At 44.2% G+C, this 144,179-nt stretch overlaps 3 protein-coding genes and 1 long non-coding RNA gene across 9 annotated transcripts in view; 1 reads left to right on the top strand and 3 right to left on the bottom strand.

The window, feature by feature from the left end:
• map3k5 (mitogen-activated protein kinase kinase kinase 5) overlaps positions 1-18,392 on the bottom strand; it is a 70,123-nt gene extending 51,731 nt beyond the window's left edge. The window contains exons 1-2 of the mRNA XM_040125417.1: positions 17,472-18,392; positions 1-73 (exon numbers count right to left, since the gene is read on the bottom strand). The exon at positions 1-73 is cut by the window's left edge and continues 67 nt beyond it. Of these exons, the coding sequence (XP_039981351.1) occupies positions 1-73; positions 17,472-17,916 (518 nt within the window). The 5' untranslated portion in view covers positions 17,917-18,392. The remainder of the gene's footprint in view (positions 74-17,471) is intronic.
• A 23,917-nt stretch (positions 18,393-42,309) lies between these two features.
• On the top strand, positions 42,310-106,612 carry LOC120789369. 2 transcript variants are annotated; one of them, XR_005707376.1, is made up of 5 exons: positions 42,313-42,323; positions 43,651-43,706; positions 54,701-54,851; positions 98,502-98,734; positions 105,080-106,612. It is a non-coding gene; the product is annotated as an uncharacterized LOC120789369 (long non-coding RNA). The 2 variants fall into 2 exon arrangements; XR_005707375.1 differs by lacking the exon at positions 54,701-54,851 and having other exon boundaries at positions 42,310-42,323.
• On the bottom strand, positions 80,719-93,969 carry tfap2b (transcription factor AP-2 beta). 5 transcript variants are annotated; one of them, XM_040126031.1, is made up of 8 exons: positions 93,894-93,941; positions 90,982-91,447; positions 89,306-89,350; positions 88,221-88,226; positions 87,843-88,062; positions 87,290-87,408; positions 86,185-86,326; positions 80,719-81,543 (listed from the first exon to the last, which is right to left on the bottom strand). In XM_040126031.1, the coding sequence occupies exons 1-8, from the start codon at positions 93,939-93,941 to the stop codon at positions 81,252-81,254; spliced, it is 1,338 nt and encodes a 445-aa protein (XP_039981965.1). In that variant the 3' UTR covers positions 80,719-81,251. The 5 variants fall into 5 exon arrangements, with proteins under 5 accessions (XP_039981965.1, XP_039981966.1, XP_039981963.1 ...); XM_040126032.1 differs by lacking the exon at positions 88,221-88,226 and having other exon boundaries at positions 89,306-89,360; positions 90,986-91,447; positions 93,894-93,969; XM_040126029.1 differs by lacking the exon at positions 88,221-88,226 and having other exon boundaries at positions 87,843-88,073; positions 89,305-89,360; positions 90,986-91,447.
• On the bottom strand, positions 103,681-119,696 carry tfap2d (transcription factor AP-2 delta (activating enhancer binding protein 2 delta)). Its single transcript, XM_040126033.1, has 8 exons — positions 119,658-119,696; positions 118,380-118,898; positions 114,770-114,830; positions 108,732-108,897; positions 106,712-106,830; positions 106,422-106,563; positions 105,375-105,488; positions 103,681-103,897 (listed from the first exon to the last, which is right to left on the bottom strand). Exons 1-8 carry the CDS (start codon positions 119,694-119,696, stop codon positions 103,681-103,683), a joined length of 1,377 nt encoding a protein of 458 aa, XP_039981967.1.
• Positions 119,697-144,179: the final 24,483 nt, after the last annotated feature.

A 144,179-nucleotide genomic window follows, 5' to 3' on the forward strand; every position in this document is an offset into this window, starting at 1 on the left:
CTCTCTCTGACTCCCAGGTGGTAGAAAAGCGAGGGCTGGCGGAAGGCGTCCGTCATCTCCACCACGGCAAGGTCTGACGTTGAGAAACAGGTAGGGGTTACGTTTAGGCGTCAGGGAAGAGTAACACAGGTTCTTAGCAGAGTTACCTTCACGGGGGAATACATGAAATGCCATAAGATAAAATATGTTTGTGCAAAAAAGTGGTCATATATTACTTACTTATCATAAAGACTTTTTTCACTTCTGTGATAACTATGTGTGATTCTGACAAAATGGGATAGAATATCACGTGTTTTGGAAAAACCGGCGGGGATACAGATTCACTACATGGGCATTAATCTGTGGCTGTAACGGTGCGTTCACACAGAAGGCGAAGTGGATTTTGAAAGGCACAGCGTGGCCGCGTACAAAATCAATGGAAAGAAGATATTAGATGTGAATTTGCTCAGGTGACGCAGTCCCGTCAAGCTCTTCCCCACCAAAGTGGGGGAAAACCCATTTCTTTTACGGACCCTTTTTTGTCATCTTGAAACTGCTGGTACAAAGTTGGAAGCACACTATTGTCTTAAATATCACTGGGTGCTGTAGATTTGCTTTCATCGGAACTGAGGGGCCTTTCCAAAGCTATGAGAAACAGCCCAGGATCAAAAGCATGTTGACCTACTTTTGGACAAATAGTGTATATAGTGGCCTTTTTAAAAGACCTTTTTATCTTTACATTTGAGCATTTTTATGCTTAAAGTGACAAATACTGCTCCAGAAAGCTGTACCAGCAGCTCATCTCTGAAAACCAAGGATAACAACAAATAACCATTAAAACAGAATAAATTCGGATTTAAACAGTGATGTGCTAAAGAAAGAAGTATCTTTAAGCAATCTGTTTCAATTTTGTTTAACACAAACCAGTGATGTAATGTTGAAACAATTAGTCAATGAATTGATTTTTTGAGTGACAGAAAAAATTACAATTGCATACAGTTTTAACAGACATCTGAGACAATTTTAAATCAATTAAAATTTGCTCTATTCTTAACCGTAGGTCAGATAAAATACACAACCTGACGATACCACTTTGAGTCCGGGAACCGGGGTCTGGCATTTGTCAGTATTTCAACACTAAGTGAACGATCAGCAGACTAATCAACAATAAAATGTTTCATGAATTGCAACTGTTCAATCTAACTTTAATGAGATGTGTAATATTCAATGTAAAACCCTTCATCATATCCAAAGGGAAAGTCGCTAAGTGTTGATATCTGTTTCTCATTAAAGCCGACATCGATCGGTCTTTATTGCTCAGGGAGCGAGAGACACAGCAATGAGGTCAAAGGTTAATTGACACATTTACAACCACATCATGTTTGTCACCAATACAAACTACATATTGTTAAAGGTTGATGTTCAGAGCAGCTTGTACTGCGGTAGGCTGTCAGATATAGATTCTCACGTCAGAGAGACAGGTGGAGCTAATTCCAAAGCACACTCTTGAAAAACAGAAAAAGAGTTATTCCATGAAGGTGGTTTGAGCCACCTTTTCAACTCTGTCAGTGAATACAAACACATTCAACACCACACTGACTCCGGCTGCACTAAACCATATGACGTGGATCAATAGGTTAATAGGAGAAAAATATTGCCAAGTGTCACTCAAACCAGCAGGGACTACGGCTTCTGGTGAAGGGGTGGAGAGTTCCCAGCCTTGAACCCAGAGTCCTGTGCTCGCACTAGCAAAACAGACTCCTGTGTTACCAAAGAGCTCTTTCATAGCTTGAACTGAACCATACTCATAACACAGCCCTGAAAACCGTCAAAAAACCTCTGAAATCTTGTATTTAGAGGTTATTATGGTGAGTATGCGGTGCTAAACACACTTATCAGCTCGTAGAATAAGCCCAACAGTGTTATCTAGGCCCTCACGTGCGGCGGAGCTGTACATGCTGTCCCCGAGGCCGCCTCAAGCCATCGATGACAACAAAAACAAATCAGCCCCGTGGCTGCGCTCCAGTAATGACAGAGGAGCTCAGAGCGTCACAGAGGTAACACCGCGCCCTGCCCTTTTCATCTGTTTCCAACTATCCACCTCTCTGTGTCAACAAACACATTACATGGAGTTGAAAAGCAGATCATCTCTGATCCAGCCGACCGATTCTTTTTTTCCCCCCCCGTGGGTTTTTTCAAGCTAGCGCCCGTTAGAACTGGTGGACTACGCCTGGAGAAAAAGCACCAAAACAGTCAGTCATCTCAAGTCAATGGGGCAATGTAAGCGCTTGTTCACACTGTGAGTAGCTCAGACGATTACTTGCCCTGTTTTAAACCATTAGTCTCTGATCTACGGGCTCCAATCAGGGTCAGAAAGATTTTGGGCTTGTAAAGTGATGTTCACAAATAGTCCAAGGTCTGTAGTAGTCAATCCACCTTTTATAAGCCTGTAAAATAAATCTGCATGAGAAATTGAAGGTTTTACACGTGTAGACAAGACTTGCATCGTCACTCTGTAGTGGTCTGGGTTAGTTTTGACGGTTTGAACCGGGAAATCGTGTTTGCTAGACTGGTGAGTGGTTTTGCAAACAGTGAAACAATACATCGGAAAAGTAACAAAAAAGCATGACAAGTGCAAAATGGACAAAAGTTTACCATCATCATTTGAGCTGCTATGTTTTCTACAACTTATTTTTGAAAGACAACGGATGCATGGGTCAAGTAAAGTCAATTTTAATCATGTAGCCTAAAATCACAAATTAGCCTTGGAGGGCTTTTCAGTCTATACAACATATGACACCCTCTCTCCTTAGGACCCTCGATTTTTAGTACTCGAGACGTGACTTTAGCCTTCTCAGGGAAAACGTTTAAGTACCAAGTTTTGACCTGGTAAAATCCTGCACACAACTGTAGACTTGAGGCCGGAGAATTGGACTCGAGTCAGGATTGAGTTACAAAAATGAAGACTTGAGACTTGAGTTGGACTTCGCAGCTCTGAGAAGTTACTTAGTTAAAACGTTTCGCCCTAAAGACTTGGCCTGTCTAGAGACTTGCGATCAATAACATTCAAGATTTGAGTTGAGACCCGGTAGAAATAAATAAGACAGTGTCAGGCATACCTAGCATAACAATATACCATAAATATTTAGTTATTAAATGTATTACTATGCACTGAAGAGACTTGGCCTCAGCTGTAGAAAAACTCCATTTGAGGAAAATGTTCAAAATGTTCTGCTCAAAGGCATTTCTGGCTTGCATTTTCACGTGCAATTAGCATATTAAGATGTGAGTCTTGTCTTGGACTCGCCCCAAATTACTTAAAGCTGCACTAATCAATATTCCTATGTTAGCAGTAGATTAAATGGCTATGTGTAATGTAAAAGGCAGTGTCTGTAGTAGAGACAAACCCACAGAAAACAATGACATTTTAGCTCTATGGGGCATTTTAGCGTCTTTTAGCCCACTGTTTTGGTTTCAAGTCTGCAGCTTTCATGTTTTGGTTCGCTCTCACCTCTCATCAGCCTTGTTTCCAGCTGAAGCAGACAGCTGTTTTCAGCAAAAAAAATAAAATAAAATAACACTGTAATTAACAAATTTATGGAGGTGATAATATGTCAGTGTTGTGTTTATAGCTTGTCCTGTTTCACACAAGTGGCCAGAAAAACGTTTGTTGCAGCTTTAAAAACAGCTCTGACACCTTCTTTATAACATAATTTGAATGCAGGTCACAGCGGACAGCAGATGCCATCAGAGCTTCTAACACCACTCAATCCATCAGAATAAATCAACTCAGAGCAACCATGTGAAGGCTGACAATTTGAAGGCACAGCTAATGTCCAGCAGTCAAACCCATTCAGTGGCTCTGTGGCTGCATGTAAACAAAACATTGCAGAGAAAGCCTATCAGAGGCAGGCTGATTGTAGTAGTGGAGAGCTTTTATCTGTGATGAGGGACCGTGCGGCTCATCGCACTCCTCATCAGCACATGCAAATTCAACCAGGAAGCAGGTACTTGTTGTTGACCTCAGAGGTTCTCATCATCGACCCCTTCCTCCACACAGGCTTTGGAAAAAACAGCCTCGCATTTTCATTACAGCCAAGTGGGCAGAGGACAGGACATAAGGGATTTGAAGCTCTGCAGCTCTTTGCAGTGATGCGGAATATCAAGAGGGTTTTGTTCTCCGGATGAGCAGCAGGCATCTTCGCATCGGGGTGCCTCTGACTGAGTGAAAGTTAGGTTTCATTTTCTGACGTACGAGGCGGAGAGGGAAAGTACACCTTAATCCTCACTTGGTCCGACCTCTGCTTAACAATCAGTTGTTACTTCCATACCTGTGACGCATTTCTATCAGTGATATCCTCGAAATAGAACAAACACGCAGCCTTCGGTTAATGTCTGGACATCATTAAAAGTCCACAGCAAGACTTACCAGCGTGTACTGAAAAAGATAATGATACTAAGTATACTTTGTTGGATTTAACTGACAGTTAACAAGAGAAATACTTTGTACACCATTCTTAATCTCAGTACAAACCTGGACAATCCTGAGAATACACAGAATTAAAAGTTGTTATGCTTGGCAAGTGCTCTTACTTCATGCACGCAAGGTGCAACTGAATTCCAACATCCAGCTAGCACAGGTTGTCTGATGAATAAAAGATAAGCTCGTCTCATTTCTCTGCCAACAAGGGGACCCATCAATATTACATCTGAACAAGATTTTAATACAAACAGGCCACTAAAAGGCAACAGCGTAATATACAGATGTATTTTCAGAAAAAAGAAAAAAAAAAAAGGAAAGGTTGCAGTTGTGTTTTTTCAAGTGCAGCTATGACTTGGGTGGGGCAATTTTGCATTGCTCTGCGAGGAAACCTCACCGGCTTCACGGTACTGGAAGACAAATGTTTGTTGTTTGTCATAGGGCAGGGCTAATATAGTTGATGAATGAGTAACACAGCCGACTGTCTGGACATTAAAAAAAAAAAAAAGAAACAGAAGACAAGACACACGCTAGTTTTGTTCTGCTGGGAGAGTAGAGAGGAGCAATCAGTTCTCATAAGTGCTTTGTACTCACAACAAAGCCCCTGAGAGCTGACAACACTTGACTAGTGCTGTATGATGTCGTCAGCGTGGAGTGTGTATTTCAGTCTCGATGCACACGCAGTGAACTATAATAAAGAACAACACATCACAGACTTTAATGAGAAGCTTCACACAGTGGAAGCCGTACCACTTTCATCCTTCATTCCCTAAAACAGGATTTTCAGCTCTTACTGCACAGAAAGATTTTTGACTTTAAAGCCCAATAGTAGATGCAGTGCATGAAAATTGGTGGGCTGATCTTGTTTGCTCTCCTGTAGAAGGGAATGTTATATATATAACAGGAAGTATAGCAATTGTGTTATTATATGAACTGAATGCGTTGCATGTTCACTACCTTTACTTCCTCTTTTCTCTCTGGACTTTAGAGTGCACAGCTGACGCCTTTGGCTAGCAAGGGGCATTTTGTGACTTTATTTATTGGGTTACATAAGCAAAGAGAGCATTTATGCAAGAGGGACCCAGTATGAATGCTTTATTTGTCTACGATTGTAGGGAGGTTATGCTGGTATCTCACAATGAAGTTCTGAAAGGCAGCGCTGGGAAGTGCGGTGCTTGTCCACTTTACACACAACACAACAAGGTAGATCCACTTCAACTGTATTTGCAAGGACTGAACACAATCCTAGTGAACATTTGAAAGGGCAAAAATGCAGGAAATACTCCATGACTGAATTAAAGCACTAGACATGATGTGAATACATGCTAATAAAATGTCACATTTTATATCTAAAATGCCTTTTGCATTTGCATTACCAGTAGCTTCATGACAGGCTTTTTGCCACATTAAGGACAATCATCTTGAATTCACGCAGACAAACAGCACAGCAATGGGAAACATCACACAGACGGTGACTGTGATTCAACAGCAGAGCGTCTGAATGTTTCTGGAGTGCGTTCAGACGTCGTGATTGCTTACCAATGCAACGGCAGAGCTGAGTGCATGCCACTATAACAGCACACCTGCCAACATAGTGTTGACAGAGGGCTGTGTGAAGCCAGTAACAGAGAAACATGAGTCACCCAGTCACCCTTTTAGCGGGCTCCGCCATCCGATCACATGTGCTCGCCTAATCTGTTGTCGTATTCTCTTCCATCAACTCAAATTATTAGTAAACCCAAGTCTGTCTACGACAAGGAGAGATAAGATAAATTTGAAAAAAAAAAACAATTGCAAAACATGCCTAGTAATGCCCCAATAATCCTGCTACACCTCCTACAGCAGGACATGCTACTGTTGACCAAAATTAAATTGATTCCCTCGCCTACTGCTCGAAGCAGAGGATGGAAAATAATTCAATACTCTCTCGCACTGTTTGGCTTTCAGCAGCACTCTAGCCTGCTACAGCGGGTTCCTCGGGCCCAGTGGTGCCTCTGTGGGGGGGACAGGGAGAGAAGAGGGAGGGGGGACGGCGGGTGATGAGCAGCTCGGAGAGAGAGGGGGAGCCGCATGACTTTACTGGAGGTTGTTCTGGTGTCTACCGGCTCCTCCTCATAGATCCTCCTCAGCCCTCCCCAGAGTGCCTCCACCGGTTCCACTTGCTCTTTTTGGAGAGGGGATCTGCTCAATATTATATTAACAGCGGGGTCTAAATGGCACCGGAGACTGTTCAAGTGGGTATGAATTATTACAGCAGCTCAAAGTCTCTTTCCCTCCCGTTTGTCGAGCCATATGGAAAGAATACATCTGGACACAAAGAAATCTATCTTAATGAGCGCGGGCTGTTGAGAAATGTAAACAGTCTCTCCCAACAGCCTCCGGCCATAAACAACACCGAGACTGTGTGCATCATCTACACTACACACCCCTAAAGCTATATAGAGTGTAGGCAAATGCATAACACGAAACAACTTTATAGTCTACTCAGGGAGACATGATTGTACAGGTAACAAAGGCTGTCTGGGATGGATTTTCATTTTTGACGGTCCAAATGACTTCAAGCTACAATATGCGAATTATGGTAATCAAGTTAGCACTAGCACGAGACTCAAAAGCAATTCACTCCGCTCCTCCCGGCCCTCCCTCTCCCTGCTCCATTATGCTCCGCCCGGCCCTTCACCTACACCCTGGTTCGTGTTCGCCGTCTCGGCTAGTGCAGGGGATCAGGAGCCCGCCAGCCTGCGAGTTGGCCGTAGCGGCGCCTTCCAGCAGGTAATACTAGCTTTAAACTGGTATTACTGCGAGAGGAGCAGTCGACCAAAGGCGTGTTCACCTATCAATTGACAGGCGTGAGCTCCCACTCCCGACTTCGGCCTTCTCTCATTGGTTAGAAGGGCGAGGCCTACTCAGAAACTTTAGACGGGAAGACCTCTGCACTGCTGCCAGGCTGTTCAACGAGCCTGGGTCACAGGGGCCTTTCACTGCACCTCTCCCCATTAAATAGGTATGTTTTTGGAGCTTATTTCAACTGAAGAAAAAAATGTTAGAAAAAAAAAAAGATTACATTCTGTAGCTTTAACTGGCTGTTTCACCCGATCCACGGCCGAGTTTTATTATATTTAAAATTGAGATGCCATTGCTGAAAAATCACACCAGCCCAAAAAAAATTACAGAAGGCATTTTAAGAAACTGACGCAACACGCAAGTCCAACACAAAATCCAGCAATATTGAAACCAGTCATTAATGACATCCTTTACATACGTCAAATCAAATGCCCATACGGGTATCTGGCTAATACCTAAAGCCATTCACACTTGTGACTGGTACAGATGCTGCATATATATTTTAAAAAACTAAAATAGCATTGACGGCAATACTCTAAATTGGCAAATGTGCACCTTGGTATTGAAAACTGTCAACTTCAGCAGGCTGCACGTCTATTATCTCAGGAGTAACTGTCGAATGTTTTTTAACTTTGCTGACAGCTTCTTGATTGTTTTTTCCTCCATTACCTTCGAGTGCCACTTTTCTACCATTCTCACAGTGCTATGCCATATTTTATATAATCTGCTTCACCTAGCAGTTCAAGAGTAGGATGAAATGTTTGCACGTGTAGGTATGTGCCCTCACTTTGGCCTAACGCCTCATATTTGTGAAAATATCGTCGTATGGCACTACTGAAAGCACCGCAATTACATTAGTAGAAGCGTTTACATTGGTCACTCAGAGGGCCAGCTGTGTAGGCCTGCGGTTCAATTGCGAGGCCCCCCGTTTGACCCTGAGTACGTAGGAAAAGGACAGGTACGGTAGGTAAAAAAAGCACTCACTTACATAACAACCCCACATTAGATGCTGTAACCATGGAGACACAGCGAGGAAACGGCTGTAAAAAGATGTTAGTCAAACCGTCAGTGTGCAGCACTTGAGGTTTCCTCCCCTCATATCTAACGGTGAAGGAGGGAATGAGGCTCGCGTTAGAGGAGCGGAGCGCAGTGGGAGGATTTCCCTGGGGCCCGGCCCACACCGAGGAGACGAGGAGACGGTGGAAACACTGTCTCCAAGCGCCACCGGAAACCATTTCCCGCAATCAAGAAGTTGTCTTTTTCCTCCCTCCAAGAAATAAAAAAAAGAAAAAAAAGAAAAGAAAAGAACCTTCGAGAGCATAATGTCCAAAATCCCTGCCAAATTTCCAGGAACGGCAGAGGATGGTTATTGTTTTGCTGGAATTTTGTTGCAGCTGCACGATGGCTGCCTCTTTTACTTGTGCTACAGAAGATGTTTACCGCTGTCAGGTTGAGGTGACATGCAGGATAAGAGAGCTGCAGATCTGAGAGTAGAGCCTTGCACCCAACACAGACTAACAGCTATGTTTACAGTCAAGGCTTCTCATCAAAATGCACCGTGTGTGTCATTCGAATGTTATTTATAACTTTTATATTTCAGCATATTTTCATCGTTGATATTCATGTTTATTGTCTATCTTAATTCATGGCTTTTTGCCGCAACGTTTCTTGGCCTGTTACATCGACCATCAAGATAAGAGCAGGGGTCCATGACACGCACTGTCATTTTCTTCCCATGTCCACGGGGGTCTGCCATGGAGCCTAAAATTTAGGCATCTACCCATTGCTTTGTACACTGTGTACTGTGTACTGTGTGTGTGTGTGTGTGTGTGTGTGTGTGTGTGTGACATGGACGTGGACTATATCCTCCCCTTATCAACTCACCCGTGTGCTTGTAGAGCATGAGACACAAACAACGTGAGGACCTGTTTACCAAATAATACTCCATAGTGCCACTAGCAGTGAAAAAAATCTCCAGGGCACTTTTGAATCTGACTTGGAGACCAGTCACAAAAATATGAATTTGAGACTTGACCTGAATGTGAATATGCTTTGGACATGGGTCCCTGAAGACTTGAAACATGAAAGCAAAAACATTCATATCTCAAGTTTTGAGCTGCTAAAAATAGTGGAACAGAAAGAGTTGCATCTTGACTTCAGATTGCCTGTGGATTCTTGTGACTCGACTTGGACTCGCCTTCAGGGTCTTGCTCTAAAAGATCTGAGATTTGAAATTTGTTACAAAAGGACTTGAGAACAGCTCTGCAGAGTAATGCGAACTTTTTACAATGAAACATCTCATCAACTTGTTCTGGAGATGTCAAGGTTACGGGAACAAGTGTTCAAACACGTTGCAGGTAAAAACAAGGTGGTGCATTTTTGTTCCTCAGGGAGACTCCATCACTCATGAGAGACGTCACAAAAATATGACTTTGAGACTTGACCTGAATTTGAATATGCTTAGAGGGATGAGTGACGGAGTTTATTGTCTCCTTTTTGTGTCTAATTCGCTTTTTGACCGTTTGGACTTCTTCTTCACCAAACTTTCAGTAAACAGAGGAAAGGGTGACTAACAAATACACACTACTAAAAAGACCCCCGGGGGTAAAAGGGAAAAAAAAAAAAAAAAAAAACCCCAAACATTTTGAGGCACACGTGTAAACTGAAATGCAGAGTAGAAACTGTCTCTAGAAGTGGTCAAACATCTACAATGAATTCCAAGTCAGGTTCAGCTACATGAGAGGCCAAAAAGCCAAACAAAGTATAAACAGCCAATTGGAGCATCCTCCTAAAAATACAACCCTGGGAATGGAAGAAAAAGCACCACACATGCTCAGTCTTTCAACTGAGCATGTCTGTCTACAAACACATCTCTTCTCCCAGGGGATAGTACGGGAAATATCAGACAATGGTTATTCAGTAGTTTGGATGCCCTGCCCATTAGAGAGATTAATGCTCCCTTTATTTTAATTTTTTTTTTTTTTTTTTTTTTTTTTACACAGAAGCGTGCTTGAAAGAAACGACCCTGAAAACACCACGACGCAGGAAATGAGACCAACCTGCCAGTTGCGCCGCTCTCCTGGCAGACTGGTCCTTTTTTTTTTTTTTTTACCTCTGCTCCACTTTGTTGCCTTTTCACACGCACACTGAGAGATTTTACAAACTGCAGTGCCACGGCTCCCGGGGGGGAAAATAGCTGAGAACAGAATGTGAATTCATCTGCAGCTGACAAACACGCTGGGAGAAACCCGTGCTGCAGTGCTGTCGGGGCGACTTGCCTTTTTGATTTACTTCCTGTTCACTTTTTCATTGAAACAGAATTCGCTGAAACAAGAGGGATTTGTTTTTATGCCGAGTAAACAATGTTTCAACCTTATCTCAATGATTTCACGTGATGGGATTGAGGAACAGCTGCCCTTGTTTGCAAACTGCTGCCTTGCTCATTGAAATAAAGCTGCACTAGGCAGGAACTAGTGTAAACTTACACCTGAACACCCCGGCAAATGGACTAGATAAGCATTTTCCATCTGAAACAGCAGAAGCATCACATATCAGTGTGGTCGATAAAAATCTCCTTGAAGGGATTTCTTGGTATCTTTGGGCCGTTTCTTGAAATATGTAAAAGTAACTGCAGAATGTGTTAAGAAGGTGTCAGGACATGAAGTTGCCTACGGCGGTTTTGAAGGATTATTTGACCCTCGGAATCTCTCCAGATCTTTAACATGTCAACTATTGGATGATTTGCCGTAAAATTTTATGGAGACATTCCTGTTACCCACAGGATGAATTCTGCTTACGTTAGTGCCGAGAGCAGGTCAAAGTTTTCACTTAGCCAGTGAAAAATATCGACATCTACTTGATGGACCGGTGTAAAATTTGGTCGAGACATTCATGGCTCCCTGACGATAAGTCCGACAGACTCATGGGATCCTCTGACATTTCCTCTAGCGCCACCGTGAGGTTCACATTCGCGCTTGTGAGTGAAATGTCTCAGGATCTGTTGGATTTGACTGCCCCCTTAATTTTTCATGTAGCGTCATCATCAGATCAAACTTCTAATGTGTCCGGTACTTTGGTTTATGACCAAATCCCAGCAAAACTAATGACATTCCCATCCGCTTCAGCTGTACCATGTGCTTGGTGCTAATCAGCTAATGTTAGCACGCTAACACGCTCAACTAAGATTGTGAACATGGTAAACATTATACCTGCTTAACATCACCGTGTTAGCATCAAGCACTCAAGCTCAAAGCGCTGCTGTGCCTGAGTACGGCTAGCATTGGCATAGATCGTGGTCTTGGTATTACATTTGGGGGCTGGTTTTGCTAGAAGATTTTCCAGAGTTTCTGTGCATTTACATGATAGGAGAACTTTATCTTAATGTGCTTATTTACTGCAGTAATCACTCGATGAAAGTGTTAACATAATTTGCAGTAACTTCCGCAAAATAACCAGAATTTACATTTAAATGTAAGCAAGTTGAGTTAATGTATATTGAGGTGTATGGCAGCCTACAGCAGACCAGAAGCCCTTTTTTCCTTTTTTAAGAACAACACACACTCTCTCTATAACTTGTAGAGCATATTGTGAAATGAAAGGGTTTTTTCTGTTGCCGCCCAAAAAGTGATTTTTCTCTTTCCCACAACCACCCATGCAAAACACACAGTTTTGCACCTACTTCACTCTGTGACCTTTGTGGTTCATGTGCATAATCAAAACACGGCAACAAACCAGACAAGAGCTGCATGTGAGAAGAGCAACTGTAAAGACAGATGAGAAACGCGTCTCTGTTAACTGGCATCCCTGCATCTCCTTCTACAGTTTTCATAGACAAATGCATTATGTGTTCACAGTTTTCCTTCAGATCTCTGGGGGTAGGAAAAGCCAGTCACTGCTTCCTGCTGCCTTACCATCATGCTAAAATTGATATGAGTCAGTTCCCTCTCACCCTCCACTGGTTTTCCAAAGAAGATGGCTACCCACTCCTGCTGCCGTTCACCTCAAATGAACCCCTGATAAGACCTGTCACTCTTCTGAGGAGCACTTAGGACATGAACCCTGGGGTTTAACAGAGAGTGTAGTGCACTTACAACATGTTCTGTGTATATGAAGAGTACCCTTTTAACAGACTGTTTGATGTCGAAATACTGTTATTAGTCCGCGGAACACGCAAAGATGATAAGCAGAAAAGCTGGAGTTTCATTGAGGATGAATTTCCATTTTGATATGCATTTCACAACAATTATGAATGAAAAAGAACAAATTCTCAGCTTGGGATTTTGACTCATCACTATACTTCCTGTTGAGAAATATCGGCATGTAACGTCGTGAAAAAACACGTACTTGAGGTTCTGTCGGCAGCTACCTCTCCCACTGAGGTGAAGTCACTGCTCCCCAGACGCCAGCGAGTGGCTTGTGGGCTAATTCCTCCCGACCTTGTGCTCTCTAACCTCTGAGAGGCAGCCAAGCATGCAGAGTAAACAGGAGGGGGGATAAACAACTCAGCAGAGGGCCAGCTGACGGGATTTCAGAGCAGCATGGCCTCTCTGCCGAGACGCTGAATGTACAGTCTTATGCTGGCCAATCCCGAGACGCTCTCAACAAGAGGCTCTCGGCCGGAGCCTGTGCCCTGTTTGAGTCTACAGCTTAGATTCTGTGTTTTACTTGTTAGAAAACATGTCTCACTGAAGCCAGAAAGCATCAACAAACACCAAATTTAATAAATAGAAACCGGTAGAAAATTGGCCTATTGTGCAAATTCACAATATCTAAGTATGTGAGTATTTTGCAAGACTTAATTCAGGGAAGTCAGTTCAGCCTCATGCATTTTTCACACTGAGATCTGCCCCGTAAAGGCCCAGTCACACCACCATATAAAACAACTACATTCGGCAGCAACAGACATTAATTTCGGCTGAATCAACATGATCTCTCTCTATCTTACTTACTGGGAAAAAGATTTTTTTTTTTTTTTTGACACTTTATACAGACTAAACAAATGACTAAGTGATAGATTAACAAATAATGAAAATAACCATTAGTTTCAGCCCTGGCCTTGCTAGGCACCCCAGCAGTAGTGTTCAGCAAAGGGGAAAACCCTTGTACTTTGTTTTCACAGTGACGGCCAGTCATTTCCAAGTCATTGTCGGGATTCAAACGTGTTCAAATCTCCTCCCATAATGATGGAAATGTACTGTTTGAACAGTCGAAAGCCACTGTAGACACTTACAGATACGGTATACGGGTGAGACAATGTGTTTTTCTTTTGCATTTAGCGGCCAACGTGCTTTCAAAATCTATAACTATCTGTAACCGGAGAGATTTCCACAGTGTGCTCCTCTCGGCCTTCTCAATAGTACAGCAAAGCAAAAAACACAAGTGGACAGACTGAGAACAATTTGTGAGTCGCATCCGTGTTGGTGGCGGAGCGCCGAGTGGTGGCTCTCAGCACAAAACAAGAGGTAAGCAAACACTCAGACTGAGGGAAAGCACTCAGGAATCGTTCAAAAACCCATTGTGCTCCCTGTAAATTACACGGTAACATAAGGATCAACTGGAAAGATAAAGCTCCGCATACCACAGCCATGACCCAACACCCCGCCCGCTAAGACGGGTGGAGCAGTGCGAGTCTGTAAAATTGATCCTTGAACAAAATACCAATATCTATCTATATTGAGCAATGTCCATTTGAGTAAGTCGCTGCTGCTGCGCACCACAAGTCACCGAGCCATCAGTCCAGCTCTCTTGGCTTCTTTCACTCGACCCTCAGGAACAACTAAAAGCACCGAAGCCTCCTGACTCTTTGTCTCAAGTGCAGGGTGAGCAAAAGGGAAAGACATTTTCTAATACCAGGAGGAAGAACTGAGGTCTTACAATACAACACGCAGTGTGGTTCTGATTTAAGAGCTATTCTTTAAGTCAGTCCATTTCCAATAGCCTCAGCTAGCTACAACGACATCTACGTTTGTTCGGATACTTTTGGACTGTCGTCATTAAATCACATCCCCGTCAACAGTCCCGCCTACAAGGGCCGTCGCTTGGCTTGGTCGTATTGACAAATTCTGAGATTGTGGTCCGCGACTCAGAAATCTGGAAAACCGGCTGATACAGACTTCAGCTGACTGACTGACAGACAGGGTTCTCTCCCCCAACAGAAGTCCACAGTTATTAGGCCCAGTTAAAACAGAAGGCACCCCGAGCCCTTTTCAAAAACATTAACCATCGTGCACTTTGACCTTTGTTCAGCCACTGAACGTGGGTTTCATTGGTCAACAAACTTTGGGATTGTACGGTTTAACCTGGGTAAATTGTAATGATTCCTCACTTTGAGTCCGCCCCCGATTGGAGGAGTGAAACAGCAGCTGTGACAGATGCTTGCGAGTGTATTGATCTTACCTTCAGCTTTTTTTGGTGACCTATAATAAAAAAAAACAACAATCCGTTTCCCCCGGAAGCAACCACTCACTGCAGCCAAAAATGAATTCTCAGCGGGTGGATCAAGCGCGGTATCTTTGCTTCACCGGTTATCACCATTACACTTTGTCGGCCGCAGTTGTACTAGACGTGTAAAGTCGTAGGCAGGGAAAGCTTGTTTTATGTTTCGTTGCGGCGCGAACAAATGACACGAGTTAGTGTCCCGTCACTGCGTACACACTGCATTTCTTTTTCTACTTTAGATCTATTCACCAGACATTCATCACTCAACGTGACACGACCCAAAAACTGATATCGGGCGCAGACTGTGACCAAGATGGTACTGGACCCACCCCAAAGTGTGACGTGCGATTAACCTGCAGCTGACAAATCAATTGATTAGTCAACTCTGACAAATCAATTGATTAGTCAACTCTGACTAATCAATTGATTAGTCAACCGGAAGTAAATTATTGGTAACTATTTAGATAATTGATTAATCCCTTGTCATCTATCAAGCATAAATGCCAAGGATTCAATAGTTCAAGGTTCACAAATGTGAGGATTTGCCGAAACTGAATATCTCTTTGTTTCGCTCTGTTGCAGCATGTAGTTCATCCACTTTATGTTTATAAATTACATCACTGCGCTCCGGTGTCAGTCAGCAACTCGGGTCACGCGGTGAGCAAGTCAGACTGAGGCATCTGGGCAACATGTTCAAACTACGTCTGATCATTATGGGCTGTCGGAATTCAGATCTTAAAGGTCTGGCTGCAGGAACGGAGCCTGCGATCAACAGTTTTGCTTCGAGGAAAAAAACAAAAAAAACAAAAACAACAAAAAAACCTCAGGTTGGTCATTGCTGTTGACAGAGTTTTGCATCGACCTTCTTCCCCTAGCGTGTCCAGTGTATCGTGGGCCAAAGGCCTGACAGTCGGCCTCTGCCATCTCTCAGGCAAGTGTCCTCTTTGTCCACAGTATCGTGCGAGGGGGACACTGAAGTACAGGTACAGGAACAGCCCCTTTTTTGTGCTTGAACCGGGCAAGTCATCTTTCAAAATCAAACAGGCATGCGCAAGCCGTTGGATTGGCTATGAGGTCATTGTTTAAAAAGGTTTTTGTTGTCTGGCCTTCATATCTGGCTCACACTTGTGCAGGAAGGGGATGAAGTAGTGTGTGTTTGAACAGATACGACAGCGTGTTTCTGGGAAAAACGCCTCTGACCTCCCATGTGGATTATGAGTAAAATGCCACATTAAGTCAGAGGAAGATAACCAAACGTACAAAAAAAAAAAAAAAAAAAAAAAAGGAGAGTGAACTTGATGTGTTTGTACAACTAATACTGCGATGTTATGACAAGCAACAAGTCTGTCTTCTGTTGAACAGACACTGTACGACAGTGTTTATTCACAGTGTTTCTTGTTGCATTACTTTCTAAAGTTGCCCCCGTCGCTGAAAACTCCTTTTAATGCCCTCAGTCCGGCTCAGACGCCGAACTAGACCGCCAAGTTTTCACACTCCCGTTCGTGTTTGTCCTTCGGATGAACCTCTTCTCAGGTAAATCATTACGGTTTTTAATCAGTGTGCTGCCTGGAGTTTGATTACAGTGGGCCCCCCTTCTCAAAGTTTGATGAAACCCCCTCGTATCCTTGACACTGACATTTTGCTATTTCGCTGAGGTTCTGCTCTTTGCGGTTTGCAGTAGCAGACGCGGGCACCTTGTGCTATGCAGTTTTACTTTCTGAAATATCTGCTGAACAAATCCTGACGCCGAAAAATTATCTGAGTTCAATGCAAACACTGGCTGCTATTTCTGGCTCCTCGCCGCCCTGGCCAGCTCTGTACATTGCAGCGGCTTTTTATTTGACCGCTGTCCCTGAAAGGTTTGCTTTCCAAAAGATCTTTTTTTTTTTTCTTTTCCTTGCTTATTATGCAACTGAACATTTCCAGCGGGATTAAGAGCCAACTCCTGCGCGTACAGCATGAATAAAAGCAGGGAAGGGGCTTTCTGTCGGGGAGTTCAAGTTTGTTTCCCCGCTCGTGGATTCCAGTGGAAAGTCCAGCCTCATGGCTCAACCCATGACACTCCGGCACAATACTGGAGGCGCAGAATGGAAGAGGAAAAACTATGTGTGGGGGGGGAATATAACACTTGTTGTAGTTTTTTTTTTTGTAGGCCAAATTACACAAATGCAAATGATGCCCTTTTTGCTCAGTGGGTTCCGGCCTTGTCGGCCGCAGCGTGGCCAGAACTAGGACATCAAGGCTGCGGGGCTCAGGCCCTGACACGCAGAGCTGTGCGCCGCGTTTAGGGGGAGCACAGAGCAACCTGCCCCGCAGGCAAAACAGTTTTTCCGGGAACGGAGGGGTTGCATCAGAGGTCTGGCCTCTGACCCCTGAAAACTAGTTTTGGAAGAGAGGTAAGCATTCCTGCCTGTGCCGTGCCATCTTGAAGTAACGCACTGGGGGGGGGGTGCCTGGCTCTCAGTGAGGACTACTGATCTTACAGTTTAATCATTATAATGGAGAGTGAAGATTAAGTTAAATCCTAGGAAATGCATTTGGGGGATTGATCCCATAATCCCCACAGGGAACTTTTAGGACCAAGATTTACCTCATCAAGAATGAGTTATTACTTAGACTAAACATTTATAATGCTGACAGTCATCTGAAGTCCAGAGTGTCGTTTGGTAAAGGCGGTTTTGTTATTTTAGGGGTTGGAAGGTTTCACAGGGTCTCTCTTCAATTGACTCACCTGCGTTGTAGAAGCGGTCCAGCACCGTGGTCTCCCCAAAGTCCAGTTTGCCAAAGTTGACGGTCTCCAGCTTGCTGCCCACCGTCTCGCAGGCGTCCTTCAGACACTGCAGGGCCATGCTCTCCGCGTTATTCTGCTGGCTCACCTCGCCGTTCACCACATAGGCCACCGTCACCGGCCTGCTTTTGCACGACTTCCCGGTGGACAGCAAGCCTCCGCCGTCCATCGGGCAGCTTCCGGCGGTCGGGCTGAGCCCCGCGCTGCCGACCACAGTGTCCTGCCAGAAAGTCCCGGCTGCGGGGACCCTGGAAGCGCCGCCGCCGCCGCCGCCGACGACGACCCCACCGCTGTTGCTGTGGGTGCTTTCGCCGCCGTGGCTCTCTTTGCCGGGACACGTACCAAAGCAAGGCACCGGTAGGCATATCCCATCCTGGTCTTGACTCATCTTGTTTCAAGTATCGCTCACTGCGTTAAAGCGTGGATTGTGATGAGCGGCTTCTCCACCAGTCCTCCATGGAGAGCCAGCGTTACGCACGGCGGTTACCCGTGCAGCCTCTGCACCGGCACGGCGTACGACCCTTGCTCCGGCTCAACGCGGGCAAACGGTGCGTTAGAGGCAGGGGTGCAACTCCACATCATGCTGCATGTTTGCAGTCGATCGCGCGCTTCCAGAAACACTCGCTAACGTCGACGGGACACCGCAGATCGACCGGAGTCACGACACTGGAAACACGAGAGGGAGAGCCACCAGATCCGCGCATTCCTTCTCAGCTCTCGCGGCAAATCCACGCACTTCCCAGAACTGCCCGAGACCGCCGGTGTCCGCGGATCAACAGTGTCGCGGCGAGTCGGCGTCGGGCGCAGTCGAAGTCTCGCATCGGCGCCAAAGCTGCTTGTCAACTCTCGAAAGAGAAAGTACGCGGCGCGCTCGTCGAGGCTGCTTTCATGTGCAGGCAGACCCTGCCCAGTTTCCACGGTTATCTCTCCCAGTCCAGGCTCGCGCACTGGGCGGAGACGCGACGGTGGGAGTCTGGCGTAGCCGGGGCGGGGACACGAGGACCATATGAGGAGTTGTGTACTCCGGGGGGGTGGGGGAGCGGTTCACCGAAAACGACACGACCAGCGCGAACAGATAACCCCATTCAGACATGGTTTCGTACGAGACGTCCGATCGGCTCTGCAACTGGTTGGTCAAAAAAAAAAAAAAAAAATTAGAAATGATTAGGTCACCAGTTCGTCCGGTGATGTGATAAACACGTTGCCACACAATGGAAGAAAGGAAAGTTCCGAGGGAAGAGAAAAACAAAACAAACAAAACAAACAAAGAAGACATTAATCACCATGATGATTGCGGCGTTTTTCGGGGGCTGAGAGCCGCAAGCATTTCATAATGTCGCAAACCAACTGCGCCGTTTCGTCCACTGATCTTGTGCGATTCCAAATGGGTCACGAAGCGAAGCCGAATCATCGCGTTCAATGATACGTATTCATTTGTGAAAAGTTTTTTTTTTTTTTTTAGGCGGCGAGTTCGGCCAGCTCTCTCCGGCCTGCGGCGGCGCCGGCGGCGGCGGCGGCACCGTGAGATTTGGCTCCGTGGTTCCCTCCGGCGGGGGCGGCGGAGTTCGCTCCGCTCGCGGCCGATCCGGCAAGTCGGTCCGCGAGGGGGCCGTTGGCCTCTGCACGAACGGCGTCAGCGCCCGCAACCCGGTGGCTGAGCTCTTCCCCGCCGCGAGGGCGACACCTGGCGGTCGGGACTTGGTATTACAGGTCAGTGCGCGGGGAGGGAAACGCGGAGCGCGCGCCGACCGGCATTTGATTTGCGTTTTATCTAAAAAAAAAAAAAAGAAAGAAAGAAAGAGAGATGTCTGTAAAATAAAAATTAAAAAGTAGAAGAGCCTCTTCAGATTTAACCGGGAAAAAAAATCAAAATTTCCCCAAATTTTCTCACATTTTTCAACTTTTTCACGCGGAATAAATCAAAAATAAAGAAATTTAATAAACGCACAATTCCCTTCCGCCTCTTATCCTATGCTTCCACTTTTCTGTCACTGAGAGATGGGACCCGTTGCGCCTGAGACTTCATTCCGAAGTCCCGCCTGGATTCCAAGAGCCCAAACCGTTTCCCAACCGTCTGCGCCAACTTGAAGTGAGACCAGGTACCGACACCACCCGGACCGGAGGCAATCGCCTGTTTCTCGCCTGCTCCGACCTGGGCCACGACGGAACACCGCGCACTTTTTGTCGCCAGTTCCTCGGTCTAATGCGGTCCGGTACCACAGCAACAAAACCCCGACTCTAGCCAGGTCACAGGGCTCAGTGTTGGTTACACCTGTCGCATCATAGACTGCGGCCTCCGGAACGATCCTGGGGGGGGTGGGTGTCCATTATAAGCTTCATTGAGGCGGGACTCATCATGGGACAGCAGCATTAGACTGCTTTTGTTTTTAGCTAAGTCTACTTAACCAACCTGCAAACGAGTGCACACGTGGCTCATCGGGTTCCTGTTGGAGGAAGAAAGATGATCAGATTTTTTCATGCAGATTCACTTAATAAGTAAAATGTCCAAAACCTCCACAGTAAAAAGGGTCAAACTTATTGCGGGTTTTATATCGCCACCACCAGTGGCACGTTCATTGTGCCTTGTTTGTAAATTCTGATTATTTTCCATGACCTTCTCTCTCTCTTTTTTTTCCGGGGTTTATTCTTCTTACACTTCCTCCCTCTAGGATCCGGTACCTTTTCCTGCACTTTTGTACTGTGTTTTTGGTCACCTTCTTTGCCCATGTACTTAAACCTACAAGCCTGTGCCAGAATAATGTTTGGTCCCTCCCAAGGATTTGGACATGTGCGATACAAAAAGGCGTCGCTTTTTCCGCGGCCACGTGAAGCAGCGCGCGTACCGCCGAGGTCACCGTGGCTAGAAGTGGAAGCTTGTTTTGGGTTCATTGTGTCAGCGCATCTCTCGCGCCTGTCCGCCGTAGGGCCACGGTGCCCCCCCCCCCGAGCGTGCAGCAGCCCCACTGCGCTGCACATAACAGGGGCTAGTAGTAATACATAACAGCCACGTGTGTGTGTGTGTGTGTGTGTTTGAAATTTTCCTTTACACTCTGTATAGCTGCTACACACATACTATATATATATATATATATATATATATAATGGACAATAGTCAGTAATGGAGCAGGGCTTCAGCATGAGTAAGCTACAGCACAATCTACAGGTTTGTCCTTGTACTATTGAGTGACACTGATATGAAATTTGATATATTGTAGGTTGATAATGATTTTTTTTTCTGTCTTTGTTGCTGTAATTGGAAAAAAAAAAAAAACCATTAACTCGACTTTGTAACGGTGGGGCATGACGGCTTGTGTTGATAAGGGTGAAAATGTCAGAGCCTTGGCGTCAAATGATCCACTTCTGCTACCGAGCAAGGCATTGGGCTCACCGCTGCCCGCCCAAAGCTGCTCACCGGTGGCAAGACTGGACGGGGACTCACAGCAGCATGGGTCCTTTCCCCATCTCTGCCACTAGATGTCCCACACTGACCACACATGCACTGAAGGATTCTCTTTTTTTTTTAATTCAACATCATTCAGAACCAACAGCTCACAATGACGAGGCTGCCAAACCAAACACATCCGCAGGGGTGTGTTATTTCATGTCTGTCTTTAAACACATCTGTCTGCTCTTCATCATCTCGCTCAGGGCCAGTGACAGATTACACCCCGACTATTTATGCATCACCGTGTCTCGTTCGCACTCAAATCAAGTGCTGTGATTTCTGAGGTTCCGTTGTCGAGAGTCAAATGACATTATTCAACACAACAAACACATACTTTTTACTCACTAATTTCTTTCCTCATTCTTGTTTTTATCCCTCCTTTTCTCATTCACTCACATATACGCACACAAACACATATGCACACACAAACACACACACCTGTTTGACATACACATAAACTAATGGGGGGGAAAAAAAGGAATGCAACACTTGCTGATAGACTAAAAGTCCAACCTTTGTTGCGTTAATAAAAACAAATGAAGATATCAAACTAAAAACCAAAAACAGTATTAAAGTAACAGGAAAAAAAAAAAAAAAACACCACTCATAGTCGTCCTGCCTCTTCCAGCCAACTCTGCTTGACACATCTGGCAGACAGAGCTGTTGAGCTGCTGAGCCTCTGCATCCTGCAGACGAGCCTCAGAAAGTTATTTTTTTTTTTTGCCGCCGGCAGGAAATTTCTCCCACAGTTGTGACCCAGATCTGCCCATATTCAAGGTATTACAGAATGAAAGGAGCATTTTCAAGGTGACTGTCACAGCCCATGCTTGAATTAAGAAAACGGTGGACGAGGTATCCAGATTATTTACCTAAATAAGGGTACTTCAAGAATCAAAAATAAAAATACTCTGAATGACCTTTGTCAGATTGGTACATTAATGTATAAGCAACATTTAAAACTTGAAGCTGGTTAAAGTGGAGCTGATGGTTTGTTTGTACTATAGTAATCTATAAAGTAACAAGTCACCAGTAGTTGGATAAGTATTCAGATCTTTTGCTTGAGTAAAAGTAGTAATACTACATGGTAAAATACTACAGTACAAGTCAAAGTTCCTCATTCAAAATCTTAGTTCATAAGTATTATCAACAAAATGTAAAGTACTCATTATGCAGAAAAATGTCCCCTGTAAGTGTAATATTATGATATTATTTAATATTATTACAGTTGCATTAATTTCCAAACAGTATTTTGATGTCATAGCTTATGGAGGTGGAGGGAATTTAATACTTTGTATACTGTTGGTTAGCTTAATCTGTTACAAAGCAGCATATTTTATATATTAATCATGACGAAGCCTTTCGGATGAGAGGTGAAAGGTCTTCAAGAACTTCAAGCAAGTCCAGTTGCCTTCGCGTAGCCCTTACAGGACACCAGGACCTGGACGACTGAGAATCTTCACAGACATACCTCGAAATTCCACCACCGCACTGAGTTAGGATTATATTATACTCTTTTAAAGGACAGCACTGGTTATATTCTGCATTTTTCTGATCAGTGAGCCACGCCTTTGCACTGGGTGACATGTTTCTTTATTACGACAAACATGGGCATTGTAGTTTATTTTGAACCAGCCCCACATACACCGTCCTGCTGCAAGCAGACCAAATGTATATTGATCCACGGCCGAAATTACTCCCTCGAAAATGCACAGTTTACTCCTGTTTACGTACAAAGGGGATTTGTTGACAATTGGAAGAATAGAGAAAGACATTCGCCTTATCCACTAATACTTTATTTTATGGCACTCAGGTTTTTGGTTATGGTTTGTTCTGATGACAGAAGAACTTGAACTCGAACAAACTGTCAGTTAACTGTAATGGAGTCAAACTAGCAGCGTCCCCCTGGCCCCACAAGCAAAACAGCTGCCATCACATTCTGATCTTCACACTGCTGAACTCTGATTGGTGGATGAAATTGACGACATCACCTGTTCCCGGCAGAGACACTCCCACTCCGACCCAGTGGAAAGAGTTCGGTCCAAAACACGAGAGTCTCTCATGAGAAACAACTAGATGTGCTTAAATTTTGGGGGAAATTCAAGTAGCCCATCACTCATGGTAAGAAGCTGAATGAGAAAATAAGTTTGGAGGACCTTTAATTGCTGATTTAACATTATTCGGAAGTGAACAGAAAAAATTTGTTCTGCCGATTAGGTTTAACGGATATTTAAGGTACATTTTTCAATATCATAATGGACATGTTGGTTTTATAAAACTTTTGTTTCCACTTACAAATAATTTAGTTTATTTAAAAGGAATGTAAAAAAAAAAAAAAAATCCTCCTTTAAGGGTTTTTGATTAAATAGTGGTATTCGTTGATTTTTTTGGCTACATGGGGGCAACAGAATAAGCTATAAAAAAACCACTGATATATTATCACCTCATAATGTTGTTATACTGAATGTCTTAGCAAACTCAGCATTCAGTTGGAGTCATGTTTCCGGCTACCTGACGAATGTAAGTCCTTTACGGTTTTTGTTCTCCACTGACTTCGAAGGGGAAATCTCTGGCTCCATAGCCGCTACATGCTCCGCTATGTTCAAAAGCTAGTCACCTGCCTTGTCCCTCTGCTGTTTGCTGCTGCTTATGTAGCATGCAGCCGGTTTATCAGTGGGCCTGCTGCTGCTGCTAGAAGCGAGGGCGATAAGAGCAGTGAGAGTGAACCCAAAACAAAACAATGAGCTGAAAGATGCTAAAACGCTCTGTCGAGCCGAGGGGAACTGAAGAGTTGGGTGATAATTCTCCGTGGGTTTGCCACTACGAGTGACCCTGTTCACATTCCACACAGTCATCCCAACTGTTAATATAAAAATACTGACTAGTGCAGCTTTAAAACACTATTTAGCAGCTGCAGAAAATCTTGTTTTTGCCGACCTCCAGACGTTTAACCTCTTACCTCGCTTACCTTATTAATCATGACCTAATTAGGCATTGTTCCAACTGGACCTTGTTAGACATAAGTGCACATAATGACCTTTCTTATAAATGTCAAGTTGCTGCGCCAGATTGCAGTGCAGTTGCATTACGTTTCTCAGCCTAGAAAATGTTTTGGTCCTTTCTTCCATCAGAATGTATAAAGTGTCCAATAAGACGTAAATGCATGCGCATTTTGTAGCAGAATTAGAAACAAACAACCCCCAGTATGGAGTATTGGTTTAAGTTTGTAAGGGTTTCAGTGTAGTTAACCATCAATAGGTTGTCCATGCTGCACCCTGCAAATAAAGCTTTCCATTCTGCTCTGCCACAGACCATGAAATAGTCACTCAGCTCTGAAATGGAGAGAATCATTCACATAGAGAAACTGCAAGAAGTTCAGTTAGTTCTGCGGTGCAGGTAGGAGATAGATACTTGGAGGCATAGACTTATTGCAGCCTTCCATAGATATCTGCCAAAGTCTACACAAACATTAGAGGGAAACGGAGAAACAAAATTACAGAAATCTGCTAAGTTTGACAAATGGCGGGCCCAGCTTTGCCACTAGCTATTAGCCTGCAATGATTAATAAGTGAGAAAATAATTGCACTTCATTGAGATTGATGACGCCCCATTTAACCTCCCCACTCATCCTGGCTGCGCCACAGAGCAACGAGATGAGCCTCGGACACACTGCTGCTCTGCTGGCCTCATTGGCATCAAACACACACACACGCGCGCGCGCACATACACACACACACACACACACACACACACACACACACACACACACACAGATACACACAGACACACACACACAGAGGGTCTATAATAATCCTACAGGGCATTTTTTAAAAGCCTTGCAGCGCTCTGATCATAAGTTCATTGTTAGTAAGTGAAAAACAATGATCTCAGCGCTAGGAGGCCTCTGGGAATCTCTCACTCCACCAATATAGAAGCATTTAAGTCAAACACCATGGGGAATTAATGACAGTGGAGTTACCATTAACTCCTATGCTAACGAGTTTGTGAGCTTTGCCCCTCTTGTTAGATACATCGTGAGAGTGTATGTGTCTTTGTGTGTTTGCTTGTCGGTGGACAATCTCGTTGATCTCAAACACGCAGGGTAAATGTGTTTGAATGTGATTTTCACGGGTAAAATGCAAACAAAACAGCCGCGATCAGGCGAGGAGCTAGGAGTGCCGTGGCGCCTTATCCTCTCAGTCTGCAAGAGACGTGGCCAAGGTTATTAAAGAAGGATGTAGCAGAGCAAGATGGCCGCTGTTGTGACCAGAGGCGGTGTGGAGAGATAAATGGTTGACCCAGCCTGGTGTCAGGTTAGGATTGATGCCACTATCAGCCCCACTGCTTTCCCAATGATTTTCTCAAATCTCTGATAGAGTGTGTTATCTAGTTACTGGCATGAGGGCAACGGCCTGCAGGCACAGAGAAGGTCAATCTATGAGGACAATCTTTGTTGGACTAAATGAGAAAAAAGACCTCACAAAAAAGAATAAAAAGCAGCTGCTAGGTCTCTGGGATAAGATAAGCCAAATTACTTCTCTTTAGTAGGATAGGCCTCAGGCAAAACATCAAAAAAAAAAAAAGAGAAAAAAAAAATTAAGTGAGGCAGCTGGTGTGCTCTCTGACTTCAGTGTTGTAGATTTCACCTGGAACCTCGGCTTCCTTGAACTAATGTTGATTCGGTGGCAGCAGCACCTTGAGGAATGGGTCGGGCAAGTGTGTGTTCGTCTGCCGTTTAATCTGCATTTGCCTTAACAGCCGAAAAACTGAAATTTCCAGAATATATAATACCAGTCACCGATGTAAACCACCTAGCAGATCTTCAAGCTTCTCCATAATCTCACTCTATCAACCCTTTTCGCTCTTTGGGCTTTTCAAAACTGGGGGAAAGAGTTTGACTAATAGGTTGTAATTTACCAGCCGAGGTCTTGATCAATAATTCTGTGTCAATAATGATGAAGAGGTCTGTGTGAGGGGAAATGATTCCACTCATTGTCTGAGAAAAATGAAGGTGTGGACATCACCTCAGGCCTTAGGCAGATGTCCACAGGTGCTCGGCTGGTATGATGGTCGAGTCGATGAGTGCGAAGACAAATAACACACACACAGACACACAAAAGGTGCACTATGGGTTTTCCCTGGTGGTGCATGGGATCAAAACTTTGGAAAGAGGGTTCACACGCACAAGCGTGCGCACACACACCCACATATGTCACAAATGGATGTATTTTTCACCACACCTTTTATCCTTGACATTTTAGTCGACAGGCGTCTCTCATGACAATCTCATTTTGAAAGCAGTCTTCTGACAGAAATATTGACCAAACTACTATAAATGGAGGGACAGATCTGTTTCTTTATGATCCAGAAAATTGCTTAAAATGGTTTCAAGGAAATAATAAATAGCCCATATTGGATTTTATTTGGCACTGTGTGAAAATATACTATAGTTTATATGAATGTATAAAGCGTGGAAATGAAAAATATCCAAGTCAAATGAGTCAGTGCATCATGTAAAAGGTGAACATTATCATCACAGAATTACAATAATAATATAAAATCTAATTATTTTATATAACAATAATATAAAAATAATCATCATTGCTTATACATAGTATCTAGTACTTAGAGTAGCCAAGTTGAAAAGCTAAAATTTCATCTTTTCCTGTGATATTCATACAAAATCTTTCCCTCATCACATATTGTGCAAAGCAACATGAAAGCACTTATCTGCAGTGTGATGCAAGAAGACAAAAAAACTGAACTGGTAAACGTGTCCAAACATCTAACATTAAGGCATCAGTTTAATATTATTATTATCATTATACTGCAAATTACTGTAATCACTCAAGATGAAATTAATTTGTTGCATGCAAGATACATAATCACTGGATTACTGTACTGTTAGGGCGGGGGTGCTGAGGAGTGAACTTGTTATTTGGATGTGGAATAATTTATCTTCGTGGCGTTTTTTGCTGCAAAGTTCCAATTCATTGCTGAAATCCGGAGGCCGCTTCCAGGCCGCTCCACAAGTTTCTGTAACTCAGTGCAACGTCTCTTTTAGCATTTCTTTCGTTTGTTTTTCTGAAGGATATAAACACGATCTTCAGATATACTGCCCATATTCTAGGTTAAATGAAAATCTGTTACTGCACTTACCATTGGGATCTAAGACTTCAGTATGCTTCAAAATTAGGTCATATAATGAGTCCTCTGACCATGTCTTAAAGGTGCTATATGTGAGTTTTTGCTATCGCTACATAGCCAACGTTAGCATTAACAGCCATTTACCTACCAGCCCGGAAAAAACATTGCAAGTTCAGCATCCAGCTTCATTCCTTTACTCGCCAAGAGCTGTATCCAGCGGTGGAGAGCAACACCAGTGTTTACTCTTGTTTTGCTTCTATGTCTATCACTTCCTGTCTTCTTCTGAAGTTAGCATGCTAAACAGCAGGCCCCAGCCCGGCCCTCCCGTCTCGTCACTGTAGCACCCGGCTGTCCTGAAGAAGAAGCACTGCTCAGAGGGCGTTTTATAACCTCTTGCATTGTAAACACAACAATGGAAAAAATGTTGTAGTGCTGTATTTTTAATACTTTGTTTTCTTACAAATGTCAGTGTAATTCTGAATGAGGTGTTCTTATTTCTCACATGGAGCCTGGAAGTTCTGGGCCCCGTTCTTCGTTCGTGGATAACTGAATTATCCAGATTAGACTGTTGATTATTTGGGTTTCTTCGGTCCATCAAAGATGGTTTAAAATTAAACTGGAGCTGTTGTCTGAGCAACACGCCCTTAAACCCAAACCCGCAAAAGTGCAGGTTATTTTGTTTCTGATAAATGTGACTTGGCTGCCATCTAAAAACATGTGAAAGTTCTTCAATCGGGCAGAAGTTCCTGATCAAGGAAACCAATGAGCAACTCAATAACACTGTGAGGTTCATTGTGTTAATCTCTTTGCATATTAACATTTAAGTCAAACATCAACTGAGACACCGAGCCACTGTTAGCATGTCTGTTGATTTCAGTGAGGTACAATGTGCACTCTGGTTCAGTGTTTCACTATTTTAGTTAGAAAATGGAAGACGGTGTTCCTGTAGTGAGAATTCCAGTTTGTAGTTACAAGATTGATATCAAAATCTTCTCGAGCTGCGGTAAGCCACACTTTACCACCTTGATCTGTCAGTCAAAGATAAATGTTCCTGACTCCAGCCAACATGAGTGCAGGGAAAGCAGTCCAAATATGTTGACACAAGCTTTCGTTATAACCCCAGTCACAGCAGACCCAGAGCTCAGACTGTGGGCAACACCCAGAGAGATTTTTACTCTAAATTGTAAAGTGCACTGTGACGTAGCGTACTTATTACATAAACTTCACTTCCTAAGCAGGAAGTCTTCTAAAAACTGACTGAAATGTATGGGCCTGATCCAAAACTCTGACACAGGTCACCACAACAAGGGGAGGCTGGATGGATGGATGGATTGGGTGTTGATAAAAGAGTAAGAGAAACAGTCTGACGCTCCAATTTAAATAAAAAACTACACTCCTTTGTATAAATGCTAGTCAGTGAAGGCCAGAAATAAGGAGTTTCAACTGTACGCAGTTGGGACCTGGATTTTTCAAAAGGGATACTACAGATTAACAAAGTTTTACTAAAGTGTTGATGATCCATTGCTCAAACTGTGAACTGAATTATTAGAAGATGGTTTTGATGCACCCTGTGTTTTTGTCATTGGTGTTTTATAGTTACCCAATTACCGTAGACCCTAATAGGTTGGTGCTGGTTTAGGTTGCCTGATACACTAGAGGGCTGAAAAACCTGCACTTTGATGGGGAAAAAAAAGGATGCATCGATACTCACCAATACATGAAACTGTACCACCGGTAGTCATTCTCATTTACTGCGCAGTACTGAATTCACGACCCAGATTCATCATATTTTTCATCATGTTTTTATTTTGTTTTGTATGAAGCCATTTTCATGATGAATGACATAACCGGAGATGTCAAAGGTCTCACATTTCTCATGACTTTCATTTGGATGATCTGGCCGATGCATGCTATTTCCATGGCAGCTTGTAGCAGTAGTGTACACGGTTGGAGAGCTCAAACCTTAACCTAACACCGTAAAACGTTTTCAGTGAATGTCAGATTGTGTGGTAAAATAAAACAACTATCATAGTACATTTCCTACATGTTAGATGAGTGCCGATTGTCTCTGCTGTTACCCTGATTGCGATCAGTGAACAAAGAGTTCTTTCCAAAAAAATAAGGCACATTTTATCTTTTAATGTTCAACAGTCATACTGGGAGGAATCCAACAAAGACGAGACCAAATCAGTTCCTCTCCAGTGATAGCAATTCTGCACTGATAGTGACATAAGCAGACCATAATGCAATATAACCACAAGACATGTGTTTTGTGTTTGCAGCAGGACACTGTTTATCAGTTGGAAAACCTCCCTCTCTATATTTGCTCTCTTGACCCACAGGTATAATCCAAATCTCACTGATAAAATCTCAACGTCTTCTCTTGGAATGATTGAAAGCCATTCTGAAATTTATATGAACGTACTAGTGCCATAAAAGTAGACACGGCCGGTTGAGGACAAGGTGTTCACCAAAAAAATTAAAATGCCAAAATAACTATTTAGATGATCTCGAGTTGGCATCTGACCCCTCTGAACCATCACCATGCTTTCCCCCTCAGATGGCTTCTCCTCCTCTAAAGTGAGCAGAGGTTTGTTTTTCGGAGCAGACCTGAACAGTTTGAACATTGCGCTCTAAGTGGATTGGGTTCCTGTCAGAGCTGAGCATTTGGACATTGATAAATTTCCTCCTGTGTGGGATCGATAACTCTCACCTTTCAGCCCAGGGCTCCCCCAGAGTGGGACGTCATAATTACTCTGTCAAACTGAATGCCTGTCTGTGTAAAGACTGATGACTGCGTGTGTGTGTCTGTGTGTGTGTTTGAGAGTGATATCGAAACAGTGAACGTGTGTACAAACCAGTAGAGCTTTTATGTGTATGTTGTGTGTTTGGGGATGTGTGCATGGAGATTTATGGATTATATTTTGTACATGTAGGATTGTAGGGTGTGTGTGTGTATGCGTGTGTTTGTGTGTGTGTGTGTGTGTGTGTGTGTGTGGGCCCAGGTGATGCTTTGGCGGCTGAGCTGGACTTGTGACTGGCAGTGATTGACAGTTGGGCAGCCCACCTCCTCCTTTCTCCTCCCACGGCTGTTTTTGACGCCTGTCATATTGGCCAATCAGCGAGGTGATCTGACAGCTGTCCTGACACACAGATGCACACACAGATGCACGCACGCACACGCACACACACACACACACACACACACACACACACACACACACACACACACATACACCTACAAACACACATCTTCCCAGATGCATACACATTTTACACGGACAAGCCTGATTCTAATCTAAACTGTAAACTTAATTTCTAACTCCAAATTAATCATTCAAAATTAATCACTAAGCAGAAAAAATATGCTACATTTGGAAGATTTTACTCATCTTTATAACATCCTAATAGCAATTTTTATAAAAATTAATTAGAAGAACACATTATGAGTACTGAAAAAGACCAAGGCAGCCATGTTTACTCACCCATTAGCAGCAACGATAAGCTCCAAAAACAACACGCTGGTGATGATGATGGGCCCCTCACGTCGATCGTGTTAACTGAGTTAACATATGCGACGTTCCTTTCAGCTGGTTCCTCAGATCTGTTATCTGTCCAGATGTAATGATGATTTATTTATTCTGTTTTAGGGAAGGCAGGGAATTGCCTCCATCTGCTCCACCAGACATCGCTGCCTCGCTGCATGCAGCCCTCCTCCAGGTTAGTGCGGGTTCATGCGGGTATTTTGGTGCATACGTGCATGTGTGTGCACGCATGACAGCGTGCCTTTTTGTGCATGAACGTGTGCAATGTATGTCTCCCCGTGTGAGGACGTGTATCTGTGCAGGGGTACCTACGAATGCAACTTTTTGCCTATAGACAGTACGCGTGTGTAAACACGCGTGTGTAACTGGATGCTTTTATTGGATTTGCGTGCACGTGTGTGTCACAGCGACCATTTGGTGCTGCTGTTGGTGAAAGAGGCAGCCGCTGGAATTAAAAGTGAATGAAGCAAAGATGAGCGAGGCTGCCTGCTCCTCATAACGCCGCCACAATAATAATAATAATAATAATCAGGGCAATAATAACCTCAGCGCTCATTTAGACATCAATACTAATCACTCTCATTTGGAGGACAATAATAATAATCAGGCTCATTTAGAGTGCTGTTTCTCCACAGAGGCTTTCACTGCCTTTGGGGTTGGTTGGTGCTTAACCTAATGATAATAGTCATGATTCATGGCTCAACCCTCCCTGCCTGCATGTTGCTATCACTCCTCATGAACACGTGAAGTGTGTGTGTGTGTGTGTGTGTGTGTGTGTGTGTGTGTGTGTGTGTGTGTGTGTGTGTGTGTGTGTGACAGAGAGAGAGAGAGAGAGAGTGTGTGTGAGAGTGTGGATGTGTCTGTCTTCTTTCACATGTTACTTTTTGTCTAATTTTTTAAAGCACGCTGACTTTTTCACTGGGGTGCAAAATGTGCTATAAATAGCGCGAGTCTTGCCTGATACTTTTATCCGTACGAGAAATATGCACTGACACCCTAACCTCTAAATTTGACGAGAAAATTCCAGTTCAGCTAAAAAGAAGTCTAAAATTTAAACAAACCTCCAGGTTACTTATTCAGAGGAGAAAACAAAGGCGGATGATAAAGTTATAGCCCGAATATATCCATGGTAAATATCCACAGTTTACAGACTGACTAGATTGCTGTGTAAAGAGTGCTTATTAATGACATTTCTGGTGTGCTCGCTTTTGTTTTACCCCCAAATAGAGTGGATTAGATAATCTAGTTAAATTTTTGGTTTGTTTACAACCTATCTCATTATCTGACCGCTTATTTAATTTCCGGTCAGACGTCTTCTTAGCCATGTCTTCCTGTTTGCCCTGTTATGGTGACAAGTAGTTGCGCTATCTTATCATTGCTAATTATACTGACGGGCAAAACAATGAAATTAAGACCCTTATTACCTCCGCTAAGGAGGTTATGTGATCACCCGTGTCTGTTTTTATTTGTTTATTTATCAGCAGGATTACGCAAAAAACTACTTACCCGATATGCACCGAACTCAGTGGAGGGATGGGGTATGGGCCAGGGGAGAACCCTTTACATTTTGGAGCAGATCCAGATCATTTACTAAGACTTGAATTTTTCCCTATGAAGTCTTGTGCCCGTGGTTCAACATTGGCCTTTGCCTTGGCAGAGGTCTGCGCTCTACTGAGCGCATTTTCTAGTTGCGATTGTAATCTCAAAGTGCATTTTAGAGACGGCACAGTTGCATATGAAGACAATGGAAGGTGGATGCAATCAGTTGTGAGTTAAAGACTAGTTTGTCATTTCGGGTTACAGTAGATGAGGATATTAACAGCTCTCTCCTGCCTGTACACTAAGCACGAAGCTGCTTAGTTTAGCTTAGCATAAGAACTGGAAACATCTAGCCTGGCTCTGTCTAAAGGCAACAGAATCCTCCTCTAGTCCCAGTCAAGAAATAGTCTGCCATATAACCCCACATATAATGATGACTTCTTGTTTTTACACTGGTTTTTGTACAGATTTAACAAACCAGATATAACATGGTAGGCAGATTTTGTTACCTTTGGCTAGCTGGTCCTCCCCCTTTCCAGTCTTTGTGCTGATCTAAGCTAATTGGTTGCTTGCTCCGGCTTCATATTTACTGTACAAACATTTTTGTTGTATCAATCTTCTCATTTAAATCCTCACAAAAAAAAGCAAGTGAATGTATTTCCCCGAATATCAAATGCGTATGTTGAAAACGTTTCAACTTGAGGAAGAATTTGTGCTTATCCCGAGGCTGTCTGAATCCAGTTAGGGAAATTTTGAGAAACAAAAGCCAAGCGTCTGGAGTGAAATAACAGAAAGAACTGGAGTCCCTGGTGAGTCCAGAGATCAGTCAGTCTTTTTCGGAGTTTGATCTGTCACACAAACACACACACATACACACCCATTGGTGTATACATTGCTTGCTAGCTACAGCCAGCCTTTGTTTTGTTGTGTCAGTGCATTGGCTGTTAGGGGGGAATACAACAGTGAGATAAATAAATTAAGTATTAACTTTCAGGTTGTAATTCTTGTGGATGGTAACAATAGTGATAGCAGAAAGGAGAAGAGATTACCAATGTGGCCTATTTTACGACTAAAGAAATTGCTAACCTAGCTAACTTACATAGATATTTGTGTACTGAATCAAGTTACGTTAGCCAGTGATGCTAGTTAGTTGACGTTACATACATGGTAGCTAAACAAAGTTAGAGCTAATGTCTGTTTCTGATGAAAACTGCTGGTCAAAGCGTTTTTTCATATAAAAAAAATTGCTGTTCAAAATGCAGTTGAGAGTGTCCTTTGTTACCATAACTTATACTAATCTTATACTAAAGAGTTTGTATAGTTCGGTAACAAGCTAGTTTTGCTAGCAACTGAAATAAACACAAACACCAACCAGAAACTGAAAATGTCCAGTTTTACTTGACAAATGAGTATTGGTTATACAGTTTATCTTTATTTTGTCAAGATAATTACATGTGTATTTCAACATGTTTATTCTTCGTATGTGTGCAAGTTAAGTTAATCCACAAAATCTAATTTTCATTAAATCTCAAACATGTTATTTGGTGAAATACTTTTTTGAAAGACTTTTGACTAAAAGTACAATAAGTGTTGCCAGCTCTCTTTCACAAATACGGAAAGGATAATGGTAGAAAACAATGTGTTAAAAAAAAAAAAACAAAAACAAACTTAAAGAATAGCTAAAATTTCCTTTGGATAATTTCAAATCCCCCCAACCACCACCAGGCCCAGAACCCAGATAGCACCTATTGCCTCTGAAGACCTAGGGAAAACCCTGTTCGGGACCTCCTCCGGCACCCTTTTTATTTGATTTTCTAATCCCTGTTGTCGCTAAATCTGTATGTGTGATGGAGGCGGGTGACGTTTGCTCTTCTGTTAATGAGTTCATAGCTGGCTCTAATTACTTCCAATGATTCCTTTTTCCTACATCTGAATACGTTACAGTCGACAAAGATGCAGATTAATGCCACAGGAATTCAGGTTCTGCCGTAACGCTCCCTCAGCCCTTTACAGCACTATATGATCATCTTCATGTCATGAAAATATTCCCTTCTCTCTCTGATGTATTGCGTGCCGGCACATGGGACAGTCAGGCACTAATGTAATTCCTCGCGAGTGGTGCTCATCTCATCTGGGCTCCAGCTTTGAACTCTTGGCTCGGCAGCTTCTCAGAACAAGACGGAAAATGGGGACAGAGGGAGAGAATGGTCCGGCACTGATTTGCTGTAAAAACTCGGACAGAGGATCATTTCAACGCTGCTCGGGAAGATCAAAAGCTCGGCTGGCAGAGAGTGGGCGCGAGGGGAGATGGTATCGCCGGGCTCTCGTTTCATTCACAGACGAGTGTGAAATGACTTCATCTGTTGTGTGGACTCACACTAGACACCATTATACACTACTTTACCTTGGCCCTCCCCTCCTCTCTCACTTTCTCCTGCACGGTGGGGGCTGCAGGCCAAAAACCACGGCAGCTTTGCCCTAATAAGACATCTAAAGGGCAGATTTTACCTACATTGCTAATTGCCTGTTAATAGGAGCTGGAGATCTCAAGCCTTAACAAACACGAACAGGGGAACGCGGAACCGTTCACAGCTCAGACCTCGAGCCCAGGCCTACAGTTGCTAGTTTCAGGCCCGGCAGTGCACATCGTTACCACTCTGCCTCCTGCACTTAAAACAGGCAGAAAAAAGAGCAGCAATTTGCTCAAACTTCTGAGCCTTAAACACTTGAATAATTTAGCGCTGAATATTCTAAATCCGCTTGATTATTTCAGGAATGACAACAAACGGGTTTTAACACCCCGGCTCTCTCTCTCTCTCTCTCTCGGCGTCGCTGCTAATGGAGATCGCAGCACGTTTTCCAGGCACACACACACACACACACACACACACACACACGCTCAAAGAAAGACAGAGTGTGAGTGGTGAAAAGAGAGGGAAGCATAATGAGATAATAAGAGTCGACTTAACACAAGGATATTCCTCCTGTTTCTTCTTCTTCCTTCATCCTTCGTCTTAATTACCTCCTTCATTAAAAAAGGGGTCCGGCGCAGAGCCAGGCTGTAATGCTGTGTTGGCCGTGAGAGCCTTCCCCCTCTACCTCCGTCTACTCTCTGTCTCTCTTTTTTTACTCTCCCTTCCTCCTCCTCTTCTCCCTTGAACATCCTGTTTAGCTGTTTAAGCTGATGACACAGAGAATATTGCATGTTGAAAGGCCGTTTCACCACACACACACACACACACACACACACACACACACACACACACACACACACACACACACACACACACACACACACACACACACACACACACACACACACACACACACACACACACACACACACACACACACACACACACACTGTTGCCCAGAGCAAAAGGCCCCAGGCAGTCTCTTTCCTGCTAGCCAGGGGCGATCATTCTGCCTCTATGATACTTTAACTGTGGGATGTCAGGAAACATTAGGCCTTTAAAAACACAGCTACGATGCAGTGCAGACACACACTGACAAAACACACACACACACACACACACACACACACACACACACACACACACACACACACACACACAGAGTCTTAACTGCAGTCCCATCCAGTTTCCTCCAAGGCAAAAATACTTACGAAATCCTCCTGCACAGAAAAACTTATTTTTTGCAATAAATGACTGTCATTTATTCTTTATCTTTTCTTTTTCTTTCTAATAACTTTTTTTCTAAAGTAACAATCAGAACTTTTAATGTATTGAAAGTATTGATGTTTTATGATGTCGACTGACTGGTAATTGTGACCTGCTTTTTATTACTGTAACCTTTTGATTCACTGAACACGACACAGCTCTGGCATAAGACAAGTCTGGAGTTTTACACATTCAGATCCCCAGTCTGTCGGTGTGACGATTGTGCGCTTCGTACGCACACCATCCACCCCAACCACCTCTTGGCGCCTCCTCTGCCATTTAGTAAATACTTCTTTCATTCAGGAAAAAAAACAAAACGTGTCCTCTGAACATAATCCAGCCGGCAATTATGTTGCCACCATATAATTGGGAGAGCTGTTCAGTAGTAAATGAACGTAATTTCTAGTTGCCTGGATGCACGGCGTTTTGTCACTCACGTTGGGACATGACTCGAAAAGCTCTACTGAGAATTTCCTTGAACTATCTGACAGTTTGTACCAAAAGTTACTCAAACAGGAGTAATTTGTGCATTTGTTTGGGACTATTTTCAGCCGCGGATTAATACGGAGTTAGTCCGATTATTTGCTTGAGTTAAAATAAACTACAGTGCCCACATTCATTCAACTTGTTAGTGGAATCAGTCCATTGTTGGTTTTGGTCATTTCATGAGATCTGTTGACATTAAGAAAAATATTGAATATCACCAGCCTCATTCTTTGATTTCTACAATGACAATAGTGGATATATTCTTCTACCCACTACTGGTGTTTACTTGTACTGTAGCTACAACGAGGATAATAACATCCAACCTGCTGCAATATTTACAGCTGGATGTTCTGCAGTCTTTAAAATAATGTGTAAGGAAGTAGTGATCTAAGATGAATACCACACTTGCAGCAATGTCTGGAAAGTCGGGGGAACTCATCCACCTCTCTTCCCTCATTTCCTGTCTGCCTCTTTGCTGTGCACTAACAAATAAACCAGAAATTTGTAAAATGCAATCTACTTCAAGAGATACACAGCATTTCACTGATTTTTTTTTTTTTTTTAAATTCGTGATTGTCTTTGCGCAGAAGTTTGTTGGATGTTCATATCCATTGGTGTTACCGTAGATGATCAGTTAAGATGTGTGCCGGTTGTATCTGGCATCATGAACGACTCCAGCCTGTCCTGTCTCCCCCCTCCTCTCCGTCTTTGAGCCTCTGAGAACTGCAAAGAGTGGAATGAATGTTTCAGAGTTTTAATAATAAAACATCTGACATCGGGATTTAGAGGGCTCTGCACTGGAATACTTCCTGTATCCTTCCAATAACTCCTGTATTTTCCTCCAAAATCAGGGAGAGATTTATTTGTGAGCAGAGACACAATCAGATAGTGAGCCTGTGGAGCTCCCCTCAGATATTAGCATTTAATGAAATACACATTTTTTTCATTTAGTCTGAAACGTTTCCAAATCTGGGGAAATACTGGGATAACCCATGTTTTTATATGCTCTTTATTAGTTTGTTTTCTTTTCATTCGTTCTCCACTTAAGGTTTCAATTCATCCCCTTTGAGCCCTGCGTGCCAAGCTGTGGTGAGGACAGCCTGGGTTTTTTACTGCGTGAATTTTGTGTTTGCTGGTCTCTATTTGAGCTTTAATGCAATCAGTGGAGTACCCAGCTCTTGCTACACCTGTGATACTATTCCATCCTGCTTACCTACAATTTTTCGGTAATGACGTTGATCTATAAAAGCGTGAAAGTGTGCTTTATGCACAAGAAAATTTGTAAATAACCATTGTGCCACGGAAACCGTGAAAGTGTAGGTTACAGTTACGATATAAGCATTTGCCTTCACTTTCAGTGAGCACAGCCTTTACCCTTACCCTTCATTTTAAATGGTTTTAGTTGCTTAAATCAAACAGTAAAATTAAGTATTGGTCTTTTAGATTTACCCCGATCTCAACCGAAACTGTTTCTCTTGTTAAAAGGTGTCAAAATTATCTGTAAATTCCCGTTGGCTTGAACGTTGGTTGTAAAAAAGTTAGCAGTTTCCCTCTGTGTGCAGAAATGCAGCCTGAACTGCTGGTATGAAAGTTACAGTGGACTCAAACGGGGACAAATGCACACAGTGGCAAAAAAAAAGTCCATAAAAATCTCTTGAACGTCTCCTGCTGCTTAATTTCATCTTTGTTGTGTGTGTGTGTTTCAAAAAGTAATCATTTTCCCAATTATGGCCAAGTACATAAATCCCATGTTACCGCTCTCAAAGCTCTGTAGTGTTGCCAGAGGTAGTGTTTTTAGGGATATTTCAGCAAATGTGTGAGTTTAACACACAGATAATGTGTCTAGTATTGTGATGTCTTAATGTTTAGATTTCTTGCTAATGTCGTTAGAATTTCTGTACAGTAGGTGATCGTGTTCGTAATCACGCAGTAATATTTCGAACTTTTAAAAAACACATCACGTCTTAAATATTTTCCGGACGGGGCCCTCAACAACACAACGAGAGCAGCTGATGGAAAACTCATTCTCAAAATGGTTACAAAGTGGACCACACGTGTGTAAAGCTTGTGGGTTATTAATGTGAAGTCTCAAGCAGTGATCACCAGCCTTTTCCGAGAGAAAAATCACTTTCACTTCCAAACACTGGCTGTGGAGGCTTTTCAACCTCTTCCTGGGACTCGCCCATACAAAGCTTTAAGAATTAGCGTAAACGTAACACAACAGATGCAGTAACCAAACGCAGCTCTAGGGGAGCATCCTGAATGCCGAAAACCTACCAATTACCCTTCAGCTGGACTGCCTCCCGATCGACTTGAAACTTTCATGGATTACGGACGACAAGTTGGTGACCCCCTGGTCCGTAAAGTCCGTATATTAAATGTCCCTTTCGGCCTCTATTGCTAAAAGTAAAACAAAAAGTCATTTTAGGTGATTTATCGTTGGTTTTAAAATGTTACAGACATTCGAATTGTCTGTTACTCACAGCAGCCGCTCTGTCACATCGGCCGCCTTACTGGGAGCCAGTACGACTATTTACCATTGAGTAAACAATAATCTGGGAAAAGGCCCCAGGTGTGCGGTACAAATGGTTTTGTGGGGATGTTTTGAAAGGTTGGAGACAAAGATTAAGAAGGAAATAAACTAGACAATTAAGTCACATAGTGAAGGTGATTTGCAGATTAAGGCCCTGTAATTGTTGCATTTGTGACTTCATTCTTTTATTCCCTCACTTCTGTCAAGTGTGTTAGTCTTTCAGAGTCTGCACGATAGCGCTTAATAACAACAAACCAGATTTAAAATAATTAACAGTCCCTCTAATGATCAGAAGTCTTGATCTCTGTCATGAATTTAAAAAAGAGAAAGTTTTATTCATTAGCAGCTGCCAGCAGAGCTAAAAGTTTCCTTCAACATTTCCTATTTTAACTTTGTTGAAATCCACATATTAACACACACACAGACACACAGAGGAAGGTCCAGTGTGTGTGTGTGTGTGTGTGTGTGTGTGTTTGGCCGCGGGCCCACATGGTGTTAATTGGATAATGAGGTACAATGACAAATCCTCGTTGCTGCGACAATAAGGTGCTGCTGTCCAGGTTTAATATCACAGGCCCTGGTGTAATGCTGTTTGGACACACGCGCACACACACAGGCACGCGCACACACACAGGCACACACACACACACACAAAGCTCAGGTGTCTCCACTTTGGAATCTAATCTGGCTCTTCCTCCCAGCAGCCAATCAGAGGCAGCCATTGCTGCCCCAACAACCAATCAATTATCTCTCATTTTGGAAAGGCTCTCCTCTCCTCATTCCTCTCCTCATTCCCTTTTCTCTCCTCTCCTCTCCTCGTTTCATTTTTCCCCATTTCTCTTTCTCTCCTTTCCTCTCTTCTCGTTTCTCCTCAGCTCTCCCTATTCCTTCTCATTTTTTCCCCTCTCCTCTCGTTTTCTTTTCCTCTTCCTTTTTCTCATTCCTCTTCTCCTAGTTTCCTGTCTTCTAATTTACTTTCCCAATCTTGTTCCCTTTCCTTTCATCTCTTCATTTATCTTCTCCTCTCCTTGTTTCTTTTCATTTTCAGTTACTTTCCCTGTTTTTTTCCCATTTTCTTCTTTTCTCTTAATGTCCTCTCTTTTCCCCTTTCTATTCTCCTCTTCTTACTCCTCTTATGGTTTCCTTGTTTCCTTCTTTCTCCATTTCCTATCCTGTCCTCTTCTCTCCTCTCCTTGTTTTTCCTCCTCTCCTCTCTTCTTTTCCCTCCATTTCCTTTCTTTTCCTCTATCCTCCTCCTCTCCTATTTTTCATTCTTTCCCCCCATTTTCTCATTTTCTCTCTTATCCCTGTTACTCCTCATTTCCTCCCCTCTCCTCATTACGTTTCCTTTCATGTCCTCGTCTCTCATCTCCTTGTTTCTGCTCCTCTTCCACCGCTTTTCTCGTTCTTTCCCTTCCTTTTCTTTCTTCCTCCTCTCCTCTCCTCTCTCGCCGAGCCATAACTGGGGGGATGATGGACCATAATTCACCAGGATCCAGGCCGCCCCCGACGTGCTCACATTAATTGGATGTCCATATTAAATGGAAAATGAGAGCGGCGCTGAGGGAAAAAGTGAATGACTGACTCTCTTGGCTGCTATTGACCTATGACGAAGAGACGCTGCCCTTTTCCCCAGCGCTCTTCTTCGCCCAGTTTTCTCTTCACCCGTCAGCGTGATGGATCTCAAAGCATTCATTTTCTGACCCCTCACCTGGAAGCAGATTAAGCGCTCTGATTCAATAGGGCCGTTAATGGGGGCGCCAAAAGTTTATGAGGATTTCTGGAAAAGGCCAGGGAAATTAGATTGTAAGCTAACAGATTTATTGCTCTGTTTCAACACATTGTAAAAAGATTATAGGACCTCGAGGCAGGTTGGAGGGGCAGCGGGGCTGTGGTGTGTCTCTCGATGTGAAGGAGAGGTATATGAGAGAGAGACACAGTCCCACTCTCACGTTTACCTGCTATTTTACACTGACAGGGAAAAGACAAGCATGTCAGTCAGCAGCGGATAAGCTCACGTCTGACCCTAACCTGAAGGACGGATGTTTAGACAGCATGCCGAGCATGTCTCAGTTGGAATTCTGCTGGAGGTGATGTGATGTGGACTGATTTTGTTGCCTGTAACGCTGTCTGTTACCCCCCTTTCGCCTTTTCTAAATCACGATGTTCCTGTTTTGTGTTAGCAGGGATGTATCAGCTCTCTCAAAAAAAAAAAAAGCGCATATACTATGACCCAAACTGTCTAGCAGGTGATCAGAAGGCAAGCGTGGCCAACTAAAAGCAGCCTTAGCAATTTTAACATTCATATCATGTCATGCGCAGGCAGCTTTGCAGGTGCACACACCCAGAAACCCACACACACACACACACACACAAACGACTCCGGGTCCACATTAGCGTGGAGTGAAACGAAATGGCACTGGAGATTAGAAGCCTCGACATGTGACAGTGAAGTCTGCCACACTTTGGTTCGAATTTCACCAGAAATGAAAGTCTTCCAAACTCCGTTTAAAATATCACCTGTTCATCCTCATTGTTGCTTACCACTAACTTGAAGTGATTCCCGGCAGTCAATGATATTTAAAACTTGAAACACTTCAAACGATGTTTTAATGTGAATTTTTCATCAAATCATCTTGTTAAAATTTGTCAAATAAGTACCATATTAACTGTAGTTTTTAAAAAAATTTTTTAATATTAAGTTCCCTCTCCATAAATCTACATTAGATTGGCTACGTACTTGTATGGTGCATTCATTTCCACTGTAAAAAGCTGTGTGAGATTCAACGAGTGGATACACCGTCCTCAGGTGGATTCCTTCTCCACAGCACTCGGCTTTGTGTAGTGTTGATTTGTACTTGAGTGAGGGGGATCAGTCAATGATGAGCTCTTCTTCCTCTTCTTCTTCTTCTAATTAATTTCCGACAGACTGCATGCTACAAACCGTGAAGGTGCCTTACACATGCACATACACAGAAACAGAAATCACTCTCAAATTGAAATGCTGGCCTAAGAGAGCAGGGAGTAGTAGTGCCGAGTAGCCCCTTAGTGGACAGTTCTTGTATCACCATGTGCAGTAACATGAAAGAACAGGTGGAGAGGAACCCCCCCCCCCCAGCTCAGGTATTCCCTCCTGGTGACTGATTTTAATGGACTAAACCATCAGTGGGGGGAGCTTACTTTATACAGAGAGAGAAACCGACAAACTGGCAAAATAAATATTTGCAATTTATAAAATTTTGACCTCAAAACACCAACTAAATAGAGTCCCAGACATCTATGGAACCACCAGCTTCAGGAAAACGCAGTTTGTGCAAAACATACTGACAGAACACCCCCCCTCCTCAAAAATGGTAGAACCAGGAAGTATATATAATACATGAGAGCCATTGTAAGCCCTTTTGTCTGTTCACTACAAAACAGGTGAGTAACAAGATAAGAATGCTCAGAATCATAAAGTTTGTTAGCAGTGCTTCACATAGCAATCATTACCAAGAGGCAACAGATGTAGTGAGGTTTGTAACTACATTGAAAACGGTACTGACCCGATGTAAAAAGTTCAATGTCGAAAGAGAGACTTAAGGCCAGGGTGGCAGAAAATGGAAGCGAATGGAGTATTAAAGCTGCGCTAATGAATATATCTTATATTAACAACAGCTCAAATAACAGTGTGCAACTGGAAAAGGGTCGCTTGCGGAGATGAATCCAGCATTTTAGTTGAGCAGGGCAGTTGCCTCTTGAGTCGGTGGCGTTGAAACCAAGGCAAAGGAAATAGCAGAGTGAATACTGGACTTTTTATTCACCAGGTGCCCAGAAACAGGACCCCACATGAAATGCTAACGGTGGTCTGCGTCTGCCGGGTGTGTAAATAGGCAACTCTTTGCTACCACCACAGCAAACTTTATAAGCTGATAATATATCGGTGCCGTGTTTTCAACTTGCTATGCTAACTCACGGTGGCCCAAAAAAAACGAATGAATGCGAATAAATTATCCAGAATATAATCATTACGTAAAGTCCCAGTGTTGCACATTCCAGGAGAGGTGGCAGCATGCACCTTTCATGTTGGCTTTAGCTGCACACCGACAAATCCTTACACGTTGCACATACACAAATATTAATACACACTTAAAATGAAATACGTTGGAGGGGGGATCGCCGTCTGAGTGTGTAACTCAAGTGTCAGCTGAAACCCTGCAGAGAAAGTCCTGCTTGCCAACACAAATTCTCATTCAACAAATCAGTGCTCAAAAAACAAAAAAAAGGCCTCAGCTTGAGGTGAAACCTGCTGAAAAGCTTTTTTTTGTTTGTTTGTTTGTTTTTTAACCATCTCGCTAATGATGAGCTGAGGCGCCAACACAAACAGATTCCCCATGTGTTCGGTAAACGACTCAGGAGTAATGTAAAATTCTGTCATGCATGTTAGCTTGGCTGTTGGTGGTGGTGGTGGGGGGGGGTGGGGGGACCTACATGCATCGCTCAGAGTTGAGATTTACTCACCACTGTCTCTGTGGGCTGACCTGCAGAGTTTGGGTTTAACCCTCTGATGTCTGGCATTCGGTTGCACACAAGCGCCTCGGGAACTCTTTCTGTAGTAAATTAATTTACATTTGGAGGATTTTCTAAAAGATGCTGGCTTCCTGTGGAGCCAGGGAGATCAAAGTGTCTCATTCTGTGTGTTTGATGATGTTTGATGTTTGCTTTGAGTGTGAATGTTGCTGACTTTTTGCTGTCTTTTTTCTCTGCACAGCGGGAAGTGCGCTTTCCTGGCTTTTACTTTCCGCCCTTCCCCCCCGCCTAAATTCGGTAAGTTGCATTTTACCTTTTTCCGGCTGCGGTTCAGATTCCCTTTTGCTGACATATTCTTAATCACCCCGTGATATCGACCCCATCAAGCATTTGATGGACGGGGATGATGTGGGAGGAGGAGACCACGTGCACAGGGAGATGACGCCCCCATTCTCTGTCCTGCCTAAAAAGCAGTGATTTGCTCGGTTGGGTTTTTTTCCAACTGCGGAAACGACAGTTTATGAGCACAAATCCGGACCTTTCTCAAAAGCTGAAGAATTCAAATGTGCGATTGGATGCAGGTAGCGGATGACTGCACAAACGGTCCCTTCTCCCATTTTAACTCCTATCAATCCCTCCTTAACGCTGGTGTCTCACTCTCTTGTCAAGCCTGTGTCCTAGAAGCTCTGTGTATATACAACAAATTTGTAACAGTAAATAAGTTTTGAAGTAAACGCAATTGCGACCAGATAACGTTTTTTTTCTGTCAACATAATGAGGATGTGTTGTTAATTTACGTACTTGGCATGTTGCAAATGCGTTGATACTGAACATATCAGTAAAATGTTCAGACAACGTATTTGTTTACCACCAAACTATCTGATCTTTCCGTACAGTATCCACTTGTAGTGACTACAGCCTTATTAAACTTTATGGTTCGGTACTTGGTTAAGATTCTGATAATGTGTTGCGAGGACTGAATCGTAAGTGTAAATATACCTTGTCCTTTGACATGTTGGCCGTTTGCCTGATGAACGGATGGTGCTTTCCTTCCCTTTTCGGAACTTTAATCCAATGTGCGCTTGCGCTACTTTTTTTTTTTCCCTTTTGTTGAACTAAAGCGCTTTTCTCCTGTGGTTCGGTTACGATGTGGTTGCCGATAGTTGCTGTCAGCCTCGGTTGCCCTGAAAAGAATGGGCAGTAAATCCGTGTTTCCGGCAATGTCTAGTTTGGTGCGGACTATCAGAACAACGTGAGAATATTTACCGGTTAAAGCAAGTTGCGCAGTTGGGAACAAACATAATAATGTGGCTGGGTCATCATCACCTGCTTTCTGTCAGCAGCCTCGTATCTTAGATTTCGCCATTTTCTGTTCTCACGATGACTGACAGCTGCGATCATTGCTGCCTTGGTCTGACGGCGCGTCGATGTAAATAACGACTCTTACATCTCCAAAGATACGGTTTCCCTTGGCAGCTGCGACGTGTTGACAGCGTTGAGCGGCGTGACACAAGTGGTGTGTGCCGAGGATTATCTGCGCCGGTCTGGTGTGCTGCCTGCTGAGGGGCAGAGCGACCTGACGGAAATAACCCTGCGATTGCTATGAAACCTGCGTCTTATTGCCTGTTCATTCCGATGCCATTATTGCTCAGGCTTCGGATGCTTGTGTATGTTTGCATGTGTTTATGTGTATGTTTATGGATGCCGCAGAGTCCCCGCTGACGCTTCGACATATGACTCCCCGAGGCTATACAGCAGGGGCCTCTAGGCGCTTTGAGAGGCCCCCCCCCCCTCCACCCGCCCACTGTTTTATATTAATGTGTGTTTGTGTCCGCAGACGCAGCTATTGTTGTTAATCTGATTTGGTTAAATGTCCCCGAGGCACACACAAAGTAGAACCTCCTCACCTTTCACCTCCTCCTCATTGTCTCTCCCTCTCTCTGAGATAATGATCCCCGACCATTTCACTCATTCGAAGAGGCTAATCAGTTTAAATACTTTGCTACAGATGGTATTTCGGAGCAACATAGTGTGTGAAAGTGCGGTCCGTGTGCCAATATATTCCTTTCTCAATTTTTTTTTTCCTGCAGCAACTGGATTATAGCCCAGTTTTGTTGCCATATTAACTCTTCCTGTTAAAGAAAACAATCCAATTCAATCAATACTGTCTGTGCCCTTATTACTTCATGTTTGACATGTGCTGACATGAGAAATGTCATATCCAGGTTATTATATGCATAATAGCATCATAATCAAATTCTACAATAGAATTAAACATAATGTTTAATGGCTTAAAATGCATTTATATCCCAACGGCCCTTCTATAAACTTCATAGTAAAACGTAGTTTATAAGAATTTATTTACGCCTTTGCTGTAAGTAGTTGACAAGACCATCTCGACACAACGTCCACGTAGTAGCTAGCACTTTGAACTTCAGTCTTCAGCCAACATGGACAATAAGTCCCAAACACTTTCAAAACGTATTTGCTGTCTCAGATTAGTCACTCTATGAATGGGGTTGGTGTTTGTTAAATAGATATCAAGTGGCATTGTATGTGAAGCGCAACAAAAATCTCTGCTTCTCCTACAGGTTCTGCTAAAGATTGCGGAGAGGTTTTAGAAATAATATAAATACTTGGTGGTAGGGTTTATTTTTTTTGACAGATTTTATGAAGCTATAGTGATTTTTGTGCGTATTTAGTACAACCGAGATATTCGCTGCTCTATATGCTGAGTAATTTTCTGAGCAAGGACTTAACAGTTGCTCAGAGATGAGCGTTTTTGGTTTGTATTAAACCAAGACCTGGGCACAGCAAACCATAAAGCCTTTGATGGGCTGTCTACATGATTTTGAATGATTTTGTTACATCATTGCATATTTTGGGCCTCGTGTATACTTAAATATGTATGACGAAATATGAGGCTATGACTTTCCGTTTCAATTCTGTTGACAGCCTTTGACAGGAAGACTGACAGTGTGCGGCAGCTGCTGCAGACGTGTTTAACATGCACTTTGAGGCTTGTAGATATTTGACGTCGGCTTTGTAGACATTTCTCTGAGCAGACCCCGAGATGTCGGTCTTGTTGGTTTAGCCTCATTATCCCACATCCAACACGTTTCCAGTCAGATGAGTGTTTGTGTGTTTACTCCTCCATGCGTTTCTCTCCATTATCTGAACTGTGATATTCAGCTGACCTCAAAGCTAACAATTGCCCATTTCGTCTCTGCTACTTTCTCTCCCTCCTGCACCCATCTTACCCCCCGCCTCCCCCCTTCTACCTGGGGCAAAGTCTTATGTAAAACACATTTATTTTTAATGGATTTTTTAATGAATTTTTTAGCTGCCTATTAATAATGCCATTAGTGGTGGCAGAGCGGCGTCAGACAGCAGCCCGGCCTGCTAATCCTGCCCCCCAGCCCTGGCAAACGCAACTAATCCAGGCCCCTGCTTCGGTTCCAAGTAGGCCTCACACACACACATGAACACACACAAAGTATGTGCAAACACGTACTGTATGTAAAACACACTGCCACACACACATGAGAGCGTTGCTTAATCCTCAGTATGTGTGTCCGTGTGTGTGTGTGTGTGTGTGTGTGTGTGTTCAGTCTTCTGCTTCACCTTTCTTTCTTTGCTCTTTTCAAATGCCCCACCACCTCTTCTTCCTCTTCGTCTTCACTCGCTCACCAGTCCTCCTCCTCCTTTAATCCCTCTGTCGCTCCTTTTCTCCTCCCTCCCTCATTCGTGTCTTTCGTTTGCCTCCCACCTTATTTCTCCCTCGTCCCTCTTTCAAGTGCTCTCCTCCCCTTCCATCTTGACCCCCCCCCCCAACGCTTTTTCTCTTCGTCTTTGCCTCCCTCCTCAACCGCCTTTCTTCTTCTTCTCCCCTGGGCACCCAGCAGGCCTGGCCTTGGTGCTCGACTCCTCACTGAGGCTCCCTACCTGAGGCCCTGAGAGTGTGCACACAAACACACACACACACACACACACACACACCCCCACACACAGCTGTGGATGCTACAAAAACTCAGTGCAAAGCAGGGAAATAGTGAGACGCTTAAAGCCTTAATAGAATTTGAGCTGGGCTCAGAGCGCTGGAGAAAAGGTGTTAATTACTGCTGGTTTTAATGCTAATTAAATGTTTCAATTAATGTAGTGTTTGTTGCCAAAATGTGTCAGTAATTGTCAAATGGCAATAAGGTGTGTGAAGGCATTAAAGAAAAAGAGACAAAGAGAGAAAGGGAGCGCTCTACCTCCTAGATGTGCTGGAGCCCGGAGCAGTGCAGCATGGGAAATTTCATTCATGAGGTGGAAAAAAAGCTGGAACAGATTCAATACAGCTGTTTTCCATAAAACCGTTCATGGCATCCATTAAATAGTGTTTTTGTCTGGGCTGGACTACTGGTGTATACCATATAGTGGACTGAGGGCACCATGGATGTTTGACAGAGGAACAATAAACAGAGAGCATGCTAGTTTTTTTTTTTTTTTTTTTTTGTTAAAGTGCAACTTATCTCTAAAGAAAAAAGAAGAAAAAAATGTTTGAATATGAAAAACAAATCTTTAGTCATTTCATGTTTGAGAGGTGTCAGGAGGAGTGAAGAGAAGTTTTTTTTTTTACAGAAATACAGATTAATCAAAACTGGTTTGTACCCCAGCTTTTATACCCTCACACCTGGACTTTTTTCTGTTGCAAGAGGAAACCTTAGTTTCTAGAAGATGAGGTCCTCTTAGGATATCAATGGCTCAGAAAAAAAATGCTTTCAGTAACAGAAAATGATGAGAAGGCGGCAAATGAGCTTCTTTATAAAGTACCCGAGTCCCTTTAATTTCTAAAACAAATGGTAAACATAGGGTGTTTGAACTCCTCTCGCAATTAAATTTCAGTTGGATTCTTGTTTCATGGATCATTTTGCATCATATTTACATAAATGCAAATTTATGTTTTTGAAAAGTAACATCTGAAAATGATGAAATAATGAGCTCCCGAGACAGTTTAAGGGGCAATATTGATGGTGCCGTGTAGCTACTGCGATATTGATCATATTACCCATTCATTAAATATTAGCTAGTATGATCCATTAATGGAAGTTCCTTTATTACCAGATACAACTACAGTAAAAGAGCACCGAAGCCCCACAAGCCTGCACAATTCTCTCAATTCATTTTTATAATAAGTTTTAGAAATGTTTAATTTTGCACCTGCATCAAAATACTCTTAAAGTGACAATCATTGGATACATCTGGTTTATATATATATATATATATTTTTTTTTTAATTTTATTATTTAACTACATTAGGTCATTAGAAAAACATAGATGTAGTCAGAAGGGACCTCAGCTACTAATGTTTATTCCGTCGATGCAGTGTTGCGAACTTTTGAGACTTTGACTGTTGGCCGCATTGACAGAAGACTTACTGCTGTTCAGACCAAACAGGAAACACACGAACAAAGATGAGGAAAGAGAAAAATCCTACTCCGGGGGTCAGAGGAGATGACCAACAGTTATTGTATGAGGTAGGACCTCTTTGCATTTAGGTTTGCCCTGCATTCAGTGCCGTAAAGAGCCTTTATCCAGCCTGATCTAGAGCTGCGTGACATGTCACTTGTTGCTCAGCCAGTGGTGTAACTTTTCACCAGATTAAACTGTAAGCTGTGAACAAGTTCTGGAGATACCCTCCGAATGAAGCAAATGGAAAAAAGGTTTTCTCTGCTGAAACAGGGGGAGAGGCTTTGTCTTGTAAAGTTAAGCTAAAAATAATTTGGGTTTCCATGTATCGTTTGAGTTGTGACGCCCTTTGACGGCCTAAATGTTGTTTTGAGATGTTTTCACACTGAGCTCAGGCTTGACAGGTCAAAATTTAAGGGAGCCACTAAAAGCTATTGGTAGCTGCTATGTAAAGGTATTGGCATCAGCGTTGGTTATGAAAAGCAAACATCAACTGAACTCTACTCAGACGCATGACTTCGGCTCTCCAGTACCAATGAATGCAGTCTAAGAAACAGAAGTATTGCTATTAAACCCCCCCCCCCTCCAAAAATGTGTGGTTTATTTTTCTTCAATCGGTGTGAAGCAGGCTGGTATTTGTCTTTGTTGTGTTGAGACCACAGGTTCGTGTGTGTGTGTGTGTACTGCCCCACGGTGATACATTGCAGACACAGGCAGTCCATCACGCTGAATTATAACCTCACTGAGGAGCCAGCGACACACTCGCAACTGCTTTGTGTTCACTTTACACACTCCCTTTATATAAGTGTGCAGGTGATTTTTTTTTTTTTGCTTGTGCATACTCTTCTGTATGTATATAAGTGTGTGTGTGTGTGTGTGTGTGTGTGTGTGTGTGTCACACTTGCTGCACACTGATATGAATTCCATCTGACTCGGTATGCAAATCAAAAGACTCTAGGTAGGGTAGTGCTAATCGCCCAGTGGCTCTTTGGGCAATGTGTGTGCATGTGCCTGTGTGCGTGTGCGTGTGTGTGTGTGTGTGAACAAGTTTTTGCACATATGTGTGTCCTAGGGCTTGCGGGATAAGGATGTGAAATTCCAGATCAGCGTTTCGGTGCTGAAGCCCGTAGGCCCCTGTCAATCTTGCTGACACACACAGACAGACACACACAGACAAACACACCCACGCGCGCACACACACACACACACCTCTCTTTGGGTTTCTGGCTCAGATTAGCATAATTAAGTCATTTGTTGTGGTGGGGCCTGATAAAATCATTGAATTATTCAATACCAACAATATCGCAGGATAGATAAATCTCTGTGTGTGTGTGTAAATGTTTGTTTGCATGTGTGTGCAAGTGTCACTGTGCACCCCAATACCTCCCTTCCATTACCCACAATGCACTGCGCTTCTGGCAACGATCCGGGGGGCCTAATCAATTGCTCCTCCACCCAGCATCACGACAATCCATCACGTACAAAACCATTCATCTGTTTCCATAACAGCAACATTGCAGTTGTTGTAACACTGTTGTTTGTATGCAGATGCAGTCTTAAGACTTATAAAATGTGACTAATATTATTTCACATTTTGTTTCCATGTACGTGCTTTACTGTTCATCCGTGTTGGAAAACAAAGCGGCGAGCATTGCTTTGTGTTGCTGCGAAGAATTAGCGTCAGCATCTTCTGCGTGTCTGAAACCAGCCAGAAAGTTCTTTCATTGAACACCGACAGCAAAACAAAATGGATTGTAGGGGAGGAGGAGGAGGAGGAGGAAGAAGAGGAGGGGGGGTCGGTGGGCGAATGTACTTTGAAGTACCGTGCACCAAGGACAATAGGAAGTTTGATGAGAGCAGAGAAATGCTGTAATTGTGGGGGTGCAGGGTGTTACGGTGAAAATGAAACAATGTTCGCAGAGTGAATTTACAACTCAGTACAGAGGAGGTGTGGGCTTTGTGTACATGTCGTTTGGGAACATGGAATGAGACTGAATGGCACAGAGCTTTGAGTTAAAGAGTTTGTCTTAAACTGTTTTCATCATCCCCCCCTTTTCATTTATTAGGTTTAGGTGATGAGATTGCTGCTGCTTTAGCTTTAACTGGACTGCCACAAGTTGAGATTGAGAATTGAAATCGAACGACGCAGTCTCTCAACCCCTTTGACCCTCACTGTTTTTACTTTACGATTGCATATTACAGGTTTTCTTGGCCGACAGGCCCCTCATCGTTGCCGGGAATGACATTTACCAATAAGACAGTGATGAGAGCAGTGAAATCCCATGTAAAAAAATCTTGTATGTCATTCAATTATGAGCTCAACTAGGAGTCTAAATGTCAGAATCATGACACAGTCACGGAGTGAGTGGTATTTACGCCACGGGAAGCACAGCACATTAACGTTGGAGAGGGAGCTCATTAATGAGGCCAGCCTCTGTATCACGTACGCGGTACAGTACAGCTGACGTGCCGGTGCTTTCAGATAACGCCACGTCCTGACTAACGACACTGTGCTGCTAAAGGACTGGCAGCACAGAAAACCGAACGAACTTAATAAACCGCCGACACATTCGACAAGAGCCCTACCTGCGACCCTTCTTCTACTTCTGCGAACTGAATTTGAATTAAAGAAATGGTTACAGAATTTGGTGGGAAGATCAGCACCACGCAGGTCTGCATGCCAAGTATGGAGCTAGGTTTGGTAGACAGTTAGCTTAGCTTAGCATAAGGACTGAAAACGGACTAACTCCAAAGTTTAAAAAAAAAATACGGCCGCTCACACCTCTGATACTGACTAAGTAACAATAAGTAATGTCTTGAAAAAAAGTTGTTGCATTCTAACGTGTGGCTAAGTTGCTACCTTGACATATTTTTATAAACTGAATCATAACAGTATAATTCTAACACGAAATTCCAATCACCATAGACGATCCAGCGTCCTACAACGCATATCGGCATCGGAGTTGGCGGGAAAATCGCTGGTTATTGAAGACGGTGGCAGCACCGAAGGGAAGCTGTAAAAATCCCTTCCGACAAGTGTATCCCCCCTCTGAAACTAATGAGGACCTCAAAAAACACAAATCAAAAAGGATTGTGGCGAATGTGCAAAGATCTGACGGCACGTTTTGTCGGTCATTAGACTGGATGCAGACAGCTGGACGGAATATTCTAGAAGAAAGTCTAAATGCTCTTAAGCATGTCCTGTTGATAAGGGGGGGGGTCGCTGTTCTCTTAACCACTCTATCTTCTTGCTTAATTCCACACTTATGAGCGTTCATTTCGTACATCGCCCTTGGTTTCTGTGTTCCTGATCACAGCCCGGCTCCCCTCCCCGACGCTGAGCTGAGACACGGAGTGCTCTGGCAGAGGTAAATAAGGAGGACGATTAAGGGGAATGAAGCGCGAGCCCCCGTTGTGTTGGCGTCCTTTCGTTCTAATCAACATTAGTTCAGAGTCATTATTCCTCCGAAGTAATTGAAGCTTCCACACACTCATAACCTCGTCCATTACTCTCTGCCGCCAAGCAGGAGGGGAAGAGACCGGAGGAGGATGGAGGGGGAGAAAAGGAAAAAGGGGAAGGGGGGGGTGACGTTATTTTTGTGCAAAATAATACACGGAAGATTAAAAACTGAAGAAACTGAAGCAGAGAATAATTGTCAACAGGTTTACAAAGTTCTTGAATGTATATAAGTTGAGTTATAAATGACCGGTTTTCTAATCGGGCTCTGCTTTGGGTTAAAGCTTCACTAATCGATAATTTTGTATTAACAATCCATCAAATAACTACTGGGAAAGAATCCACCAAATCATTAACTCTGCAGTTCCCTTCAGCTGTACAGAACGTTTTAGTCTCTTTCAGTTTCACTGCCCGCAACTCGAATACTGTTGAGTCACTCTGAACACTTTTATAAACCTAATTTACAGCTGCGGCCCGGCAGATGTTCTCGGTGAGTCGGCTCCGAAAGCCCACGGTGTGTCCATGCCCTGCCCAGCACCAAACAGCAGACGGTGGCTAGCTGGTGAACAAACCATTGTTCCCTCAGGAGCTGGTAGAGACCAACGCCGAGCTTAATGAAGAGTGAATGTTGGACTTGTATTTGTCCGGGAGCTGAAAACACGATTCCAGCTGATCGATTCATGCTGCTCCGATGTGTCTCGGGTTTTGTAATTATGCAACTGTTTGCCGACACGTTAGCCGTAATTATTTTACAGGGCGAGGTGTCGGTGTTGCGTTTACACCTTGTTGCACTGCCCTAAAGTGACTAAAAAAAAAAAAAATTAACGCAGGTATAAGGTTTGAATAGGTTTAGGCACAAAAACAACTTGTTTGAAACCAGAGAACGATTATGTTGATGATGATGAAAAAAGGAACCAGTGTTGACTAGTGCCCCTTGTGAAAAAAAAATCACATTGTTGACCCATCGATTTATCGTGAGTTAGCCAAGAAGTGGTTTTAATGTTGCAGTAACAACCTCACGCTACTTCAACTTTTGCTCCTGACAGAGAACAGTTAAAAAAAAAAAAAAATTTTATGGACAGTCGTGGTTGTCCTGCTTGCAAACACACAGGCTTTAATGCGAGGAAATGCAGCGATGAACACATCAAGACGTTGCTTCGACACTCTGAAGAGGTGAAGCCAGGAGTTCACGCTCGCCTGTAGCTGCGTTTGATATTGTGAGGATAGAGAGGGAGAGAGAGAGAGAGAGAGAGAGAGAGAGGTGAATGACAGAGGGATAGAGGCAGGGCAAATGTTACGGAGAAAGATAACAATATGGACACAGAGCGGGAAGCAGAAAAGAGGTGGTGATGGAAAAAGTTAAGTAGACATCCTCCTGTGGGTGAAATCCGGAGGTCAAGAGTGCCAAAAGGAGGAGCATCCTGTATAGCCGTTTATGCCTCAAACACATGTCTGTTTATCGATTCGTCTCAGTCTCCACCGAGTTTCCTGATCCTCCTTTCACCATCACTGAATTTGAAATCTGGGTATCAAATCACAGAGCAAATCACATGGAAATCGGCCGTCCAATGAGCACAGCTGGGTAACGGTCGGTGGTGGAATTGCAGTTACCACACACGCACACACAAATGGAAAAATTAAAACATTGTTGTGGGCTGCCACTTTAAGGAAACAGTAACAGTAAAGTTAAAAAAAAAAAAAAAGAAAAAAGAAAAAAACTTTAGCAGCAAAAACTAATAATTGCAAAGCAGCCAATTAAATTGTGCGGGAGAGATGAAACCGCTCATATTTCCCCTGGTAATTTCATGCTCTAAACTCGCTTCCGTGCGCACATAAAAAGAGGAGAGAAAATATCATTTCAGAAGCTGACAGAACTCATTGTTCGTGGAATTTTAAATTCAAAAAAGTTAATAAAGGCGAGTGCGAGATGAAGGGAATTTGCATTTCTCAGATTAACAGCATGTAGAGCAGCGGCGGCGCGCGCAGCCTCGGGTCATCATTTAAGAAACCTTTGCATATTTTATTTAAGAGTGGCCCGGTTTGGAGCGTAATAAGACAGACAGATAATGATTAGAAGGTCGGGCCTGCAGGGCACAGCCGGGCTGGGCGCTGTAACGCTCTAATACCCAACACACACACACACACACACACACACACACACACACACACACTCACACAAAAGCACTGCACAGCCTGTGCCGGCTCCTCTAATTGGCTGCTGATGGTTTATGAAATGTTTTCCAAAGGTTTTATTGTTGTTGTTGTTGTTGTTGTTGCTTTTATTGCTTTCATTATTTTAATGGAGGTTTCTGCTCGTGAGCGCTGGTTTGGCTCAAAGCCACCTGGTTCTGCTTAACACGCTCCTTTTTAATTAACACAGAAAAACCCCAAAAATGGTCCAGAAGATGCAAGATCATGGCTACATGCTAACATAGCCACACAAGCCGTACCGTGGGTCAGCTGGAGCATCAGCGGACCAACCAGAAATGTTTACTGGCATGATGGGGAAACACCTCTGAAGGGGAACACAAGTGAGATTCTTATTTTAAGCTAATGGTAATTAAATTCTGTCACACACCATTAAGACTGCGACACTGAAACTCTCATGTAATTACAAGTTTGATTTAAGTCCCATCCAGCTCTTCAGCGCTAAAAGAAAAGCTGTGTAAATTTTGTACGGAGATCAAGAAATGCATGGTTTGTTTTTTTTTCCTTTTCTTTTTGACTGAGTGATTTTGATACTTTACCGATTCCTCATTATTCTGTCCACACAAAACCTGTGACACCAACCCTCCAAAGCAGCGCTACACTTTGTATGCTAAGTTTTTGCACCAAGACCAAATTAAGCATGGTCGGAAATGTATTAGAATTGAGATGGTTATATAATACTGGGATTTTTGCATAGACTCCTACTGCAAATACAGTATATTAAACCGATTTTGTTGGATAGATACTAAGAAATTATGCTTCAGAAATGGCATAAATGTGTTTTTTCTTGTTTTGAAACCAGTAGTAAAGGCTAATGACTGGTGCGTTTGTTCAGTCAGGAGTAGGAGGATTCATGCTGATGTCTGAGTGAAGGACACCTATTGACAGTCTGCTTGAAATCGCACCACATCTGTCTCAAATTTTACCACAGCTTTTTCAGATTACAATGAAAGAGAAAATAGTCAGCTGCTGATGCTAATCACCGGTTTATATATATATATTTTTTTTTTTGGAAAACTTGGAACTCTGGGTGACTCAGTGGAGGACATGAATGCAAAGTTTTACCTTTTGGGCTCAGCATCAGGACGCCTTTGTTTTGCTGGCGGCAGCTGTAACATCTGGAGGAAAGATGATAAGGCAGCCAGAGCTGTAACGGTACAATATAACCTCTACTGTATCTAAAAATCATAAGAATAATGTTGCTGGTGAAGACTTGTACATAGGAGAAACGGCAAGTTATGATTGTTCTTTTTTCTTGCTATTGTACTCTCTATCTGGAGTTGTGAATCAATGCATCTTTTTGATCTTTCTCACTTCCATGTATACAACAGAGAGCTGTGTGTGTGTGTGTGTGTTTCCATGCCCCTCAGGGTGTCGGTATAATGATAGAATCTCACAGGCCCCTCCATGGGTTTGAGGCCTTATTATCCGAGCAGGTAAAGTAATTTCTCAGTTAGGCCAATGTTCCACACTAATTCCTCCCCTGTATGTGTATGCATGTGTGTATACGAGTGTGTGTGTGTGTGTGTGTTTTTGTGTGCGTGTGTGTGTGTTTTTGTGTGCGCGCACACATCAAAGCACTACAGAGAGATGGGCCAGATAATATTTCTCTGATTAATTTAGTCATTTGGGATACTCTGTTAACTGGATTACACTCAGATGTGTTGATATGGCCACATGGCCCTGGGTTCTGTGTGTGTGTGTGTGTGTGTGTGTGTGTGTGTGTGTGTGTGTGTGACTGACTGACTGACTGACTGACTGTGTTCGTGCACATGCAGATATGCCTGCATTTAACACTTATCAAGAAGCTCTGTTTCATTCCACTTGTGAGGTCCAGAAATCCGTCAATGATATGTGAAGACACTCTGACTGATGAGGGAGGGAGCCGCTTTAACGTCACGGTGCTCAAGAGGTTGTTCAGTAAATTGACTTACCTGTTAAGTGATGAGACAGTCATTCAAAGTCGTGCACGCGTGCCAGGTATAATCAGCACCAATTGCCATTTTGTCTTACCTCATTCATTTAGCCTGACATTGCGTTCAGGTTATCCCATTTCTTGTGGGGAGGGAGGATCGTTTTATTTTGTAGTATGAGTAGCAGCTTGGCAGCGATTGCTAGGGGGCAGTTAACTTAAAGACAAAGTGAAATGAAATATACGTTTTTAAAATTTTAATCCTGTGTCCTTTTACACCTTTTAATTGTTCATTAACACAGGGCTCTTGTTGCGCGCTTAATGTCCACAACAAAACCTAAAAACCGATTTTGAGTATTTTTATGTCCAAATTGCTGTTTGTTTTTTTTTCTTGTAAAATACAGAAATACTTTTAATGACGCAGCTTGAACTTGTCCAATCAAGTGGGATATTTGGGGTGACTAGAATAACCACACCCATCAAATAAAACCGGACTTGACCGTTAGCTATTGTGGGTAGTTTGTAGAGCAATATCATGGTAAGACGTGTGTGTGTGTGTGTGTGTGTGTGTGTGGATTTCAGCTCGCCATAAACTTTTACATATCTAAAGAAGGTGGGCATGTGTGATTTTATTAATTCAACCCTTACCCCTCCCCCTGATCTCACCATGCAGGTGTGTGAGGCAGGTGAAGGTGAGCAGTCCTACTGCCCCGTGTCTCTCCACGACCCTGCACTGCGCCGTATCCTCCGCGCCACGCGTGCGTTTACCAATCCAATCAAACGTAAAGGATTTGTTTTAAAGTCCTCTGAGAAATAAAACCCTGCACGCATTCATCTTCACCCCGCAACCCTACCCCCCCCCAGAAATGACTCTTCTATAAAACTAAACTGCAACAGCAATTACATTTTGTGGGAAACGTACATGTGACCGGATTGTTTTCTATCAAGGTAACGAGGATATGTGGTAAATTTACATATCTGGGAAGTCACAAATACGTTGATGCTAAACGTTAAAATGTTCACAGACGACGTGTTTGTTTTTGGCCAACACATCTAATCTTGCAGTAGAATAGCAACTTGTAGTGACTTCAGCCTAATTAAACTTTTTATTTTTATGGTTATGTTTAAACTGTTACAGCACTTGGTTAAGGTTAGGGAAAGATCGTTGTCTGTTTTTAATACAGAGAGGTTCAGTGACTTCAGAAACAAGTCTATTTACACTTAACCAGAGCTACCATCTTTCCCCCAGCCTTAACCGAAGCGCTTTTGTTGCCCGAACCGGAGACGGGGACCCTGGATGCGAACCCTGGTCTCTGGTGTGACAAGCTGTGAGCTTTGTACGCCGCCATCCGCCCCAACAAACCTCCTGGTTGTGTTTTTGTGTTGCGTATTTTCTGTCGCGGTTTTAGTTACGTGTATAGACGTCACATCGCTGAAGATAGAGATGCTCCAACTAGCTTTCACTGTGACGTTAACATTTCTCATGCAGAGATTATACAAAAATGTGTTGATTTAAGTCGACTTGCAGCAAACCTGTACAGCTGCGTCTCACCCTCTCATCGGTGTTTCTGAGACCTGGAACCAGGCTATGTCCCAGGTAGATCAGTGGCTGCGGGTCTCTGCACTATTTTGCGTACACTATGTTGAGTCATTCAGATTTATCCATTTATGAAGACTGAAGTTTTATTAAATAATGTGTATAATTTTATCACATTAGTTCGTAGTTCATGTAGCCACCTATTTTATGTAGAATAGTTCCAGTGGAGCAGCCTCTTGACCACGTTGACCTTAGGCAGCAACTCTCCAGATTCTACCTGCTCTCCCCACAAAAAACAGCAAGTTTAGCCGTCGCTTGGCCTAATTTCTGCTACAGGTTATCACTTGAAATGTTTTGAAAGAATGTTTTCGGCTGATTATCGCTCAATATAGTGAAGGCTAAAATGAGAGTGAAACTCCTCAGTCATTTATACCATGATTAATTGGGGCTGTCATTTTTTTTTTTCCCCTCAAAATTCAACCTACAGTTTGAAAATGGGAAAGAAATTTAAATATTCATCATACTGTGATGATCAGTTAAAATTAACAGTGCAGTGTGCATTTGTGCAACAGGCTGTGCGTTGGACTTCAGCTGGTTGTGGGCGTGCGTTGCGTCAGGAAACTAGGCCGTTATTGTTCTCTCTGCTAATGCAAAATTGAGAGAACTAGCATGCCTTGCTTAAAAAGATAATCACGTCACCGTACCGTCTGAGGAATGCGTTTTTTTGTTTTTTTTTCTACGACAGTTTGCGATAAAACTGAGCCAGTTGCGTACATATTAAGTTGAACTAACTGCGCACCAGTTCGAATTTTTTCAAACTAAATCTTTTCGTAAGTGAGTCCTATTCATCGGAAGCCCAAATTGTGAATTTTGTCATGAAAAGCCACCTTTTTGACAGAAACCACTTCCACCGGCGAACTGAGACTGCCGAAGCCTCAGCTTTGCTTTTGCTGAACTGTCAATTCGGTCCCTTATTTTTATTTATTTATTTTTCTCACAGTGGTCATGTTAGGAAGGGAACACTTCCCGGCCAGTATGGACAGGAAGAACTGATTACAGCAACCAATAACTTTACGGTATATATGGCCGTGTGAGTATTGTTTTAAGACAGAAAAAAAAAAAAAATCTCAACCAGCACTGTCATTTATCATACATGGATGAAGTGGGATGGTAGTGATGAATGTGTGTTTAAGCCAGTAAATGTGTGAAAACCGTTGTTTTGTGTAGGTTTGTGTGCAGTGTCAGGATGCATCATGACGACCAGTGAAATGTAAAGAGACGGGGGGAGAGAGAGAGAGAGTGGAGAGGGTTAGGATAGCAGCGAGGGGCAGAGAGACGACCAAGAGAGGGAGATCGAGCGCATGAGAAAGAGAGGGAGATGGTAGGGTGGCCAGAGGGCAGTGTGCATTAGAATAAAAGCCTGATTGGCTCTGACCTTCCTCACAGCCAGCTGTCAGCCTCTTAGATACACACACACACACACACACACACAGCGTGTACAGCACACAGCCTGTTATGGCCCTGCAGGCTCTGATTACCATATCAGCACTGTCTCATTTGCATAAATCCCAGCACTCTTAATTAGGCTTCATCTCTCTCTTCCTCTCTTTACCTCACTCTCATTTTCAGCTCTTTCCCTCCACTTTTCCTCCCCTCTCTCTCTCTCTCTCTCTCTCTCTTCCTCCATTTGCTTGCAGATATGGGCTGGGGTTTAGGGTTAGAATTAGCAGATAGGAGGGTCCATGACTCCCAATTAGTTTAGTGCTGTTTAGCCTAATGACAATTTCACTTCATCTGCATGTATTAGCGTGCCATGTTCTTTTACTACTTCTGTTCACATAAACATTATCAGCAAGGAATTTTCTCTTTCAACTTTTCTCCCTCTTTTTTTTTTTCCCTTCCTCTGTCCTTTCCGACTGTAACACCTGTAAAATACAATGAGCTAATTATGGCTAGAAGTAAAGTCTTGTACCTGCAGTCAATTAAGACCACTCCTCGTTATCCCTCTGACTTCATGCAGCCATCTCGCGCTGGTAAAATCTTGCTGTTGTCGTCGTGGTATGTGATTATCTCATGGTCTGCACAGGCCAATAAAGATCCCTAGTCAAAAGTTTGTTTACTTGCCAGTTAATCATCTGTCATACCACGTTATATTGCAGCTTAATCATGTGGAATTACTGGTCAGTGTGCGGCCTACATGCTGTCAGAAATATAATGAATTTTGTCGCCCGTTCCACAACATTCTGGTAAATGACTGCGACAAGAACGTAAACTGACTCTGCAGAGCACAATACTGTAGGCAGCCATGTCACGTTTAGAGGACAGAGAGCCAGGGGCTGGTGTGTTTTTTTTTGTGAGTGCATGTTGTTGTTTGGAAATTAATAAGAAGTGAATAACTATTTAACTTTCTCTGGGCTACTAATAACTGTCAATTATTGAGGGTATAGGTTACATATGAAATAAGTTTATATTTCTCCTCCTCATTCTGTTGCTACAATACAGACTCGCCGTTTGTGTCTTAATTTTTCAAAGGAAACAACTGCCTGGTGTATCGCTTCGGCGGAAGTTGAAGTCTCTAAATTGAGTGGGCCCAGCTGGATATGCAACAAGTTGCAAATACAGCTTCTGAACTCAGGGGAGCTGATGCGGATCTCTTGAAGGTCCAGCGAGCTGCTACTGATCAAATCTCTCTATGGAAAGCAAATGCAGTTAGTATGATAGCTGAAAAAAAACGACACGGAGACTACAAACCCACATTTGAAGGACATTTTGCCAGCGTTTTAGCTAAATAGTGATATTCTTAAAGATCTACGCGCACTTGTCATTCATATATACAGTAGATCAAAGTACTCCTTGCGTTGGATCTGGTTTGTGAATGTAGGTGAACAAATCAAATGGATTGGAGGAATTAAATCTTATTCAGCTTCGGTGCCTCATTCAGCCGGGGGCCAACTCTGAGCTGTGGATCTCCAATATGTCTACCAGAAGGTGTGTTACATCACCCGAAAGGTTACGAAAACTGATGAGGACTTCAGGACCCGTTCGGCAACGGGTGATTGGCCTAACTAGGCTGTCTGAGAGGGATCTAGGAGGAGGACCAGGACTTGCACATGTGTTGAAGGTTCAACTATGTCGACATTATCTTCAAGTAAGATACCGGACCAGAAGGTTTGTGGGGGTTCGGCCTGGATCCGGGGTGGGGGGGGCGCGCTCTGGGAAGCTGTCGAACCCCCAAACACGAGTTCTGAGAGTGTGTGTGTGTGTGTGTGTTGTTAGAGGGAGGTGTGTAGGGGGGTTAAACACAGCTATATTCTGTAGATAACAGGATTAGCTGGGAAGCGGATAATAAGTTAGCATTTCCTCCCTGCGGCGATCTCTCCTCTCTCCTCTCTCTAATCCTGCAGCTTTGATGTCCCTGCTCCCATCAGGTATCTGGGCTGCTCTGGCCCCGGGGCCCCGAGGCCTCCAAATGCTCAGACACTGAGTTGTGGGTGTGGATGTCTGCCTGTCTTTGTGTGTGTGTGTGTGCGCGCGTGTGTGTGTGTGCGTGTGTGTGTGTGTGTGTGTGTGTGTGTTCGGTGTCCTCATTAGCTCTGCCTGTTTACTAAAGTTGGCTTCTTGGGATGAAATCTGCTGTGCGGCCATTCTGCCAGAGATCTGCTCACTATTTACAACTCTCCCCCTCTCTGCCAGGGTCTGACCCGACAGAAAGCTGATGAGGCATCTTGTACTGGGCAGAAAACATCTAAACAACAACAATACTGAGGGGGGGGGGGGGGAATCAGCAGCAAAGCAAAGAGCAAATTTAGAGCTTTACAGAAAAGATTTCCCCCCAGATTTTTTGTGGGGTTTGACATTGCATTATTCACGATAGTTACGAATTACCTATCTATAATACATTTTCCAGCTAAGTTAAGTTACTGCACATGAGCTTTAACTGCGAGCTTTTTTTTTTCTATGTCAGATGTTTAAATGATACGAAGAAGTCCCGCGCCGGTTATTTCCCCCGTGGTGTGATTCTTATCAGGGCGGAGAAGCCTCTGAGCCTCAGACTGTCCCCACCAGAGACGTGACAGCACCTATTGTTTGTTCAGACTCATAGAGCGACCCGTGTGGACATCCAGTGGCAAAAGGTCGGAGATGTGTAATGCTGGCATTGTGCCACAAGTCTTCGGGAGGAGGCCGGGGTGGATGGTTGGCTACACGAGACATGATATTGACACTCGGGGCCGCAGTGTGTTTTGCAGTTTTTGTCTTATTTCTTTCTTTCTTTTGCCTTTCTTGACCACGGCCGCGATCTTTCACTAACCTAGTAGTAAAGAATTTGAAAATCTGAGACATTTCTGGAGTGAACGCACTCTGGCAGAGCAGAGGTTCTGGCAAAAAAAAAAAAAAGTTAAACCTGACTCAACTTTTGCTGCAAAACGGTGCAAAATGATCCGGCCAGGCAACACGCTGCTTTGGCCAGTCCAAGTATGTGCAAGCGCGCATTCTGGGTAATTTACTTCATAATGCGAGTGGTGTAATTCCGTTCACTGGATCGCTGAGACAAAACAACTGTTGCAGTGATAACTTTGCAGAGATTGATCTTGTGGCGATTGTCTCACGTAACCAGTCCTCGTCTCCGTCTACTTAATGATTCTCATTACTCCGAAGCCAATGCGACAGAGCATTATTTTTTCCGGATTCGAAGCCGCCACGAGAACAATGTTAAAGTGACACCCGATATCTGTGCGCAGTCTCTCTGGATAAATCTGCTAAACTTGGTAAATCTGGAATGCGTGACAGCAGGAGGGATCAGCGCTCAAACTGCTACAACTGAGGCCTGGCATTCCTTACGGAGGAGTATTTTTAGCTTCATATCACAGAGGAACTGAAAAACATGGACTGTTGTCAAGGACGATAATGCACTTGTGACCTGCTTTATTTTTGTTTAACACTACTCCACCTGGAGGCCTCCTGTGTACAGACCTCTTTACACATCCTTGTATCCATGTTGTCTTTTCTTATTTCATACATAAACTATTGTGCAGAGTTGTTTTTTTTGTTTGTTTTTTTTTTTTTTCCTCCGTCCTGGATTCATACTTTACAAACCTTGAATAAAGAAATTTCTTTTGGCAGGTTAATACCCCTGCAACTGCTTAAAGATAATAGAAACTCAGCACCACACGGAGGCAATGTTTCAGTGGCATCCACCTTAACTGTCCCGTCCAATGGGAAGTCCCTGCAGTGTTTTCCAAAGATAACGTCCTAATCAGTAAAAAGTCTCCATTTTCTATCAAATAACTACATTGAGTTGTAAATTGGGATTATCTTGAACCTTTATCCCGAACATCAGCACAATAGATACAGAAGTTATAGGGCGACCACGCTGTTGGCAGACTGTTTACAAAGTGCAGGATGCTCGAATGTGTGTGGGTGTATCTGTCTGTATATATGTATGTGTGTGTGTTCAGTGGCAGGGGAGAAATTGAGTCTAGGAGAGTGTGAGTCTAATTAAAACGATGAAAATAATTACTGATACAGGCTGACAGACAGCCTCGCCCTCAGACATCCTCAGTAATTAGTTAATTAACCAAACGCAAATTAGCAGCAAGAATTAGTCAGCCAGGCTTAACGGAGAAGATGGTGAGCCCTCCTCTCGCTTTCTGCTTTGCTTCTCTCTGCTCCGCCTTTGCTGTGTGTGTGTGTGTGTGTGTGTGTGTGTGTGTGTGTGTGTGTGTGTGTGTGTGTGTGTGTTTGTGTGCGCGCATTCAATGCTACACTGCACTGTTTTTAAAAAAGTTAGAAATAGGGCACGTCTGCTTTATTACTTTATCACTACTTTGCATGACACAGTGGCAACATGGTATGTAATACTGTATTTTTATGCCTAAGTCAGTTCATTCAAATAAAAAAGTGATTTTTAGGATAATGAGGCAGTAATTTTCTCAGTTTTTGCCTATAAAAAAACAAAACAAAAAAAAACAAAAACTGGGATACATGGTCAAAATTTGCATCTACTCCCCTTCATATCCCCTAAACCTATGAAATGCTAATTTAAATAACTACTTAAACTTGGGCATTTGGCTCAAAAACTTGAAGCTGAAGTTTAACCATAAAGTCGTCAAGGAAAGAGCTGTTGGGTGCACTGCATTCTCTCCATTGGAAAATAACACATTTTAAAAAAAAAATAAATAAATAAAAAAAATCATACATCCTCACCATTCCAGTTCACATGATCCAAACGAGCCACTGTAGTTGCTCCGAAGCCCTGCAGGTCATAAGAACAAACCCTCGGATCTACCGCACTGAAGTCAAAATGATTACGTGAGCAGCGATGAACATTCGCCCACTGTTGGCTCCAGTGGGCAAGCTGAGGCTCAGTGCTGGAAGCGGCTGGTATTCCTCTTGTTAACACTCACTTTGACTCGCCTGTGGCTCGTTTTAGTGAAGATCTGAGAGAAACACTGCTCCGACTGCACAACAACCCTCAATCCTGGTTTAGTGTGGGCCATATACATTATGCTGTAAATCTGAATAAAGGATAGGTCTGGTGATATTTTATATTTTTCTCATTGTCAACAACTTCCACTAAAATGCCTAAGCCAACAATTAACTGCTCCCACTACTTTCGTCTGTGTAGCCAAAGCCTGATGTAGCTTATTCCTCTGTGCCATGGAGCTGCATTGTTTTCCACAAACTATTAAAAACACACCGTTGCACTGGATAACATGTAATCCCACAATACACCGTCCTGCCACTATAAATACATGTTAGCGTAACAGAAATGTGATCATTCCAGAAACAAAAACGTAAACATTTACCAGTTGCAAGACGTGGTCTCAAGCTGCAAGTTCAGAGTGCTTTTAATGTTAAGAGACAGAGCCTTGCCTTCACCATAAAACCCCAGAGGGTGACTGACTCTTCTAAATGTCAGGACGGATAGGAAGGAGGTGCTATCAAGTCTGTGTGCTGTGTTAACTTAAAGTCTCTGGCAGCAAATGAGACGGGTTTTTAAAAAGTTGTCTGAACAGCCTATAATGAGTCGGCGTACGCACCACAAAGCGGGGACCCTACAGTATAAACTCACCCAATACTGACTGTATATGAAACGCACATGCTATCATGTGTTAGCTCTTTAACTTTTCATACCATAAAGGTTTTATAATATTGATGGGATGTAGCCAAGAAAGAACAATTTTTTTTTTTTTTTAAACCTTTTCAAAATTGTTGAAATCGAAAGTTACTGTATATGTAGAATTATGGTTATGTGTATTATGATTATATGACACAAATAGAGGAAATGAACAAATTATTTATCCCCTCAAACCCCGAATAAACTGGAAGCAATGGTGTTCTTCATATCTTAGCTAAAGGCACGATAGCTAGCTATAGAAAGAGAGGAAAAAATAAATAAATATACATGTACATGCATCCAACATAGATGCATATACACTATACATACATGGATAGTATACATTATATAGTAGAACCATATATGTACTCACAGATGAAATGGTTAATGGTTTTGTCATTGGGCATATGAATGCATACGTGCAAGAGTGTGTGTGTGTGCATGCGGGCATGTGTGCACTTGCTTGTAGCTTGAGGGAAGAAACCATGTGCACATTCAGGTCAGAGCTGTCAATCATGCTCAGTCTGTTAGTTGTGCATGCAAGTGTGTGTGTGTGTGTGTGTGTGTGTGTGTGCGCTGTCTTATAAAAGCAATCTAAAACCGGCTTTTCTATTCACTAGAAAAGCTTCTCCTCTGTACATTAGTGCGGCAGGGTCTTCCTCACCCTTCTTCAGAGGTAGAGCAGTTTAGGAAACAAGGTAGTTAAAAGTCCAAAAGTTGCCTCGGTAACGGACGGGCCGTTTTTGTTGAATGAAAACGGCGATGAAGCTGTGACGCGCGTCGTTTACACCTGACGTCAAAATTGGGAGTACACTTTGCACAAAATGTAATAAAAAATCATTTGTTCGCAGTAAAGGAAGAACACAGAGCAGACGCAGCTAGTGGTGGGGAGACAGCTCGGAGTCCTGTCCAGAAGTTTGCCGTGGTGGAGTGTTTAATGGTGCGCCGGTATACGGCGAGCTTACAGACACAGTGGAGCTGAGGAAGTAAGCCAACCAAGAACAATGGGACATTTTGTACAGTGGACCAAAAGGCAGTGATGACACATTATGCAAATACAGTGGTGATTAATGGGTAAAGCAGTTTTGCATTCAGACACTTGGGTCTGGCAATACAGTCCAAAATGTGTGTGTGTGTGTGTGTGTGTGTGTGTGTGTGTGTGTGTGTGTGTGTGTGTGTGTGTGTGTGTGAGACAGAGGGATGATGAAATCAATGGGTTAGAAAAGAAAGGGGTGGGAGGTGATTCCCAGAAAATACTTGATTATTACCAGATAATCCCCAGGTACCAGTTGTTACACAGGGGGCTCAGGACATTTGGTCTATATCAACAAGATATAGCAAAGAATAGTATGACTAAACCTTTCATTCATTTTAACAGTGATTTTTTTTTTTTAATCTGACTATTCCAGAAATACCCCACCAGAAAACCTGCATTTTGAGTATCAAACATTCGCACGCCTTTTTCTTTTTTTTTGTAGGCTTGAAAAGTGTTTTTTTTTTTCCCCCAACTTTGTAGCTTGCTCCTTCATGCCAGGACGGCTGCTGTGGTCAGTCACAGCAGTTACAGTAGATTCTAATGGGCGACCCACTGGCATCGCTCAAGAGCCATCCGTAGAGGAAATGCATAGGGACATCTGAAAGCACTCCTGTAACACAATCCAATTGTCTACTACAATTCCATAGGCTCCAAACAATTTAGCAAAATGTGGAAAATGTACATATATAGCTGTTTGTTAATAAAAAATAATAAAAAAAACGTGATCAAATGTACAAAGGCTGTGATCAGACACAGTAGAATTGTTTTTTAAAAATGTAACCTCCCTTTTAATTTCAAGAAATCCAGCCCCACCCCCCCCCAAAAAAAAAAAAAGTAGGTTTGCGTAGCAAAAGATTTGAACCTCGCTAAACGTTTGCCACAGCGCAATGCAACGTCATCCGACAACCCACAGCAACGGCCAGTCAAATACATGCTATCATGCATTCCTCGAAGAAGACTTGGGACTATGTAGGATAAAACGATTCCCTACTCAGTTCTTACCTCCCCAAACCGGCCATCCAGGATCATCGTTCATCCTCTCACAAGCACCTGTAATAAAATACCCAAACCAATGAGGACTTTGTTTTTAATCACAGCAGCTATTTTCAGTTCGAACAACCACCGGGTGTTTGACTTTTACAAGACAGCCCTGGAGTTGATTCCTGTCTCCTATAAACGGTCATTGTTTGTCTCTTAACTATAAAGGTGTCCTACACACTAACCACAGGGGCAGCAGATCAGAAATGATCACTTGTTGGGCTGAATTATTGATCCAAGGCTTACATGCCACCTACGTGATGCTTTCGGTTCACATCCAACTTGTATCTTTTTTTGGTAAAGCCATCTTCTGTTTTTTTTTCGCATTTTTCCTGTCGCACTCCACTGGTAAAACTAGAATCACTTTTATAAACAGTCTGTAAAAAGCACAGTTTCTCTGGTGGGAACGACTTAGTGTGTCTCCATTCGCTAAGCCGCCAGCAGCCCAAAGAGGTGGCGCGGTGGGATTCGGGCTCTCTCTCCAGGGACCCGCACTTGGAAGCTCATCTACCCCAAACACAACACCAAAATCTAAAGTAATAATTTTTGACAGCAGCTAAAATACTGGGAAACATCCCCGGGGGGGCGTGTGTGTGTCAATATTTTTCTAAACAGGAAGAAAACGGTTTCCTTTTCCATCAGTTTTAAAATGTCATTTTTCTTAACTCTGGAACAAGAGGAGAGACGTACACACCATCTAAATTTCTTATCCACTACTGCATTGTGACGCTTGCGAGCGTGAGCACACCAAATATCTGTGGGACACATGGCTGAGTAAGCATGTGGGATCACTGGAACCAGTGAGTTGCGTTCTCCTGTTTCCTCCATCTCTCTCTCAGGGAAAACCACGGTGTACTGATTCGCTATCCTCACCTTGGCCCTAAACCTCTAAACCAAACCTTTTTATCAAAATGAGCCTCGGCTGCTGCTGCAGGACGTTTATGAAACAACATTTTGCCTTTTAATCAGGTGGTCTACTAACAAACGAGGTAAATTTGTGTCTTGGTTTATTCATTTTGATCACTTGACTGTTTTTTTTTCATGGACATCAAATGAAAATCCCCGACACGGAAGGAGGGTGGAGTCGTGTATCGGTAAGTTATACCCTTAGCCCTGATAAGAGCTTCAATTTTCACCCTTTTAATGCACATCCCCAGCATAACAAGTGACTAGCTGCTAACCGGGCCAGTTGTAAACAACTGGTGACCACATTCATTAACCAGGGGGTAATAAAGAGAGCCACATTCATGTAACACGGGATAGATGGTCGAGATGGGGAAAGATTCCCATACTCACGACCCACGAGTGTTCACGTCATCCAAACCCCATTTCCAGACAAAAACTTGAAGTCCCAGAAATTAAGTTGAGGGCCAGCAGTTTTACAATTCTTGCTTTCTACAATATCTGCGCATGGCAGCTAATGTGGTCACACTGGTCTCCTACATAAAAAAAAATTAGACGTGCTGCATGCCCATCCCCCTCCTCAATCTCCGCATACGTTTATATACATACATTTACATACACACATTTTCATGTGGGACACACTACTTTCTCTATTGGCCCCCGATGAAAATTGTGAGGTACAGAATCATCCAACATCGAAATTTCACAGAGGTCCTGGAGTTGTTTTGCGTTGGGGGTTAAAAGCATGACTGACCAGATAAAACTGTATCACTTAACATTGGCTGGTTTCAGGGATCCATGTTTGTTTGGTTTGGTTTTCTTCCATATTAGCAGGCTCCCGGTCGGATTAACCGAAAGCTTTCAGAAAGATCTGCATTTCCCAGTTATGGCACAACTTGGATGTTGACGCAAATGCTGTTTACAAGTGGGAAACTTTGATATGACGCGAACAGGGCAGGAGCCTTTACCAAAGTAATGCGAGGGACTTTTTCAACCAGGCCCCTCTTCTACTTCTTTGCTTCTGTATCTTGAGGTTCATAAAATGCAGGCGTCTGGTTCAGGGAAACTGCATACTATCGACTCGTCCTCCATCTTAACATGTAAGTCGCTGACGGGACTCATCATGCTTCGTTTTTTTTTTAATGCTACTGCACTTTCCGACCTTCTCGTGTTAAACCCCAGCGGATGCGTCTCTACCTGAAGTGATCCTATCTAGAAGGAATCTATGTCTGTCTGCCTCTGTCTGTGTCTTTTTGTTGTCTTTCTAACGGGTGCGTTTGAGGGCACCTGTTTAGTCAAAGAACCAGTTTTTTTTCTCACTTCAACTTTCTTGAGTGCTAACTGATGAACCTGAATGTCAAAAATGATTAAATATATATTTAAAAAATATGTCAACGGTTGAGTGTCAATAGTTAAGGCTATTTTTAACATGGAAAGTCAACAGGAATAATTAATTAAATAACTCGGGGCTAGACGGTTTTGTCAGTTAGTGAAAGGAGTACTCATTTAACATGTGCGTTGTCCACTTCCTGAGCCTCAGGGTAACGTTGCCGAGCTTGGAGATCGAGTTAGGAGCTCATCTCAATAAAGTTATTTGCGCTGGAAAAACAAACCATCGGACCTTGAAAAGAGAACCAGAAATACAGGATAATGTGATATTTTGGCCTCATGCAGCACCCAGCCCGTGTGCTTGCTTTTGACGTCTCTTTGTTTCCATCGACTCGGCTGCCAATGACTTTGCCCTAATGTCAGCGATATGACATGACCTGCAGGCATCTGTTCTCCTTCCCTGGAAGCCTCACGTCCACACACATGCAAGGCACCCATCGTAGGCATCACACACACTTTTGCAACACACACTCCCCACACCCCTGTCTTCTGGTATTTCTCGGGCATCCACGCCCTGTGTCCTGTGGTGTGTCTCCTGTAGAGGAGTGTATGTTTTGTTTATGGTCAGTGACATGCAAAAGCACTGTGGGGCCTAACTGAATGTGAGCACTGTCAGAAGAGATTAGAGCCGTGTGTGTTGGGGTGTGTGTGTCTGTGTGTGTATGTGTGTGTGTTGGCTTAGTTGACTGGTGGGGAGACACCAGTACAGATGGGGGCTTCAGATGTGATGAGCGTCATGGCTGGGCCGCCTCCTGTCCTCCTGGTTCAGCATCAAGAAATGCCCTGCTGCTGCCGTCCAAAGTAACCCAGGCAGCCCATCGGCCACACCAGTGTCCCCTTTGTCTCCTGTCTCATACCCACTCAAACACAGATACGCACTTGGTTCCGCTGATACGGACGTTGAATGCAAATACTGTACGATCGGGATTGAAGCAGCTGATATCTTGTGCCGAGTTGTGGTCTCATTTTAACATTTAAAAAAAAAAAAAAAAAAACCCAAACATTTTTAAGAGCTCGTCAAATTTCACCTGGAATTTATGTTCCCAGGACGGTGCTGTTTAATGCTGCAGGAAGATATTGATCGCCACGGTTTATAGCAAACTAGGTTGCCGTACGACTTCAGCTCAGAAAATTATTCAGGTGATAAACCGTTTAGGCAAAAATGGGGAAGAAATGCAAATAAGATGATATTTATGTACCACAGTCCCGCTACATAGGTAAAAAAAAAAAAAAAAGTTAAGATATTTCCTTATTTTGCTTTCTTGCTGAGAGTTTGAAGATTGGTACAACTCTCATGTTTGTGCAGTAAATATGAAGCTGCAGTCAGCAGCCGGTGAAGCTTAGTTTAGCACCAAGATTGGAAACGAGGGGAAACAGCCAGCCTGGCTCTGTCCAGAAGTTTATAAAATCCACCATCCAGCACCTCTAAAGCTCAGTGATTAACACTTTACATCTTGTTCGTTTAATCCGTGGCTGTCTCCCTGTGTTTCCAGTCTTTATGCTAAGCCAAGCTAACTAGATGCTGGCTGCGGTTCAGATTTACCATACAGAATTGGGAGAGGTATTGATCTTTTCATCTGACTCTTGGCAGGAGCGTGAACAAGCATACTTTCCAAAAACATCTTTATTTATTCCTTTTAGACCTTACTAATCTGCTGTTGGGCCAGTCATTACAAACTTGCTGCAAATGCTGTAGTTTAAATTCCGGTACACGTGGCGACTTTTCGGTGTGTATAAAACGCTGTAGAAAACATTTTGAAACCTTCTACTTCATGAAACGGCGCACACACAAACAGAATTTGGGGTTTAAATATTTTATATAGCGTAATGGTCAATAGAGTTGGAACAGGTGAATAGAAAACACATACTTTATTCAACCTTAAACCTGAAATTTCTCCAACCTTAAATCTGCTTAAGGGGAAATAAATTGATTTACAGTTTGTTGGAGGGTTAAACTATAGTCTTTGAGTTGAAAATAGTATTCTTAGAATTCCTTTTGTGCCGGAATATTCAAAGTAAATACCGATAAAGTCCAGTTTTTGTTTTTCTTTTGAAAACAAAAATAATGAGCCCGATATTTCTATATATTACTAAAAACCTTCTGCTTCAACAGACAGCGGGAGTTAATTTTCTGCATTAAATATGTATTCTAACAAACTACAGTGTGTGTCGCATTTGAGATGGACTGTCAGAGAACTGATGGCTGTATCTATCTGTCTAGCCTTAACGCACACACACACACACACACACACACACTGAATCACACACACACAGACACAGAAGTAAAAATATAGTAGACGCACACACTCTTTCTCTCCCACACACACAGTGTTAGAAGTGTTATGAGGGTGGGCTGGATGTTATAGGGGTGGATGGTTGGTTCATGGCCTTCCTCACTCGATCAGACTAAGCATTTTGTTCAGACACTGAACAGAGACCTCTACTACCCTGAGGCCCTCTCTCTCTCTCTCTCTCCCCATCTCTCTCCCTCCCCGACTGTCTCAGTCTCTGAGCCAAGGCTGAAATTCGTTTTTATCTGTAACAACCAACAGACAATAGAGTTTGTCTGTTTTCTTCCTCATCATCCTCTTCTCTAACACATCATCAGCCTCCCCTCATTTTTTATCTCTTTCCAGACGGTTGGCTTTCCCAAATCCTTCCATCACGCCTATTGTGTCTGCGATGCGTTCACATTATAGACGTTAGGATGAGTCGGTGGTGTGTGCTTGTTAAGCCAGATCTGATTTAGAATATAACACACGGTTAATCCTGACAGTATCCCAGCTGCAGAAATGACTTCAGTACTTAACTGCACTTGCAAGCAGATATACAGGGGTCCAAATACCCAACACAGTTTGGAGGGCGTGCTGATTTAGGGTGACCAGGAGACTGAAACTGTTGCTGAACAGTGCTTAAGCAGGTGGACTTTTTTTTTTTTTTAAGCTTGCCCAGGCTCAGATGCCCTCCTGCAAGGCACACTGCCAAGATCTGCTCCAGTCTTCAACCACAAGTGCAGTGGAGTCTGCACCAAACTTTTCTTAAGGACTTTTGCGCCTCATTCGTGTGTTTGTGTGTGTGTAATGTATGTATATGTGTGTGTGTGTGTGTGTGTGTGTGTGTGTGTGTGTGTGTGTGTGTGTGTGTGTGTGTGTGTGTATAATTAGGATGAACTTACCAATTGTAGTTTTTGAATGTGAATCAGTTCATGACAACAGCAGGATTTCATGTTTAATAGGGTCAGTCAATCAGGTGCAGCTCTAAACATTTTCCCACTGACTGAAAAGTGGAAAGACACTTTTGTGAATAACATTAGTTGTCTTATTTCTCCTCCCGTGGTCATCCTCTTTTTTGGGTTGTGTTTAAAGTGTTTCTAGCTGTCTGGCATTCATCTCTCAGCGAGCAGAAACGTCTTTACGTCTGCGATTGATGCTCGTTTCTCGTGCCTGACCTCCAACTGTGACATCCCTCCTCCCTTTCTCAGGTCTTGCCTCAGTGTTTATTTGTCTGTAAGTGGTATGACCCAAGCATGCCTCCAACAATAACAGAGCTAATAACAATTGGCTGTCAGGGGACTCTGCGTGCGTGCGTGCGTGCGTGTTTATGGGGGATGGGAGGTTGGGGGGTTCAGTAAATGGGGAGTTAATAATGCTCGCGCACAAGCTGGAGTGTGCACACAGTAATCCTCAACCCCCCTCAATAACCTCAAACTCACTCCTCTTTTCTCCAAAGCTGATACCCCAATTTTGTCTGTGTTTGGATTGACACTGAACTTCATCCACCAGTCTTCCCTCATATCCTGTGACGATCATCCATGCGAGATCTTGCAGCTTTTCTTTAGAGCTTATCACTGCACCAGTTGATTTCAATCATTATCACATAGCTATGGTGGAGTGGAGGAGGCGGTGAAGGCAAACTCCGACAAGCGCAGCGCTTTCACCGAATTACATAACTGTGAAAAGTTATTTTAAAGCCAATTTGGAAACTTATTTTGAAAAGGTATCTCAAAGATTTTTTTACATTCTGATTTCACAAAGTGATGCAGCTTTGGAAAACCTACGGGTGGACATCATGTTAGCTATCAATTTAGTGCTTATGCCTTGAAACTGTGCTGCTCTAGTGTTCGGTTGCAATGAAAAACACTCAAGTCAATTCAAATTTTATTTATATAGGCCAATATCAGAAAGCACAAATTTGACAGTCTGCACAGCATTACAACACCCTCTGTCCTTAGACCCTCAGATCAGACAAGGAAAATGTCCAAGAGAAGCCCTTTTAATGGTTAAAAAAAAAAAAAGGAAAAAATGGAAGAAACCTCAGGAAGAACAGAGGAGGGATCGTTCTTCCAGGATGGACACAATCTCCCTTATGTCCTCAATTCTACTGCAAAATTGTCCGTCCTTTCCCAAATGAGTAATGTAAACATTTTTGCTGAGCTTACATCCCTATTGGTGGGGTGAAGACACACCAAAAATACTTTTTTCACATTACAGGAATGCTTGTGGTCCACTAAGTGATGCAATCTAGGCAACTAACAATTACCAGTTATGGTTAAAGAGAGATTGTCCTGCACATGGTGAAAATTGGCGCACATTACCTTCTGCTTTGCCACTCAAGCTTAAGGTGTCAAAACAAAATGACGAACGCTTGGCCGGGAGTTCCTAGAGTCTTGCTGTCGTGGTGGGGTTGCTGGGCAAGCGCCGGAGACTTCCGAGAAGTCACCACACCAGGCCAAGAGGTAGTCGGGGCACATAACCCTCCGTCGCTGACTGCATCCTGGCTGTATACCTTCTTATATTTAAGGTACAGCTATGAGAGCGGCATTGATGCTCTCGTCTAACTCTCGGCAAGAAAGTGTACTTCCCGACATGTCAGAACGGTTCCTTTTTTAAAGGTTAGAAGGCTGCGGGTTCATCAGTCCTGAGTGGTGGGTAATGTGACAGGTGGGTGTATCGACATCGGCCAAAACCTGAGCAGACGTAGGACAAAAAACGTAGACACGGGTCATCACTTAAATTCAAACGCGTTGGGTCTTCGGGTGTTACCCAAAGGCCATGTAAGCGTCAATCAACGCTGACATGATACTAGGACAAATTTGCCTTATTTAACATGATATAACCTGCTAAGGTGCTTAAAAAATATAGCGTATAAACACACAAAGATTTCTCCTTGTAATATGCACAAGTAGCTAGGCATTTTGGGGGGAGCACTGCTTTGTGTTCCTGTTCGCATGTGGGTGTTGATGTGTGTAAGTGAGCGCGAGAAGCTATGTGGCAGAAATGCACTCTCCTCTGCGTAACCTTGACCCGTCTGGAGAGGCAGCCTTGCCTCAGCAGCAGCAGCAGCAGCTGTGTCACTTCAACTCAGTGTCATCAGTCCAACCTTGAGGGACCCGGACTGCCCGCGTCCCTGCCCACACAACAAGCAAGGACCCCACCCCCAACCCCCCCACTCCCCCGATAGAACAACCAGTCAGACCCGCCCCCCCCCCCTCCCTCCTGCCCTGAGCTACCAGCAAACACACATTCATGTACACTGTCTGTCATGCATACAGATAAACGCGTTCACTATCAACAGCAGCAGCAGCAGCAGACAGTGGCCCGGGCGGCCGGCCGGCTTCTTGACTGCTGACAAAGCCCAGACTCAGCCTGCCTGGCCCCGCAGACACGGGGACAGTGGCGGAGACAAACACTGGCCTCCAGCCACTCCCAGTCAGCTCTACATATGTCACATGTTAATGACATCAAGTCTGGCCACCCACGGACTTGAGGGCAGCAGATCGAGAAATAAAGTCGTTTTCTCCTTGGAAACGACAGCCTTATCCTTTCGCCGTGGCATTCAGCGCCAGGACTTGAAGGCTTAAGCCGTCGTTTCACTGCAGGCCTGTCGTCAAGTCCTCCGCTCACCTTTCTCCACCTCCTCCAGCTGCAGACCATACACTCTGACGTGGTTTTGGGTACGGAGTGATCTAGAATAAAATTTACTTGTACAACACAAATATATCATTATAATATTTATGATAGATGTTTTTCTTTCTGAAATAATGAATATTTGCAGCCTTGAGGCTCCCTCTGTTAATTAAGTGAACTAGACTGAAAAGGGAAAGTAAAAGTCATTATTGTAGAGTCTGAGTTCACACTCTATACATTCAACTGCTTTATGGGAAACTCAAGTAACTACCCCCTTGTTTTTGCGGGGATGGAGCCAAAAACAGGGATAGAAGAGCCAAAAAAATGTATGTACAGCGTTAATCCTTATCCCATTAGTGGACTCGGTGGTGAAAATGGTAAACAGCAGCCATGCTACACTCCGTGTGCAGAAAGGAAACAGTACGCCGTCTTTTGTCAAACATGACTGATTCACTTTCACCTTTTGTGTGTGTGGGAGCTTTGCCTTTTCATATCGATCACGGTTGTGCCAACTGTTTGTTTTTGTCTTTTCATATAATGAACCCTGGGCCCTCGGTGAGGCCCCGGCGGAGCTTTGCTCCACGCTAAAGGGCTTTTTGTGAGACAGTGTCACGCTCCCTCGTTCCGGCGAAGCTTCGCGTTTCTTATTATTCATGGCTCTCTCCCCGTTTGTTGAGAAGGCCGGGATCAAACAGGCCGATTTGCCATGCCTGACACCCACTGCTGCGAGTGTGTGTTTTGTGTGTGTGTGTGTGTGTGTGTGAACTCGGCTCGGGCTCAGTAATGACAGGATTTGTTAAACAGTAAATTAATGAATAATGAAATATCCAGCACGCGCCTGCCTTGCCTGGAGCACAGTGCCCTGAGCAGGAATTACTCCCGACCGGCAATTGGCTGTCTGCGTGCTGCATAACGTGTGTGTGAGTGTGAGTGTGTGTGTGCGTGTGTGTGCGCGTGTTGGATAAGCATTTTTACAGCCCATTGCGTGACAGAATGCTGAGGGGGCTTTGCTGATGGGGGTCTGCTCCCTCACTTCCTGGCCGAATGACAGACAGCACAGAGAGAGAGAGACCTTCAGTACGACTCTCATACTTTGCATCTATCAAATGTTCTCATTGTCCTCGCGAGCTCAGTCCATGCTCATAACCGGATTACCTTCCACTGGTCCCGTCATTAAAGTAACAACCTGTGACATTTTCATAAAAGTAAATTTTGCTTCCCATTAAGACCAATTCATCAAAGGCAAGTGATTCATATTATATCCAGCTCCCGAATGCTTATTTGCTGTTTTTAAACACTCTGCAGCTGGTGGACTTTTCCCTGGTGCACAGGAAGTGACGTTTTTTTTTTCTTTTTGCACCCACAGCCTGCACCCCACACCAAAACAGAGGAACACAACGTAAAGTTGCACTAAAATTCACACCCGTAATAATCCAAAGGTTGGAGATTCCTCCATAGCTCCATCTTAGTCTGTAGAAGTGAGATCCGGGGACCACTGGGGGCTGACCCACCCTAACCTTTCCTACTCATGCTGCCCCAGACTTTTTTTGGTTTCCCTGTGCTAGATTCTCGGCTAAGCCTTGCTCCGTGATGTATCGCCTCAACAATGTCGCAGCGTCACGATACGTCTTTGATCAGTTCTGATATTTGTGTCGTTGGCCTCGGCTGGAGAAGTTGGAATTTTTCTCTCCGTGTCCCAAAAAAACCCCGCACAGGGCTGTGAATGAGCGTTTGGGTAACTGGAATTGGAAACGGGTAATTGCATTAGAAAGTTCCACTGGCGACTCCTGTGTTAGACTGGAATGTTACATTTTCATTTTTAACTCTGAGGTCAGTTTAACTTGTATTTGTTCATTTGAGCGTTTGCAGGGTTTCAGTTGGGGTAGCAAATAAAACAGTCAAGTGTTTCTGAGCAGTAACTGACACATGCATATATATATATTTTTTTTTTTTAAGATGAGGTTTGACATTACATTTATTTTTTTAGTATCAGTATCTATTGTCAAGCTCTAAGTTTATTTCTTGTTGCACATTGTTCAAGGGGGAAAAAAAAAAAACACTCAACAATCACTGCTCAATGCTAAATACCACCGGTCAAGTTTCGTAATACACTTATGGGCCTTGTAAAACTATATTTCGCACTAGTTGACTCGGAACAGGACATGATCGATCATTGTGAATTGGGGGGGGCTGACATCATGTCTTTGTGGGATATTTTACGTTGGCTACATCGCGAAATAACATCCCCTGTGTAAAGAATTGGTTAAAAGTTGGAGCCATATTATACGAGACAGGTGATGTTTCGAAAAGGTCTACGCACCACACGCAGCTCCACGTTCTTAGGATGGAGCCGTGCAGATATTAGTGATACCACGTGCTGACGGCTGGCTGGCACATAGTGGTAATCCCTCCTGGAGTGTTCTTGACTCAGTGGAGTGACACTTTCAATGACAACTCCACTATAAAATGACAATGTTAAAAATAAACAAATAAAAAAAACCTTAAGTCAACATTAAATGTTATATAATTTTTTGATGATGACCATCTTCTACATTTTTGAGGAATAAAGCCTTAAAACAGTTTTGATGGCATTTTTCTGTGTATGTCAAGCCTTAACAATTTGCAATATTTTTGTCCCTTTTTTTTTTTTTTTTTTTTTTTAATAAATTAAATCCTTAATCTTCGTGATAGGAAAATTCCAGATTTGCATGAACTTGGAAGAGTCAGTTGTGAACACCAGGTAGCTTCCGTACAGACGGAGGCCCGGGGGCTCAAAACGGAGAACAAAAAGAACTTTGCTGGCAATTGGTAGGAGTTCCTGCACCAACCACTGATGTTACTCCTCCGGACTCTCATTTTGAGAGGAGAAATGCGTGTTAACGGATGAGCTGAATGGTCTCGTGTGCTGTTTTCAACTGGAAAAACTTAACGGATGCTGTAGTTTGAATATTTATCACCCAGCTGATTTTTCTGCACCAGGAATAGGGTAGTTGCTGCACATTCTCAAGCGCCACTGGCGGTTTTTTCTTAGATTTAACTGTCGTCGTCACCACAGCCCAGTGACTGAAAACTACTTTTTTTTTTTTTTTTTTGTCTGCAGACCGAGGCCATAAACAATTGTTGGTAAATATTTTGTTGTTAATTTTTTTTTTTAAAAATTAACTATTTGAAGCACTCCAGTCAGTTTCATTAATCCACAACAGGCAAATGTAGGCTTAGATTCAAAATGTCATTAAAGGATTTTACACTGAGAGCTTTTCAGGGTTTTAAAATGCCATTTGATTAGGGGATAGCGTCTGACTTAATTTGTTCGTCGCGTTTGTTGTTTTTGTTTTGTTTTGTTCCAGCCAACTTGTCGGTCGCTGTGGCCACTGGTGCTCAGCAGCTTCCTGTCTTTGTTGAGCGGGAATCGCTCGCGGACATGCGGGTGCTGAACTCTGCACCTGCGTCACGCGGTGTTCCGCTCCACGGGTCAACCGAGCCCGCGGGTCACACACTCACACACACACACTCTCTCTCTCTGTCTCTCTCTCTCTCTCCGGCTCCCCGTTTTCCTTCTATCGGTCTCTCTTTCTCTCATTAGCTTTCTTTCTCTGTCTCTGTACTTTCCTCTGTGTGTCTCGCGCCCTCCCATCATTAGCACACCGGCGGTAGATCCCCGCCGCAGAAGCGGGCCCGCGAGGCACGATTCCATTCCCCCCGCGCGCGTGCGAGAGAGAGAGAGAGAGAGAGAGGAGCCTCTCTAAAAAACGAGGTCCTCACTGGCTGGAAAATGCAGCCAATTATCTCCCTGGAATAAGACGGTATCCATCAGGGTGTGTGTGTGTGTGTGTGTGTGTGTGTGTGAGAGAGAGAAGGTATTCATTTCAGGGGCTTTGTAATATAAGAACTCCAGGCTACTGGCACTTTGAACCTTGGCAAAGCTATTACATATGGTAAAAATACTACTACTACTACTACTACCAATAATACTACTACTACTAATAATACTACTACTACTAATAATAACAATAATAATAATAATAATAATAATTTGGGCATATATAATATTCTTGGACATTACCACACATGTCATATTTAACCATTTCAGTATATCTCTATGTAACCAATAGTAACATAAAGGTCCCTTTAAAGGCCCAGTCAGCACTTTCTGAACATATGACCTACGATTACGGCAAGGAAGAAAACTGAAGCCCTTGGACATGGATTCCCCCTGCATAAAATATCCGTAGCCATCGGTCCTTTTTCAAAACGAAGGCCTGCTTCCCTCCAGGAACACTACTAATGGGAAACGACCCTTAGAAGCATCAGAAAATAATAACAAACTTGTGCTGGCTTTTAAATGTCGGTGGCAAGGTTGCCGTTTTATTTACAGTCAAACCCGGAGCTTGTGCCTATTCAGTGCCACCATTTCTAACGGGGGTTCCCCATATATTTCGTCCCTGTAGGAAGATTTGGACGCTAGGCTGCCGTCCCATTGTCCCCATACACAGCGAGAGTAGTGGCCAAGCTGAGTAAGAGAAATGTCTGAAATACCAATTCTTAATTTTGTTTTTGTTACTGTTTCACGTCTTCAGAATGATCAGAAATCCGCTTGTCTGCTGCAGTGAATAATTGGTAAAAATAACAAGTCACATGAAATTGCATGGTTTTCTTCAATGTAGTCGTTTGCCCATTAAGTAGATCTTAATGGGTTTTTTTTTTTTGTTTCGTTTTTTGTTTTTTCTTCCCCCCACACCGTTACCAAAACCAGCCAAACATTTACGTTGTGATGAACACGGGACTGTTAAACCCTAAGGAACGTTTCACTGAAATCAGAACGACTAGCAAAACATTGAATATCACAGTGAATAACGAGATCGGTGTTGGGGGTCGGTCCAGTTCTAATTCCAGCCATTCAGAAAGCTTTTCTTTTAGGGTCACCCAAAATGTAAACTGTTTGACTTACTGGTGTATTTTAATATTTCACGAAATAAGTAAATGCCCCGACATCATAGATTCACCTGAGCGTGAGTTTTGAACCCAGACCCTAACTGGGGGACTTCTGGTGGAGAATCTTCCCAGGAGAAAAGGCGCAGGCTGCACACCTCGCATAATAAAACACATGGTTTATTATCAGTGTGATAGAAATGAAATCACTGGACAATTAGAAGCATGTCTACCCATCATCAGCACCATAACAACAGCTCTATAAGAACAGAAAAACACTGGATGAGTCCTGCCCCCACCCCACCCCACCCCTGCCGGGTCACAGAAGTCGAATCACAGATAAATAGGCCTACTCCAAAATAGCTGGTGCACCTATTTACACAACCATCCATTTAAATTAATATAAATAAATATTTACACACATAAATTAACACCCTCCCTCCTCGTACTTGTGTTAAATAACCAGACAAACCTGTTTCACAGATAGAATGCTCGTCACCCGATTTTTCGTACCCACAATGCTTTTTCTGTTTGAAGACAAACACAAGCGCGCGCACGCACACACAAACACATTCGTTCAGGCGCGCCGACACACACGGTGTTGTTTTTGTTGGCTGCTCACAGCATCTCAGTCTCACAGGATGCAGGCAGGGGGAGCGAAATGGATGTAACACAGTAAACCACCATGTCCTCGGGGGGAATGAAAAGAAGAACGTAACACAGATGAAAAATCCCTCTGTGCTCTCTGTCACTGGCCCACGGGTGTCTTCCTCTGCCTTTTTTTCTCTCTACCAAGCCTTCCTCTTCCTCCTCCTCCTCCTCCTCCTCCCCACCTCAGCCCTGTGTGTGGCAGGTCAGTCGCAGTGGTGTAAAGCTAGAAGTAACGGTGTAACGCCTCTGTGTGTGTTGCCGCCTCCCGCTCGGCTCTCCGCCATTGCTCCCCTCCTCCCCCTGCTTCATTTCCGCTGCTTCTCCTCTTTGTCACCGGCCTTGTTGCCGGCGTCCCCGTGCCGGTTGTTGGAAGGGTTGTTGAGAAACATCTTGTCGAGTCCTTTGAGAGCCTCGGTGAGGTAGTTCTGGAGGGCGGTGAGCGCGGCGCAGATGGCGGGCGACCCGAAGCCGTGCGTGATGAAGGAGAAGTGGGAGAGGCAGCTCTGGATGCCGGGCTCCAGGATGGGGGTGGGCCTCGAGTTGCCCAGGGGAGTCCTGTCCTGGGCCAGCAGGTCTGTGAACTCCTTACACAGCTGTCTGCAGGGGAGAAGAGACGACAAAATGTCAGGTGGGAACTCTGACTACAGGATTTCCCCAGAAAGGCTTCTGGAAGGCTGATACTGCTGCTGATAACTGCCAGTACTCAGTGTCACTAAAGTTCTTGACCAGAGGTTTATTCTGTGTTTCCTTGAGAATTGTATTATTGGCGAGGCTGACAGAAAAAATCTGAAATCTCACCTAAAAGCCGGGATGGGTACAGTCACCAAGTGGGCAAAATGGGCGATTCTCTCAGGGCCCGAGAGCCCCAGATCATCGATTGCAAATAATCTGATTAGAGTTTGATCATTTGAGTTTGATTTTATTTTTATTTTTTCATAGAAATTTGCAACACTTTAAAAAAAAAAAAAAAAGACCTGCATTTGACCTAATCTTTACCTGCTGTTCTATCAGGGTCTATCATATTTGTTTGTCCCAGGTTAACGGGGTGATCCTGCCACGGGGACCTACTAATGCAACGCTGTAGGGAATTTAATCAAAACATCTCATCACAGAGAGATTTCTCAGTTTGTGATCGGTTTTAAATCGCATCAAATCAGAACAAGAGGAGCGGCCGATATTGGCCTTGTCAGCCGGGCAGTACACGGTATAAATCGTGTGACCCCTGCCAGGCTGAAAAACCTCAGTAAATGCACCCAAATCCGCCACTGCCAGCATCTTGCTAAGATATAAGATATTTTGCAGCATAAGTTGCAGATGTTCTTGCAGTGCTAACTGAAACTACTCTGAATTGGGGGAAAAAAAAAAAATCTTGTACAGCAGGGAAACATATGTTAGTCTCACAGTTCACTGGAACTGCATTAAGTGAGGAAAAAAGAAGCACATTCACATTAAGCTGCGTTTTAGTTCATCTACTTTTTTTGGAATTTCATGTCCTGCGGAAAAACAACTCAACAGAGGAGATTCAGAAACAATTGTGGTGTCAGAAATTATGTAGTTTAATCTACCGGTCGTCTCCCAGATAAAACCCCAACGACACACAAATCACCCTTGGCTGACGCCAAACCACCGCTTTCTGAATGTGGCACACACCACGTGTAGAAATGATGTTTGGCTGTGGTTCAGCGGATCGTGGGTGGAACCACAAAGGCCAAAGCGACAGTTCCTCCAGAACAGTGTTTCTATTTCTATTAAAAAAAACAAAACAAAATAAAAAACCACCCTAAATCAGCGTTGAGGCCATCATTGAAACCCAGACGTATGAAATTCTTGCAGGTAGTTCAGCAGCACCGGAAGGCAGTGGGACCCCGCCCACCTGCCCGGCGCCAAAAGATTCTCTGAGGATTTTGAGCTCAAGCTTGTCGCATCAGTTCTGTGCCAATCCCGCCAAGAGTTAAGCCGTTAAACGGGGGACTCTTCGGTAAACTCTTGCTAAATCTCCCTCGGTCACGTGGCGAAAACTGCCCCAACCCCTCTGCTGTGAGAAAAAACTGAGGCCGTTCCTAAAACTAAAGACGGCAGCTTTTTCTAAATTTGGTGTCAAATCAGTATATTTACAGGGTCACGGGGACGTTTTTACTCCGTCTTCCTGCACTTACTTTAATCCCTTGCATTCCAAAGGCTTGAAGTGTTTATACAAGAATCTTGCACCGTCGTTGCAAAAGAGTTTATGTAAAATGCACAAAATTTAGATGCAAAGGAATTCTAATTTCCCCAGATAGGCCTGCACAGCATAATGCATCCCAAAGGCAAAATTTCCCCCTGATACTTTCCCTTTTGTATCCCCTTTAAGTGATGTTCCTGAGGCCTTTTTTGTGATATAGTGTAGCAGTTTGTTTGTTTGTTTGTTTGTTTGTTTTGTCGTCGTCGCCGTTGAAGCCACTTTCCCTCAGCCGCCTTTTTATCTACTTTTGTTTCCTTTTGTGACTCCCTGTGTTTCCCAGAATGCCTTTTGGAAAACGGAGAAAAAGCGTGAACTTGATGCAATCAGCCGCTACGGCGTAGCCGTAAGAGGAAAGAGTGGTAGCGCTGTGAGAATTTTCCTATTGAAAGTACCGAGTATTCTATTCCCTGGAAAAACACCTTCTGGCTGAACTGTACTCTCGCATACTGAGACAACTGTCTGTGAAGGATTTCTTGAAAGGTGCAGCAAAATGTACGCTCGCTTTCGTCCTTACCGACGGACATGTACACCGTTTTGATGTCATGTTTATGCTTGACAAATCTTCAGGAATAGGAAAAATCAAACACCAATATATATACACAAAGAATTACAAGGCCAACGCCAACAGCACATTTGTTTTTTCTTGTTTATCACTGTACAAAACCTTAGCCCGTGATGTCTGGAAAATACTGCGAGACTAATGCAGAGGTTGCAGTTTGAGGCCTTCACAATGAGAACAAATCTTTTAATTGTTAAGGTGTAATTTGCGACAAGAGGTAAACAAATGCGTCTTCGTTTGTCACTACGTGGTTTCATAGAAAATTGCACCGGTAAAAGAGAATCACCTCTTCACCTTGTTCTCCTCGTAAAATTTCAGCAAACCATCCTCTGGTTTTAGGCCCACATTTTATATTCAAGAGACCCATCTCTCTCCCCCCTCTCTCTCTCAGATTCATACTTGCATGCCCCATGCGCACACACACACACACACAAACACACGCACACACACGCAGACAGACACACACACACACACACCCTAAGAGGCCTAAGGGCAGAGCTCCAGCAAATGAGTGACAGGCTGTGCGGGCCGAGCCCAGCTGGGGTTAGGGGAGTAGAGAGGAGAAGCCGCCACCCCGGGCTACACTCAAGGCTCTCGCTGTTGTTTTCTGGCGACTTGAAACACTTCACTGCTAAATAATGAATTTCTAACAGGCAGCACCGACACCCAGTATTGGAACAGGTTTGAATCTGAGCATCAAACATCCACCACCGAGCACACCCTACATACTGAGTACCACACAAGCACACACACACACACGCACGCAGACAGGCAGATGGGTTATGCGGTGCAGGCCAGCAGACAGCACTATTTTATGCAAGCTAAAAATACAATCTTCTTAAAGGGATCCTTGTTAGGTGGTTCAGAGCTCTGCTTACAACAAAAACTCATATTCAGGGGAATAAATGGACATGGATTAGGTCTACTCGTTAATTAGCAGGAGACTTCTTCCACAGTGAATCTGTGATTTAGTCCACGTCGATTTTAAAAACCCACATCACCACTGCTGCCCTGGTTTTTAAGAAGAAAGAAAAAAAAAAAAAAATATATATATATCTCATGCTCAAATGCTAAAGGTACTCACACGATCTGGGATTCAATTCCACAGTTTAAGGGACATAAGAATTCACTGATTTATAAGAAACTTTACGAGGAGAACCAGTAAAATGGCTCGGCTCTAAGACCAGAAGCAGAGGTCAAACATACACTTGCAACCTCAGTGCTTGTATTTTATGTCTGTGAGCCGTCTTGGCCAAATTAAAGTGTCCAGCCTCAAATTAGGTTCATCTATACTTGAACTAAAGGTTATCCCGTGGAAGGAATTACTTGTCAGGGTGCCTAGGTGTGGAGTTGCATACAGAGTGATGGGATCGCTTTGCATCTCACATCTGGATATTTCACGTCCTGATACATTAAGTTTATATCACAGTCAAAAGGCGAAAATGGATGCTTTGCTGTTTTTTGTTCAATCGTTATACGTCTCTCGGCTTGAATGTGGATTTATTCTCGTTTCTTAAACGCTCGGGCTGAATTTAACCGCCCCTAATTTTTCAGCGTGGCAATTTTTCAATCAGCCATTTCATCCCAGGTTAGATCTATACCGAGCTCGATGCCTTTCATTAACAAAACCCTCTCCCTCCTTTTCAAATGTCAGTGCCATGTTCACCGTGTGAGCATGGACTGTGTGCGATTATTGAGTAAAGCAGAGAAGCATGGAGGAGGCTTGCGCCCCCGGGGGTCTAAAATGGGGGCCTTGGAGGCCCTGACCAAAATGAGAGTTAAATTTCGCCATAATTTCATTCACCAGGAAAATGCAGTGGGGTCCAGAAGTCAGACCGCCCTCCCATTCACTTGGATGGGAGAGGCCTGTTCAGAGAGGCAGAGTGGGCCCTAATTTTTTTTCAGCCTGCACGCAGGAATGTCATTCAAATCAGCAGCAACAACAAAAAAAAAAAAAAATCTTTCCAAATGCTGGAACTATAAACCGTGTCAAACGGGGGGGAGTTCCTGGGCCCATGTCCATCTCAAATCTTTGGGACACTGAAAAATGGGAACATCTGCTGCATGAGGCGAGTCTGGAGCGGAAATACCTTGAAACTCATTGGGCCTTTTGTGTCGTCTATGTTTACCATTTAAAAAAAAGAAAAAAAAAATCATCCTTTCCTTCTTGCCCTTTTAATCTCACGTGCTGACAGAGAACCCTGACCTCTGTGCGCTTTATTTCCCCCCTATTCTTTGCTCTGTTTGAACGTATCCAATTACCTAAATTGTTTTTCCTTTAATGATCCAACGACATAATCACGCGCTTTTAACCCCTTTACCGCCGGAATCTCCCTATACGCTTCGCTGCGCACATGCCTTATATATATATATATTCCGCGACGGGAAAAAAAAAAAAACACCCCATAAAGACTGTGAGGGGAACAGAATCTAATCAAACGGTCCATCACACACTCACTTTGTCGCCAGCAGCATGTTTTTCCGCGTGTGCAGCTCGTTGGGGTCCGCGTGCTGCCGGTTGAGGTACTCGCTCACGGCCTTGGTGGGGAACTCCGTCTCACAGATGTAACCGAAATCCCGGGCCAGGTGGACCGCTTCACCTGGGGAGGGGGGGACAAGCGGTTTGTGTATGTGTATATATAGATATATCGGAGAATGTCACTTAGTTTCATTCATTTTAATTATATTAAGCGCCTACATTGCTAAAAAAAAAAAAAAAAAAAAATCTTAAATTCTTAGATCCAGCAAACCCCCTAATTGGTGTTAATGATCTCACATTTCCGGGTTGTCCCATGCAGGATAATTTTACAAACGACCCGTTGTTTTCTTACGCACGAATTTCCTCTCAGCTGACGCACAGACAGCGGAGAATGGTCACCTTTTCTAAGCTTTTATTGTGAAAACGAACGATACGAGATAGATAGAGAGAGAGAAGAGGGAGGGAGCTACTCTGTTCCGCTTTTTGCAAGGCAGGAGTGAACACGACCTTCACACGTCGACATGTGAAAAGGGTAAGGAACAGCCAATCAGGCAGCAAACAAGACGAGTGCAGCTCGAAAGATTTGAACTACATTTTCAGTTGATAAAATAAGTTGTTTTTTGGGGTTTTTTTCGCCAAAACGTTGGTGCAAAGCCGGGGAGGGTCCGCACCGCCGCTTTTAATCAGTGAATTATTCCCAAACCTAACCGTGTCCCTCCGCCGGCTCGGCACCGGCTATTTCTTGACACCCATCTCCCGAAAACGGGGACGCCGCCAGGCCTGTGAGGTCGTGACCTTCGCGGTCCCGGATTCGGGTCGTGCGTAACTGTCGGTATTGCTGGAGCTGAGGCGAATTTGATTGGTACATTTTGACTCTGGGTGTCAGGTAATAGGACGGCTAAAATGCAAAAAGGGGGGGGGGGGGGTCCATGTTTCCTTCTTTCAGTTGTTTTTTTTTTTTTTTTTTAGATTACAAATAATTGAGAAAAAAATCTTTAGGTTTTTTTAGTCTATTGACCAAAAAAATGTCCCGTGTCAGGATAAAGAGCGCAGTGTTCCTGCAGTTTTTCCCTAAATCAGTCACCTTCTACGAGGGATGTTAGTAATGTGACATTGGCGGCTTTGCGTCTTCCGGCAGGTAGATTCAGTCCGATCTTCTCCAGCTTTTCCCTCAGACACTTCCCACCGTTTTTGGACTTCGCTCTGTAGAAACACAGGAAAAAAACAAAACAAACAAAAAAAAACAAAAAAAACACTCGTGTAAAATTGCGTGTCAGGTCAGCGGGTGTACACCCAAACTGTTCACTAATACTCATGAACATCCCGGATTATTAAAAAGAACAAAACACAAATGGAGCATCGTATCTATAGGTAAGCAACATTTGCCTCAGAGTGATGGGTTTCCGGAGAATTTATTGCATAACGTCTCAGCCCGGGCTCCAGTTTGTCTCCAGAGAATTGAATGTTAAGTACAGTCTAGGTGGTAAATGACACAGAGGCAGATACAGGAGCCTTTTTTTTTTCACAGCTCGGCGTTGCATCGGTGGATTCTGGTGCACACCGAATGAGCCACGGGCGCTCGGGCGCCGAGCGCCGGCGTCCGCGTTCAACCCCTTCCTCTGAGGCTTCGCTCGTACCTTCTCAACACGCCCCCCAACAGGGAGGCGTTGAGGCACTCGGGCGGGGACAGTCTCCTCTGCACCTCCCCCACGGTCACTTTGTACTTGGAGGTGGAGCTGAGCAGCGACAGGCGGCCGGGCACCGAGCAGAACACCTCGTTTATGTTGACGGTCACTCCGCCGATCAGCCCGTCCTTGCCGAGCATCAGGGAGCCCACGTTTTTGGGTGGCATGGGAACTGAAAGAGGAAGGTTTAGAGACGCGGTGAGTGCCATGTGCAAAACAGGGAGGGGGTGCTCTTTAAACGTAGGGGCCGACACCCCGACGCCGCTCGGATGGCTCGAGTCTCAAATCTCTCCATCCGTCTTTGTCAAAACTTTGCTCAGTGCGGAGGACCAGGCGCTCTCGGAGGGCGTCCCGGGCCTAATGAGGCGCCGCAAGCGCCGGGCATTTGCTGTTATTTAATGTCGCGCGACATTCTCATTACAATATTATCGATTGTTGATTGGCTCGCGCTCCCAAATCGCATTAACCACCTCCCCGTCTTCTCTCCACGGCCGGTTTAACTCCCACCAGCAGCACTGGATGCTCCTTCATCCAGCGTGTTAATGCTCGCGCTAATGACGTAAAAAAAAGAAAAAAAAAGAAGGGAGGGGGCGAGGAAAGAAAAGAAGCAGCAGCCAGCCTCGTGCATGCATGCGTAGGGGCCGGTGCAAAGGGTTTTTTTTTTTTTTTTTTTTTTTTTTTGATGGCTCCACGGGGGATAATACCGCAGATTAGCTCTAAACGAGCTCACGAGATCTCCTTGAGCGGTGCCATTTATTACATCAGCGGCTTAAATGCCCCGCGGGGAGCTCAGTCACTCAACATCCCGTAACTAAATCACCGCACATCATCAGAGCGGCAGAATGGCAGCCTGTCAGCGACACACTGCCTGCGAGTCAATACACCGGGATCGTTAACCCGTCTTCAAACTCCTCACCCCCCCCCCAAAAAAAAAAGAAAAAAAACAACAGAAAAACAAAAACGAAAAACAAAGCAAAACCTGGCGATAGAGGTATGTGGCCTGATCCAGTGTAGGGCCAAGTCATGCATAGATTTAATTTTCCAGCGAGACTAGAGTTCCTCAAGACATAAATCATCATCTCTCACAGCACAAATAAGAAAAAAAAAAGATTTATGATTAAAATGTTTTTTCAAATTTTTGTATCTTTTGAAATAACTTATATTTGTACTCGACTAAATCTTGTCATTAAAAAAAAAAAAAAAAATATATATATATATATCGTTGTGTATATATATATATATATATATATATATATATATATATATATATATATCGTTGTATTGGTAGAACAACTGGCAACACTGGTCAGCGCAGAGTCAGAGATGCGCGCGAGCTTGTGTGTGTGTGCGCGCGCGCGCAAAGGTGTGTGTGTGAGAGTGAGAGAGAACGATAGTGTGTGTGTGTGTGTGTGTACCTTTCTTAATTACTGATTGATCCAGGATGTTCGTTCCGTTGGTGTCTTCGATGGTCTGACAGAACAGAGAGAAACACAGATCAATTAACAGGCTGCTTTTATACGGGAGCACCCACATAACCCGCTTAAGGAGCACGCGAAGCTTGTTTGTAGTGTTTAGAGTCGAATTCAGTCAGCACAGTACAACGCGCGCACACCACACACACACACACACACACACACAAGAACAAAATCACGTAGCGTCCGAAATCAGGGGAAAATACGTCCTTATGTTGTTTGTATCCACGCAGCAATCAAATCTAGTTTATAATCCACTGGTGTCGTCTTCGTGGCCTCGCTAGAAAGAAAGCTATTCCCACAAATGTAAAAGCCTCAGATATCACTCTCATCTTCCTTGTGAAACAGATCCTTTTTTTTTTTTACATAGACCCGGTGTCACCGTTTCCTCACACTTTTATATATATAACATATAATATATAATAATGTATATAATATAAAGAAATGGGGGAAAAAAATTTTTAGTTAAAACAAATATATATGGGGGTTAATAAATGCATGACACAAATACGGAAGACCCGAAATGAGAAGCTACTGTGGGGGTTAAATGGCAGACAATTCGTGACGGTTGTGCCCCGAGGGGAGACGAGGGGGAAGATGAAATCCTACACAGCTCACTATGAAGTCTATTTCACTGAGTCTTTGGTAGCTTGCTTTGTACGTCTGGCACCTTTTAGCAGCAGCAAAAAAAAAAAAGAAAATCTATGTCGTCCTGTAAAACGAAAGTAATATCCTTTAAAATCTATGAAATCAGTGACAATAAAAATAATGATAATTATTGTACACAATCTTTCTGCATATCAAAGTTTTAATAAAAAAAAATTGCAGCATCTTCTTCCGCCTTTTCCCCCTTTTTAAATATGTGTTAATCATTATGGAAGTGGAGACGGGGAAATTTTAAATCCACGTCGACAACTGAGCGGCAATCTGGGAAGCCGGTCCTATGCCACATATCAGCACCCTCCCGTCGAAGATGTCTCAGGGTCTAAGGTCCCTGAGACGGTGCGGTTCGCCGCGGGCCACTCGCGTTTTAGGCTACAGCTGCTGCGAGAGTCCAGCCCGGGGGAGAGGGGTGGGGGGCTGGGGGGGGGGCTGCTGCTGCTCCCAGTTCACTGACCTTAACTCTAAAGGCACGGGAAACACGCGGGGACCATGAAGAAGACAGCTGTCAACAATTACCAATCCGTTTCTTCCACTGCAATTGTCTTCATTTGATTTTTTTTTTTTTTTTTTAATTTTGTTGAAGCTGCATCCAAACTATGAAAATCTGGCTCATGATTGTGTTTGTACAACTGAAGTAAATATGTGTGTTTTTAGTTAAAATGACCTTACTGAAGACGGAAAGGGTCAAATTCGTGAATACGATGCACAAAACGTCCTGTCTGCTTTTTGAGATAATATTGAGTAAAGGTAATAAAACGGCAGTGGCTTAATCCTCGTTTTGTCCAGCGGACTCCGGTGGTCCCTGACTTGCAGGCGTCAGTTTGATCTTTTCCCGGGTACAGTGATATCAGAATCCAAAAAAAGAAAAAAAAAAAGCAGCTTTTCAAAAAGCGCAAGAGAAAAACAAACCGCGATTTGGACTGAAAATTGTTACATTTAACCCTGCGACCGTTGACTCACCTGGACATCCTCCATACCGTGCAGCCCGTGCAGCAGTCCGTCCCCCATACCGGGCTCCAGTCCCGGGTGAGCGGAGTGCAGCAGCACGTCGGGCCGCCGTACGCCGCCGTAGTCCCGCCGTGGGTCCAGCCCGGACAGTTGAGGCAGCGAGGCCCGGGGCTGCGCCAGCAGAGCGGAGCTCTCCATCCGGTCCCCGGCGGCGTCTTGCCGCTGCCGCGCCCCCCATGCGCCCTGCTGGCTTTGGTGCAGGGAGTTCAGGGAGTAGGGGTCACTCACGTGGGAGTACGGGTCCTGGCTCTGGTAGTGAGCGAGCGGCTGGTACGGCGGCGGGAAGTACGGAGGCTGGAAGTCCGACGAGGGCGCGTGAGACAGCGGCGGCGCGCTGGAGTAGGGTCCCGCGTGCGATACCGAGCCCAGCTGGGACAGGCGCGAGCTGTGGCTCGAGACACCGTCATGCCGGTCCTTGAAGAGGAGAAAAGAATTAAAAAAAAAGAAAAAAGAAAAAAAAAATCATCTCTTTGCAGAATTAGATCCACATTTTAACGAAACGGAACCACACGGAGGCCCAGGACCGTGGTGCATTTATTAGAGTATTGCCCCTGGTGGTGCAGCCAGAGTAGCCTAAGTGGCATTGAACCTCCTGAACAAAAAGCACACAAGAGCCTGGAGGTAAAATGTTACAGCCTCTAATTCAAAATGCCTCACAACGGAAAACCTCACAGCAACATCTGCGGACTCGCCGTTTGCGCAAAGGAACACTGAAATGCACAGAGAGAGGGGAGAACTCACCGCGGTGGAGTAGGAATGAACCAACATCTGTAAAACCTCCGTTGGCGTCACGAGCGGGCTCACGGTGAGACGGCGGGATAGTGAAGACGTCGCTGGCCCGACACAGCCAGACTCATGCCAGGTGAAGGCGGGGCGTTTGTGTCTGCAGGCTCGGCCTGGTCTACAGCTCCACACAGAACCTTCCTGCGCCCGGAGCTGCCGCCGCTCTGAGTGCGAGCACCGAGCTCCCGCCTCTACCCCCGGTATATGGTGTAATTGTTATTCATGACCGGGACTTACAGGAATATTAATGTGCGCGAGGCAGGGGACTGGCGACACACGGAGCGTGAAGCCTCTCGCGCAACCGTGAGTGACGTTTAAATTCCGTGGAGAGGCGAAACGACGCGCGAGCAGCAGGAGACAGACAGAGGACTCTCTCAAGCAGGAGAAAAGGCGATGCAGGGTGTCCGGACCCGTGAGGAATTCCCCATCACAAAAATAATCCCTCATGGGGGGTGGTGGGGGGTGGGGGAGCCTTTTTCCTCATTTTTGCAGGCGAAATCTGAGGCAGGAAAAGCACACGCTCTTGTCCTTGGAGACAGCTTTGCGCAAACAGTCTCTGCGCAAACGGGCTTTGACGTTATGAAAAAACAAAAACAAAAAACAAACCACCCCGATATAAGTCGGTGGGTAAGAACAGAAACAGCTGGATTGCCGTAGCGCCTAATGGGTCGACCATAACACCAAAGACCACCAGGGCCAGCGGTTCAGTGCCCACCGGATAAACTCAGCCCAGGAGCTAGTGCAAGACGATCTTTTTCGAAAAATGCCCCCGCCAAAGTAAAAAAAAATCATTTCACTTTTACGCACAGACACGAAACACCTGCACAGATGTGTGCTCTTCTTATTCATTAAGATTTTTTTCTCCACTCGTGCCAGGCACATTTTTTTTTTTTTATCCCCTCCCCAAACTTCAGCCTGCTAAACTCACACTCCCGAAAAATAAAAAGGCGGCTCATGTTGTGTTGCAGCTGCCTTTTTTTTTTTTTTTTTTAAACTGAAAAACAATCTCGAGACACTACAGGGCGCGCGAGGGGCTCGCGTGAATGGTGTCACGAGTCAAAAGAAACGATTAAACTTTATACTGTGGACTACACGGCCCCTCTTTGCCCTTTTGGACGACTTGTTTAACAACATTATAGCCTCCCCTCCCTCGCGCCGTGGGAGAAAAGCCATGTGCGGCACGAGACAAGGGGCTTCCCACCGGGCTCAGCCGAGGGGCCTCGCGAGCTGCCCTTTCTTCGCGTGCTTTGTGCTCGAGCCCATTCAGCGCGAGCCGGCCAGGGCAGCAATTTTTTTTTTCCCCCCTCCGCGCGCGGTGGTATTTCTCCCCTTTCCCCCTCGCTCGTAAAAAAAAGAAGAAAAATTATATATACATATTGTTCTGGGATGAAAGCCGAATGATTTACATACTTCTGACACAGCACCCTGCTCTGACCCAGCCTTTCCTTAAAGTTCTTTTCTATTTTTCATGCAATCTTAAATCTAAAATAGGCCATTTATTTATTTTTTTGAATGCCTGTTTTTGCAGCATCACTGGTGTATTTTGAATGATCCTTGTAGAGAGATTTTTGGGACGTAAATTTAAGAAGTTCTAAGTTAAGTTGCTTATAAAAATGGATTTAATTTAAAAAAAAAAAAAAAAGGGCAGTGCCATATTTAAAATATATCCTATCGGTGAAAAGTAAAGAAAAGATTAAATACAAATGATCTGTATCCAATGTCAAATATATATATATTTTTTTCTACCATATGATCCAAACAGTGAATGGCCCCTGCACCATAGCCACAAACATCACATAAAATAATACAAAACCTCAGAGAGATATTAGAGCAAATGAGCAAAAAATTTCTGTCCGGACGAAATGTTCATGCTGTGCAATGTCTTACAATCCACATTCACGGCCACCATATCACAAAATAACAGGCCTAAAGCCTCCTGGAGGGAAAAAAAAAACCAAAAAAAAAACCCAAAACACTTCACTTTACCCTAACAATGTCTGAACACTTCATTATTCCCTGAAAGCATGTCTAATAACTCTCTTCCCCCACGACACAAACAGCTGGACGACAACGTTACCTCATATATATCTTCATACTTGACATTCTCAACTAGTTTCCACAGCATGGTCGCTTCTCCGGTGTCGGTAAACCGAATGCAGCCGAGTGAGGAAGGGATGTCTCAACTCTCTCTCTCCCTCGCTCTCTCTCGCTCTCTCTCTCTCTCTCTCTCTCTCGCTCTCTTCCTCTTCCTCGCTCTCTCGCTCTCTTCCTCTTCCTCTCTCTCCCCGTCTCTCTCTCTCTCTCTCCGCCCTCTGCAAAGTCAGGCAGCAGGCTTTGTGAATGGGGAACCCCTGTAAAGCCTCCACTACTGTGAAGATAGGGCGGGTTGACAGCAGCAGGCACAAACATCAGGAGCAAAAAAAAAAAAAAAAAAGGCAGGAAATAAATGTTTTATTTATTGTGTCTCTCTGCAGTTCCCAAAATAAAAGCACAATGTGTTAAGAAAAGACTTAATATTTTACACAGATGAGCAGCTTGGGGGAAATGGTGACTATGCAGTAACCAAATCCATGGCAGCTGTTCTCTCACTGTGTGATTTTTTTTTTTTTTTTTCTGATTAATTGTAGAAGCTGATAACTGATGAGATTTTAAATGAAGTGAAAAATGAATGAAGCTAGGCCGTGAACTCTTTACTTAGACTATAGGGAGCATGTGTGGGACATAAAATTGATTTCTACATACACATGAATCAACAAATTAAAGCAGCAACCAACATGAATTTCAATCTTTACAGTTTTGAGTATACGTTTTTTTTTGTTTTTTGTTTTTCCATTTTAGTTCCTACTCTCTCTCATATTCTGTAAAGTCAGACACTGAATGTCCGTCTCTCTCTCTTGATAAAGGACGGTGGGCTGTGTAAACACCAGGGGCAGCAATGGACGGTCCGGGACTTTACGGTTTTATCTGTGAGAGAGTCTGAGATGTAGTATAGTCTGTTCTAAATACATTAAAACACAGAAACAAAAAGAAGTCTTAGTGAGGTATTGGTCCACCATCAGCCTCCAGAAAAGCTCCAGTTCTCCTCGGCAGTAACTTTCCAAGTCCCGGAACTCTACCGGAGGGATGAACACCGCCCTCCCTGAAGATGTCCCCTCATTTTGGTGTTTTGATGGCGGTGGCGGAGAGTAGTGTCTAACGCGCTGGTCCCAAATAGTGTTCAGTGCACCCCCCCCCCGAGCTCTCAGAACCATTCGGCGGCCCTTTGTGCCCTCTTTTGGAAGATGTTTTCCAAACATCTGTTCGGACTTTTACCTTCAATTTGTCGCGCCCGTATGTTCACTTTCTTGGATTTACTAAGCCCACGTAGACCGGGCCCTTCCGTTCTCATAACACAAACCGAAAAAAAACTACCAGGGCGTGACTCCATCACAGGACTCGGCTTGGCAAGGAACGGCGGCAAAGGTGCCTGAACCTTGCCCATTTATTGGCCTACTAGCGGAGGGGAGAGAGAGCAGGTGGCTCCACCCCGGAGATGGCAAGATCTGTGTCTGCAATTCTCGGGGAGCGGCGTGATGATGAATGGGGCTGGGATTGCAAATAAAGAACGAAGTTTCACGGCTGGGAGTTCAGGTTATGCGGCCATTTATTGATCTACGATCCTAATCAGCGGTGGGTCGCAGGATCGTGGTCCCACATTGCACTCGCAGGGCCGACTCGGCATTAAATTATGTGGAAATTGTCGGGTCTTCATATATCCAGCCAGCACGGCACCAGCCTCACACGAGGCCAAAAAATAAATAAAATAAAAATAAAATAAGCGCGGGGGTGATTACATGAACATAATTCATAATTATTATAGAAATATATCACGGAATTTCATGCGACGATATGTCATTAGACTCATGATATTACAAGTGGGCGAGGGCGTGTGCGCCAGGCGGCCTGTAAACACGGCCGCGGTGCCAGCGGAGCGCACGATCACATGCGCGGTGGTGGCGTTGGATTGGAGTTTTTGACGCCTCGGCGTTCAAGGCTCGCAATGCGTCGCGTCGTAGCGGTGGCACGCGGAGACACAACGTTGCAAGCGTTGTCGCCGTATCGCTGCGCGACGACTTTTCACTAACGCGTTTGAGATCCGGTCCAAACGCTCGTTCTTGACAATATAATCTAATGTTAGTTCTAATTAAAAAAAAAGAAGATAAATTAAGTTATTCAGGATGTCACGCTTTATGACCGGTTTAGTGTCAGGTTTTTTTTTTTCCAAAGTTTTCCAAAGTTATCCTCATGCAGCGACGACAGCTGTCAACCTCTGTATCTGCTCGGCATTGGAAGATCGTCGGGGGCGCTGACAGACCCTGATGCTGCGTTGTCACCCGGACCCGGTGTTGGTGCGTGGCGTGGCTTCCCCCGAGGCTCGCAGGAGGGGCATGACGTAGAAAATAAGTTTGCTGTCCCCCTCTTCAGAATAAGTTGCTTCGCATCCAGCAGATCTGTGGAGTGTGTTCTACACGAGACAGGCTTGAATTCATTTTAAAAGTTGACCAGTCGTCTCTCTCTGCACCTCTGTGATCTGCATCTTTTTTTTTTTTTTAAACGAAAGCAGCAGATGAATAATACAAATGAACCATCAGCTGATGCTTTTTTTTTTTTTGCCTCCACATTTTATTCAGTTAGACGAGACGTTTACAGCCTCTGCCTCAACTACGCCGCACTTGTTCCCTCTCCTCCATCCCTAAGGTGAACTCATCGGTGTGAAGTGGACACATTGGTGGACAAAGATTCCGGTTGCGTTCGTTAAAGTCACGTGAAAGTCCCACTTTGATCTATAGTAAACAGGGATGACCCGTGTTTGATAGCCGTCACATTTCCCTGCGACCAGCACCTCAACGCTTCCCTGCGAGGACCTGCCCAACTGTTTGTAAACTGCTCCCCCTAGTGGCCCCAGACCACACATGCACCCGTTTAAGCCGAGCACGGAGCGAGACCACAGCGCTGGGTGTCATGGGCTGCTCTCCCATAGTTTCCGCCTCAGAAAGGGGGGGGGGGGGCGGATTCAGTTGACGTGGCTGTTAAAAGGCTGACAGCGCGTGCCACTCAACAGACGTCCTTAGGAGGAAATGCACGAACGCGTCTGTGTGTGTGTGTGTGTGTATATATATATATATGATGGTGGGGGGGCTTGAGTTAGAGCTTGACATTCGTGCTTTAGAGTTGCGTGTCATGTGGAATTCAATTAAAAAAATAAAACAACTCCACTTTTGGTTGTGTACAGTAGCTTTAGGCTTCAGGACAATCAAACCTTGTCCCGATTGGCCTCCAGCTCCCAAGTGAAGCTCCCAGGAAGTTCCTCTTATACGGCCCGTACATCTGCCTGTACGCTGTCGTGGTTCTCTCTCTGTCATGGCTGCCACGGTTAAGCTTCGTGGATGTTTGATGCGCACAGACACACTCACACACACACACAAACACACACACACAAAACAACCCAAAAACTGCCAGACTGAGAATACCAGACATGAATGTTTAAGAGGCACGGCTGTTCCCATGTTCTCCGGAATGACCCCCTGCCAAAGATTCATCCATCGCTCGCTCTTCTTCCTCACTCACACGCACGCGCACATACACAGACACACACACATGGCGGGGCATATGACTGTCAGCGATGACAGATGTCCCGACAGTCTGGAAGTCTGGAGGCACGGTTGCGGTCGTTGTCCTGCAGGGCTTTGACACACGATGTATCAGCATACATTACACACATGTCACACTAACACTGCTCTATTTGCTCCCCGTCTTTCCTTTGCAGCCATTTACAAATGAGACGCATTTGTCTTCATTTTCACCTTCCCCGGGATTTCCAGTCGGGAGGAGGCTGGGGACGGTTGCGATCCTACCTGCATCTGCACCTTTTGCAGATGCAGGTAGGATCTGCACCTTTTGCCTGCACTGCAGGTTGCGCGTCTGCAAAAAAGAGTCTCCAGCCTCGCTCCTTCTTGTGTGTTTGCTAACGGTCAGCGTGATAAAGACGTCCTGCCTCGGTGCACAGTCATGCAGTTACACCTTCTCACACCTAGGACCTCCCCACTGCATCCCAGTGAAGTGTGGCACAATAACTTGGTAAACCAGTGGACACGAGGCCGAAAAACAGCGGAGAAACCCTTTAATCGTGTAGCCGTTTCCTCGCTGTAGATGCGGTCGGCCGACAGAAAGCAAAGGGAGCGAGACTCTCAGACGCCGTTAGATTTTGTAGGAAATGAGCCATTTGATTTCGCGTGAGCGCGGTGGTGCCGGCGAGACAGTGACCGTGTCACCGTCACGGCACCGAGCAAGGAACCCCGAGTTTTTCCACACATGATCAAAAAACCCGGAATGTCCTGTTTGGCTTTCGATTCCTTTTAAAGTTCCTCCAAAAGTCCGGTAAAGAAGGCAAGGTGGATCAATCAAATAGTGTCTCTCCAGTATTATACACGTTTTTTTCAGTGATTGGTGAATTTGGTGGTAGACCGGACACTCTTATTTAATTTGCTGATTATTTTTCAGGTACTGTTTCAGAAAAGTGTGCGCGCCGCATCCCGGACCTGACCTTTATGGGGTTTTTTTTTGTGGTGTCTTTTGACCACACGTGGCCTGGGCGGTCGTGTGCCAGTGACACATTAGTGACCGAGTTCGTTTATTCATTCAACAGGTCTCACGGCAACCGGAGACCGCGTTTTCCTCCTGCATGCTCTACCGGCGCCTCCAGCCCGAGCGGAGTCACATCCCGGGCTGCTGTCGCTGGCCACTAGGTCGCGCTAGAGCACCGGGGAAGAGGAGATGAGGGCCCAGCGTGGAGGGGAGCAACGTGGAGACCTGAGTTCAGCCTCCCCCCTCCCGATTCCGTCGACTGCCAGCGGGAAACTGTGTCCGGAGCCTTTAAACGTGAGTCACGGGTCCTCGGGTAACGGGGCCTAAGAATGCGTTTGGGAAAATAGACCCAAATTATTATAAGGTTTATAGACATTTTTGTAGGTCTTGAATTTAAACTAGGCCTTGTTCCCAGAGGACGTTTTGATGCGTCACAGGAGGACGCACAGGTGTAAACTGTAAAATGAACGATTCACTTTCTCCCGCTGTTGTGCGCGAAGGCTGAATACAACAGAAATGAATCGAGAAACGACAAAAACCGTCATTCTCCTCCTTGTTTCCGTGCTGGCAGACTCACCGGTGGCTGCCTCGGCTCCGGGGCTTGTTTGGTGCCAACGAAGCCACTGACAGCAGCTCGGTGGCGACGGGCACATTAACTCTGGAGTGAGTGACTGGATGTTTAAGAAAGGGCTGAAAGATAAAATGACCGAATCCCAGCTTTGCAACCAGAACCGAAGCAGCCAATTGACACCGGTCAGGCCCGAGTTAGAGGTTGTGTTCATGCCACCACGCCAACCAAACTCTACTAGGCCACATTATTAAATAAACATCCAGTTCCCTCTCAGGATCTGATAATACAAATGGGGGCAGAGTAGAATAATCATCAGCAAATGAAGAACAGGGCGTTCCTGTCTTTTGCAGTAGTTCCCTCGGTGTGTGTGTGTGTGTGTGTGTGTGTGTGGGTGTGTGTGTGTGTGTGTGTGGGTGGGTTGACAGACTGACGGGGACAGTCGGCTTCACGGCTGAGGAGAAAGAGGCCCTGAATGTTCCTGGGACTGACTGGGATCAGGACAGAGGAGGAAGAGGTTTTAGCAGAGAAGCTGAGGAGGAGGAGGAGGAGGAGGAGGAGGAGGAGGGTTATAGCTTCAGAGGAGAGAGACTGGAGAGACGGGGCTTAGAAGTTGACAGAGTTTGGTATTCGTGACTGTAGGGCTCAGTCAGCAGGAGTTACAGTCCCACTGAGACCTCAGACTGTTTAATTCACTTCTATATAAATGGCAGTATTCGTTGCATGCATTTCTGGTTTGAAAATGTTCATTTTCAGTGTGTGCTCTGCGTGTTAAACCTCAATTCCATGTATAAATATCTGCACTGCATTGAAATGGCTCAAATATAATTGGATAAAATCACCAAATAAACAATATTGCATGCTGAAGGCTGAATAGGAGAAGAGCGAACTAGAAAATCTGCTCTGATGCTTAATGTGGTGATAACAGAGCGTTGCATTGTAATACGATCAATAGCCTGTGTGAATAATGCATCGGCCGCCCCATCACATTATGCGCTGCTGATGTCAAACTTGTGATTCCTTCTTGTCCGTTTGTCAATTTACAGAAACTCCGGCAGACGCAACGTATCGATTTAATTTTCCAGCTCATTTTGATCAAGCTGCTTATTATTCTAATGCGGGGTCAGCGGGGACGTCTTTGGCAGGGATTACGTGTTTATCACGCAAGTGATAAACAAAAGTGTGATTAAGTTACTTTCTCTGAATGTATATTTGTGTGTGTGAGTGTGTGTGTGTGTGTGTGTGTGTGTGTGTGTGCGCTCGTGCTCATTTGTTGCTGCTCGTACCCTCCAGTGAGATGCAGCAACCATCAAAGAGCCAATTTAGAAAGCTGCTCGGCTTCGTACACATCACCCTGTTACATCGAGATACACGAGTTTGATTACATATCAAGCCCATTCCTCCACATTAGCCGCTCATAAGAATCAAGTTCCTCCCAGCAGCTGAAAGTGAAAATTTTAAAAAACGAAAGCCAAAAGATTAGGATCTGCCTACATCTATATATTGTGTTGCTAAGCAACTACATCAAAAATGTGTAAAATAATTATTTTTTTTAGGTTTTTTTTTTTTTTTTTTTAATTTCAACTAGCATGGACTCAGTTTACCATCCAAATAACCGAATGCTGCGTTCATGTCGTATTGGACTTTCTGTAACCCCCGAGGTAGACAACATTTAAAATCGACCTCCTGGTGGTAAAAGGCATAAATGCAAACGCCGTCGGGCGCCGTTGCCTCCAACCTGGCATCGTGAAGTAAATGTATCCAGGAATCCACCAGAATGAGCAGCAAAAAAAGCGCTCGTCCAATGATTGATGTACGTCTAAAGAGCTGTAAACCCCTTCTGGTGTGTGTTTGTGGCTCATTTTAAAGGATCAGAATATTCTAATGAGTAAAACCCTGAAGCAGTAAAAAAAAGATGTCCTTCTGTTTCTTCTGACTTTGAATGTGGCCGAGTGTGCATTGGTAAGTAGAAGTGACCGTTGGGTGCAAAACAGGGCTGCAACTAACAATTCTCACAGTTGACCGATAATTGGATTACCTTTACTCTTTTCTGACCATCGATCAAAAGCCCAAAAAGATTCCGTTGACAGTGATATAGAGACAGAGAAAAGCAGCAAATCCTGACATTTGTGAGGCTGGAACCAGAGATTGTTTGGTATTTTGGCTTGATAAATGACTTAAAAAACTATCAAAAATGATTATTCATTCTTCTATTGATCGGCTTATTAAGCAATCAACAAATTGTTTCAGCACCAGGGCACAGTGTTGTGATAACTGCTTGATGGCCGTTATGTAACCGTAGGTTTGGTTCCACACAGGATGTGTTTTGGTCATTTTGGTTTTTAGCCGTTGGATTTTTGCTCTGGTCCTTGTTATTTATTTCTCTTATGGTATTGGTTGAAACACTATAGCCTTTCCAAAGATACACTGTAGTGCAGGTACCAGTCCTCAAAAACCGCCATCATGGTGTGGCTGTTGTGCATTAATGCATTGCTGTGAAAGCTAAAAGAAAAGTACCCGAGGGAGAAACTATAATATACTATTTGTCGTCATTCATTTTTTGGACACTCTGCAATGCACTGCCAATGGTTCAGCTTTGTCCCAGCACCATAAAACATTGACTACATGTGGGTATATTTGTGTGGGGAGGGGGGGTTGTGTAACACCATCTGTCAAATACCAGACCAAACACACCAAACCAAGACTGGGAATATTCTGGAATTCTGCACCTGTGTCTCTCCCTTCCTTTACGTCACTCTCCTCTATTACTCTTCCACCTGAGGCTTCACTCGCATGTGATTCAGTGCGACAAGCCGGCGCAGGCGCCGCTGTAAATGCATCCTATCTGTTGATGTGTTTCTGTGTTATGCAGCGGTCGTGACCTCCTTTTAAATGACTGGGACATTAAAGAGTAAACAGAGCCCGGATGGAGACGCCAGCAGGCAGCCGCTCCTCTCTCCGTTTTATCATCAGATATATATATTTTTTTTTTCTTTAAATAGAAATAAGCAGAGAACCTGACAGAAGTCACTCAGAGTGAAAGAAAACACACATGCTCATGCACACAAAGAAGGCTTTTGAACTCTTCTGTAAGTAGAGTCTTCTCTCACAACATTAGAGAGCAGCTCTGACTTTTTAGTGTTTTAACACTGTGAACTCATGTGGGTAATTCACAATTGCTGGTTTTGATCTGCGCTGCTTCTCTTTAGTCTGTCCTTGCTCTGTTACCTCCTTCTGTGTGTATGCATGTTTATATATGGTGTGTGTGAGTCCGTGTGTGTGTGTGTGCGTGTGTTTGTGTGCAGCACATCTTAAAGCCAGAGAGCAGGTAGTAGAACACATAGCAACTGTCTTTATTGAACACCGGCATTTTAGAAGGTAGGGATTTAACATATATATAGTTAAAGCCTACAAGAAAAGTAATTTAAATATTTATATATATCTTTACAAATGTTCATGAGCGAGTCAGAGAGCTTGTGTCGGCTAAACTTGCGATCTGGGGAGTGTACAAAGATAGACATGCACGGGGAAGAGTAACAACGGCAACCGCAAAGTCACCTTTTACAAAATGGCTGAGTTGGACCCTTCTCTTTCACTTTCACACTCTTCATCTCTCTCTCTCTCACACACACACACTCAATCACTCGCACACGCGCGCACACACCAAAGTGTATCCTACCCCAGGCAGTGGCGTTACATCAGTTTCACATCCAGAACCAGTCTCTTTTTCTCTGTTGTCCACATGGTAAACACACTGGTTGCTATGGCACTGATTGTAGAGCGTAAAAATAAAAAATAAAAAATCGGTGTGGTCCAGTGCTCTCACAGGTCCAGGAGGGGTTCGTAAAACAGATTGTGTGCGTGTGTGTGTGTGTGTGTGTGTGTGTGTGTGTGTGTGTGTGTGTGTGTGTGTGTGTGTGTGTGTGTGTGTTTCTTTTTCAGTTTAATAAGTTAAAAATGTGTGGAAAGTGATATCAACCACAGAAACTCCCGGTTTTGCTTAAATTCTCAGTCGAATCTAAATGATTTCAGAGATTTCTCTCAATAATTTAATAAAAAACAGATAAAATGAATGTTCAGAGGATAAAAAAGTGTTTGTTATTGTATTTCTGCAGAAAATCCACACCTGAATTAGCTGGATTGGGATAAAATTGCCAAAAACCCTTAATTTGTGTGTGTGTGTGTGTGTGTGTGTGTGTGTAATGTGTGTTGTTGTTGTTGTTGTGTTGGCAGTTACCACCCCTGTCCTGGAAAACTCTGACGTCAGCATGTCCATGTTTGCTTCCTGTTTTCAAAATTAATAAACAAATAAAAGTCTTGGATGAGTCACAGCCATCTTCCATGGCGAGGCTCCTCCTTGTCGTAAAACGTGCGCGTGCACACACGCACACACACACACACACACATTTACAGAGGATGTCTTATTTTCACTCCCACATCAGGATGTCTTATTTGGGACAGTTCAGGTTAGTGTTACATTTCAACAAGATAAATAAATAACAATAAATATGACTTGTCCCAATGAAGACACAGTAATGCATGGGAATTAACGAATCCTTTCTGAGTACGTTACACACACACACACACACACACACACACACACACACACACACACACACACACACACTCCAAAATGCAGCGCTCCAAGGCACGGGGACCGGGTGGGTGGGGGCTACTCAGTCTTTTCTGTTTTCCCGTCTTTGCTCTGGGGCTCGGCTGTTTTCCGGAGCTGCGTCTTTTCCGAGCTGCTGTTGATCTGTTGGTCGGCGGGCCCGCTTGTTTTCCCGCTTGAGTTTTTGTCCAGGTAGTTTAGCATCTCGCTTAGGACCGTCTGGAAGGTGCTGAGAGCTGCGCAGACCGCCGGCGTGCCGAAGCCGTGAGTGATCAGGCTGTCGAGAGGAAAGAGGGAAATAATCATCGGAACGATGACGATCTAAAACCTTTGGTCCATTCAGGTGCAAATAAGCACATCAGTGACATGTTTAGGGTGAGGCAGGTTTCCTTTTCTCCCCTCAATCCTTACACTGCAGTGAAACCTTCCTCCCCCTGCATTATAGAGCCTTCTAATCCTCCTAAAAGAGTTTTAGTTGGACTAACCCCTGTCAGAGAAGAGTTTAAACGTCCTGTGATGGTCTAAACGCTGGTCCCACCCTGTTTCCATAATAACTCGTGGGGAAACACGGAATACCACAGCGGTTTGAGCGAATTCTAGGCCTGGGTACTGCCACCGTTGAACAAATTACTCGCGGGTTAGAGCTAAAGCGATCGCTCAATGACCTGATCAGTTGGCCAACAGAAATATGTCATTTTTCAAGCAAACATGACAAATCTCCCAAACTTCTTTAGCTTCTCAGTTTTGAAGAAAATGCTGCCTTTCTTTGTCTAATGTGATAGTAAACTGAATACATTTAGGCTCTGGACGCTTGGTCAGGGAAAACAAGTCATCTGATGATGTAACCGTGGACTTTATGAAAATCTGATGGACAGTTTTCACAATTTTTTTTGACGTTTTATAGGTCAAATCATTCGATGAGAATAATGTTTAGTTGCAGCCCTAACACAGATGGTGTCCGACGTGATGGTTTTAAAACATACAGTGGCCTTATGCGTCTTAAAAATCCAATATGGGTATTTATAGTGACCATCGGTCATAATCAACCATGTTTATTCGACATTCCTAAAACAAAATTGGGCAAGCTCAAAAAGAGTTTGTGCACCAGAATCCACTCTACCATAGTGCTCTTAATTCTGTTGTTTTCAGCTTCTTACATGTACTATAAAACAAAGTTGACCTCTCGATCCGATCAAAGCGCACGTAAAAACATGAAATCACTACGAGGCACAACAGAGTAAACATGAGGTCAAATAAAAGATAAATGGCCACGAAATAGGTTTAAAGAATCAACTCTCCAATTTGATACCGATTTGTTCGCCATATAAGACGCTCAGGCAGGGTCTTGCAGAGCCGAACGCCGGGTCACCAGATTTTTAAACCGCCAGAAGGATGATGATGTTAAATCTGTCGTATCTGTGTTTATACGGCCGAGCTCATATCTTGTTTCTCTGCCCAGCACTCCACAAGACATTTCCCTTTGGGGACTTGATAAATCTCCGTACATTCTGCAAAGGATGACGCCATAGATGTGACATTTCTGCTAACAAGACGCCGTTCCTCTCCTTCCTCTGTCTCTTGTGCCAAACAACAAGCTGCACAGCTGCATCTTTGGAAAATGGCAGAGAGGTCAGAGCCAAAACGGAGAGCACTGCAAGAAAACTGTCCCCCGCCCAGTAGTTTTAATTGTAGATAGTGGGTCCAGATTTGATCGATTTGTCCATTATTTCTTATACATAGCATATGTGTGTTACCTGAAGTGTGTGAGGTGTCTCTGGATGTCCAAGTCCAGGATAGGGGTCGGTCTGGAGGAGCCCAAAGGAGAGCGATCTTGGCTCAATAAGTCCTGGAACTCCTTACAGATTTGCCTGACGGACAGAAGGAGGGAGGGATTGAGGGGTTTACCATCTGTCTCCGACACAACCGTCGCAATTTGTCTTTTTAAAAAAATGTAATCCTTTGTCTTTATTGTACCCACCCTCATCGTTTTGGATCAACCCACCCCATAAATTCAAGTAATTTCCTCTCAGTGACCAACTGAAAGAATACTATGGGCATGAGCAAGACAAGTTCAGTGTCGATCCAAAGACAGGCGAGACATTTTTCCCAACGTGATGCCAAAAATCCTGCAGGTGTAAAGTCAAAGTTGGTTTTTCTACACTTGTCCAGGCTCTTTTTGGATTTTATTCAGACTTGAAATCGTTGTTGGGACGACATGGTTGGAAGAGAATGGGTGCTGTTTCCCCTCAGCACATTCAGTACTCGATGTGTAATAGTGCTTGTAAGAGTGTGACATCAATATAGCTCTTACTGTTAAATATATACAAGCCCTGTGGCAGGGGATATCTTAGAATTCAAACGCGAGACATTCTCGATGCGTGAAAAGTGTGTTTGTGCATGTGCTCGTGAAGGTGTCCTTGCTCACGACAAAAGCATTTTCTAATTCTGCGTGAAGGTTCCATTCCTGTATAATGTTCCTCTTGCTTGACCATAGCGCTCCTCAATCTTAACGACAGCTTCTCGTTTTTCCCGACTCTTACAGAAACTATACAACCACCAGTTTTCTTGTTGTTAAACATGTGGCCCCTGCACTTTTCTTTTTAATCAAGGGATTCCCTCAAGATGTATGATTTAGGGGTAAGGTGATTGATTTGGGGCTATAAAATGACTGTCATGGGCAAATAAGATCTTAAGTTAAAGCAAAATCTGAGGACTTTAAATTTTATTTCTAGGCTCTGCTACATTCATGTGTGTTTGTGTATGGTGTATCTGTGCGTGCGCGTGTGTGTTTGTATTCTTACTTTGTAGCCAGAACCATTTTCTTGCGTGCGCTGGTTTCTTTCGGCTCACTGTGCTGCCTCGCCAAATGCTCCCCCACTGCCTTGCTGGGAAACTCTGTCTCGCAGGTGTAGCCGAAGTCCCTCGCCAGGTGGAGCGCCTCACCTGAGCATAAAGGCAGGAAGAAGACGGATGAAACAAACGCTGGAAGGATTAAATATAAAAACCGGTGCATGAAACTAAAAGTACAGAATCCTGGAATATTTTGGAAAGCCTTTTTTTTTTTTTTTTTTTTTGGACTGAAGCCCCTCACCTTCCACCAGGGAGGTGAGCAGTGTGACGTTGGCGGCTTTCCTCCGTCCTGCTGGCAGGTTGAGGCCTAGACGGTCTAATTTCTCCCGAAGACACCGGCCCCCGTTCTTAGACTTCGCTCTGCGGGAAAAGGAAATTAATTTACATCACACATCCCACATCTTCAAACGATAACATTTAAAAAAAAAAAAAAAAAAAAAAAGGATATAGAACACAGAGAAGGCTGATTATCTGGAATATCTGGATCACACATCATCATCGTCACTGATCGCCCAATGAGTTTTTCATAGAACTTGAGCAAAAGTACAGATAAAATCATCCGGCCTCCTTATTCTTCAAAGAAATGTGTGTTTAATTAAGTCTTACAAGTAAGGGATGGAAGAATATAGGTTTGCTTTGCTTTGACAAAGCCATAAAATTAATCAAAATCAAAGAGTATAAAATTAAAACACGTCAACTCAATATGTATTAAATATGCGTCCTTTTTACATAGATATGGTCACTAGTTCCCATGAGTTTCCTCTTTTATTGTCTGAGCGTTTATGTCTTTCTATACCCAGAGTGAGAAGTTCTATTTTGGAAAACAGAGGAACAATGGTTCCTGTCATTTATTTTCTTAAAAACTTTATGCGCTTACTTCCAATCTCATAAAACTTTAAAGGTCCTTTTGGGATATTTTGGTCAAAATTACCAATGGTTTTCTACCATTCTGTTAAAAAAAAAAAAAAAAAACCCAACAGCAATTAGACAGGTTCCTTCACAACAGTTTCACTCAGGGTGAAATTCTGTACATTTACGCTCGTACTTATTCTTTTATTTTACAAAAGGGGTTTTCGTTGGCAGATGACACAAATCCGACACAAATGTGAAAACACGGCTAAGGTCTCGGGCTGTTACAAACATTTCTGCGACGTCAATGTGATTTATTTTACTCCAGACGAGGATCAACACCTCTATTTGCACTTTTTTTTTTTTGTTATTGTTTGATGCCTCATCTTGTAGGACCAGCCATATTCTCTCTGCCCCCCCCCCCCCTCCCTCCTTCCTTTCTCTCCACCTCATCAATAATACAGCACTGGCAACTCTTGCTTTCCTCTGCTTCCTCTGATCCTGGCATGCTTTGGCCCGGTCTCGCCTCCCTCTGGCTCCCTGGGCATGGCGGCGCGTGCAGCCCCGGCCCCCTCGTTCGCCTACAATGGTCTTTGTGGGCGCTACTTCACATCATCTGTTTCATCCGAGGGCTGCAAAGACTCGGGCAGCTCTCGCCGATGTTCACCAGCCAGATTTAGGCCTTTTTTTTAAAAAAAACCTGCGTTTTCACTGTTTTAAAATCGCCCTCCGTCACACTCCCCCTTGTTACTTCAGTAATATCTTGTTACAGGATAGTAGTTTGGCTGCATACACAGAATAACAGGCATGTTTTGACAGTCTAACACAGTCCAGAAGAACCATGCAATGAATTCTACCTTTCTCATTCTTTTAATATTAGATTTTTTTTTGTGTCATTGTTTCGTTTTCCACTATGATACGCTGCCAGTTTGTCCTGCTATCTTATCCGCCCCTTTTACTATGACACTCTCACGCCTCTGTTCTCATATAATGCTGCTGCTGCAAAATGGACGCTGCTGAAATTCGGGTACCTCATTCTCCAGGGATGACGTTGAGTGACTCCCACGGTTTAACTATTTTTTTCCCCGCAGTGGTCACGGTGAGATTAATGAAGGGGGGTATGTTGGGCCTAGGCTCCTAATGAGTAACTTTAGTGGCCGTAGTTACTGTAGAATTAGTCTTTAAAGCTGCAAAGGCCTATTTAAGAATCAGAGTAGATCTAATGGTTGCATGTAGAGCCACTATGCTACGATGAGATGAGATTTACACACAACGCTTTTTAGTTTGACTTTTCTTTAAGTCATCAGATCAGTGAAGTGTCACGAATCTTTGAAGTGACACTTAGAGCCGTCAAAGAGGCTGTGATGACCCGCGGTCGGATTTCCGCCCCGTGTGTGCGTGCTTGTACTGACCTGCGCAATATGCCGCCCAGTAAGGAGGCGTTGAGGCACTCTGGAGGGGACAGTCTTCTTTTCACCTCGGCAATGGTGACTTTGTACTTGGAGGTGGAGCTGAGCAGCGAGAGTCGGCCCGGTACCGAGCAGAACAGATCCGTGGGATTCACCACACACGTCCCCCCTGCGCACAAACGACAACAACAACACCGCCTGTTAGAGCGAACCCCGGCGTGGACAGGCAGCGGCGTCGCCAGAAATCTTGAGGCGTTAAAGGAATAGTTGCGCCAGAAATTGAAATGTTTGTTGTTGCGTTCACACCCGAACAGAACTCATGTCAGCTGTCTGCGAGACAACTTCAGCGGCCAGAAACCGAATCTTTAAACTCATCAAAATGGGAAAAAAACCAATACTGACCATCAAGTTATTGCCAATGGCTTTTTTTTTTTTTTTTTTTTAGAACTGTTAAGGACTACTTCAGGTGGCTTTGGGGAAGGCTGGCGTGGCAGCTGTGCTAGACAGCCTAAGTACAAACTCCGCCAGTGTGTTTCAGCTGATATAGGAGTGAGTACATGAAGGGAAAGGTTATTTTTCTAATGATGCGATGCGTAACAATTCTTCCCGAGAAGATTAACCATCACGAAGCTAGAACGATACAGCACGACAAACTTTCGCTGCTGCGAAATGTTAAACGGAGAACTGTGGACCAATCCGGCGGATTTCCAACCTGGTGCTACTTCAGGTTGGTAAATGCTTTTTTTTATAAATGAATGGCAAAAAATTCTTTATGTTTCGTTGCCACATGTAGCACCATTTGTACTTCTGTGTGGTGGTCAAAACAGGATTCCGTAGGGGGTTATGACCCAACGAGTGGTACATTTAGTGTTGGTAATAGTTTTGACAGTGCACAGACTCCCGGCAAACTTTTGTCCTATTTCGGGACACGTGCTTGAATATTTCAGGGAAACTGTGCAGGCAGGTTTATCATTGGGTGTTTATAAATACTGGCTGCCTGTCCACTCAATTAGTACCTTAAGACAATTAAAAAGACAAAAACAGAACAATATGCCAACAAGATCCAGGTGTTCTGGATGTTCAGGTTCACTGTGTTTGCATTTTAACATGCAAACACGAAGACGTTACCCCAAACTACAGCCAGTGCACAAACTGTCCGCCTGTGAGTTCCTCTCGCCCTTCACATGTACAGACAATATGCAGCCGTAAGCGGCGGCTACGTCCTGGAGATTTATGGTCAGAGATGTGGTTTGGATTAGGTTCTGATCGGCGAAGTTTCAACCAAAACCAGGATTTTTCTCGAGTTCTGTGACGGTGTCAAGAGAAGTATCTCTCAACACAGTACCACGAGAAGCAAAAAGCATGCTGCGTGAAAATGTGAGCCAGAGTGCCTCCTCAAAAGAAAACAGAGTCACGTATTGAATGCACTGAACAGTATTATGGGGTCTTTAGTTTGAGGGATACCTCCTTTTACAATCAATGTGATGCGAGGCCGCGGTGTTTTTTTTTTTATTACACGGTCTGCGAGAGCCCCTTTCTTTACCTTCAGTGGAGGCACTTTAAGGTCTGTAGTGGACGTTGCCAATAAAAAAATCCGTTTAGACCTTGAAAGCCTCGAGTTCACAGAAAAGCAGCGAAAGTATAACCACATCCTCGCCCTCAACACTGCATCTATCGGCGCTCTAGAGTTTTGGCCTCGGCACTGTTCACAAAACAGTCTGAAACGTGTACGTTTCGTAGAAAACGTGCCAGTTTGTTGCTACACGGATGAGCCCCTCGGTGAATCCTGCCTCGGAGACAAGTGTGCAGACACTGGGACTATTTTTGTGCCTTTGTTTCTTAGAGGGTGGCTTTGGCCACGTACAAACTTTGCATGAGGCCCCCCCCCCCTTGTTCCTGTTTCAAGGAATAGCACGCATCAGGGCACAATACGAGGAATAAAAGCCAACGGGAAGTCGCTTGTCCAGTTTATTGGTGCAATAGATGTAATAATATGTCGGTGCAGCCCAGTCTGCAGTATCTAACTGTTCACGGTTAATGGAAATTCCAAAGACTTTGCTAAAGTCTTCTCTACTTCTCCGAGAGTTAATTAATCCGAGTTGCTGCCTCGCCATATTGACCACCTTTCTTTCGTCACGCGCGGTATGTTGATCCACATTTCTGTTCACGCTCCCTCGAAAATTTCCTCCAGACCTAACACACCCTGAGAACCCGCTTTGAGCGTCGCCGCTGCCCCATGAAAGCCACGGGATCTCCAAAATGTCACCCTTTTTTCATCAGCTAACAAAACAGCCCGGTCTTCAGCTTTGTGACGATGCGTTTTTCGGATAAAAACAGGATTTTTAAACGGTTTATCCACCTTTTAGAGGGTAGAGAGTTCTCTTAGTCCACCAAAGAACACTTAATCCGCCCGTTTATCTGACAAATTTGGAGTCAACAAAACTGGAGACGGGTTCTGATTGAGCAAGCGAGCTCTTGCCGGTTCAGAGCCTCTCTCCTCCTTGCACCCTCTTCACTGTACGGCTGTAAACTAAATGCATGTTTAAATTATTATTTGAATCCAGAAACGATTGCGACGGTGCTGCATACTCAGCCCATAAAAACACACGTGATCAAGTATCATTAATCCTCCCTGACATGATCAGTGTTTTTACTCTCAGCACTTCATCAGCCTTCCCTTTCACTAGTTAAATATTACATTTAGTTTTCTTTTTCTTTCATTTTTCTTTTTTTTTTTTTTTTTACTATGTACATATATTTATATTTCTGTTTCAGCTCAATATTTGTCTGTATGTAAGAACTGTCTGCTCTAATCCCAGGGGGGAGAAATAAAACCTTCCTTTAATCACCTTCGGCCAACCACCAAGTTGATTTCACTGTGTACTTGAGGTTCCTGGCTGTGTGAATAAATGATTGCGGGTTGTGATAGTGAAGGCTCTTCCACATTATTTATTGCATCTGAATCAGTCTTGCTGGATCCTCCTGGATTATATCGACTGTTCTGAGTAGGCCTATTATTATTAAACTTTCACTTGAACTAACGTCTCAAGCAGCTGAAACGCAAGGTTTTTTTTTTTTCTTCCAGTCTGATGTACTGTGGGCTATATTCTATTATTCATCTGCCTCATTATCAAATCTAACAGCGGGGTGTGTCGCTTTGTTATTAGAGGCCGTGCTGGATGTGGTGGAATGAAGGGAGAGGATGCCATTTAGGGCGAGCAGAGCACCGCTGCAGGGCGAAGATTGGCCGCACGCACTAGTCTTAAAGGGGCATTGTGGACAATTTGGCCACCAACGAAGCCTCAAATGCGACCACATTTAATCCGTATATTTATGGGGTTTTTTTTGTGCCTCTCTGAGAATCCATTATTAAAAATCAGCGGAAGTGTGCCACATTCGCGTCATCTTCCCGGCACTCGGACCTGTGGCCTCAGAAGCGCGTCGCGCGGCGTTCAGCGCCGTGGGCAGCGACTCGTGCCCGCAGCGCACCCGCGACCACACGAAGGTGCTGCTGTAGTCCAGCGGACACCACTTAGTACAAGGCGGTACGGGACTTGCATTGCACTCAGGTCGAGGGGATCGATTGACACTATTGGTTAAGATCCTGTGCGTGCGTTGGTGTGTGTGTGTGTGTGTGTGCGTCTAAGGTCCGCCTCTTTGTGTCTATACGTGACACGAACCGGGCAGACCTGTCTGTCAGACTCACGCGCTCTGACAGGGGCGCGCGCCTCTGAAAAGCCGCGGGTTCACATCATATTAATTCCCCTAAAAATGTTTTGATTCAAAGTAGTTTGTATTTTATGTTGCCAAGGGCAATCGAAAAGAGCTATTGCCGGTAGTGCAGTCAGTGGAGCGCGCGGGCCCAGAGGCGATAACGGTATTTAAGCAACGGAGAGTAGCCTCGGGCTGCGGCGCGAGCGGCGGGCGGGATCACACGCGGAATCAAGCGCCTTTTACAAGTTTGCCACGAAAATTAAAGAAAAAGAGACACGGGCCAAATGTCATTCTCCTCATATTTTAACAACAATGTTTATAGCCCCCCCCCCCCCAAAAAAAAAGGCCCGCCAATTTCTTGACAGAAAAGAGAGAGGCGCGTGCATGGGGCTGTAGCGGCGGGGGCGCGCGTCTGACGGATCCGCTTGATCCGCGAGGCTGCTGTTAGAGCTGAACTGGAAGAGGGATAGCGGGGTGATTAAAAACACAGACGACTCCTCCTAAGTAGGATCCGCGTTTCTTGAGTGATTTTTTTTTTTTTTTTTTTCTTTTGAAAAAGGTTACGTGAATATTCATGGCGCCAAAGCCGCAGTCAGAAAGAACAACATTAATATGATCTCGGCTGAATCCGGGGCCCCGCTCGGCATTAGCATATCAAAGCGTCCGCCCGAGGCGAGAGAAGCTATCGATACGGGAGCGGGAGGTAAAGCAAAGATTATTGGTTGTGATGGTTGCAGCGGCTGAGCTCAGGGCCAAATACGGAGCACCATTAACCGAAAGTGATAGCGAAGGGATTCCCGCGTCAATCCGAGAGAAAAGCCCCAACACCTAGGCAGAGCTGATGAAAAATTAAACCCGAGACGCAGCCTTCCTCTCTGTGCGGAGAGCTGCGCGCAGGCCCAGTCCCGACTAAAAACAAAAAACACAACAAAACGGGAGCAGGCTTTGATGGAGCAAAAGCAGATCCAGTCGTCAGGACATCGGCCGGCCTGCGGTGGGCTGGTGCAGACCGAGTCCACGTCCTCACCTGAGGAGTCCACCTGAGCCGCCCCGAGCGCCGGGGTTCACTCGGCGTGTCGCTGATTTAAAAACTCGAGCAAGAAGAGGAAAAAAAAAAAAGCAAACTCACCGCTGTGATAGGCCTACGGTTTACACCGCAGCCCACACACACACACACACACACACACACACAGCTACAGAAAAGAGGACGAAAACAAAAAGCAACAGAATTTGCCCAGGAGCGATCAAAAGCCTGGTAAATACCGAGAACAGCTAAATGACAATTATAACCTTGACTGCCATTTTTTGTTTCGGGCAATTCTCTAATCAAGACTTTTGAAAAATATATAACATAGTAATCTTGTTTTATCTTTATTATAGTCAATCGAACCGAATTAAATGTATTTTGATAATAAGCCTAATAGACCTTTTTATTTATTTATAATCTACTGATGATATAGTCCTTTTTTTGACATTATTTAACACTCTGCTATCTTATTCTTTATTCTACAGGCTACTAAAAATATAGGATTATACCATAAATAATTTGGCAATGCAGTTTAATGCTACCCGTGCTTCCCTATATATATATATATATATATATATATATATATATATATATATATTTTTTTTATCACAGAAGAGACATAAGATCATCAACAGTGTTTGAGTATTATAATAATTTTATGATCTCAAAATAAACATTAATATTACATTAAAGTAGTCGTGTTGTGAAAACGGAGGCAAGCCGTCAGTCGACGCTGTTAAAACGTCGCCTACAGGTCTGACTTCAAAAAACCAAGTGTCTATTGTGATGTAGACTATCGTGTGTGCCATAGCTCGATAATGACAATGGTGTCAAATACACATTTCGCTGTACGTGTCATGTGCACCGTGGTGTGTCTATATTAAATCAATGCCAGATCAATTTGATGCCATTGCTGACGATTTAATTTTCCTCAGCCGAAACTCAAAAGGCGATACTTAAGAGTGGTTCAAAAAGAAAAAAAGAAAAAGAGAAAAAGAAACACGTAGGTGTTGCGTGGCAGTCCGTTTCAGACTGGAAGCGGGGAGCAGCGTCTCTGCGCTTGTTGAACAGTGTGATAGCGTTTAAACGGGGCGAGGGAAACGGGGCCGCCGCCGCCGCCGCCGCCGCCGCCGATGTAACATGTTGACAGCAGACAGGAGAGGAGCGTCCCGCCCGCTCGTCTGCCTGCTCGCTGTCTTGTCCCGTCGCGTCGCGTCGCGTCGCCTCGCGAGTCGCGCCGAGCCGCCGCGAGGCGTTCACGGCCTCCGGTACTGACAGCGGAGCATAAACGGGGCCTTACCTCTCCGGATGACGCCCCCCTGGCCGTTCAGCACGAGCCCACACTGCGCCTCCACGGAGCCCTGCGGAGACACGCACTCATTAGGACGAGCGGGGAGGTGGAACCGGTTCACCCAGGTTTTCACACCGCTGGAGCACAGTTTACCCAGCTGTCAGGCTTCAGATGCAGCAGAGAATAACAACGCTCGCCTCGGTTTTTTTTTTTTTCTTTTTTCTTTATGTGGGAGCTGTGATGCTTTGTGATCAATGAATTGGGGGGGTGTTTGTGCACTTTTTTTTTTTTTTTTCCACTCACCAGCACACACAGGAAAAAAAAACCCCATCATGGTGTTAGTCCAAGCTACGCATTAATGAAACCGAAACCTGCCCTGTAAGGGTTCTTCTACCTGGATAAAGAGAACCGCGCGTTTACCAGAAGGCAGCGACGAGAATAGCGATGTTGCCGGCGTAAAACGCCCAATAAGCCCGTCTAAGTGGTCTCCCAGTCCACAACATCGTAAAGGTCCAATGCGCCCACGCGCATCGATCTGTGGTTCCCAACCTAAAAACGCAGCCATACCTCGCCTGCTTCCGACCGACTATTACAAGTTTAACTCCACGAGTGTTTAATTTGAACGTGTTTTTTCTTTTTTTTTTTCTTTTAGAAGCCTCAAGGGGTCAAACTCTGTGTTTCACGAGAAAAACGTGATTAGAAAGGTCTCAAAACGTGTGTGTGTGTGTGTGTGTGTGTGCACACGTTTGCGTGTGCGTGTCAATCGCCTCATAACCCCTAAGATTTTTTCTCGCGAACCCTCTGGGAGGGTCTCGACCCACCACAGGCCTGAAACCATTCCTCATAGCTCCTTTAGCTTTCTGTAAAGTTTGTCAGCGAGAGTCTAAAGCCAAAAAATAAATAAAATAAAAAATAATGCACCTATGGAGACCGAACACTGGCCTTTCCTGGGGTCACGGGGCGGCGTACGAGTGGCGCGCCACACCGGAGGACAGGCCGCGTAGTCCCCATTGACTTTTGCCGTGAAGCGATGGCGAACGATCCAGATGTCCACCGACGACGCGGCCCGCTGAAACGTTACGAGACGTTGAGGCGAGGCGGTTGGCCGACCGTGATGACGACGGGGTCGGGGTCTGCACAATATAAGGCGGCAATAAAAAATAAAAAAAAATGCGTAGTGATAATACTCGAAATGACTTCAGAGACTGGCGCGTTACTCGTACGCCGTCTGGTGATACCAGGCCGCCCTGTTGCACGCCCTTTGGACCGTCTCCCGGTGCTGGAAGCCCTTTTTTTGTTAGAAAGTCTACACCACTTAAGAGGGCGTCGAGTAGAACGGGGGGGGGGGCACGGCAGAGTAAGGGGATGCGGCCCACGGCTCCCCCAGAAACGAGCTCAAAATTTGAAAGGCTTCGGGCTCCGAGGCGAGGGCGGCACGGCTCGCACACGCCCAGTGACGAGCGCCGGTGTGCGCCCGGGGTGCCGCCCGCGGCCGCCGACCGGTCGGGGGTCGGACTGCAAGGTGTGCAGGCTTTATATGAATACATATGGGGGGGGGGGGAAACCTGTTAGCGCCGCCATTTTGGTCCAGACCGGCGCTCGCGTGCTATCAACGATGTCATCAAGCGAGGAGAACACGCGCTTTTTATTCAGAAAACACTTAATCCCCCGTGCGAGCCTCGAGGCCCGGTCCACGCAGAACCCCCTGATTAAAATAAACTGGTAAAAGGGAGCGTGTTGTAGCTGCTTCTTAACCAGCTCCTGCCCTGTTTCTTTTCTTCTCTTCCGAAGCTAAAGTGATTATAAAATCAATATACAAAACGCAGAGGTCTTGCATGAATTAGCTTAGCGACGGGGGAAAGGTGTGGCAGCCGCTTTTGTTCGGCATGAAAATCTCTTTAGCGCGCTCAAAGATGCGACCGGGGCTGCACGAGACCATGGGCGCATCTGTTCCGTCCGCGCAGCCGCCTCGCGCCAGCTCAGGTTCGCGAGCCGCTCCTTTTCTTTTGCTCAATAAAGGGTCAAACCTGCGCTGTTTTTGTGACCCGACAGCTTAAAAGAAATCTTATGGCAGATATTAGGGGGAGGGGGAAAAAAAAAAAAAAAAAACTTTATAAAAGCGATCGGTTATGAGCCTATGGGTTTGAAAGATAAAATAAAATAAAATTATAAAATAATATAAAATGAAAATTGGCCATTAATTTTAGTTAAGTAGAATTATTATTGCACATTGCACATTATTATTATTATTAATATCTCGGAATTCAAATAACCAAATCATTCAATTTCAAGTGGCATAATAAAATAGTCCTTGAGGACATGAAGAACAATAAAAAAATAATTTTTAAAAAAAATCATCCAGGCAAATTTATAACTCCCTAAACTCGAGGCTATATTTAGGGACAATTCAATACTTTTATTTTTAGTACATATCACCGTTCTCAGGGCAAACTAACACACCCTTCAAATAGAGTCAAATAAATTCATCACAAGAAAACTGAATTGGCCCATTATAAAAAAACTCAAAAACATCCGATTAGTTTTAGGATTTAAGTGTTTATCGTCTTTAGAATAATGTAACGGTTTTTTTTTTGTTTTGGTTTTTTTAAATTGTTGCTGTTTGAGCACAGTGAAAACATTGAGACGCGTTCAGGGTATTGCCGACCCCCTTGAAGCGTAATGACATTAAACATGTCGATAAACGCGAACTTGAGCCGAGTTGGTAAATAGTTAACGTGTCTGAAATCACGTGCCCTGCGTTAAACTGTGTTTAACTAGAGTCGCGTTTTAACCAGCTCGGATGTGGCAGCCTGAGCCCCGAAGTTGATTGACGTTAAGTCGGTAATTGGATAAACTACGGTGCTTTATGGCGCCCGAGCCGGGCATTGTGCCCCGGACCCCGATCCGTTAATCCGCCCTTTACCGGAGAATAGAGCTACCAGCGGCCTTTCTTTGCCTCACCAGACAGCCGGACACACACACACCAACACACACACACACACACACACACACACACACACACACAGACATGTTCAAGCACCGTGCGAATCCGTTTTCATCTCGACCATTTCTTTACATCGCAAAGAATTATGCAAAATACGGGTCACGTGTGCTCGGGGAAAAATAAAGGGCGGATTTCACAACAGGATCGTATGGACTGCCAGTCAATTAACCTTTAGAAAACAGGCCTGCCTTTCAGAGGACACCGGTGCCGTGTGGACTTGACATTTACCCAGCCTGCTGTGCGGTCACGTTGGCTTTCTGGCAACGAAATTATCTCAAGATGATGGTACACGATGGTTTTGTTTTGTTTTGTTTTTTGTTTGTTTGTTTTTCTCCTCCGAGGCGGGACACGGAGAGCGCTGGAGAAAAACCCGTGCGGCCCGCGCGTGACGAGGACTCGTCAGTGTCGAAGACAAGGGACGGGTGAAGCAGACGGGCGCAGACAGACATCTGGCGCTGTCTTTCTGTTCAATACTTTTGGAATTGCTGTGTGGCTGGTGCAATGGGGGGGGGGGGGGGGTTCAATAGTAGGCCAATAAGGTGCTGGATCTCAGGCGCTGAGGTGAAGGGACAGACTGTGAATGAGCGGGCAAACAGACAGGGAGGCCGCCGGTACCTGCAGGTCGTCTGCCGCCGGCGGAGCGAGGCCCAGGCCGGCGGCGGGCAGCAGCCTCTGGTCCGGGTGGTGCATGCCGACGCCGTAGGCCTGGGAGCCGTGTGACGTCATCAGCGACAGGTCATGGCGCCGGTAAGCGTCCAGGCAGCCCAGCTCGCGCCGCTGCTGCTCGTCCAGGCACGAGGACTTGAGGGCGGAGCGCGCGTTGTGCAGGTTGATGAAGTCGGCGGGCTCCCCGTGGTGGATCTGCTGGTAGTACTGGCCCGAGTGGAGCGAGTTCAGCCCGTAGGCCTCCGGGGCCACGGCCGGGTGGGAGTGCTGGAACTCGTAGTGGAAGGACTGGTGGTGGAGGGGCGTGTACTGGTGGTTGGCCGAGAAGTAGGGCGAGGCGAACTCCGTCCCCGCCGGCGCCGGGTAGGTGAGCGGGGAGGAGGAGGAGTAGGCGACCGAGGAGTTGGCCACGGACTCCAGGCAGCCGAGCTGCATGAGCCGGTAGCTGTTTGATCCGTCGTGACGTATCTACAAGATAATAAAGGAACGGTGAAACACACGAGCTGTGTCATTTAGCCTCAGCCGGCGTCTCCTTTCTCTGCCTCCCAAACACACTCAAGAACACAACTCACACACTCAAAGCGTTTTTTTTTGTCCCCCCCCCCCACACACTTTAAACCACCTGAAGGAGATGTCATTTCCACACGCCCGGGAGGGGAACGAGCGCACGGCAACAGGAGCCATCGGTATTTTTTTTTTCTTTCTTTCTTTCTGTCTTCCCTCCCTTTGGCATGCCTGTCACTCTGCTTGCAGCGCCTTTTTTTTTCCTCTTAAAGGGCGTGCTGTTATACATTATTATTATTATTATTATTATTATTATAACCGAGCTGCCGGCAGATTTACTGTCCCAGCTCTCTCGCCCATCCTGGATGGGGAGGTAAGCAGAGTGAGACACAGCGGATGCGTTCCGCCCTAAAATGTTCTAATCACAGCTCACACACACCAGCCTCGTTTGCTTCCACACACTAATAAAAAGCCCCTTTATTTTTTTTTTTTTTAATACCGGCAGCTCCGGTGAGATACTCGACTCTTTTCTCCCTCCGTGCATATTATTATTTTTTTTAAATCCACGCGATACAGTAATATTGCAGTGGGGAGACTCGCCGTGAGCAGATGCTATGTCGAAATACCCCCCGTAACTCAGTTTAAACCAAAGAATATTTATTCTACCACACACCCTCTATAATTTCAGGAATTAAAGGATGTTAAAGAAGTCTATTAGCCTACCTCTGCGTCGTGGACAAGTCCGGGGAAGGTCGCTGACATTGTGCTTTCTCCAAAGTAACCCGTTTTTTTTTTTTTCCTTTTTTTTTTTTTTTTTTTCTTCCTCTTCCCCCCTCTCTCCTCTCTGTCCCGATCGAATAATAATAATAAAAATGCGTTAAAATCCCCCGAAAAAAGGCGAGAGAAATGGAAAAGTCCCCCCTCGCGCGCGCTCTCGGTAGCGGCAGAAAGCTGGCGGAACGCGAGCGTCTCCCCTCTGCACGGACGGGGCTGGCTCACGGATTTTGTACTTGCAGGGTATTTCTCGGCTGATGTCGTAGGTCCCTTGGTAATATAGAAGTTTTGAAAATTAAGCATCAGCACTGAGGAATGGGAGGACAATAGACGGAGCGGAGCATCCCAGGAGACAAGGAATAAATATTGTATCTTCGCCTTAATAAGGAACCAGGCGCCTCTTTCAACATTATCTACGCTTTTTGTGGACATTTTCCTTTTTGACCCGTTTGTATTTTCACGGCGTCCTCCGCTCGGTTTCGTCGTCTTGTTATTATCCTTGTTTTTTTTTTTTTCTTCTCTCTCTTCCTTTTATTCACGTCGGCTTAAGTCGTTTTTACATTAAACAAAAAAAAAAATAATATACGGATTTTCGACGGAAATGTAAGTTCGCTTTGAAATATTCTCCAGCTAATTTCGATAACTGCCAGCGGAATAAAAACGGATTTTCTTTTGTTTCTAGAACCAGCCTGTGATCAGTTTAGCGAGCCTGGATGCGGAATTTTCGTTTGGGATCGGGAGGATTTCGATGCTTTCTGCACGCATCAGATGGCTCTGGGTGAATTTTCCTTCTTATGTTTTTAGGCAGTTTTAATAGTGTGGCGAGCGTAGCGATTTTTAACAACGCAACAGTCACGTATGTGCACACATTTTTCAGTACACATCCATTCGATATAACCGCAGATCGATCAAATATTATCTTTATGAATTAAAATCGTTTCATTAATTAATTTTTATTTTATTTTTTTTTGGTAATGGTAATGATTATGTCTTTAAATGTTTGCTTTTTACGTGCAAATGTGCTAAATTAAGTCGACAACTCTGCGCTCACATTTTTTCCTTTTTTCTTATTTTTACTCATGCATGGAAAACAGCGTTTGATGAAGCTTATTTAATTTTTTCTTTTTATGTGGAGGGGGTGTGTGTGTGTGGGGGGGGGGTGACTGTGAGTGATGCCTTTGTGAAAAACTGACAGAAGCACGAGATCTTTTCTCTTTTCTAATCAGCATTGTGTGTGTGCATGGTGGGATGGACGAATTGATCATGTATTGTGTGTTGCTGCTATTATTATTATTATTATTATTTATTATTATTATTATCATTATTATGACTGACATATCAGAATGGGACTTTTTTTTCGGTCAGTCGGTCAGCCTTGTGTCGCCCCCCTCTCTCTTTCTGTCTCTCTCTTTCTCTCTTTCTCTCTCTCTCTCTCTCTCTCTCTCCTCTGTCTTTCTCCTCGTGCTGTAACTCACCTGAGCACGCGCCCTCGGGGTGGTCCTGCCCAGCTGAACGGAGTCGTTGTGGTGTTGTAGAGGAAGATGGCAGAGGAGGGTGTTTTTGTTGACATTTGTTGTCGCCTTTATTAAATGCCGGGGGGATCAGACAATAAAAGCAGGTGAAACACCTTTATTTTATTTTTTATTTGACCACAAGCAGGTTCATTACTGTGTTGACATTCAGTAGGCTAATAGTAACAGGTGTAGAGCCAAAATATCCAGCCCATATGATGACGATAAATATAAAGAAACACACTGCTCTTGGGCCACCCGGGAAGCAACGGGGGGGAAAAAAACAAACAAAAACAAACCAAAAAAGGAGATCGTGAAAGCAGAAGCCAGAGCTCGTGGTCACCGCCTGAAGAGGAGCAAAGGGAACTGAAGGAGAGGGGAGGAGAGTTAGTCTACTGCCTGTCAGACTTCCTGCCATTCAAAACTAACCAGCCAACACACACACACACACACACACACACACACACACACACACAGACCAATAGCTCTAACCCAGAGCAGAGATAAGCCCTAATCAGTCTTGTTTTGGATGGTTTTTTTTGTTTTGTTTTTTCCCCCTGCTCAGCTTTAACTGTAACCAAAGCGACTCCGTGATATTATTAAAGTGCAGACTGTGACCGTGCTGACGCCGGGACGCCGGGATTGACTCTGCACTTTAATTAAGGAACTATTTCCCCTCCCATCTGTTACTGGATGCGTCTCTTTCTCTGTCCTCAGCGGTTACGACAATAATAATGATGATAATAATATTAATAATAATGATAATGATAATAGTATATATTTTTTATGTTAGCCAACGTTACATTTGCTCTTTTGCTCTTTTAAAAGTAGGTTCTTATTGATTTCTCTTCACGTGGTGCCATTTCTCCAAATGGAATTGCATTTTCCACTTCATCACTTATAGAGCTAAAGAAAAAAAAAAAATGCCCCCAAACAAGTTTAAATATTCTACCAGATCTTCCCTTTCCTCTTGATCTACACTATTTAGCCTATAGTCTTGCAGTCATATCCTCATAAGCAACACAAACGGTCCAGGCGGAGACACGGGCGGTGCAGGGGCCGCCTTGAATAGCCTCCTTTTAAAAACTTCTCAAGGCCTTTTATATTTTAATTAACCGTTACCGATTGTTTTGCCTCGAGGCTCGACGTGAAACCTCTGCACTACGAGACCGGTGAAGGCCGGTTGTCGCACGCCAGGTATTAAAAAACGAAAGGTGGTGGTGGTGGGGGGGGGGGTTATATGAGGGTGGCGGGGGAGGAAAGGAGGAGGGATGAATGGGAAGGCCACCAGGCAAAGAGAGGTGGAGAGAGCAAGAGAGCGATTCTGTGTCGACTAAGGTACTTTAAGTGATTGTAAATGTGATCATAGGATCACGATTTTCGGGTTTTTTGTCTAATTTCGGACAGAGAACCTGCAGAAAAGCGGACAGAAGTCACGCCAGGGAGGGGAGCATGGGTGTAGGTCTGGGGGAGGAGGGGGGGGGGGGGGGCAGCTCGACCCCTTTCCTCTCACACCTTCATCGAGATTGGACTGGAATTTACCTGAGAATATACATGTGGTCCCGGAGGCAGCGAGAGGTGGCTGCACTCTCACCTGGAGGTCAGGCATGCATGGAATATATGAAGCCTGGCTTCCCGTTTGCTCTTTAAACCCCTTTAAAGTCACATCCCCCCAAAGTCTGCGCACTCCACTGACCAGTGTCCAGACACATCTGCGAGCGCACGAGTCGGAACTGGGTTTATTTATTTTAGGTCCGGAGGTTCTGGTGGCGAACACTGTTGCCTGAGACAGATATACGCAGGGTGTGCAGCCGCCGTCGCCGCCATCCCGGGGCACCAGTTGCACGGTAGACGGGTCCTAATAGGGCTTAGTGCCGACGAGTGGCCCCGCTTTACCGTGGGCTGGGAGCGCCGCACCAGATGCGCGCCGATCTCCGGACGGGAGCCAGTCCATCTGCCGCCTGACGGGGCAGGGAAAAGGCCCGGAACCCCGCGCGGTGCAGCCCAGAGGCGAGAATCGAGATCAGCCTCGAGGTTTTCTGGATGAACCGGTGCTCCAGTAGGGAGCAGGGGGACCCTGTTGTCTTATTTTCTAGAGCAAGTGCCCGGAAATGAGACAGCGTGGGGAGGCAGGAGATTAGGATTTGAGCGCACAGACACTTGTGATAGTTTATCCCACTGACTCATGGACTAATAACGTGACATTTATTGCTGCGACAGAGGACAGACTTCAAGCAATATTTGCACAGTTGGAAGAAATGTGTAAACCGTCATGTCAGGGAGCACTAGGGACTTAGGTTCCCTCTTAAGTTAACTTTAATAATACCTCTACTAACTAACTGACCAAATAGTTTCCAGCCAGTCATCAGATCCATTTTACTCCTAGAAAGTGATGATTTTCTTTGGAGGGGAAAAGGTTTTGAGTGTGTGTGTGTGTGTGTGTTTGTTTTATTACTGCTCACCGGTCTTTGGCGGTTTCGACAGCAGATTTTACTGCAGCTCAGGGCTCGGTCTTAAAAAGAAATCATCTTGATCAAATCTCCGGCCCCAACGTGCTGTGTTCAAAACACACCGGTGTCGCTCGAAGTACAGAGCTGGTCTCGCGAGGAAGCCCGTTCCCCCATCTGTTACCGGGAGGGATGTCACCCCTGTCTATTTACTTCCCCTCTTCTGTGCACGATCAAAAACCCGATTGGTTTTAAATGGTTTATGAGCGGGCCACGACTTATTCATATTAGATCGCTGCATAGCCTGCAGTCATTTAGCCTATCGCTATCAGTGTTAACAGTAATCCCCTTATAGGCTTTAAGGCTACCATAAGTATGTTGTGTCAGACTCTAACGCTTACAGCGAGTGATGGATGCGTTTAGTGGCTGAAGCGATGTTTATTTCCTCCTCGCGTTCGGCAAAACCCTCGCGCTTCATCAGTGTCAAACCGCGTGCGCAGTCTTCGGCTGTGGGGGGGGGACCCCCCTGCAACTCAAAGTTCCCAACACTGTCCGCCTGTCTGCGTGCACATGTGTTGGCCTTGTTTACGAGTCTGCTTTGGTTTTAATCAGCCCCGGTCAGACACCGACCTCATATGGCCATGGGCGTCCGTTACCGCGGTCCTTCGGCCATAGCTGTGTGTGTGTGTGTGTGTGTGTGTGTGTGTGTGTGTAGGCCTCCACCTTTCCAGCCCAAAAATAACGACTGTCATAATGAAGGCAACCATAACAAACGGCCCGGAAGATGTTTGTCCTCCATCAACAGCAAAAGCAATTAACAAAATGGTGTCTGACCTACATAAAGGATGCGCCTCGGAAGGAAGCACAGGTTAATATGCTAATATGGATCTGCTAATTGTGGGGATTTACTTGTGGGTTTGCGGGGGGGGGGGGCTGGGCGTCACTGTCTTGTTTAAGCCTTCAAGATCTGCCCGCAAATTAATTTCTCCCCATGCAGTGCGTGAGGTGAGGAGAGCGGAGGAGGCAGGAAACAGGTGGTCGCTGTTAAATGAGCAGGCAGGGAGAGACGAACCGGTGGAAAGTCCGGATAGTCCAGGCTGAGTTCGGGGGGGAAAAGAAAAAAAACAAACAAACACGAACACAAAAAAAAAAAAACTGCAACATTTGGATTAGCGTCTTTGTTCCCCTCTTTTACAAATTTCCTGAGATTTTGCAACAACAAATATCATAGAAAAATACATCCACGTCCTGTCAAGTGCATACATCATGTTAATTATTATCGCCCCGAGGTGACACCCCCCCACCCCCACCCCCACCCACACAGCCACAGAGCCGCAGGATATTTAGGATACTTCAAGGACCCTCCATCTCTCCAGGAAACACTTACAAAAGAAAAAAAAAAATGCAGAAATAACATGCGTGCTACCTGTCATGCGGGGCAGCCATCGGGTATCATCGCCGGTTTGTGTTGCCAATTAGCGCGTGTAACGTGTTGTTCTTTGTTGCCGTAATTACTCCTGAAGTCAATTCACAAGTTCAGTCCAGGGCAGACACGAGTCAGCTGCTGCGAGAACAGTAAAGAAAAGGCCAATCTGCTGCCAACGGACAGTCACTCGCCAACATATTGGATTCATATAATCCTTAGGCCCGTACGTGGCAATGGTGGTTACAAAACAACAAGCCCCCTGGGTTTTGAGATCACGGCCTTTTTTTTGTCTGTTATTGGGAACATTTAAAAATTAAAAAAAAAAAAAAAAAAAAAAAAAAGTTGCTAGTAATGTCATGGATTTAACATTTCAAAAGAGAGTTCCCAAAAAGAGTTATAAAAACACAACCAACATTCTCCTGAATTTATATATATATCTTTTTTCTTTCAAAAGATTTGGAGAGGAGACTTAAAAAAAAACAATAAAAAGAAACAAACAAAAAAAAAACAACCCTACAAGCCATAAAGTGATCGTCGATGAAAACGTCGTCCGTTGAGAGTTTTCTCATCTATTCAAGCCACCAATTAATGATCTGCTACGGTGACTAATTAACAATATTTTTAATAGACCAATGCAGCCATCACCCGGTCATAACCGAAGCTATAAAATTGATCCCTAAAACTTAACTTCAGCAGCTGTTGGATCAGTAAGCCCAGTGTGTGTGTGTGTGTGTGTGTGTGCGTGCGTGCGCGAGAGAGGGAGACTGTGCGCGCCGATCGATGTTCATTAACTTCTCTTTTCAAGAGTTTCTGAAATGCTCCTGAAGATCACACGAAAGCTAAAAGTCTTTTGACTATTTCCCATCCAGCATTTTTTTTTTTTTTTTTTTTCGGTAATGCACAGATGGGAGGAAAGAGCAAAATGTGCTTTCAGATTTTCATCATCTCCCCTTCCTCCGTGTTTTTTTTTATTTCTTTGGGGATTTTGCAGCCTTTCAATCCAGTAGCTACACGAGATGCAACAGGCAGTAAAAAGCAGACTCTTATGATTCTTAAATTAATCAATTATCTCACTGGGTTTTGTTTTGGCTGTTTGTTTAGACAGATGATTCATCTCAGTTGTGTCTGTGGGATTTCAAATTTATTTACATAAATGCCAGTGTGGAAAAAAAAAAAAACAACATAGAATGATGGCAAATTGCATGCGTGATTGCTTTAGATATGGCTCCAGGCCCTAATGGAGGCTTTTTATTGCATGGCGAGTTCAATGCCAGGAGTCAAGTGGGTCTTTGACCCTCTGACTTTATTCTCACGGCAGATGTTTGGTGGAAGATGCTCTCATTAGAGTACTGGCATATGTCTACGGTATAAAATGTTACTTCAGCACATAAGGGAAAGGTTACCGAACCGCCACAGCCGGCTGAACTCACTGAGGCCTAGAAAGTAAACACACTCAAGCGCTGCCCGCCAAGTCTTTCCTTATAGCGGTGACTTGCATGTCGATGGAGTTATTCAGTTCTTGTGACAGCCTCTTCCGCAGCTTCCTTCTGTGCGACGGTACTGCAGGTATCATCCACCACTATCTCCAGCTTCGCCACCACCTGCTGAATTTACACCCAGTTGCCGGTTGATTGGGTGCGGTGTACAAACGCACCACAGAAAAACAGCCCTGCAAGAAACCCCTACCTTCACGAAGGCTGTGATGTTCAGTTTTTTGTCGACACTGTTTCCGAGAAGCGTCGATTCGGCTTTAGGATCACGGGCCGAGTCAGTTTTTAGCTCGGTGTACTTCACAAAACGGGGAAAACTGAGTGTATGTGTATCAAGAACTCTGCTACGAAGTTCCCGCCCTTTTTTTGGCTGGCAAACCCCTCAAAACGATGGGATGTTCACATGCTACCTGTCACCACTGATTCCATATGCCCACTGGCTGTGACCAGTTCGACCAGTGTGTGTGTGTTTTTTTTTTTTTTTTCCTTCGTTTCCTTTTTTTTCTTTCTACTTCTTAAATAATAAGAGGTAGACACGTCTGCGAAGATTCTCAGTCATCCAGGTCACGGTATTCTGTAAGTGCTATGCAACGGCAACTGGACTCGCTAATAAGAGGTAGAGCGGGTAAACTGGTCAGGTAATTGAGATGATAGGAGCAAAGATCAGAGGAAAACATGAAAATATTATCACAAGTCTATGTGGCAGAATTTTTTTTTCCTTTTTTCTGCTTACCTATCCTCTTCCAGTAACCATCCTGCAAATCCTTGTGAGGGGCTAAGGGCTCTTCTCGCAACCATTAAGACAATGTCAGATCAAAATGCTGCAATTTAATTGGTTTTGCACACAGCACAGACAAGTTACTTGAGACTATCTTGTCTCATCCCAGTACTACAGGCTCCTTCCTGTCTCCTTCTACGCCAACTTTTGTTTCAGGTCTTGTTCAATCTTTGGTAAATTTCCAACTTTTTCCTTTCTCGCTCTGTTTCAGGTTTTGGTACCTCTCAGCTCAATATATCTGGGTCTTAGACCAGTCAACACCTGGTGCTGTTGGTACATTTTTACCATTTACTTTGCTGAAGCCAACGTAATATCAGTTGTTCCTGCGCCTGGGCGAGAAAACATAAGCTAAAGAATGACACAACTTTTCGGAGTGTTATCACAGCCTATTTCTGGTTCTCTGGTTGTGAACCGTGATCTTCTTCTGACCAGATATTAAAGGCATTTTAACAATATGTAATAACCCTGTGTGTAATATCAAAATATGTTCATTTAAAGGGTGTTTACTCGTGTCTCCCTTCTTTGCTGTTCTTATCCCAGCCAGCAGAGTGCGCCGCCTTGGCAGTACAGCCCCAGGGAAGATTAACCTGCAGGTCTCAGAAAAAAGAGAGGGTGCACACACACTCACTCACACTCAGTCTCACACTCGCACGCGCACACACAAACTCATTCACACCCTCTCTCACTTTCAAAGCTAGAAAGTATACACATGCAAAAGGGGTGATGCAGGTTCAATGACTTTGATCGTGTAATTCCTGTGTAATCTCTGTAATCTTTTAAAGCAGAGCTGTTTGAATGTATGTTGTGTGTGTTGGTGTGTGTGTGTGTGTGTGTGTGTGTGTGTGTGTGTGTGTGTGTGTGTGTGTGTGTGTGTGTGTGAATGAGAGTGTGTGTGAGTGACAATGTGCGTAATGTGCATTGGATTTACAAGATGAAGTAGAGGCCGAGACTACTGCTAAAAGAAAAATCTTTAAGAATCAAACGATCTGGCAAGTTGCTCTTTTACAGCTTTTTCAATCCAGTACAGTTAGACCTGCAGATACAGGTTGGAGTTTAGTCCTGTGAAACTATTTTTTTTTAAAAATCAATTTCTTTTAGAGCGTTATTATTTCTAGAAGGTTTCTATACTGTTTCCATTGCGTGGACGCGAGTGTCACGGGGCAGTTGGTTTGTTAGTTTGCTTTGACAACAGGGGCAGAGACGGATGCATGAAATGTTCAGGGAGGAGAGTGCAAACCTCACCCTCAGCTGGAAGACCATGTCAATAGGCGGCAGGAAGGCCTTCACGCAGCCCGCTTTGACCGTTTGACCTTCTTTTATTATCGCTCTTGACGAAGAGCGATGTTTCACGGGATGTGAGTCACCAGTGTTGCTTCCATTGTGTGTGTATATATACATATATACAATATGGAATAAATTTTTAAATAAATCCTGATCATGAGAACTTTAACTTTGAGCTTTGTGTGTTTTCTTTCTTTCTATTTCGGGGAATTGAATGTCGTACATACAAAGCCGTACAGTTGGCTTTCATCCGATTCTTCACGTGATGTAGTAGCAATCTTTGCTCCGGCACTACGGCTGTTTGTAGTTGCTGTTGTCGTGTTTTAGCAATGTATTGTTACCCTGTGATGGGGAAAAGAAAAGAAGGCCATTGCTGGATAAAAGCCTATTAAACGATGGTGATAAAATTAAAAAAAAAAAACAATGCTATGAGAGTTCAGGCAAGGCCACCAGACCAAAAACTTTGGTACCCAGGCAACAAATGCAACCTTCAGATGCTGCAGTGGAGACCACTCTGCATCACACACAATGAAACTACCTTTAAGAGAGAAGAGGCTGCAGTGATAATTTTTAAGTGACAACGGGACTTGAACTCATGCCCCTTATTTCTGAGTGTCCTTTTGGAGTATCGAGCACTCCCTGTAAACGGTGCCTGTGAAAGGTTAGTGGGGTTTTTTTGTCCTTTTCGAAGCACTTCAGCAGCCGTGGTCAACTCGAGTCGGGCCCAGATTTCACGATAGATAATGGATGAAGAAAACTCTCTGGAGTCAGTCTCCATTGTCTTACGTGGACATATTTATTCACCTTGCACCAGGGAGAAGCTTACACACAACACGCAACGTGTGAAGTAGAGGCAACTCTCTCTACAGTAAAATAAAAAGGGAGAACACAGTTAAGTGTAGTGTTGTTGCTGACTTGTTTTGGTTATGGTGATGCCTGAATATAATCTTGACATTCCAGCAAGAACCAGTTTTGTACAGCCTTGTCTTATAACACGAAGACATTGCAGCACTTTAGTGTTTAGTTTTGTACGTTATAACAATGCTAAAAATTAGAGTCCCTTCAAGTTATGCTGCAGAAAATTAATTAGTTTTGTCATGTCACTACCCCAGTAGCGTAATCCACTCATTAGCTCTCCTTTCATATGCTCAGTAAATTCTAAACACACACACTTTAGACAGAATATGGCCAAAAGCAAAACTTGCATCCGTTTCATCATTATAGTGCCCGCCTCCTACTCTTCCATTGGTTTCATTCCAGTGTTTTTATTAGAGAAGATGGGGGAAATTAGTAAAACACAGCAGGAGTTACGACTAGCAAATGAAGCAAAGGAAGGGTTAGTCTGGCTTTCCAATGAGCGAGGTGGAATAGAGCAGTTCCGACCAATGGCAGTGCTCTCCTGTCGACGAACGCAGTGGTAATCGGCCGTATTTTGGCTAAACAATATGACTGTGTGACCATATGAATGTGCCAGCGGGACGTAGCGAGGGAGAGGTCTGAGAAGTTTCTGTTTATATTTTGAGCCCCATTTCTCCATTTGTGTCCAGAGGACTGACAAGCTGCACCGTTGTTTGCTGTGAAGGACAAATCTTTAAACCTTTTTCTAGCAATTTCATACATACCTACAGGAGCTGAATGATATTTGAAGTGATAGTCATCTCAAAATCTGTATGCAGCTGTTTTTGGGCATTTTACCTTTATTCGACAGCCGGTAGTGTAGAGAGACAGGACACATGGGCAGACATGCTTCAAAGGTCTCTGGCCAGAGTCAAACCATACGCGGTTAATGTGGTATGCATCTTAACCGTTACGCTACGGGGTAGCCCTCTATAATCTATATTTTAAAGGAATAGTTTGACATTGGGATATGTGCTTATCACTCGGCGGACAGTTAGATGAGAAGACCAATAGCACGAAAATGTTTGAATGAAGCTACAGCCAGCAGCTGGTTAGCTTAGCGCAAAGACTGGAAACAGAGGGAAACAGCTAGCGTGGCTCCGTCTATAGGACACAAATTCCACCAGCACCTGCAAAGCTGACCGATTAACACCTTGTATCTTGTTTGTTTAATCCATACAGAAACGGGACGAGCATAAAAAACCTTAGTTTGCCGTTTTATGGGGAATTACGTGCTCGACTATTTCCTTAGAAATTTGTTTACAGCATTTCTTTTCCTGGAGTCTCGGCGGGTTAATGAGCAACTGGTCCTTGCCAAAAAATAGACCCCCGCATAACCTTCTGCAAAGCTGCAAATCAACATTTTTACACTTCGGTTTTTGTACGGACTAAACAACGTGTTAATCGGGGAGTTTCAGAGTAACGGCACGTTAGACCGATATTGTTACATACGGAGGGAGCCGGGCTAGCGGTTTCCCCTTGTTTCCAGTCCTCTGGCTCCAGCTGCGTATTTGCCATTCAGACATGAGATTGGTATTCACCTAACACTCGGTAAGAATGTATTTCCCAAAATGTCAAACTATTCCTTTAAACTGTGTTAGAGGATCAATATCTGGAGGCAGTGCATGTCAAACTATGGTCTGTGAACTACCAGGAATCCTTGAAGGGAGTCACAGTGGGCTTCCACGAAACTAAGTGATAGTTACATGGTATCCCAGACAGAGAACATATTAAAATTTATTTCTTTCACCACTGTCAGGTTCTATTGTTTGGAAAGCTCGATGGTAAACAGAACATCAGCAACACCAGCACAATTTTGTCATCAATCCAGTGACAAAATCGTCTACACCAAAAAATCATGGTTAGAGGTCTAATATGAAAAACATTTTTTTTTTTGCTAGAAAGACCCTCCTCTTTTTTTTTTTTTTATCATAACCAAGGATTTCCATTTTGTCCCTCACAGGTCACCATTAGCCGTATTGATTTCCTCCCCACTGTCGAACTCAACTGCCTCACACTGTTATCTTTTTAGCCCCTAAGATCTGAAACAGAAAAATAGTAGATGAAACAATACCCAAACCGTGCAGCGAGGGCTGAGAGCGAGAGGCTACGAAAGTTGAAAGTAGAGTTGGTCAATTATAACAGACTCCTCCAGCTTTGAGCCTTTGGTCGGCCTTAAGCCCATACGCTGTTTTCTTAAGTCGTCCGCTGCCAGAGAAACCCTGTTTACTGTGTAACAACCCAACCAGCGTGGATGTCAACCGCAGTGTATACGCATGCACCTGAGATCACAGACCTCCTGCTTTATGGCAAGACAAACAGCCACATTACACACTCACACACCGCAATACACAGGAAACACACCGCAACAACACTGATATAAGCATATGAGGAGGGGGGGGTTGCTTGTGTGTGTGGTTACTTCTCTGCTCCTGTATAATTACCAGGTAAGTCTCCTGATGTGGAACCTTTGCTGTTCTCACAACGAACCCATTTACCGCTGCAAACCATCAAACACCTGCCAAGCACACACACTCACACACACACACACTCACTCTCAGAGGCTGGTGGTTTACATATACCAGCATGCACACACACACAGGCCTGGAGTAACGTACACACACACACACACACACACACACACACACACACACAAACCATTTCAAACGAATGCAGAGAAATAAACAGAGACGAGAGCACACAACCCTTTCACCCCCTGGGAATTTTACTATTCTGCACTTCTCTGCTTCTCTCATCCCTCTCTCTCTCTTTCTCTCTCTCTCTCACTCACACAGACACACACACACACACACACACTCACACTCACACTCACTCTCTCACACACTCTCTCTCTCTTCGTCTCTTCCTCTGCTCCTTTGTCTCCCTGATTATGCAGTCGATCCCAGGGTGCGCTACTCACTGAGATCATCCACCTGTCAATCTGAAGCGGCGCACACACTTTTTGCACACACCATTCCACCGGTGATATTGATACAGAGGAAATATTAATGACTTCACTCACCTGCAATACACTCTTGTATCTTGCACTTCCAACACCCAGCCATGCAATTCATCAAGACACAGATCTGGAAACTTCCATTCAAAAAAAGAAAAAAGGGAGAAACGTGGTGAAATAACACTGAATGCTTTGTCCCCGAACACACACACACACACACACACACACAGACATGTTGAAAAGCGTCACATCAAGTGGTAAAAATGCAAGATGGCGTGCAATTTTAGCACATCTTTAACACGTGTCATGTTTTTTTTTTTAGTTTTTTTTTTTTAGCGCTTTGGGACAAGTATATCTTTTTATTACAATTTGGGATGGTGCAATCGCAAATCACATGTTATGCGTTTTGTTTTCAGGGGTAAATATTACAGACTTCACATGCAAAGAAATACTGACACAGTCAGGATTGACAGGGATACGGATAAACGTAAGGTATAAATTTATCACGGTAGTATCTTCGTAGTCATAGCCTTTGAACGAACGTGGGATTATCACATGCATATTTAGGTGTTTTATTTATTGTTGCGTGTTCTGGGCTGAAGTGTCAGACCTGCAGCCTGTCCCACATATGATCTCCCGTGCATCCTCACACTAGGCGGATCAGTCAGTAGCCTATGTTTAACTAATAAGGAAGCCAGAACAGCAGGTTCTTGCTCTTAATTACGCACGTTTTCTTTGTATCAAGTCTTTTAATCGCACCTTGTCGTTTCATAAAACGAGATTTCATAGCAGAGTTTAAACAATAGGGGTTTTTGAAGGATGATACTGCATCTAACAGATTCACAAACAAAGCTGTAAACTGGCAATATATTCTCTGAAAAGATGAATGACAATTTTCTCCTCACAGTCTGTAGCGCTCAGCCCCAAACCCACCGCTTCTTACTGACAACGTAAATCTTTAAAAACAGGTCCCAAGTATAGTGTTTGTTTTTTTTAAATTAAATTAGCAAGTTTTTTTTGTTTTTTTTTTAAATGAAAATGACGTATAATCGTGAGAACAAAATGTCAGGGGTGAGGAACTGACCCAGTACAGAGAAAATAGAAAGAAGCTCGGAGAGCTATTGTGACTGTGTATCGCTGGCATTTTCCCAGCCAGCTAGCGCATTATCAGTTTGCTCGACAGCTGCAGCATTTAACCAGTGAGTCCTGTGAGTCAGTTCCTACGTCCACCAAACCTCTAGAAACACACACTTTGCGAAGATGTGTGCCTGAAATCCGCCGAGCCACTTCCTGGTGTGACCGGGTCTTAAAACAGCCACACGCTGTTGTTGTCGTCAAACGTTACTCAAACAGGAGTAAATGCTGAATTTGCTGGGCGCTATTTTCAGAAGCAGGACAGTGTATGTGGGATCAACTCAAAGCAACGGTGCATCTATTTCTCCGGTGATGAATGGAACATGTCAGCCAGTGAACCAATATGGCTCATTGATAGGTTTTAATAGTTTCTGGAGGACTGTGGAGCTCTATGGCACGGATTGATAAGCTACAGTTTATCGGGTTTTGGCTATCGGGCAATACTAGGATAAGTTCTTTATTGCTTTTGGTCATGAAGACAAATATAGAATGTCGTCATACTTGTCTGTATCTGTATGCTTACACTTTACCGTGCCCTCCAAAAACCACAGAGAGGCATTCAGACTAGCATTTAGACCATCGGGGCACCTGCAAACTCCGCTGAATGCCAGAGTAATGAAACTGTTAGCACCTTCTCAGCCGAGTCTGAGGCAGGAAGCATTGGAGAAACCTTCATTAAAGGACGAGGACGGCATTGACTGTGAAAGCAGGCACGTCCCCCAGCTTCTACAGACAGACAGACAGATGGATAGAAAGACGGATGGATAAATGGATAGATAGATGCATGGATAAGAGATAGATATAGAGTATAATCTATATAGTTTAATCTTGTCTCCATAGCTCATTTCATTTCTGTGCCTCACTCCATCACGCTCTCAGAGATCCTGGGCCTTAGCCTCATGTGCTCTGATGGGTAGAGGTTACCATGGAAACGGAGTGGTCTTGTGGCCCTGGATGTACGCACACACACACACACACTAACACATTCACGCTTCCTCTCTCCCTCGATCTCTCTCCATCTCTTCATGCATACATATGCGGTGCTACAGGTGCCCCCAAAAGTATCATCCTTCCTGATTTTGATTGACACACTCAAGGGGCGACGGATCACAATTAGTGATGCGGCAAATTTCCCACAATGCCCTGCAGCCACTGGGAACCCACTGCGCCTGCAGCTAGCTCATCAATATTCATGAGCCATCTGATGAATATGCAAATGGTGAAAACGCGGTGGTGTCCAGGTGAACAGCCGAAGCTCACCAATCAGAGGCCACCGTGCGCACTCAGCATCCAGGGGTGGGAGACGTGGCAGGAAATGGCGTCTCAGGGCATCAAAGGGAACTCATTAGGGTTATAATTTTAATGAATGCATAAAATCTTGAGCATAAACACTGAGATCTAAATTAAGACTAACCTTAACATCAGAAATTATAGCAAATCCTGGGTTTAACTTGGTGGATTGAAACCAAACGTCTGCCTTAATCTGTTAAACCTGATATCGCCCTCCCTCTTTGTAATTTTAACTCTAGATTTAACTCTAATATCTAGTTCATGGATGATAGTTCCAACTTTAAACTTAATTCTAATCTCTTAAATCTGTATATTAAAAACGAACTTTAACAACAGACATGAAACCATGTAATCAAATTAATTGTAACATGTATTATATCACTACTTCTAATCCCAAACACTCAAATTGTAAATCTAACTTTGATGTAAATCCTAACCTTTCTCATAGATTATAAACCAATGTTTTGATTCTTAATCTTAATTTCAATGATTTTAAACCTCATGCCTTTGATTTTAATCTTATATCTGGATTGAGACCTTGTGGTCTTATAAACCTCAATGTAACCATAGCCTCAGGTTTAATCTTGCTATAGACCTTGTATACAAAACTAATGTAACTATAATTAATATAAAACTCCTTCCAAATCACAACTACTATTTTATTCCCAGGTGCTTTTGTACTTTTCAATTAGCTAATCACAACTACATGCCAAAGAAATGAATAGTAAGAAATATCAGACAATAAAAAATAATACATTGTTATTGTATTTTTTATTTTCTCCAATAATGATATCAGTATGACTTTCAAAAATTCAGTATCAGTCTGGTGAAGATTTGAAGCCAAAATGACCTTTGCCTGTTTCACCTACTCATTATATACTTGCAATTATGACTTTTGCCCAGAAAGGCATATTAGTATCTGTAAGAAGGATATCTCAGTATAGATTCCTCCGTGAAATGCGTTGCACATATAGGCCCTAATCCACGGCACAATGGATTCAATTGTGGTGATGATCTTGATGTAGCATTTCCACGGTTACACATTGTTTGTTGTTTAACCATGAAACAAACAGCAGCAGGATCCTGATTTTAAGTCCTAAGGGGTTGTCTGCAGAGTCAAGAAATCAACCAAACTCTAATGAACTGAGGTGACAAGAATGACATCCGTGGGCGTAACATATTTTCTGCTTTACACGAAGTTGGTGTCAGGCTCTAGTTGGTTGAAACCATCCATCCTTAATGGTTGGAATTTTGAGTTTAAAGATATTTATGTTTAAATGTAGTCTACTAACCCTGCAAAAGCATCTGTCTTGTTATTACACTGTTATATGAAAGTGTTGTTGGTGTTTTGAGTTGTTCAAACATATCATCTTACACACGCACACGCACACACACACACACACACACACACATAAAAACACACTCATGAAGCCACACTGGGAGCCGCTCTGGTGCAGATCTGGGAGAAAAACCAAAGCGGACAGATCAGAGCGGAGATATAATCAACTCTGAGTTCTGAGGAAAAAGCATTTCCCTCCTTCCTTCCAGTCCTCCTTTACCTCCTCTCATCTCCATACCATCTTTCACCACCACCACCACCACCACCCCCCTCTTTCATCCTCCCCTCTGTGGAGCTCAGTGCGGCGATGTTGGCACAAACAGACCCGGTTCAGGGTCTGAACAGACAAACCGGCAGCCGGCGTCGCTCAGGACCCACAGCACAAACCCTGCGATGGGGCTCACGCCGAGGCATCGCTCCGGCGCAGGGTTCAGCTAAACCAGAAGGTTTATTGCTGGTTGTGTGCACGTGTGTGTGAGTGCGTGTGTAGGTGTTATTGAGAAACATGGCTTTCCCCAGAGAGATCCTCCATTAATTGTGAAGTGAAGGAGCCTGAGGGCGACACCAGGGACCTCCATTAAACACAGACAGGCAACTGACAACCCCTCTCTCTCTCACTCTCTCTCTCTCTATCTCTCTCTCTCTCTACCTCTCTCTCTCTCCCCACTTTCTTTTTCTCTCACCTCTCATCCCCTCCCTCATTTATCCTCTAAAATTCAAATTCACATTCAAATTTAAACAAGGTTCATTGCCATGAAAGGAGCAACCTAATGTCGGCAAAGCAATAACAACACACAAAAGAAAGTAGCGTTGTTGATTCTGGGAGGCTGCAAACAAGGAATGCATCACCTAAATGTAGCATGCATGCATAAAATATCTGATTTTTGCAAATTCCAAGCAGCAATTACCCTTGTTAAACAGCTTTTGTTGTGCAGGAATCTTCTGTTTTTGTCTGATTCCATCAGCTGAGGTTGACTCGGGTTTCTAATTTCCTCTGCCACATACACCTCAGACATTCACAACTCCAGATGACCCAATTATACTTTGGGAAACATCTCACTATTCTTTAACTGGCTATTTACTGCTCATATATCGTTTCATATTTGCTCATTTGCTCATTTGTTCCACACCGCGACCGACAAGTCTGCAGTCGGTGGAGATAAACTTTGTCTCTTCAGAAGCAGGCTGAAACTTACTAACGGCGGCGGCTCTGTCCTTGGAGCCTGCCCCTGCTATGGGTGCTTTTTGTAGCTGGGCTGTAAGTCCCTTATGAACTTATTTCCAGAGCAAGGTAATTATTGCAGGTAGAGCGCCTCAGGATGAGCGCCTGATTCCCGACAGGATCTGTCTGGACTCCTGAATAAGCCCATATTGAGATCTTCTCCAACCTTCCAGTCAGGGGCTGGATCTCCTTCACCATAGTAAGCTGGTGAATCTGCAGCTTTCTCACAGTACAATCACTTCTGTAAATTAAAAACGGGACACCAATCATTGTTCTCATTTTTATACTTTTTCTTTCCTTTCTTCTGTGTGTGTGTGTGTGTGAATGTGTGTATGTGTGTGTGCGTGCGTGTGTGAGCAGTGAGGTTCACCAGCCACTAGAGGGAGCACCAGTAGTGTGTAAAGAGCTCGCACACATGTCAGTCCTCACTTACCCCCACCAAGACTCTGGCCATCACACACACACACACATACAGAGTACAGTATATGGTACATACTGCTGTAGGCAAATACCATTGAACCTAATGGAGTCCACCTTAACTCTGATTATCAATGAATTTGCCGGTTGAGGCACTGATGTGCATTTTATGTATGTGCACAAACAGACAAATGCACATGCACTCACTCACCCACACACACACACACACGCAGACACACACACATACACATACGCTATAGCAGATGTTAAGGATTAGTGTATGTGTGTGTATGGGTGTGTGTGTGTGCGTAGCCTCAGGCACTGTTCAACAATGCATTATTCCTGAGTGCACCAGTTAAGAGGGGCACTCCGTCTCCATGGCAACCACCCCGGCTCTGATATAAACATGGGGGTAGTTGAACGTCAGCCCCAGTAAAGTGGAAGATTTGCCCCCCAGATTATAGACAATAAAAGACAGTAACACACCAAAGTGTAAAAACGTCGCGGTGTTTTCAAGAAGCGTGGGTATGGGCTGTGTGAGGGCAGTGTGGGTAACAAGGTCAACTGGATAGTTTTTTCAACTGGGGGGGGGGGGGTTGTTTTTTTTGTGTTTTATTTTAAAGATATTGCTGTATTGATCACATCATGAATAAATATTTCTCCTCATTTTCATCTAAATCCAAGATCTGTGAACATAGACTCCTCACAATGAAACTGGGAGCAATTTTTTTTTCTTGAAGGTCAAATAAACCACTTCTTAAAGATGAACATATTCCCTCTCCTTTAAATCTAAACCAGGTTAACAGAGACATTTTTTATTTCATTTTTTTTTTTTTTTAATCGATATCATCCCGGAAATCTCGATCTCTAATCTTAGATGTAAAAACCCCAACAAAGCCACTTACTTCCTGGTTAACATCTGAGGGAACCCTGCTTTGTTATACAATATAGACGCCTGCCAACTTTTGGCAGCCCGCGGAGAGAATGGTGGATTTCTGGAGAGATTAGTATAATCACTGAAGTCCCACCGGGGCTAAATATAGGTCGAGCAGAAGCGGAGAATCTAAGCTAAGAGAGGAGTAGGTGCTGGTGGCCATGGGCAATATTTTGAGGCAATGTTGCAGGGCGACTGTGACCAACAGTGTGCTTTTCATTATACTTCGGTTCCTTGGAGCCCAGTGTTCAGCAGTAGTCGTACTAAATCTGTCCCATTTTGTCCCAGCCGAAGGGAGTGCAGTCTGTGGCTGTTACTCTAAAGCGCCGCGCATTTTGAAAAAGAAAAGCATTTGTTGACACGTTGCATTTACTGCAACGAACTACCGCAACGGAACGACAAGCCAAATGACAAGTTACGTTATTATTTAGTTGAGTGCGGTCCCTGACCCTGAACCCTGACCCTGATAACTGCTCTTAAATCACTGTGAACCGTTATTTCGCCTCAGGTTTATCATTTGTACCAGTCAGCTGAAACTTGAGCTGATGAGCGACTCAGTTTTGTCACCAATGCTTCGCTTTTTTTGAGATTTTTTTTTTTTTTTTCCCCCCCACTAATAGCTAATAACCGGAGAAGCTAAAGGTGCGAGTGAGTGTGATTGGCTGTCTTTCTATTTGTGTTCGGTCCGTGATCGCGTAGCAGTCTGTCCAGGGTGTGCTGGGATAGGCTCCAGCCTCCTGCAATAGAATCAGCAGGTGAGGACAGCGGGTAACGTGATAAAGAAAGGTGTGACAGTCTATCTTAGCCAAAATGGAAAAAAATATTTAAAAAAAGAAAATGAGAGCTTAATGTTAAGGTCTACATTTTCTAATGCAAGTAACAAAGTCTTACTTATCCGTCCGCTTTGCTCACAACTCAACAGAAGCAGCCATAAGTTCCAGCACATGCGCCCCCATGTACAGGGACAGAGGACGTAGGACAGTAAATCAACGTCATTGCTTTTTACACGAGAAATGAGGGAAAGAAAAACAGAGGACATTTCCGACTTGATCGCTCGCCACTGATCTTGGCGTAGCATAGATCTTACGGGAGTAGATTCCAACCCTTTTGGGCTGGTGACACCACAAAACAAGGCCATGTCAACTTGCGAGTTGTCTCTGAGCTGTGAGCAGTTCAACCAGAGAAGAACGATCATGTCTCGGGCCGTTTCTTTGAGTCATTTTTAAACGTCGTGAGATGGAAGACCAGCCAGAATTTCACAAGAAAAGAGCAAAGACTGTGGAAAGATCTAAAAAAAAAAAATGTAATTATGTATCTCCTTCTGTATCGAGGTAGTTATCTTGTGAGCCCTTAAATTAACCTTTGTTTTTACAGTCATAGGGTGGTGGCGCTGTTTTAAACGTCATGTCTATAGATGGTTGAACCGGGAGAGAAAAAAATCCAGCAGTAACCAGAGGTGCACTGTGCCATTATTACAATAACATGGGAAAACATTGTCGTTCCTTTCACTCTTTCATCAACACTTTATGACGGGAGTTTTTCTGAGGTTCCAGAGGAGCGTCGAGTCAAACCAGCCAAACCCAGCATGTCATGTCCACCACCTCATCCAGGCAGAGCCATTATTGTCGGGAAGCCACACAAGCAGAAAAGTAGGGACGACGGGGGTTATAATGCTCATGAGTGTGTTTATAAGTGTGTGTGTGTGTGTGTGTGTGTGTGTGGATCCTAAACTCTCTCTCCATTGGAATGGGTTCTAGTGTGTGTGTGTGTGTGTGTGTTTGTGTGTGTGTGTGTGAGTGTGTGTGTGTGTATATCTGACAGCTCAGATGAGGACTGGCTGCAGGCAGCTGCTTCGCTCGAGGCCACATTCAGTTCCGTCGCGCTGCATTAGTCCCCAACCAACCTGTCACCCCTAGCAAGAGAGTGATAGTACGCCGCACACACACAGACACACACACACAGACACACACACACACACACACACTGCTTAACACATTTACACACATTCATCACTGGTCTCCAATGGGTTCATGAGCTCAAAGTGGCACATAACACATTGACACATGCAAAGCAAACGTTATGCAAAGATTATGCTCACTTTATTTTGTGTTGATTTGCGTTATAGTGGCAGCTTCTTGTTCATGCTAATACCAAGCTATTTATCAGTTAGTGGGAAAGTGTTCATCAGAGTGACTATAGCTAAAGTGCAGTGTGTGTGTGTGTGTGTGTGTGTGTGTGTGTCTGTGTGTGTGTGTGTGCGTGCGCAGTCCGTCAGTGCTGATATGCTAGTGTGGGGGACTAACCGGAGTTGAGTGGAGTCTTTTGTAGCACAGGCGAGGCCCTCAGGCACAGCCCCAGACCTAGACCCCCACCACCACCACCACCACCACCACCACCACCACCACCACCATCACCACCACCACCACCACACACACCCATCATCTCTCACGCACGTACACACACATAGACAAGCACACACTTCACATGCACATGCCCTCGGCCGCCGTGCTGTAGATCTGATGTGACAACTATAGACCTTCCCACCATCGCCCTACGTTTCGACGGGGTGCGACCGCAAGAGTGAGTGTGTGCGAGAGCGAGTGTGTGTGTGTGTATTTGTGTGAGCAGCGGCGGGGTGGGGTTAGCTGAGGGGTGACATAATGAGGCTTGGTTTGGTGGGACAGATGTTGGGATTTGGAGTGTATCGGTAGAGACAAGGAAGTGATGGTTCATTAGTATGAGAATCTCTCTCACTCCCTCTTCCTCTTTCAGCCTGTCTGCTTCATTGTGTTTTTCTGTCTCTATCACTGCCCTTCTCTCCCTCTCTCTCTGGTATGATTTCCTGTGCCCGGAGCCACTGACAGAGGCAATTCTTCCCCTCTCTACTGCAATGGTGCATCTCCGATTAACTTTTAATGACTTCACTATAACAATCAGACACACGCGTGGAGGGCCAACGCTGGCTGGAGATGCAGGCTGGCGATGAGATGAATCATCCGAGAAGTTTGCAGTTTGGCTCAGCCATGCTCAGCCTGTAATGGAAGCGATACATCGGACTAATCAGACAGGGATGGAGCGTTACCGCCCGGTGAAATGTCGGGGAACCTTTTTTTTCCCCCTTGCCATCAGTAGAGTGGAGGATGGTTTGGCAACAGTGCGGAGGAGTTGCCTTGGCATAACTGCTCTGTGATCACGGATAAGAATCTAATCTCCAACCGCTAGCTGTTAGATTTTTAACCCTCATTTTATTGCTCGTTCCTGGTAACGCTGACTTAAATTTAGGTTGCATTTCAGCAGAGCTGTACACGTTAAACATTAGAAAATTGAGTTGAGTCAGGCAATAAACAGGTACACCGTCAACTTTACATGTCAAAGTCAATTTAATAGTGACAAGGACTTCTATGCAGTCTGTTAACACCGTTGTATAATGTCTTCTGTGGCACTGCAGGAGCCTTATCAAGTCTGAGAAAATGACTCACGGTGTCTGGGCTTAGGTTTGGAGGCCTACAAATTATAAACAGAGATCCTGTGTTATAAACTGGGGCTGCGGGGTTTTGATTTGGTTTACTAGTCACGGAGAGTCTGACAAAAGATGCTACTAATCTGCGTTATGGGAGGAGTACAATCTAGTGCTTTTGGGGATTTGACCCACACTAGGAACGAAGGAAATCTCAAGACTTGACTTAGACTTGTCTCTCAATTTGACTTGGACTTGGTACAAATGACTCAAGACTTAACTTGGACTTGTCTCAAATCACTTAAGACTCATCTTGAGAGTTACTCTGAAAGACTTGAGTCTTGCCTCTGACTTTTTCTCAAATGACCTAAGACTTTAACTTGGAACTTGACTTATTGTGACATACTTGAGACTTGTCTTGGACTCGTGTTGAATTACTCCAGACTTCAGACTTAGTTTGACAGACTTGGGACTTGATTTGGCCTTATCTCGAATGACTTGTGACTTGAATTGAAACGTACTCTGACAGACTGGAGTCTTGACATGTGACCTATTTTGAGAAACGTGAGACCTGACTTGGACTTGTGCCAAAAGACTAGAAAACAAATCTGCATTAATGTGCTTTAAAAAAAAAAAAGCTTCAAATACAAGCAATCAAACCCTTTACAATCTTCCTGTGACTTTAGAAGAGCTGTTTGAGAAAGGCCAGGGAGAGAGACGAGAGCTGACTTAAATGGTGGGAGGAAATTTTGAGAGCAAGCAGAGTGAGAAGAGAATCAGTCAGTGGGAACAGGAGGCATTTGCTACATTACACACACATAAAAACCTGCCGTGTGCTTCATCACACCAGCAAAATGGATGTTGAAGACTTACCAGCCGTGGCAGCAAGAGTAACCCACCTCCTGCCCACTGGTTTGGAGAGACTTTCCTCACTCTTAAATCTAACCATAACTTTCAAGTGTTAAAACAGATGCAGGATTAAATCATCAAGTAGTTTTCATTCAATAGCTTGATGCCATCGTGCACCCACTTTAAGAGATTTAGTATAGCTTACTGTGTTTCTTAGCTTCTTTTGTGTGTTAAAACACTAATTTGTTTTGCCACTTATGTTTTCGAGGGAAATATAATTGCTACCAGGATTCTGTTCCTCTTTTCTGGGAACTAAGTGCTCCTTGTTGCTACTTGTGCTACTTGCTGTCTTGTACAGCGCAAAGGTCGTAGGGTGGCGTACAAAGTGCAAGGCTTTGACGTCTGAGAAAGGGGGATTGCATTGTGAGTCCAGCATGCGGTGTGGTTTAGACCGCAGAAACACTTTGCTTTGGTTAGGTCAGGGAAAAGTGACGGTTTGGGTTAAGTGTTAATAAAGTAAACACACCGTGACTTGTGCTACTACCGTTCGCTTTTTTTCAGTGTCTACCCATAACCACAATCTTTCCCTCACCTGAGCCGTTTCATTTCGATTGCCAAAACATTTCCATAAAATGCTGAATCGTGCTTAAGTTGCTACGAGTGGACATTGAATTGCAAGATCAGATACTGTTGTATAACAAATAAAATAGGTTGTCGGTGAGCATTTTGATGTGACTTGCCAGATATGCCAAATAACAGCATTTCGCCATAATGTTGTTTAAAAATAATCCAGGTGGCTCTACATTTTCCTCAAAATGTATTCGCAGATTAGTTGTATATAAATGCAGTTTCTGGGAGACAGAGTTGTTATGGCCAGTGTTGGAGAAATGAGCCGTTTAGTGTGGATGCCCGGAGGTGGGAACCAGTATAAACCTTATTAACTCTACAACCTCTTACCTATTTAGAGGTGACTGCAAATGGATGACTTTAAAGTAGATGTGTAGCACTGCCTCTAAAATCATTGCTTTAAAATGTGTCAACTG

Source organism: Xiphias gladius, chromosome 4 (assembly GCF_016859285.1).
Source record: "Xiphias gladius isolate SHS-SW01 ecotype Sanya breed wild chromosome 4, ASM1685928v1, whole genome shotgun sequence".
Taxonomy (NCBI): Eukaryota; Metazoa; Chordata; class Actinopteri; order Istiophoriformes; family Xiphiidae; genus Xiphias; species Xiphias gladius.

Bases quoted from the DNA above. Each gene is read 5' to 3' on its own strand.
- tfap2d (XM_040126033.1), bottom strand. From the start codon at position 119,696: ATGTCAGCGACCTTCCCCGGACTTGTCCACGACGCAGAG. The intron at 105,489-106,421 runs GTAAGAATACAA...TCTGTCCGTCAG, and splicing joins AAAATGGTTCTGGCTACAAA to GCAAATCTGTAAGGAGTTCC. The intron at 103,898-105,374 runs GTAACACACATA...TCCTCTCGACAG, and splicing joins AGACACCTCACACACTTCAG to CCTGATCACTCACGGCTTCG.
- tfap2b (XM_040126029.1), bottom strand. From the start codon at position 93,941: ATGCTGTGGAAACTAGTTGAGAATGTCAAGTATGAAGATATATATGAG. The intron at 86,327-87,289 runs GTGACTGATTTA...CCCCCTCCCCAG, and splicing joins ACTAACATCCCTCGTAGAAG to GTGAAGCGGTCCACCTGGCC. The intron at 81,544-86,184 runs GTGAGTGTGTGA...TCTCCCCTGCAG, and splicing joins AACATGCTGCTGGCGACAAA to ACAGCTGTGTAAGGAGTTCA.